At 40.3% G+C, this 144,179-nt stretch overlaps 1 protein-coding gene and 1 non-coding gene across 7 annotated transcripts; both read right to left on the bottom strand.

Annotated features, from left to right (window-relative positions):
* Nucleotides 1-14,586: 14,586 nt before the first annotated feature.
* Nucleotides 14,587-121,447, bottom strand: Arhgap12 (Rho GTPase activating protein 12). Of its 6 annotated transcripts, XM_041641571.1 has the most exons (19): nucleotides 121,320-121,447; nucleotides 102,150-102,186; nucleotides 99,842-100,596; nucleotides 64,472-64,732; nucleotides 61,083-61,223; nucleotides 59,646-59,726; nucleotides 50,086-50,211; nucleotides 45,500-45,574; nucleotides 40,979-41,040; nucleotides 36,343-36,424; nucleotides 29,386-29,487; nucleotides 26,784-26,882; nucleotides 24,404-24,506; nucleotides 23,010-23,126; nucleotides 21,437-21,535; nucleotides 19,890-19,967; nucleotides 19,652-19,786; nucleotides 19,309-19,411; nucleotides 14,587-16,701 (listed from the first exon to the last, which is right to left on the bottom strand). In XM_041641571.1, exons 3-19 carry the CDS (start codon nucleotides 100,517-100,519, stop codon nucleotides 16,527-16,529), a joined length of 2,517 nt encoding a protein of 838 aa, XP_041497505.1. In that variant the 5' UTR covers nucleotides 100,520-100,596; nucleotides 102,150-102,186; nucleotides 121,320-121,447; the 3' UTR covers nucleotides 14,587-16,526. The 6 variants fall into 6 exon arrangements, with proteins under 6 accessions (XP_041497505.1, XP_041497509.1, XP_041497508.1 ...); XM_041641575.1 differs by lacking the exon at nucleotides 61,083-61,223; XM_041641574.1 differs by lacking the exon at nucleotides 45,500-45,574.
* On the bottom strand, nucleotides 76,280-76,362 carry LOC121440768. Its single transcript, XR_005973383.1, has one exon. It is a non-coding gene; the product is annotated as a small nucleolar RNA SNORA5 (small nucleolar RNA).
* Nucleotides 121,448-144,179: the final 22,732 nt, after the last annotated feature.

Here is a 144,179-nt window from a genome sequence, read left to right on the forward strand (position 1 = left end):
GAAGCAAGGTGTCTTGACCCTCTGCAAAGTGCTGGTGAATAAGGGACCAAAGAGAACGAGAGAGAAGTGTGAGTCTGTTAGGGGATGTATTGTGGATGCCAACCTGAGTGCTCTCAATTTGGTTATTGTGGGAAAAACAAAAGGAGAGAAAGAAAGTCCTGGACTGGCAGGTGCCACTGTGCCTCAGCAGTTGGGGCCCACAAGAGCGAGCAGAATTGGAAAGTTCTCCACTCTCTCTAAAGATGATGTCCACCAATATGTGGTCAGAAAACCCTTAAACAAAGAGGGTAAGAAGCCCAGGACCAAAGCAGCTAACATTCAGCATCTTGTTACAACACACAAAGAAAAACAAGGAGGAAGCAGCAGAACATGCTAAACTTTTGGCCAAGTGAATGCAGGAAGCCAAAGAAAATACCTGAGTTGGAGGTTGTCCTCCCTGGGAGCTTCTCCTTCTGAATCCAGTTAAAAAAACAACCACTAGTACTTACACCATGAAGTTCACACCTATGATTCCAGCTCTTGGGAGGCAAAGGCAGTGATGTTGCAAGCTCAAAGTCACCTGGGTTACAATGAGACTGCTCAGAATGAAAATTGCTTATTTAGATTTTTTATCAATTGCTGTTGATCATATTAAAAACAAAGACACAGAGTATTAAATCAATTTCATGTCAACTCTTATGAAAATAAGCATGTTTTCAAAACAACAAAGCTATTATTTTATACATGTATAAATTTACTTTCATAAATTTTACTAATACTTGGACCAACAGGAACTAAGGGTTGTCGTGTCTATTTCAGTATTTCATGTGTTGCTCTGATTGTGGGGGACACTTTAACCTCCCATAGCTAGAGAGAGTGTGTTGCTCTGATTGTGGGGGGGGGCACTTTAACCTCCCATAGCTAGAGAGAGAGTGTTTAAACCACTTTTCCCAATAATTGTAGGCAGCATTCTTTATATCAAACCAGAACATGGCAAGTAGAAGTTGAATTTTCCATACTTTACTTACAAATTAAAATCTACCTTGCAACTTAAACAGATCTTAAAGCTATCTTCAGTTCCTTTATCGTCATACAGTGGTCTCCACTTGATGGTGTTGACCGAGTGTTCGTCCTTTCAGTATTGGCACATCCTGTGTGTAATGCAGCAAAACAGTCAGCTTCATTAATATCAGCACAGCTCCCATGAGGGCATATTTGTGGCATTCATATTTGTGGCAGCTATTACACCAAGAAGTACCAAAGGCTAAGACATTGGGTACAATTTCATGGTGTGAGACAATGGTCTGCATTCTGTCAATTTTATTTTAAATAAACGCTGATTGGCCAGTAGCCAGGCAAGAAGTATAGGTGGGAAAACCAGACAGGAAGTAGAGGCAGGTCAATGAGAACAGGAGAATTCTGGGAAGAGGACCCAGTCCTGTCCCAACCACAAAAGAAGATGTGATTACCCCGCTGAAAAAGGTTCTGAGCCATGTGGCTAACACAGATAAGAATAATGGGTTAATATAAGTTATAAGCATTAATAAGAAGCCTGAGCTAATGGACCAATCAGTTTATCATTAATATAGACCTCTGTGTGATTTCTTTGGGGCTAAATGGCTGTGGGACCTGGTGGAAAGACAGAAACCAGGCAGGACAGAAACCCAGACAAAATTTCATATAAGGCCTGTTGATTACAATATTTTTCAAACCCTTTGTTTTCCTTCAGAGTCCCACTCTGCGGCCCGCCTAGCCTCAAATTCACAATCATCCTGCCTCAGTTTCCCTAGCCCTGGAATTCATGTGCCCAACCCCATGCTCAAGTGTTTTTCTTCCTGAACTGACGCTTGTGAATGCTCTCTCCACTCTTACACAGCAACACAGACATATTTGGGGTGTTTGTCAGCAGGTTCTTCAAAAGGCAGAAGAGCACCAGCATCAGTCTGATTCTGGAGATGAGCCCATCTGAGCTGCTGCCTTCTCTCCATGGCTTTCCTTGACTCTGGCATCCATCCATCTCTGCCTTGTTTTATCCAGCACTGCTTGCTGGGGTTCTGCAGCTCTTTCTTCATGACAAATTTCCTCATACAGCCACACCGTTGCATGGACATTTTGGTGACGCGCTCTATCTGGGCAACTTGAGCTGTTTGTCACCTGTATTTGTCAGAGAGCTTCACAGACAGGCACCTCTTTATTTAGTCACTCTTCTCCCACTCTGCTCACTAAAAGTGTATTTGTAATCTCACCTCCTAAACGCGTTCCCATGGGATGATTTTTGGAACTCTCAGGCCTCTGAGTTTGCTGAAATCAGGCTCTGCATAGCTGGCTAACCTAGCACCATAGTCTGTTTCCTATGAACTTTAGAAGAAAGGGACCCTGACTCCCGAGTTTACTCTCATTTCCACACCTAAACTCACATTGCTAAAAGTAACCACACATCTGCTCCCTTCTGAAGGTCAGCAGCAGGATGGGACTTGATTTCAAGCTGCTACTTTTTGTCAGGATGAATGAAAGCCCTTGACTCTGTGAATCACAGCTACTGAACATGTTCTATAGTCCGTACTAAGTAAACAGACCCCAGCAGTCCCCTTTGTGACATGCTTCACTGTAGCAAAACTCCATGTTCTGTGCTAATTTGCTACTCTGTAGCTGAAATAATTCTGTTACCTTGCTAACAGCAAAGCAAGTAACATTTATTACTAATGTTTACATTTCCAGAAATGTGCTGCTTAATAGCTAGCACAAAACACACACACATAAGATAAAAGAATTTAGTGATGCATATTTGATTTATAACCTCTTTATGGCAAATTCCACATGAACAATTTATTATCGGTGTTTTTATTGACTTTTCCCCAAAATTCTTGTACCTGCAGCCATGCCAAGGTTACAACTGATTAATGAGTGTAATCTGGCATGCATGTTTGCAGATATTTCATTTGCATCAACTAGAAAACAAAAGAGGACAATTAAGGCATGTGTCAGCACTTCAGTTGTGGGTAATCTGTCTTTCTCCACTGAATGAAGCCATCGTTGTTTTGGAGTACTGGGAGAATATTTTGTCAGTGTTTGTGCTCCTCACAGTGTGAATCAGACGGCATCTTTTCAATCCTCATCAGCATCAACACTCCTTCCATCTGCTGCTTTGACAAATCAACGAAACAATACATGACTCCAAGTTGGTCTAAGTGCTACCATGATGTCATTACACACTGATCAGAGGAACTATGTGTACACATCATAGAGGAGTTCCATTCCACCACAAAGTGCCCTCAAAGTGCAGAAAAGCTGGACAAGGTGCCAAATGTCTTTGAGCCCAGCACTAGAGAGGCAAAGGCAAGTGAATCACTGTGGGTTTAAGTTTATCCTGGTCTACATAGAGTGTTCCAGGTCAGCCAAAACTACTTCTGTCTCAAAAAACAAACAAACAAACAAAAACCAAAGAACAATAGAATAGTGCAGACAATAAGAGAACTGACAAAAATGTCAAATACCTAGATTTTGGCCATTGACTTTGTTTCTAACTCATGCCTAATTTTCAACTGAGGGAAAAAAAAGATACACAAACAAATTTATCATGTTCTTCTCCACATGTTCTTTTCCTACAGTTTCTACAGTCTGGGTATTCCTCGCATGGGCTCATGATTTAGTTTTTCAGGAGTTTACCAAGGTCAGGGAATGTGAAGTCAAAGCACGGAGTTGGGTTTTGTTTGTTTCTGGTTTGTTTCATTTCTATTTTCAACTGGGGGGTGTAATAGAGAAAATAACTTTGAAAAGAAAAGCATAAGAAAAGTAGAAAAAGAAGTGCAGGTGAAAAAAAAAGAGAGAGAAAGAGAGAGAGAGAGAGAGAGAGAATATGAAAGCTGTCAGTCCCCAGTAATAGAAAGGTTTAGGACAGGGGCAGGGAGCCGCTAGCTGAACCTCGCGCTCTGAGTTTTCTGGGAGCTGAATTCAGACCCTGGCCCAGACTCAAAGTCTACTTCCTGTGTGATAAAATCAAACAGTGCAATAGTTATCTCCGAATGATGACAGTAGCAATTCCTTGCACCGAATCAACTCAGTTTATAACTGAATACCTGGTATTTTCTCACTTCCTTGTCCATCATTAGTTGGTGCTTCCCCTCATCTACCATTGGTCTCTCGTCCACCATGGATAGGACAAACTGGATTTTCCTCCATTACTTACAAGATGACAAGATTCGCTCTCACCACCCCAATGTGACCAATCTAGTTTTAAATGGAGTTGTGCATTTGAGCATAAAAAGAGCTTTCCGTTCATCACAGTTATTACTGAAGCTGAAACTGTCCTGCCTCTGCTCAGTGGTGTTCCTTGCGCTGTCACAACGCTCTCGACAAAAACCTTGTGGCACTCATCAGGTTCTCTGCGGTGATACGACCTTGCAGGATCATCTGTATTCTTCTTGCTTCAGACCTGGAACCAGCTTTATATCCATAATCTGTGCTAGCATTGAATGAGAGTGGACTTCAGAGTGCAGGTGCTGGGTCTCCTCCTTAGCTGATCATGTTCTGTAGGTCTCTTTGGTAGGCATAGTTAATAAATTACTGCGTCTTCTTTTCCACACATAAGATGGCTTATGAATCCTACTGTGACTGCCAATTGAAATTCAAGAGCCTAGACTTTTGTTTTAACCAGACTGTTGTAACTCCTTTATTCCATTCTGAGAATCTGGGTAAAACCCAAATATCTCACATGAACACACTTGCTCAATTTCATACCAGAAAAAATACACCAATATGATGCTGAAAAAAATTTTAAAAATTGTGTATTCATTGTAAAAAAAAAGTATAAAATTTTCATTTCTGTGACAGCATATAGCACAGTTTCTCCCTCATCAAGTTCTTATTTCTATGAGCAATTAAATATCTCATGTTCAAGGGCTACAACCTGGATGAGTGCCCTCCATAGACAGTGTATAAAGGCTGGTCCCCAGGGTATGAATTGGGGTAGGCGGGACCTAGCAGAGATTTTTGCATGACTAGGGGAAGCCCTGATGAGGATTGTGGAGTCTTATCTCTACTGCTTGGCTTTGGGGGTGAAGTTTGCTCTCTTATGTGCTCTGTGCTCCTGGCAAGAAGTGCAGCCCTTGTCAAAGTCCCAAAGGTAATTCCAGGTGGTAGGCTAGAACTCCAAGAATGCTGAGCCCAAATAAACTTCTCATAAGCTTGTTGCCTCCGTATTTCATTGTAGTGATGGCAAGTTTATACATCAGAGATAAGAAAGAAAGAAAATGGGAAAATGTTATATTTTCTTTTACTCTAGCCCCATGTTGACACACCAGAATGAAGGGGAGGGGATTTTTTTTCTTATTCTCTTTGGCTCTTTGAGGGACCCGCCACCCAGCTCCCAAATAAATCACACATGGAGTTTTATTCTTTCTTATAAACACCTGGCCTTCACTTGGCTTATTTCTAGCCAGCTTTTCTTAACTTAAATGATCCCATCTACCTTTTGTCTCTGGGCTTTTACCTTTCTCTATTTCTATATAGCTTACTTTCCCTCTTACTTCATGGCTGGCTGTGTGGCTGTTAAACCTGAGGTTAACAAAACATTTTAAATACCATATTCTGTAGGTCTTTGAAGCAGATGAAAACCATTTATCTATCTAAAATATATCTCTATATAATCTTGAAAACATACCTATCAATTTTGATTGTTATACATGACTACAAATTTGATTGTTATAGGTGACTATTGACCTGTGTTTCTTGATTATCCTAATTAGTTCACAATAGCTTTCAAAAACTAGAATTTTACCTTACATTTCAAAAAAATTACATAGGTACAATACCTTAAACAAGAATAGAAATATATGTACAATATGATATAACAAAAATAACCTTAAATTTATAATACACAAAATTCTTTAAACAAGAGTAGAAACATATATACAGTGTGTTGTAACAAAAATTACCTTAAATTTGTATCAGTACACAAAAGTCTATACCAATACAAAATATTTGATATTAATAGTTGTTTTTTAAAGTAGATTCAATAATCTTTTATCTTGTCATTCCTAGGTCAGTAACTGTGTATCAGGGATGTTCCTTTAGATCTGGTTCTTCAGCCAAGGGCAAGATCCATAGAACACGTAGAACTATTACCCAAGAATGTTAGGACTCTTGATCATCGGAAATGATCTAGTTTCCCTGTCAGCATGGTGGCTTTATAGACACCCTCCCCCATGCCTTTGTCACTTGAGTTCATCATGTCCAGGAAAAACTGGACACTCTGAACAGTCCTCAAGAAGTCCTACCACAGGCTCCAGGGGAGCAACACAACTGTCAAAAACAAACAACAGAACAGGGTAGGAAGGGAAAAGGTGACAAGAAGCTTCCCATACCTGTGCTCTCAATGAGAAGCAGGGGTAAAGCCACATTCCTGAGATCTCAGTCTGACCTGAAACACAGTAAGATGGATTGAAGGGAACCTTACTCCCTTCCCAGAACTTAAAGAATCTTATTCATAGAAAGCCTTTAGAACAGGGTTAAAAATACATCCATAGCAGCTTCTTCAACTAGAACATTGTATGTTAACTATACATGAGTGTTACCACTGGTGGTGGTGGTGGTGGGGACATGGCCTACATTCTTAAAATAAACCAAATAGTAATTTGATGAAAAACAAAAACACTGTCAGGAAGTGGTGGCACACGCCTTTAATCCCAGCACTCAGGAGTCTGAGGCAGGTGGATCTCTGTGAGTTCAAGGCCCAACTGGTCTACAGAGCAAGTTCCAGAACAGGCTCCAAAGCTACATAGAAAAAAAAAACTGCTTCAAAATAAAAAAAAAAAAAAACAAACAAACAAAAAACAAAAATCGAGAGAGAGAAAGAGAGAGAGAGAGAGAGAGAGAGAGAGAGGAAAAAAAAACCAACAGGCTCTTCCTGTGAGGTTGTAATCCACATTTCAGCAAGCAGCAATCATGTGCAGATCCAGTGACTTAAGAATACTGACAATGTTCTCTTATTCATGCCTGAATGTCAGGCACCCAGAGACCTCCTTGCTATCTCCAGTCCACCACTGCGGTCTGCAGAGGGCAGAGTGAAGCAGCTGGTAGCCCACGGTTTTCACTGCTTCTTCGGAGTTCCTAAAATAGAATTTAGAAAATCTTTCCCACCAAAGTTGAAATTCCTATAGATGCAAGTTTCTGTCTTTTCCAGTCCCACGGCCATTCAGTCCCAAAGAAATATACAGAGGCTTATCTTAAGTATAAACTGGTTGGCCTATTGCTCACGTTTATTACTAACTAGCTCTTACCATTTAAATTAACCCATAATTTTTACTTATGTTTAGCCATGTTGCTTGGTACCTTTTCTCAGAGGCATTCTCATCTTGCTTCCTCTCTGTCTTGCAGATGACTGATTTTTTGCCTTTCCTCTTCCCAGAATTCTCCTAGTCTGGTTACCCCACTTATACTTCCTGCCTGGCTACTGACCAATCAGCACTTTATCAAATCAATACGAGTGAGAAATCTCTACCATGTACGAGAGCATTACCCCACAGCAAATTCCTAAGGTTTGGATGTAAAGTTTGTGACACGGTTCTGAGAAGATTCTCATAGTGCAGGCCACCCCCCACCCACCCAAAGAGAATGAGGTTCCTTTTAAGACAATTTCAAAGTGTCTTTTTAAAACCCAATTTTGATGAAGTTGTAACTGGAGATCACACCACATTCTGCCCACTCTGATCCACAGGCCCATGCTGTGACAGGTTTCTAGGCTGGGAAGCCCTCTATTTAAGCTTTATTCCCTCCCTAATGTTAAAGTCTGGTGTCTTAGGCAACAACCAAACAATCTGTCCCTTAGCTCTTGTATCCAAGAAGTTGGCAAAATTTTTGTTTTATAAATACTTATTCTTCACAATCAATCTTCTGGAATGTTCTCTTGTTAGGATGAGATAATGCTGGCCACAGGATGTTACTGCTGGGCATCTGAAATGTGGTCACCATGACTAAGGAGTTGTTGAGAAGAACAGGTCTTCTTAAATAACAGTGGTTTTACATCCTCAACAAGGGACCGCTAATCACTGCAAGCATTCAATTCTCTCCACACCCTTAACCTGTCTTTCCTGTGGGCAGTCATCCTGTGTGTGAAGCTGAAATCTCTTTCCAAACTGATTTCTTTGACCAGACACTGGGGCTTCTTTTCACAGGCCCAACAGCTATCCATGTATTTCACAGGCCAACAGCTATCCATGTATTTCACAGGCCAACAGCTATCCATGTATTTCACAGGCCAACAGCTATCCATGTATTTTCACAGGCCAACGGCTATGGCCAACAGCTATCCATGTATTTCACAGGCCAACAGCTATCCATGTATTTTCACAGGCCAACAGCTATCCATGTATTTTCACAGGCCAACGGCTATCCATGTATTTCACAGGCCAACAGCTATCCATGTATTTCCACAGGCCAACAGCTATCCATGTATTTCACAGGCCAACAGCTATCCATGTATTTCACAGGCCAACAGCTATCCATGTATTTCACAGGCCAACAGCTATCCATGTGTTTTCACAGGCCCAATAGCTATCCATGTATTTCACAGGCCAACAGCTATCCATGTATTTCACAGGCCAACAGCTATCCATGTATTTCACAGGCCAACAGCTATCCATGTATTTTCACAGGCCAACGGCTATGGCCAACAGCTATCCATGTATTTCACAGGCCAACAGCTATCCATGTATTTTCACAGGCCAACAGCTATCCATGTATTTTCACAGGCCAACGGCTATCCATGTATTTCACAGGCCAACAGCTATCCATGTATTTTCACAGGCCAACAGCTATCCATGTATTTTCACAGGCCAACAGGTATCCATGTATTTTCACAGGCCAACGGCTATCCATGTATTTTCACAGGCCTACGGCTATCCATGTATTTCCACAGGCCAACAGCTATCCATGTATTTTCACAGGCCAACGGCTATCCATGTATTTTCACAGGCCTACGGCTATCCATGTATTTCCACAGGCCAACAGCTATCCATGTATTTTCACAGGCCAACGGCTATCCATGTGTTTTCACAGGCCCAATAGCTATCCATGTATTTTCACAGGCCAATGGCTATCCATGTATTTCACAGGCCCATTGGCTATCCATGTATTTTGGAGCAAACAGTCAAGTCCTTTGCTTATTTTGAATTGTTGAGTTTTAGTTTTGTATCTTTGCACTTGTGTTTGTATTTTTCTTTTAAATACAAGATACCATGAAGCTCAATTTTCTTGTCATCTTTGGTGTCAAATTCAATACCACTGCCAAGAGTCCTTTTTGCTGTTGTCGGCCAGGACCTCACAAGGCTGGTTCTTATTCTGTAGAAAAGTCCTGGCCACTAACTCACAGGGCTCCTCCTGCTTCTGCTTCCCCCAAGTGCTGGGATAAGTCTTATAGAGCTAGTTATCCATCCTGTCTTCTAAGAGCATTAGCCACAGTGACCAAGATATGGAGGCCACTTTCCCTATTAATAGGCAATGGGTAAAAAAAAAAAAAAAAAGTTATTCAGCCTGTAAAGGATGGTAACCCCATAATATGCTAAAAATGAAAGCATCTTAAAGACATGAGGAAATAAAAAAGCAAATACCGTTTGATTGCATTTAGATGAATTAGTTATAACTATAGAGACAGAAAACAGAAATGTATGGGCCACCAGCTTCAGGGGGAACAAGGCAAAGCTGTGAAGATGCAGAGGCTCTGGCTTCACACTATGAATGTTCAGCCATGCAGAGTTACCTGCTTAAAAGAGCAAATCTTAACTGCGTTTTACCACGAAGAACTTTCACGTTGGCTGGCACCTACAATCTTCGGACAACTCTGTTATATGGAACTAACTGAAACACACTAAAGAGATAAATACACACAATGGTCTGTTCATGACCAATGGATACAAATACTTCAGGCTTCATTTTTTGCTAGGGAAGAGAGAGAGGGGGAAGGAAGGGAGGGAGAAGAGGGGATGACGGAGTGAGGAGGAAGATAGATTCTGGTTCATTTTCTATGCAGCCAGAATGAAGAGATAGCAGAAACCAGGCCCTAGCCCATGCCACATACACAATGAGCATAATGTGTAAAAGAATAGAATTTCAATGTCACATAAAATTTTCTTAGCCTGACAATAAGACCACAAAATAAAACGAGTTATGCTCTCCCCCGAAATATACGTATTGATCTAGAATGTGCCTTACAATAATTCCTCCTTTCTTGCAGTTTTTTTTCCCGAGGCTACAGTCGCTGCATAGTTGCTGTATAGTGGTAGTTCTAAACTATTAAATGGGAAATCCAAAACCTAGTTTGTTCACTGTTCTGAGTAGAAAGATGAAATCTCTATCCCGCATGAGACACAAGCCATCTTTTTGTCTGGTGGAGCCACACTGTGTACACTACTTGTATCACCTGGTAATTATCTGGGGCTATCAGGTGAACGGCAGTATACCAGTGTTTGCTTTCAAGTTAACTTCAAATTTCAAAATCAGGTTTACTACACGATGGGCCCAGAGTGCAAGTGCAGTGATGCAAAGCAAACATGAGACAAATGCTGAGTCATAAAAACAAAACATGAAGGAATAGATTGGTGCTGGGTGTGTGTGGCAGTGTTGCAGGCTATTCTGGAAAAACCAATGCCTCCATCTCTCAGATCTAAGACTCTTCCCTAGCAGATACTAAAAATCCATAGAAACCCAAGTCCCTTAATGTTGTAATATTTACTGTATTACAGTACTGAGCTATGCAAGTTCCCACATAATTTAAGTCATATTGATCACTTACAACACATAAATATTTGTTATGGTGAATATTTTTGGTTAATGGTTGACTGAACCCACAAATACAGAACCCACACACAAGAAGAAACAAATGCACGTAAATGGACGGATGAATAAATATAGATAGGGATAATAGTTTGGTACTGACCAAGCCTTCAGGCATCCTCCAAGGTGAATCGTTTATGAATAAGGCACAACTTAACTCAACTGATCATGTTACACTAACAGTTAATCAAAGTAGTTCCTCATGACAGTAAGATGTCTCCTAATGACTTGCTGCTACATCCACAGCTCAGTACATTGCTTGACCCTCATCAGAGAAGCTGCTTCTTCCAATAGAAGGGAATCAAGAGATCCACAACTGGACAAGGGAAGCAGTGAGAAACCTGGGAGCACTCAGTCCTAAAGGAGATCTCTTCCCAACCCCCTCCCCACAGGGCTCAGAGTCTAGGCAGAAGAGTAGGAAAAGATTTTAAGAGCCAGCGGTGGTAGATGACTTCAAGTCACAACAGGGCTGATACACATTTTAACTCAGAGACTGTAGCAGCCTAAATAAGACCTACACATGCTCAAGTCAGGGGTCCCAGCACTGAGATGGGGCAGGGCGAGTAGAACAGGCTCCCACCCCTTACTGAGAAGCTACTGATACTGGTAAAGGGAGAATCAATTTTCTCCAATGGTGTTTCATTTCAAGGCTCGTTCCATATATAGAAGTAGTTGGCCACACAAAATGAACTCCATGTGGTGTTTTTGCCTATTTGTTTTGTGGCTTTATTTATTTTGGCTTTGTCATTTTTTTTTTTGTCTTATTGGTTGTTTTTCAGTTTTTGTTTTGTTCTTTTATGAGAGATAATGAAGTTTGGTGTTTAAGGAAGCAGGGAGAATCTGGGAGGAACAGAAAAACATGATCAAAATATACCATATAAAATGTTAATAGAAAAAACTTTGATCAAACAGCCCAGAATTATGAATACATTTAATAGACGTTTATCAAGGGGGGAACTAGCTCCTTTTAGCCTCAGGCTTTAGTTGGTAAGTATGCTTATAACCTGGGGCATTTGTAGCAATCCAGGCCTGTAATTCATCTGGTAAAACAAGCAGACAAATGCCCCTAACTATAAAGACTCCTCCTCGTCTTTCATTTATCAGTTAAAAAGACTGAGTTTCAGCGAGTCCGGTTTTATCCCATGCTTTTTCAGACCCAGGCCAGCTGGCCTTGGTGGATTCCCGATAGAACATCCCCATTGTCTCGGTGTGTGGGTGCACCCCTCGCGGTCCTGAGTTCCTTGCTCGTGTTCTCTCTCCTTCTGCTCCTGATTTGGACCTTGAGATTTCAGTCCGGTGCTCCAATGTGGGTCTCTGTCTCTGTCTCCTTTCATAAAGCTGGACTCGCTGAACATAGCGGACAATGAGGACTACTGAGAACTCAAGAACAATGGCAATGGGTTTTTGATGCTACTGCACGTACTGGCTTTGTGGGAGCCTAGGCAGTTTGGATGCTCACCTTACTAGACTTGGATGGAGGTGGGGGTTCCTTGGACTTCCCACAGGGCAGGGAACCCTGATTGCTCTTTGGGCTGATGAGGGATGGGGACTTGATTGGGGGAGGGAGAGGGAAATGGGAGGCGGTGGCGGGGAAGAGACAGAAATCTTTAATAAAAAAAAAAAAAAAAAGACTGAGTTTCCCATTGCTTTTGCCTGAATGTGAACTTTCAAAATGTGCCAAAGGGAGGAAAGGCCTTGAAGGTTATGAAGACCTCCAGGTCACTGGGTCATGACTTCACCTGGAGTCATTGTAGCCCTGTTGATACAGCTGCTCGACAGCACGAGTCCTGCTGATGTCTATGACATTCATCAACAGTGTCCCAGCATTAGCAATTAAACATCTTTACCAAAGCATGCTTATCTGCGGGCACTGGCAGAAGTGCAATAAAGGGAGAAGAAATCACACTTTGCTAAGTGTGCACTGCAGTACTTTGTCCAGTTGTCACCTTGTTCTGCAAGTGCTGTGTGTGAATACTATCAAAGCGCTCTGCTCACATGGTGCCACGGGCAAAGGGCAGTCAAGAAGGAAATCAAGTGTTCATTCAAGTGCCAGACATAAGACTAATGTGTGAAAAGGACAATCAGGCTGGATATACTTACCACCACCACTGGTCTACAGAACTGCATGAAGGAGACTCACCCTGGCATCCTGTTCCTCCCTCCTCCAACAAGCAGTCTGGTTTGGCTCGGCCGGACTTTACAGGATTTCCAGGAGACTTCATCACACCATTGTTATGAGCCTGCTGGTTTTCTGTACCCATCTCTTTACTTTTTTTTCCTTTTATTTCAAATTAAAAATCACATTTAAGAGGACTAGAAAATGTTAAAACAAAAACAAAACCTGCGCCCCATTTCCAACACTACTGTGACAGAAACTGAACAGTGGGCATATTAAACACCTTTTCTAGTCACACACTAGAAATGCATTTCCCAGATGAGGACCATCAGATCAGGGCTGAGGCTAGGGTTAAAACACTAAGTCAACTATACAAAATCCTATTTTCTAAGCCCTTTCAAATTTCTGTCCAAGTGCAGTATTAGAACATGTGAATTTTCCTGGACAACGGAGCAGTCCTAGTCTCTGTCTTCTGGACAGTGCAGTACACTGTACAGTCTGAGGAGCTGGTGCTGCTAGGAGACTCCATGTCTACTTTCATTAGAAGCTTCTCTCACTAGCTGGAGAGCACAGAGTAACTTTTCCTGCTCCAACACTGGAGCTGTCAAAGCTGCAAGAGCTGGCATTAGAATAGCCACAGCTTCGCAGGCGTCAGGCACGACTGTTTTTAGTGAGTCTCACGCCCATGGGCGACAGCAATGCACACACTACGTGAGGGTGTGTTTCATGAACATACCCTATTGGCCATTAAGTGTGAAGTCTGGCTGAACTCATGATTGCATTTGTGGTCTTCACAAAAGAGGAAAACTCCATTACCCCGCCCTAAAACAACACCTTGTCGGAGCTGATCATATTCTTCAGAGGAAAAGGCAGAATGCCTAACACAGCATTTAAGGAGGTATTTTTCTAACTAGATTGCAATAGTGATTTGAATAAACTTTTTCTTTCAATTGTCTCTTTTGTGATATTTTGAAAAAAGGCATGTTAGTAAATAAAATTCCACTAATAGTATTTATTTTTAGCTTTTAATATATTTTCTGCTAAAAAATCAAGTTGTCAAGACAGGAAAATATTACTGGTTTTGTTATTACAAAAACAATTGATAACTTTTAATTCACAAAGGATGAAAAAACAAGACACTGACCTCATTGTACATACACCATTACAATACAATATTAGTGGTAGAACAATACAACATCAAAGACTTTGCATACACACATGTACTTTGAAACAAGAAACACAGGACAAATTTAACCCTTTGACATGTCCGTGACCACCAAGAGAAAGAATACCACAGATCACAGACTTGAGTCTAATTGGTTTCCTGGTACACAGTCAAGACACAAGAACCCTAAAGCATACTGTATTATTAACGGCATCTGCAGGTCTACATGTGCTGATTTGGAACTTCTCCCCATCTAAAGTGATATGAGAGGAGATGTATGCTGTGAATATGTTTTATTGTCATTGGTTAATAAAGAATTTGCTTTCGGCCAATGGCTTAACAGAGTAAAGCCAGGCTAAAAGAGATACAGACAGCAGGCGGAATCAGAGAGAAGCCATGTAACCTGCCAGAGGAGAAAGACACAAGCTGCTAGCTGGAACCTTGCCACTGATAGGCCATGAGCCTCATTGTAAAATATAAAATAATAGGAATGGGTTAATTTAAGATGCAAGAGCTTGCTAGGAATATGCTAGTCATTGGCCAAACAGTGTTTAATTGATACAGTTTTGTGTAATTATTTCAAGTCTGAGAAGCCAGGAATGAATGAGCAGCCTCCCCCAACACCAAAGCAATCTGCATCCACTGGCAAGCAGCTTAGTATGTTATGTATTTAAGAAGATTACAGCACAGAGAGTATCTTAGCTACAAGATTTAGGAAAAAGGTTCTGCACAGATCATACACACACACACACACACACACACACACACACACACACACAAATTGTTACCAAGGAAGGCAATCTGGAAATTACAAATGCAATCCTAGGAAAAGAATCATGGTCACAAATCATTTCCTTTCAAACCCTGATGAAAAAAAGAAGTGTGTGGTGTTAAGGAGCTGTTGGTACAGAAAGAACAGAAAACACAGGAGTGAGAAGAGTCAATCTGCCACAGAAAATATGGATTTGATTTTCTAAAATGAGGTATAAAAGTATGTCAGTAAATAAAAACAAACAAAACAAAACATCAACAACAAATTAAGAACCAAAATGCTTATCTCCAATGGAAAAAAAACCCTCTAAACTTATTATAGTTCCTTTATTAGATTAGACATTTCATATACAGCAGTTAATCTAGAAAAATACATTTAGAAATCTTCAACAGACCATGCCTCCCTGTAACAAAACCTTCCAAACCCTGTTTTATTATATAAATCAATCTACATTAGTAATGTAAAAAGGAAACACTCAATTTTGCAGTGTCATCTTCTATCCAACATCCATCTGATTTACACAGGTTTCCACTACTCAGGTGGAGGTTAGAATTCTACTGTGACTCTCCTAATGACTCCTGCTCCTGTACATATTAAATAGTCTAAAAAGCTCCTCTTGTAGTGTGTTCACTCAGTATTTCCCAGTACCATTCTCACTGAAGTAATCTGCCAGTAAATGTAATTAAAATCTAAAAGTGCATGGTTTAATTTACCCAAATAATGGCTTATTTCTGGAGGAAGCCATGGAAACGGTTACCAATGCCATGATTAGAAACACCGGGTGAGATGTGCTCTAAGCCTATACAACACAGGTATATATATATATGTAACCTAAATTATATTAAGTCCTCAGCTCATATTTACATCACACAATGTCTACTTCCAGAGGGGCATACCAAGAACTCAATATGGCACTGAACATAATCAGGACTGTTAGCTATAATTCAGTACAGCACGTACCAAATACCCTGATTTGACTTAGACTAATAGAACTCCAGTATATCACAGTGTTTTAAGTACTGTCAGTGTGCTGTCCTAACCAACAACCAAGGCATCCAGCAAGGATGCTGTGAGACAGTAAAATTAGACAGCAACCTTCACCAGGGATCCTATCTGGGTCATGAGCTTCAGCACTAAAGACTGCCACTCATGCAGATTCCCTGAAAAAAGTAGTACACAGGTCTCAAATGGATCAACTTCATTTGTTTTAAACGCCCAAGAACGTTTTTTAAAATAACTGGCAATGACTATCGTTGTACCAAGTAAAGAGCTCACAGAGCATGAGAAGAAATCTCCATTATCCAGTTTGGTGACAGCAAGGGCAATGACACACGGGACCCACACAGTTCTCCTTGCCAAGTTATCCAGTGTAGATGACTGGTTAGAATTCTGAGTTTTGATCTTTTACTGATATTCAAACATGAAATGCAAGCATCTAGGATAAAATGAATCCAAAATTACACACAGTCATAGTTTGCTGTCTGCTTGCAACAAAGCAGCAAATAAGGGCCCCACTAGTATCTTCACTTTCTTCTTCCTCTCTGACCCTCAAAAAAGTGCAAAATTAGAGTCACTGTCACTGCTTGGTCCAAAAATTAAACACACCATTTTTAAGATTTGAAATTTCTGAATCCAGCTTCTTTTCCACAGGCTATTTTTCATGGGAGTCAGCGTCCAAAGACAGTGCTTAATTCCAGAAGAATCAATTCTACAATCTGGTTTTGGTACACAGTATGAACCGCTATATTACCAGTCTCTCTTTCTGGCTTCAGCAGAGTGGGACCAAAAACGATTGCTATACTCTGATAGGTCATTCGGTTTTTTTCTCCATTTTCTATAACCCTAGAGAGAGAAAACAAAGGTTTAAGAGACAGAGGAAAACGTCAAATTGTATTACAAACCTAACAGTTTGCATCTAGAAAGAGATCGCTGACTTTGCTGGGGTGATACAGGCAGGATTTAAGCACGTCACTTCAGTCTGGCTGCTATGTGGAGCCGGTTTCTTAATTAACAGCTGAAAGATCAGCACTATATATACTGTGGCAAACTTTCAATATGTGGTATTTTGGCTTCGCTTTCAGACTAGAATACAGAATTAAATAAGCTACCACACAGGTAACAGTGATCCGTCGTCTACACGGGGAGAATATTTCATCAGGGAATAAAGTTACAACTTTCAATTTAATATTATTTTAAAAGATCGTCTAATAGGTACTTTAAGTGTGAGTGTGCACCACAGTGCACATCTAGAAGTTAAAAGGACAACTTGTGTTGCCCCAAGTTCTCCCCATCCTACCCTTCTCACTTTTCTCTCCCCATCTCCCCTTACCCCCCTCCCACCCCACCCTTAAGATCCCAATTTTTTGCCTGGCAATCTTGTCTACTTCCCCTTCCCAGGAGGATAGCTATATGTTTTTCTTTGGGTTCACCTTCTTATTTAGCTTTTTTAGGATATCAAATTATAGACTCACTGACCTTTATTTATGGCTAGAAACCAATTATGAGTGAGTTCATCCCATATTCATCTTTTTGGGTCTGGGTTACCTCACTCAAGATAGTATTTTCTATTTCCATCCATTTGCATGCAAAATTTGAGAAGTCATTGTTTTTTACCGCTGAGTAGTACTCTAATGTGTATATATTCCACACTTTCTTCATCCATTCTTCCATTGAAGGACATTTAGGTTGTTTCTAGGTTCTGGCTATTACAAATAATGCTGCTATGAACATAGTTGAACAAATGCCCTTGTCATATGATCGGGCATCTCTTGGGTATATTCCCAAGAGTGGTATTGCTGGGTCCAGCGGTAGGTTGATCCCGAATTTCCTGAGAAACCGAAACACTGCTTTCCAAAGTGGTTGCACAAGTTTGCATTCCCACCAGCAATGGATGAGGGAACCCCTTCCTCCACAACCTCTCCAGCAGAGGCTATCATTGGAGTTTTTTATTTTAGCCATTCTGACAAGTGTAAGATGATATCTCAAAGTTGTTTTGATTTGCATTTCCCTGATCGCTAAGGAGGTTGAACATGATCTTAAGTGTCTTTTGGCCATTTGAACTTCTTCTGTTGAGAATTCTCTGTTCAGATCAGTGCCCCATTTTTTAATTGGGTTAATTAGCCTTTTACGGTCTAGTTTCTTGAGTACTTTATATATTTTGGAGATCAGACCTTTGTCTGTTGGGGCAACAGGATGATTGGGATAAAGGAAGGTTGGATAGGGGAGCAGGGAAGCACATATCTTAATTAAGGGAGCCATCTTAGGGTTGGCAAGAGACTTGGACCTAGAGGGGCTTCCAGGTGCCCAAGGCGAGGTCCCCAGTTAGTTCCTGGGGCAGTTGAAGATAGGGAACCTGAAATTATCCTATCCTATAGCCATACTGATGAATATCTTGCATATCACCATAGAACCTTCATCTGGCGATGGATGGAGATAGAGACAGAGACCCACACTGGAGCACTGGACTGAGCTCCCAAAGTCTCAATGAGGAACAGAAGGAGGGAGAAGATGAGCAAGGAAGTCAGGACCAAGAGGGGTGTACCCACCCACGGAGACAGTGGGGCTGATCTCTTGGGAGCTCACCAAGGCCAGCTGGACTGTGACTGAAAAAGCAGGGGATAAAACTGGACTCTCTGAATATGGCGGACAATGAGGGCTGCTGAGAAGCCAAGGACAATGGCACTGGGTTTTGATCCTACTACATGTTCTGGCTTTGTGGGAGCCTAGCCAGTTTGGATGTTCACCTTCCTAGACCAGGATGGAGGGGGGAGGACTTTGGACTTTCCACAGGGCAGGGAACCCTGACTGCTCTTCAGACTTGAGAGGGAGGGGGAGAGAAGTGGGGGGAGGGGGAGAGGAGTGGGGGGGCGGGGAGAGGAGTGGGGGGAGGGGGGAGGAGTGGGAGGCTGGGAGGAGGCGGAAATTTTTTTTTCTCAATAAAAAAAATGGACAACTTGTGATAATCAGTTATCTCTTTCAGGTGGGTCCTGGGGACTGAACACAGGTCCTCGTAGTCATTGGCGCATGCCTTTATATGCTGAGCCATCTTGCCAGCCCTACTTTACTACTTCCATGTTTCAAAGATGTAACAAATTCATTTAGTAAAGTAGCTATGTAGTAGTAATCGAGAGCCATGAGAGTTATGTTTTAAAGTAATGTAACATGTCTCACTTAAGCCAGCAATCTCATCTTCCTGCTAAGTTCAGTCTTGTCAGAACACCTACTGTGTGGTGAGTATTAAACAAACACTTTGCATAAAATACAAACTTTAACAAAGACTTCACACTGAAGCATTCTACTAAAAGAAATAAATGCTACAAGTTGAGCTACTTTTAAAAACTTACAAAGACAGCAAGTGACACATCTATGGACAAACTGGGGCCTGGATGACCCTGTCCCGTGTGCTTTCCATGGTCCTAAAGCACACTTCCTACCCAAAGAGCTTCTTACCTTTTGAGGTGTCTGAACAGAAGCTGCATTGTATCTTGATTTGGCTTTGGCAACTGTCTGATTAGGTCCTTAACGGCAGTGACACGCTGCCTCGGATCTTGTTCTAAAAAAGTAATAAGCAGACACTTTGCAGCAAATTCTTATGGAAGGAAAGGCAATGGAGTTTGGAAGCTGGTGTTTGGTAACACACAGTGACATCTGGTGGTCACACCTAAAATCTCTGGAGTTTTTTCAACCCATTGAAAAAACTTGTTTAAAAAAGACCATCCAATAGCTTAATTTGTAAAAATGATTTTCAGTATCGGGGGTGGGGAGGAACTGAGTAGAACAACAACATACTTACTAATTGCGTTAACAAAATCATTAAAATGGCTAAATGTAAAAAGAGGTTCTGGTAATTCTCGAAAAAACATTTTGAGTGCTCCAGTGACTACATGAATGTCTTCCCATTTACTGTCATTCAAATCCAATTTCTCATCTGAAAAACAGTAGGAATAAGACATTTTTAAGATTGCTTTGAACCAGTTCTTCAAGCTATGGGCAGTGCTGCTGGAAATAAATAGGAGGGCGTGCCCTCTTACCATGATTGACAGCAAATCTCAGCTTCTGAATCACTGCAAGGTTGCCACTTACTCTGTAGATACCATCAACGTCTAAACCTACAAGGAAATAATACTTTATGTTTGGAAGAAACTCATTGTTGCTTCTAAAGACGCATAAGCGTCTCCATTTGGGGATTTTACCATGCTGACCAGACTGCCTCAAAATCTTGGGCTGCAGTGATCCTTTGCTTTATCTACCCAAGCAGCTGCAGGTACAGACACATTGTACCCAGCTTCAGAATTCTTATTCTTAGCATTAGCTGAAAATCAACTGGACATATACTCTCTTTTTCTACATGGTTATTTTGATTCTTGGCATGGGAACGAGGCGGCAATTTTATTCTGAATATTGTTTAATAAACAAAAGAAACTCTACTGTTTATCAGGTACACTGTAGCTTTGCTCATAAAAAAACTCACAAAACTCAAAATATGAACAACTGATATTTAATGTTAATGTTATTATTAACATTATTATTTAATATTAATAATTAATATTTAGTATTAAGATATTAATGGATAGTTTTTAAAGCAAAGATAAAATCGACGCATTCATTTTTTTCACACAACTTTAAAATGTAAATGCATATACTGAAGAAACTGGCACTCTCTTAACAGTGTCTGACACATCAATTGCTTATGGTGAGCTTATCAAAAGCTAGTAACTAGTGGTTCTATAGAGAACATACCACGTGATAATATTTTTTCTGGTATGGTCAGAATCATTTGAAATTCACATAATTAAACCTAAAAATATTAAATATCCATTAAATAACAAAGCTGTACACACCAAACAAAGCACATTTCTAATGTTCTATTAATTATGTAGCCTCAAATAAAGCAAATAAACAGTGTCAAGTCTTGACTGTCATGCTGACAGAGTCAATGGGCAAAAGATCCGAAACTGGCAGATGTTACAAATGAAGTAACACAGTTGCTACCTGTGTTGGATGCTGGGACGAGAGTCGATGCACGGTCAGTCATAAGACCTCAGGAAATGAACTTTCTATGGTACCACAAGCACTCTCTTGACCACCTTAGAGCACTCCCACCCGCACACCAGTCCCCGCCAGCTTCAGTCACCCGTTTTCATATAAGCACTGGCAACTCCAGATGACTTGGACTGCTACCATAGTGACATATCAAACACTGAATGAAGCCTGAAGGCCTTAAGTTGAAACAGGTAAAACTAGGTAATATTTTAGCACACAAAACGCTTCATTTTTTTTATATACATTTCAGGACCATAAGGAACTTCTGGTTGCCTCACTCAGAAATCATACAATCTTCTACGAGTTTTATTACACTTATTTACTTGGAGGGTGTGAGATGGGCACTGCAGTGCTTGTGTGAAGGTCAAAGGACACTGTAGAAAATGGTTCTTTTTCTCTCTCCCGGGTCCTCAGGCCTGGTGGCTAGCACTTGACCAGCTGAGCCATTTTACTGGTCCAGCCCTAGGGATTTTGGTCTGAAACAAGGAGCTGTTTTGCTTAATGTGAAAAACAAAACTTGGCAGCATTCTCTTACCATGTTCCTCCACATGCTCAATGCATAGCTTCACAAATTTTGGCACCGTCCCATTCTCTCTCTGACACAGACTAGCAAGATTAGATCCAAAAACCTGATCTGAAAGAGATTTATTTTTTAAATGAATCCCTTTGCTAAACATCAGTTCAGAAAACAGCTAAGTACTTCAGTGTGCACACACGTGCCTCCTCCAACCTCACATTAATCTTCCCAAATAAACTCAAAGACTACACAACTCACTCCTGTCAAAAAGGCTTTGTATTTTATTCCTACTGCAGAGACCACTGTCCCTAAATATGGTTCCCTTTCTTCACCCCTGGCCTCAGGCAAAAATCACCTCCTTACAGAAACTGACTATCCTTTCCTAAGATAACCAATCCCAATCATTTTCTACTGGATTTCTGGGAAAGGCTCACAGTATTCATCAGGTTTGCCTGCCACCCAGTACATCCCGAGGGCTGGAACCTTGTTCTCAACAGCAACAGGTGCTCACGGCTCCTACCTCATGCACAGCACTTAGAAAATACCCAAATAATTTAAAAACTATCAAAACAAGCTATGTACTCTTCTTCTGCTGACACGGGATTCCACAAAATGTTTTAAAAGCTGTTCCATTAATCTTTTAAACAAACAGTTTAGACACTGCATGTATGTGCTAAGTATTCAGGATAATAAAATGTCTAAAGTAATATAACCCCACAAGGCAACAACTCAATATTTCTCAGTGAAAAAGTTAATTTAATGAACAAATTAACAGTTGCTTCTGAGACCTCCTCTGACATTTTTTTTTTTGAAGGCTCTAAACAAACCAACCTGCATGTTTTATCCATTAGTACTTATCTCTAACTCCTAAGATTGCATGGTGGTGTGACTAGGCATGGTCCCCATAGACTCATGTGTTTAAATGCTCGTCCCATAAAGAACAGCTCTATTAGGAGGTGTGGCCTTGTTGGAGGAAGTGTGTCACTGTCAAGGCAGGCTTTAAGGTCTCATATACTCAAGTCACATCCAGTGTAGCAGTCTCTCCTTCTGCTGCCTATAGATCAAGATGTAGAACTCTCAGCTCCTTCCCTAGCACCATGTCTACCTGTGTGCCGCCATGTCCCACCATGTGCTTAATGGTGCATTATGGTGATCATAAATGAATTAAGAAACATACAATCGGGGGAAATATAAATATCTTTTGTTAACTTTAAAATTACCTTAAATTAGAGCCAAAAGCAAACAATCAGGAATGGAACTATTAGCTGTTGTTTGTTCTCATACTGTTAGTGGTTGTCTGTCACATTGCTAACTTGATCTTTACAGCGCAGAACCAAAGTTTGTTGTGATATCTAAGAACACCAATGACCGACATCCATCTCATCTGTCCTTCTCTGATATGGGCTTCATGTTTCAGCTACACTTTACACATGCATTTTTAAAAGATCAGTGTTAATTATCAAATGCCTTTCATCTGCATAGTTGGAGATGAATAACAATGAAAATGCTGGAAGTGCTCAGTCTTGGCTTCACACACCACACTTGATTCAGCTAACATTCATTATGTAAATACCACTTCTTGTACACACACCTTTGATATAACCTTTCTCACGAACAGCTTGCAATGTGGGGCGTCGGGTAAGAAACTTCTTTAAGTTTTTCTTAGTTTTCTTCTGCTCTGAAGAATCCATGCTGGATCCTTTCATGGCTTTAGGCAAACAGATATTAGGTACTTCAGGAAACTTTTCTAGTAAAAGTTTTTTCACAGATGACCCAAAACATACCACCCCATGGTTAAATAAATAAGTAATAAATAAAATAAATATCACAGCAGAAATAGTTATTCTAACTTTAAGCAAAATTATTATTTTTAATCACTAGAAGTGGACTACATCTCTACTTTCTTTGGGATAAGTCAATTCTTAAGAAATGATTTTACTTTTCCATCAGTGTCAGAAGGTAAATACCATTTCCTGTACCACACACACAAAATTCACAACATAACCCAAAATTCCTACCCTAGTGAACTGCTATGAGTCTGAAAAGTCCACATATTTGTATCTGATGCTTTTATAATCTGTACTGACATAAAAACAGAGCACATAGAGCTTGTTTTATATTACCTTCAATCCTGATTTATGAGATACAGTAACATGAAATTCTAAATAACATGTTAAAATATAATTATGTTTGGAGAACATTAAGAGCAAAGAATACACCAATCGAGAATAGAAACTTTAAGGATGGCTGGGTGACATATGCCTGTACTCCCATTATGGAGACTCAGAGGCAGGAGGATTAAGAGCTCAAGGTCAGTCTTGGTTTAACAGGGAGCTTAAGGACAGCCTGAACCACAAAGAACCCCTTAAAAACTGTAAAACTGTGTTAACATTGCTGAGTGATGGTGTTGGTGTGTGTTTGTGTAAAATCTTCATTATATTGTTGGAAAACAAAAGTACAATTAACTTTCTAATCGTTTAATTAGAAGGCCAGAAAATCCTTATCCTGTGGATTTAGATAAACTGGAAAAGGTGTGGAGTCACAGTTAATGGCCAACATCAATAATATACTTCTGCGTTCAAAACTATCCGTCCTTAAATTGCTGGCTTAGCTCTGCTCCTGTGTGTCTGTGTGCTCTGGAGATCTGAGCACATGATAGTGGGCTCCTGGTGCCTCTGAGGTAGTGGTGGAACAATTATTCCTTGACTTTGGACCTCCAAATGCCTAAGATTCTATGCAAACAAATATATTTTCAACTTAACAAAGCCCAGCTTCCTAAGACCTCAGAGAAGGGTACTGTATTTTCTCTTGAAATATCCCACCTTACTATTACAGTTTCATATGGATATGCACTGTAGTTAAAATAATGAGCTGACAAGATAGTACTTAGCCCTGTCACTCTTCTAGTCTCTGGAGAGACTGCATATTTATGGGCATGTATTCAAAACCTGGGAGAGACCACTACCAAATAAGAGAACAGCTTACAGCGAAGTTTTTTAAGCTCCTTTTGGTCCTTTTCTTTATCCTGCTTTTCTACCCCCGGTGAATCTGGTGCCTCCTCTTCAGCTGTTTCATCAGCCTCTGCTACCTGTTGGTGAGTTTCCAAACATGTTACTTCTAATATTGCTGCAGCTGAAAAGAACAATCTTCAGAATGAGCCATAATGAACTTTATCAATGATTTTAGGAAATAGTATATAGTACACATGGTTTAGGTATTTGATCAGTCTTTAAAGGTATGTTTCCTTTAATGACATTAACGTTCACTTCTAAAGGAGAACTACACATGTTAACTCTCAGAACGCTAGGAATAACTGCTTCATTTGACATGACAGCAGTTAAGAAGTCAGCCGATAAAAGACAAAGCAGCTACTTTCTGTACTAAAGGGTCAGACTTAACACTCCTGGACATGACATCCATGTTGCTGTAGCAACAGTTTAAGAGAACGTTACTACATTATGGACACAACACTTAATGTTTACAGATGTTAGTTGCTCAAAAGTACCCAAGTACTCTTCTGCAGCCTCACCAAGGTAACTTGGACAGCATGACAAAGTGGACTCAATTCCCAAAGAAGGACTTTGCTTGGTCCTTCTCGCTGAGGTCTACTCCACTGGATGTGGTTCTTTATGACATAAGGAAGGGCTCTCTTTTCTTCTTGAATACTGCCTGCTAAAAAGTATACTCTTCCTGACTGTCCCACAATGCTATATCTGGCACTTTACTCTGTTCCACCGATCTGTATGTCTACCCCCACTTAAATATGAAGCTTCATAGGTTTGAAGTTCTAATATGCAATACAGCAGGTCATTACTTCCTTCTTCAAGAAAATTTTATGATTTTTAGCCCTTTTTGTCTCTAAAGGAATTTTAGAATAAAGTTCTCAAATACAACAAGAAAAACTACTTGGAATTTTAATGAGAATCGAAATTCTCCAATCTAGAAATTATGTAGTCTTTTAGACTTGGTGTCTCTTCTCAAGATCAGTGACTCCAAAGCTGGGCGTGCACTCTCCGCAGTCTCCCTGCCTTACTCCAAGTGCTGGGATTACAGGAACAAGCTGCATTTGGCTCTTCTCTATTTTCTGGTACTGTGAAACAGTAGGTACTTAGACGTTTCACATTAAATAATATGCTCTTCCTTCTTCCCTTGCCTCATTCCCTGCTTCTGGAGACCTCAACTACAAAACAAATATGCACCCAGCACAGCCCTGCAGCCCTGCAGCGCCTTCCCTAGACTAGCCCTTCTTACTGTTTTTGTAGTGTGTTACATATTACTACATGTACAGCAGAGAAAGGTGTGTAATAGTACTGCTTGCTGCCTAGTACACAAGCACACATGTACTTAATAATACAAGAATACAGGTACTGTGATTACAGCTGAAAATCTACGTGTCCACCCAAATAGATGGGAGACAGGACTCAAGTTGCTGGATTTTAATTTTAATAGGAGATTTCTAAGAATGAACCACTGGCTACCAAAAACAATTAGACTGTAGGAGTGAGCTCAGAGGAAGATGCTTGCCCAGCATACACAAGGCCTTACGCTAATCCACACTACCAAAAATAAGTACAGCAAACCCAGAAACAGACAAAAAAAAGATCAATATGTTAAATTAGGAAAATTATTTAGAAGGTTATTCTTATTTAAGTATTAAAATAAAAGTCAGTCATGGTATCAGAGATAAACAGAAAGGGATACAAGTAAAAATATTATACATTATACAATATTACATTATATATAATTCATAATTATTTGCTAGAAAAGCTCACATCTCCCTTAGTAAGTGTTATTTTTCATTCTTCGAAGCTAGATGACCCTCAATGTCAAGTAAGAGGTTCAGAATGCAGGGAACACACAGTTCTTGGCAGCCCAAGTGGTGTACTTCAGAAGAGAAGGAGCAGAAATGTAAACAAGGTGTCACTAGAAACACACTGAGACTACTGCATCATACACTTCAAAACTTGACCTCTGGCCTCCTTCCATCAAACAGTATCCCTTCCAGCACATTCTGACGCTGAGTAAGGACTATACACTAAGCTTCCACTGGCCACTAGACATGGACTGCTAAAGTGACCTTTGCCTTTCCCACCTGGGTCAGCACATGCATACACACATGCAGTCTTTACATCTGTAAACTAAAATTTGCATGATTAGAAAACTAGAAAAATAGCCTTGCAATTAAAGGAAATTGAGAAAGAGTCTCACAATGTAGCTCTGGCTATCCTGGAACTCTCTATATATAGATCAGACTAGCCTTAAATTCAGAGATCCATTTGCCTTTGTCTCCCAAATGCTAGGATTAAAAGCACATGCTACTATACCTGACTTTGCAATAAAAATTTTACTTAAATCAAATACATACCTGGTTACTGATAGTACTACTAAGAACTTTAAACCAATCATTTATAACGGCATCATTATCAGACTGAATTAGCAGCTCTGTTCCTTGGCGAGTTCTCAGCTTTATAGAAAAAATGTGAGGAAAGAACATGTCAGTGCTTTCAACACAATAAATGAAAAAAACATGTACTTCAAAGCCTGCACACTCTCCAGTGCACTGGGTTCACACGGATAGCAATAGAGGTACCAAGGCAGCTGGGAATGCCAGGCTAATTATTTTATAGAGGATAAGTTTGATTTTTGCAATAAACTCTGAATAAAACTCTAGTAATTCAGAATCCCAAAGTAGTAAAGTCATTTAAAAATAAATACAAGTACCAAAGCAATACATTTACAATTAAAACTGAAACATTTGTAAAGAAATAAAAGTCTGTGGTATTTCATATAGCTTAAGTAGTTTTTCATAGCCTGAGAATTTTCATGGTCTGGTTATGAATATAAATATAGATAAAAGACTTAACTGCTAGGTTTTCAGTATTTCCTACTTAACGGATGATGATGACTGAGTATGAGGGCAAAAGTGACAATATGAGGTCCCTTTAAAACTTTCTATACATCTATCTATTGATTTAATTCATTTACTTATTGTGTGTATATGCTCCCATGTGTACCATGGCCTGAATTTGGAGGTGAGAGAACACTAGTCAGTCTGTTCCCCCACCACACCAGACCCAGGGACTGAACTCAAGTTATCAGGCTTGGCAGCAAGTGCCCTTACCTGATGAGCTAGCTCATCAACCTCACATTCCTTCTGAGCAGAAATATTACTAATTGTTCAATCGTGAACTGAAGCATGGATCTCCATTATTTTATATGAAACCCAAACCAACTTAAATCTCTCTGGCCTAAGTTTTTTACACTTTAAAGAAAGAGTTGTAAACTGTGAAAGCTCCCTTACATTCCCTAGCTAGTAATGAGTTTGTTTTCCTAGAGAAACATTTGGCAAGCTTCCCAAAACAATTCCCAAACAATGTTCTGAGGATAATTTCCCCCATAATTTCTCAAGTAATATTTAATAAAGCTATTTCTCAAAAATTAAATTTAAAATATGATGAAATAGTAAGTTGGGAAGCGCTGGATTTAAGAAGACTAACAAGATGCTCTCCCTCAAGCGTCCCCAGGAGCATGGCAATTTAGAGAACACTGAAACTGTCTAAAATAGGGAAAAATACACTCTATTTCCAAAATGAATTTGACCATGGATCCTTTTCTCATTCAGAAACCAGCTACTGGAACTGCAAACCGATTCAGAAGTAATGATATCCTTTCATGCATCTCTCCCACCCCTCCACCTCCGTGCACTGAATGTATGCTGCTACAGATAGGGGAGGGGGTTCCTAAATCAAAGTTAAAACAGTTTTTAAAAGCAAAAAAAAAGAGCTAATTTAATAATATACAGATTAATCTAATCTAGAAAAATTATAAGTGATATTAAAGGCAAAGCACAACAAATTAAAAATTCAAGGTTTTATTTTTTTAAAAGTAGCATCACTGTTGTAGCATTTGTCTTGAGTCTTGGAGATAAACAGCATTTGAGAAGCAGAGATAGGTGTGGGTTGGTACCCGTGACTTAACGCATGACAAAATATCATGTAGGTTCTCCTTGGAAGACACTGCTGAAGCCAAAGTGCCTAGTCTACAATGAAAGGCCTCAGATACGAGGCTATAAGGGACAGGGAATTACAAGATAGCTTACAGGCACATCTCACAAATTCCTCCAGCTTTCTACAGTGGAACTCCACTGCTCCCTGTCCCACGCAAACTCTTACTACCCAGGGCCCTGAATACTAGATAGACTTCTGAGTCGTGTTATAACAGTACACTGTAGCTAGGCCAACTTCCAAGTCTAGGCCTCGAGAAGCCTTGTCATCTCACCCTGCTGGAATCCTGATTGCATGTGGAGGAGTCTGTGTTAGCCTTCTTGAGAAAGAGAGGCCTTAGGGAGGAGAAGGAAGCCCCTCCATTAGCTACAGCCAATACAAGTCATGTGGAGAAATGAGATCAGCTCAAACTACCCACTACATCTGAGCCTCATGAGTGCTCCCAGGTGAGAGAACAGCCCAGACTCATGCCGGACTAACTGCAGCAAGCATGAGGGGTTCTTTTGCAAAGCTGCTGAGCTTTACAGTTGTCTGCTACATGGTGACAAACAACTGTTCAAGACCATGAAGTGCAGTGGGTTAGAGCAACAGGGAAGAGACTTCATTTCTGTAGAATAGTTCTAGGGCCACAGCAATACTAAGACATGAGATCACACACACATACATACACACACACACACACACACACACACAGCCTCTCCAAGAAATATCTCCCTAAAATTATTTTCTAATATTAAAAATCACATCCTTTTGTTACTGCTAGTAAAGACAAAATTTGGGAAAACAAGGTCTGTAACCCTTACTTTCTATAACATGCAAATGAAGCTGATCCCCCCTCAGCCCTTAAAATATTACAGTACAGATGATTCAGTCACAAACTTTGCCCCAATTTGTCACAACGAAAGACTAAAACAAAATATATACATACTAAAGCCAAGAATGAGTTAGTAAACAATGTATTACCTCAAATACATTCTTCTTGCTGGACTTGTCCTTCGATGCCATCTCTATCATTGCCCCCTTGAGATCCACTGTGAATTCTGGTTTGGACTGATTACTCCCAAACTTTATTTTAGAAAAAAAGAAAAATGACTATGAGTAATACATGTATATTCAAAAAGACTAATGTATATAATCCAGATTATCTTTTTTTTTTTTACGTCTTATTGAGTTATATTTTTCTCCACTTCCCTCCCTCCTCTCTCCCCTTTTACCCTCTCCCATGATCCCATGCTCCCAAATTACTCAGGAGATCTTGTCTTTTCTACTTCCCATGTAGATTAGATCCACGTATGTCTTAGAGTCCTCTTTGCTGTCTAGGTTCTCTGGGACTATAGGCTGGGTTTTCTTTATGTCTAAACCACTTATGAGTGAATACATATATTTGTCTTTCTGGGTCTGGGTTACCCCACTCAATATGATTTTTTCTAGATTTACCCACAAATTTTAAGATGTCATTATTTTTTCTGCTGTGCAGTAGTACTCCATTGTGTAAATATGCAACATTTTTCTTATTCATTCTTTGGTTGAGGGGCATTTAGGTTGTTTCTAGGCTCTGGTTATGACAAACAACGCTGCTATGAACATAGCTGAACACATGTCCTGGTGGTATGATTGAGCATCCTTTGGGTATATACCCAAAAGTGGTATTGCTGGGTCTTGAGGTAGGTTGTTTCCTAATTTTCTGAGAAATCACCATAATGATATCCAAAGTGGCTGTACCAGTTTGCACTCCCACCAGCAATGGAGGAGTGTTTCTTTTACCCTACAACCTCTCCAGCATAAGCTGTCATCAGTGTTTTTGATCTTGGCCATTCTTACAGGTATAAGTTGGAATCTCAGAGTTGTTTTGATTTGCATTTCTCTGATGGCTAAGGATGTTGAGCATTTCCTTAAGTGTCTTTCAGTCACTTTAGGTTCATCTGTTGTTGAGTGTTCTCTGTTTAGGTCTGTACCCCAGTTTTTTATTAGATTATTTGTTCTTTTGAAGACCAACTTCTTGAATTCTTTGTATATTTTGCAGATCAGCCCTCTGTCCAGTGTGGGGTTGGTGAAGATCTTTTCCCATTCCATAGCTTGCCATTTTGTCTTGTTGACTATGTCCTCTGCTTTACAGAAGTTTCTCAGTTTCGGGAGGTCTCATTTATTAACTATTGCTCTCAGTGTCTGTGCTACTGGGGTTATATTTAGGAAGTGGTCTCCTGTGCCAATGCCTTCAAATGTACTTCCCACTTCAAGTGTATTTCCCACTTTCTCTTCTATGAGGTTCAGTGTGGCTGGCTTTATGTTGGGGTCTTTGATCCATGTGGACTTGAGTTTTGTGCATGGGGACATATATGGATTTATTTTCATTCTTCTACATGTTGATATCAAGTTATGTCAGCACCATTTGTTAAATATGCTTTCTTTTTTCTATTTTATATTTTTTGTTTCTTTGTCAAAAATCAGGGGTTTGTAAGTATGTGGATTGATGTCTGGGTCTTCGATTAGATTCTACTGGTCCTCCTGTCTGTTTTCAGCACTGTAGCTCTCTCTGTAGTAGAGTTTGAAGTCAGGGATTGTGATGCCTCCTGAAGTTCCTTTATTGTACAGGATTGTTTTGGCTATCCTGGGTTCTTGCTTTTCCATATAAAGTTGAGTATTACTCTTTGGAGGTCTGTGAAGAATTTTGCTAGGATTTTTATGAGCACTGCATTGAATCTGTAGATTGCTTTAGGTAAGATTGCCATTTTCACTATGTTAATTCTACCTACCCAGGAGCATGGGAAACCTCATTTTCTAGTGTCTTGTTCAATTTCTTTCTTCAAAGACTTTAAGTACTTGTCATACAGGTCTTCCAGTTGTTTGGTTAGAGTTACCTGAGATATTTTATGTTATTTGTTGCTATTGTGAAATGTGATGTTTCTCTGATTTCTTTCTGAGCCCATCTGTGTAAAAGAGGGCTACTGTTTTTTTCAAGTTAATCTTGTATCCTGCTACATTACTGAAGGTTAAACTGATTATCTTAAATCCTTCTCTTTTCAGATTTTAAAAATGTAAGTATATCTAAATCTGGTGAGCCTTCAAACTAATAGGCACTCAGCTCCAATCTATGATCATGGTAACCCATAGAGAAGGAAATTGGGTAAAGCTATTATTTGCAAACAGGCAGACAGGTATACTGCAGCTTCACAGTTCTATTTCTTGAAATTTATGCTAGACCATAGGTAGCCATATAAAAGATTATGTTCTAAAGGCAATGCCAGACTCTCAAACATGTAACTCATAAGCAGATGCCAACTACATTTCTAAGAAACAGCCTCAGATCCTGCTCTGTGCTTTCACGACTCACTTCTTTATCCTCTGATCCTGTTCTGTGCTTTCACGACTCACTTCTTTATCAACTACTTACATTGCCAATAACTAATGACCTTCAAAAACACAAAAGCATAAGCCAAGCCATTTATTCAGTCTTTGCTAGAAATTGTAAAAATCAGATGCTAAAAAGCCTCTAGCAACATGGTGAGAGCTGTGAAATGAACAGGAAAATAGGTAGCATGGGTAGTTAAGGGAAAAACTTAGCTACTAATTATGTTTTGTTAACTACACAAGAAAGGGATTAATAAAAAAAAGATTAACAAAAAGAAAACCGCATTAAGTACATACTTATTCTTTTGGCATGGCTCTGATAACTTAAAATTCCTACTCAGTCTACTATGTAAGAATAGAAAAGGAGTATTCCTATGGTACCACAACGGTTTAGTATGCTAAACCTTTAAGAACTATCACCTAACAAGTAATAAAGCTTACAGATATATCCTGAATATAAGAAGCTTCAATTGTTAAAATGTTGCCATGTCAGTTTATACTGGCTTTTGGAGTCACACCCACACCACTGTGGCAGATAACCTACTGCTGTCACAGCAGTACTTCACTTAGCAGTTTGCCACTTAAGAAATGACCAGACTTCAACTATTACATTTTTCTTCTGCCTTTCAGTAAGTAATATGGACTTACAAAATGTACTTGTTATAACAAGAAATAGGGGTTAAATGGAATCTATTACTGAGATTATGAAAACAAAAATAAGGCTAACTTTTATTTTTAACATTTCTACTTTTGTGGTGACCAGCCATAAAACTACAACAGACACAGCAACATTCTACACAGAACTGAGCAACCCCAAATGCTGTAGAGCTTGAATATAGTTAGTAAAACAAAATCAGTTATTAATTAGTTGCTAGTATGCTTTATAGATTTAGGATGATCTAAGATCACATATAAACAACTAGTTAAACATAAAGAGTGATGTGAAAATGATAGAAAAATGGAATCTATATGTTTGGCAACCAATTTTTCCTCATTATTTTTCAAAACAAATTACCACTTTACTGAAATCACCTCCCTGTCAATGTATTTAGGGCACCAAAAACAAAATAAACAACAAAACCCCAACATGTATAAGGCGTGCAACTAGAACAGAGTGATACATGAAACAAGATCAGAATATATACACTGATGATGGACAGGTCTTTTCCAAGAAGAAAGCAAGAACTTATAGACTGAACCCTGTGATAGGGCAGGGAAAGAAAATTATTTCATAACAACACACAACAGTGTAATGGCACACACAAGAAAGAGCACAATGGAACCAGGAAGAATCAAGAATATAATTCTTACAAGCAAATGCCATACTAGCATAGCAAACTCCCAAATATGTTTGCAAAAGACCTAGAACTCCTGGAGTATTTTGTAATTACAGAAATATTTATTTTTAAGAAGAATGGTTTACATATCTTATGATAAGTAGGTATGTCTGAGGGCTAACAGAAAGTACTCACAGCTGGCTCTTGGCCACCTTGCCCAGCCTCTCTGCTCAGAAACTCCTGGCCTTCCTCCTGAGGATTACTTGCTCAAGTCCTGTGGCCCCTGCCAAGTCAGCTCCTACATGTGGTCTTACATAGTGTACCTTCCCCTTTCTCTAGAATACCAGGACAAAAGTGACCTTCGTCCAACGCGTGACATCTGACAATGTCAAGTCCTAAATAGCGAAAGGTGGAGGTGCCAGTCATCTGCTAAACACCTTAGTTCACAGGACAGTCACTCACGACAGAAATGCATGTCCTAAAACGGATCTATTTTGGGGAATTTCAAAAGTACAAAAGAATGGTTCATGGACTAGTGATTTGGCTCAGTGAATAAAGGTGCTTGTTGTGTAGGCCTGACAACCAGAACTGACAGGGCTGAAGGAGAACTTCTGAAAGTCCTCTGCCCTCCATGTGCACCCACACTGACAGTCAGCCTCCCTCCCTCCCCTCTACTCCCCACCCCACACAAAGATAAAACATAATTTTTAAAATAATGCTTCAGTAACTACAGATATCTGTGGGGTTCTATTATTTGTGGGTATGTGTGCAGATTTCTCAATTGCAGGTGAAATGCATGTATTTCATTTACTCAACTAACTATTCTTTGAAAAAAATGTAAGAGAATGATGATTTAAAAGGAAGAAATGTAAAGCATGTGGGTGAGCATGGGTCTGGATGCGTGTAGGGCTTGAGAGCCTGCTGTTTCTTCCAGTGACCTCTGGGGACTCTAGAGTGTTTCCAACCTTTAAAGACCTATACTTCTCTCACAATGTAACTCCTTTACATACTCCTGAAACCCACTGCAAACAGCCCAGGGAAACGAGGATGGCTGTGACAGAGCTCAGCTCCAGCACCGGCTCAGAGACACAGAGACGCTCTTTTTAGCACATCTCTCTCTGTCTCTCTGGCCCTAGTCTCAGAATCTCATCTCAGGTAGAAGGGACTCCTCTGCAGATAGCGACACATTTTACCCATGCTTGTTCTACTTGCTGATTGAGTGGAGGAAACAAAACTAGAATTCTTTCAAATCATGTCCAGTAACCCTAAGAGGTGTCTTCCATATCCTGCCAAACCTTGCTATTTATGAAGTTTCTGCAAAATACATTATACAGACTCATATACTTCTTATTTAAATATGATTATTTGTATTGACTGAACCACTTAACTCTGTTTTTATTCTCTTAGTATGTGAATTGTACTATCTGACCATACATTAGTAAAACTTCATTTAAGATAAATAAATCACTCCAATGAAAATCTCATTAATTACCCTACAATTTCAAGCCTGGCTAGCCCAGTGAATTCTGAGCTGTATCACAACTGCAGCACAGTAGTCAGTCAGGTGACAAAAAGGCTTCCCACACCTGCATTTGTCAGTATCAACACATTAATAACAAATTCTGAATTGTGCAAGTGTTATGCGGCAAAAACTTCAAACAAAATACAAGTATCTCATGAATGATTTGTGTGCTGTTGTGCTCACCTGACATCTGCCAATTTCCAAAGCTGTTTACATTTTTAAAAAAATCACATACAGGGCTAACAACATGGCTCAGTAGGATTGCAGCACAAGCCTGGTAACCACATGCGCACGCTCTCTCTCTCTCAAATTAAAAAAGATTTTAATCTTAATACAATCACACCTACCTAGATGACCTCCATCACCACACTGGTCTACTTGTATCATATCTACCGCAGCCTTCAATAGGTAAGCCTCATTAGCTATCAAATCAATGAATGCTGGGCAGCTTGTTTCAGGTACTGGGTTTTTAGTTGTTAATTTTAACTGCTTCTCCATTTTTGTTCATTCATTTTCTTCAGTCAGTTTCTAATAAGAGTTGAACCCCAAGTACAAACAAAAAGTAATTACACAGTTCTTCAGAAATGCCTCAACACAAAGACCACATACTTTAATTCAGTGGGAAAAGGAGGAAGACATAATTCCCAATCTACTTCAGGAAAGGCAGGTCAAACCAACATTTCCATCTTTGGATATGAATGTGTTTTCTAAGTCATTTCCCACTATACCCACTGAACAGAGAACAAATTCAAGGATTAGTGAGGCACAAAAAGAAGAAATATTCTAGAATGCTCACATTCATGCAAAGCTGATTTGGATTTTTAGAGCACATTATCAGAGAGCTCAGGCACCTGTAGCTTAGCAGGTTCAGCAGTCTAAATGGCTGCATCACAAAGGCAGAAAACAAAAAGCTGACCCTCTACTAATTTGAAAAAAGAATCAGTATTTGTAAGAAAATGCTGGTTAGTGTCAGATAAAAACAGACCAGATACATTTAGGGTAATTTTATTTTAAAATTTTATTTGAATACTGATACTTTAATTGCAATTACTGAGAGTTCTAGAAATACCCAGAGTATAGCAATACTGAGAGTTCTAGAAATACCCATAGTATGAACACTGAAGCCAATTTCAATGTTCTAAAACCCAGATTTGTCACTTAGTATTTGTAAAGTCTTAAAGTTACTTGAATGGGGAAAAGAGCACAAGAGAAGTGGCTGTTATGGAATAGTGGGATAAGATGCACATAAGCCTTTGCATTTAGAACAGCTGACACATGCCAGCATTCAACACCAGCAATTTATGCCTTGTATGTAACTTAGTAACAATAGCAATAAAACTCCAAAATAAAGAAAAAAAAACCATTTCTTTGTCTCCTAAAAGCTGCCTGACATTACACAGACATGGACATCTGAGTCGACCCTAGTTAGAAAGGGTCAGACAAGCAAAGCTGGGCCCAGCATATGACTACCCATTTTCTAAATAAATACCTGAAATAATAATTTTAAACACATCCTAAAAATGAGTCAATATTTTGCAATGCTGAAGTTGAGAGCTGGTGGTTCAAAGAATAAAGCCAACTGCTGATTTTAATACAGCCAGCTAGACTTTTCTGTTTCCTGTGAGTCAGAAGGCATCTTCAGGAAAATGTTTTTTATTTTTATATGCACATGTGATTTACTTCAAGGACTTTGGAAATTTAGAGCCTTGACATTCAGCCTAAACACTCACATAATTTAAGTGTTTAACATGTCCACAGAGGAGAAATACTTACCCAGCTTGTACTACTTCCTTGAGTTTTGGTAAAAAGTAAAGATGAACCCTGCAACACTGCCCAAGAAGACAACCAGTTCTTTCTGCAATGATACAGATGAAAAGCAACACTGTCAACTAAACATTAGAAACTAAGGCCACAATTTAGTGATCAGCACTTACACTATTTATACTAGATATATGATTCTAATGGCATCCACAGTCATTTTAGTGCCTCAGTCTGACATACAGTCCCCCAAAACAAATGAGGTTAGTCAGAAATGTAAATAATCAAAATAACTATAGCCAGAATACCCAACTGTTTTCACAGAGAACTAATCTAGCACAATGTGGTTAAGAACATTATTTTAAAGTCATATGGATAAAACATACTCAAAACAACAGGCAGTATACTAAATATGTTAAAAGTATATAATTACTGACTGATTCCTCACTAATATGAAATTTTTAAAAATTATTAAATTACAAAGTCAACACATATATGTAAAAACTCTGAGTATAAAAGTATATAAAGGACAGCCTAGTGAGAAGGCTCATCAGGTAAATACACCTGCTAAGCTTGAAGACCTGAGTTCAATCCCCTGGACTCACACATATATTTTCTCTATAAAGAGAAAATCCCCACAATTCTCCAGCCTCCATGTGCAGTCAAATGTATAAAGCAGTGGTTCTCAACCTATGGGTCACAACCCTCTGGTGTTTCAACCCTCTCACAAAGGTTGCCTATGACCACAGGAAAACACAGATATTTCTATTACAATAATTAACAGTAGCAAAATTTCTGTTAATTAAGTGGCAACAAAAATAATTTTATGGCTTGGGGGGGGCGGTCACCATAACATAAGGACTTGTATTAAGGGGTTGCAGCATTAGGAAAGTTGAGAAACACTGGTGTAAAGGAAAAAGCTCCCATTTCTCTTCCAATCCACATTCCAAAGGCAACCAGTATTGGGTGCATTGTGTATACAGGTCTTCTTTTTTAAGTGTTATGTATGATATTGTGTGTGCTTATGCATGTGGAGGTTAGAGGGTATCTCTGGAATTGGTTCTCTGCTTCCATCTTCATGCAGGTCCTAGGAGTCCAACTGAAGTTGACAAGCTTGGTTGGGAAGCAAGCACCTTCACCTGCTGAGTCATCTAGCTAGCCCTGTATATGGGTCTTTTAAACACACTGCCCACTGGAAGCTGAAGAGATGGCTCTATGGTTAAAAGCATTTTTTTGCTCTTGCAGAGGACCTAGGTTCAATTTGCAGCAACAACATGGTGGTTCATGACCATCTGTAAAACCAGTTTCAGAGGACGCAGAATTGTCTTCTGACATCCCTGAAACCAGCATGCACACAGTGCACAAATATACATGCAGACAAAATGCTCCTACATATAAAATAAAAAATTTAAAAGAAACTAACCACTGATTCATGATCCTATCTCCAGATACACATGTTAAGTTCACAATAAACATGAGTAATACTATCAAGGTTCCTAATAACCTTTTTTTTTTGTTTTGTTTTGTTTTTCTAGACAGGGTTTCTCTGTGGCTTTGGAGCCTGTCCTGAAACTAGCTCTTGTAGACCAGGCTGGTCTCGAACTCACAAAGATCCGCCTGCCTCTGCCTCCCAAGTGCTGGGATTAAAGGCGTGCGCCACCATTGCCCGGCCCTAATAACCTTAAAGGTGACTGGTGTTATACTCTGATCAGAATTAAGTCAACTTCCCTGCTTTGTTATCTTAAATTTTCCATTAAAGAGTTTTTGCTTTCATGTTTTTCCCCATTGGAGTGAGCCTTGCATTATTTGAGATTTTTTTCTATCTATTTCAAGCCTAGAAAATTTCTTTTTAGCAAACAGATTAGTATTTGCAAATAAAAGATATAAGAAAATTCAGCTCCTGGGGGGTAAAAAGAATGTTGACGCCACGTGCTATAAAGAAGTATGACTTTCCTCTCAGTTACACAGTCAGTTCTATGGGAACTCTGGGAGAATTCATGTTTGATTACTTTTTCAGAATGTAGAATTCACTACCTATTAATGACATAGATGTATTTTATTACTTTTTATACATACTTGAACTTCATGATGAAGGAAAGTGAAGTAAAATCACTACTGAGTTTTTACTTTTTCATTTATTTCCTGTAGCTTATGCACAACTTTCCCCCCCAATAAAGTGTAATTTTTTTTTTTTTTTTGGTTTTTCGAGACAGGGTTTCTCTGTGGTTTTGGAGCCTGTCCTGGAACTAGCTCTTGTAGACCAGGCTGGTCTCGAACTCACAGAGATCCGCCTGCCTCTGCCTCCCGAGTGCTGGGATTAAAGGTGTGCGCCACCATCGCCCGGCCCAATAAAGTGTAATTATGTCCAGGTCAAGTGTGTCCCAGGGCTGAACAAACCCTACGCATAGTCAAGGATGACCTTGAACTTCTTTCTGATCCCACTCCCACCTGCATGCTGGGAATCCAACCCAGGTCTCTGTGTGTGTCCAATAAGCACTATAGCAACTAAGCTACACCCCTAGCCCACCAATGGCTATGACTAAGCTACACCCCTAGCCCACCAATGGCTATCACTCATGGAGCTGTTATTTTATGCACACAGGTATGCATGTGCATATGTAGGTACAGCACATATGCATGTGTGTAAGTGCATGCAGCTGCGCACACACGTGGACTAGAAGAGAGCATCGTCACTCTATCATATCATCCATCACACTCAGCTCTATTTCTCTGGGGCAAGGTCTCTTCCTAAACCTGGAGCTCTTGTTTGGAGTTAGGCTGGCAGCCAGCAAATCCTAGTGATCCTCCTTTCTCTGCCCCATCGCATGGAGGTTACAGGTACGATGAGACTATACTTGACTTGTTACAGGGGTGCTAGGATTCAAACTCAGGTCCTCATGGTTGTACAAGAAGCACTCTGGCCCGCTGGGCCATCTTTCTATCTCCTTGCTTTGCCATTTTATAGTACCTATATTTGTAATACATCAAATGCTTTTCCCCTTTTACTAGGTTCCTATTCCTACTTTAAAAAAAAAAAAAAAACACTTTAACATCCCTGATCATAGTTCTAATTCACTTTAGGCTGTTTTTAAACACAGTCCTCTGTTTCAATCTCAGCACCCACTGTTTCAGCAAATCTAAACAGTCTATGTGTATGTTAGACATAATGCAGATTCTAACACTGTCTATTAAAATTTACTTCTGATTTCATTTTGTGTGGAACCCTTTTTAGTGTGACTTTCATTGATTTGCGAGCCTGTTTCATATTGGGGCTTCTTCTTCTTTGCAGGTCATCTACAAACCTCCCTCTCTACTATGAAAAATGCTTTTCTGCCTTCCCAGCTTTAGCTGTAAAAGGGAGAATTGTTTTCCTTTCTTTAAAAAAATGGTGATGGCACACACCTTTAATCCCAGCACTCAGGAGGCAGAGGCAGGTGGATCTCTGAGTTCAAGGCAGCCTGATCTATAGAGCAAGTTGTAGGACCGGAAAGAAAGAGGGAAGGAGGGAGGAAAAGAAAGAGACAGAGACAGAGGGAGAGAAAGAGAGAGAACATGCTGTGTGTATGTGTGTGTATGGTATTGTATGCAAGTGTACAAGTGCACAGGCAGAAGCCAGAGCATGATATCAAGTGACTTCTTCCTACTCTCTGCCGTACTGTCCTGAGACAGGCAAACAGGAACACATGATGGCCATGCTGGTTGGCTGAGCAGCGAGACCTTAGACTCTGCCTATTTCCTCCCCCAGTAATGCTGGAGGTGCTAGGCACATATAGCCCCACCTGGGTTTTTTGTTTTCCTTTTTTAAAGACAGGGTTTCTTTGTATTAGTCCCGGCTATACTGAAACTCACTCTGTAGACAAGGCTGGCCTCACACTCACAGATATCCGCCAGCCTCTGTCTCCTGAGTGCTGGGATTAAAGGCATGTGCCACCACCGTCACCACCACCCAATCCCACCTAGCCTTTTTATATGGTTGGTGGGTATTTGAACTTGGGCCTCCAGATTTGCAAAGCAAGCACTATTGCCCACAGAACCATTTATATACTTTCAAAATTATCCATAAAAAACACTAAATGTGATATTGTGTGCAGCAGCAAAAATTGTAAGCACCCTAAATACCTGCCAACAGCAGGCCTGGTTACATTCTTGAAAACAAACACTGATTAACTTGCTAGTGATTAAATACGCTGTAGCAGCACATGCTGTGCCAGCTCTGATGCAATGAAGTAGAACAATCTCCAAGATAAGTATAAAACGGAGCATGTTTAATAAAGTCATCTATGTGCACACAAACATCCACATGTACATCCTCTCGGAGGAAAGCTCTACTGCTCAGGAGACCTGAGAGGGAACACAGCTGGTGAAGGTTTTGCCTACAGTAGTCAGCGTATCTTCGTGTTTTATTATGTACCACCACTAATGGCTTGCTGAAAGAAAAATATCTGAAAAGAAAGCCAATGTTTCTTCAGGACATTCTTGTTTCTAAATATTATTTTTTAAAGATGTTAACAAAGAAAATATTTTATGGAAAACAAAGCAGAAAATACATGATTGAAAATTGTTCTAAATCGTTTTATCAGTTCTAATGGAATAAGTTTTCATTTACTTCAATCAGATAAACATGTAAGAATATTAAAGATTTCATACTTACCGAACCTTTTTCCCATTTTCAGTAATTTTTGTCACATTTAACAATCCATATTTCTCCTGACCCTATGAACAAAATGATACTTTTAATGTAGCATTCATATAGACAATAATGTTCAAATTGTAATAATCAATGGAATCCAAATGGTCTTGCAGTTCCAACCCTAAAAAAAGCATCATTTTATAACACACCTTTTATTAGTGCTTTAATCATCTTCACATTTTTCTCATATTATTTTCAGTAATTTATAATTAAGGACTATTTATTTATTTACTTTGACAAAGGGCTCCTGCGGCCCATGCTGGCCTGGAACTTGCTATAAACTCAAGCCTAGCCTTGAATACCTGCCCTCTTTCCTCTACCATTCATAGACATGCCCAACCATATCTGGCAAAACACATTTTTCTCCTAAGTCACAGCAGCCATCAGATACTTCGTTAGCAATTAAGAGTTTCACAAATAACCAAAAGAAAAAAAGCTTACATCTTCCTGTTCAAAGAATGTGATGTGATGATGATAAATAGTACAAAATTAACATATTAAAAATAACGTACTAATCTTGTTAGAACATAATAGTGACTAGGCAGAACAAATGAAGTGACTGGCAAATTACTCAAAAGAACCTAGTTTGCCACACAGAGTTAATGTGATACAAAGAAATGACAATATGAGCTTCATTAACCATATTACCATGTGGTCTGGACACTGAAAACACTCATGTTTAAAAAGAAGGAGTGACACAAAGTTTATCACTAACCATCGCTAGTCGATGTTACCTTAAAAGTCTTGCAGATAAAAATGGAAGTAATACTTTCTTACCATATTAGTTTCCTACATGAATGGGATTAATCTAAAGGAGTTGGTGGCTGTTATAATTATCAATATTCCAAATAATATGCACATGAGACGATAAGCAATTATAACTCAACTGAAACACATATACAAAGAAATTATAATTTTTTAAAAAAAAATAGTTGTTTTATTTCTAATTCTGCATATGCATGTGTATCTGTTTGTGGGTATGTACACACACAAGTGCAGGTGTCAGATCCCTTGGTGCTGGAATCACAGGCACTGTGAGCTGCCTGGTATGAGTGCTGGGAACCAAACTCAGATCCTCTGCAAGAGCAGCAAGCAATCCTAACAACTGAACCATCTCTCCAGACCCAAAATTTATTTCTATTCAACTGATTCCTCGGAAAATTCTCTCTAGGTACTTGAATAAAAAAATAAATAAATAAAACTTTTTTGTATGGTAAATAAACATAATATTGAGTATCTTCTAATGTTTACAAGATAATGTTTGAAAATTTGCTTGCATCTCTAGCTGAAAATTTGTTAACTCCTATTTTTGGTATATTGCAAACTTGGAAATGATGTATTCATAATTTTACCGCAATCATTTTAAAAAGAATATTTCTGTTTGATCTCAGATATGCAAATTTGATAAGAATCCTCTTGCCTTTCAACAAAAAATGTCAAAGGCACAATTTTAAGTATGTACAAGATAAATTGCATAAATGCAATTTTAAACATGTGTAAGATATTACATAAGAGCCTTCTGCGTTTACTGTCCTTTCATCAGATACAGAAAGAAATTTTCCAAAGAAAGAGAGTGACATTAATCCCTCTGAAAGGGCCACTTTAATGTAGACCGACAGGAGTGAGACGCTGCGGTACTTTTTTTAAAGCCACAGCTGGAATAGCTCAAAAGCAGCGGCAACAGCAGGACAGGGGCAAAGGTATCAAAACAAAGAGGAAAAGTAGATCAACAGCAGGAGAGACAGGCAGTGTCGTGCAGGAATGATAAAAAACAAAACTCAGGGATTCTTACCAGAGTCAACGGGTGGATGAACCTGACTAGAAACAAACAAACCAACAAAAAGCTGCATTTATTCAGGCTCTGTTCAAAAGGAGTGAGAGCTTTCACCCAATTTCCACAGGGAGCAAGAAAAAGTCCTGATGCTCTAAGTAGTAAGCCCTCTCATTTGAATATAAAAGAACAAAACTGGCTACATCCAAATGTTTAGAAAGTACCCCAAACCAATGGCTTCCTAAAGGAGCTGACTCTTGAACTAGATGGAAACAGAAGGTTTAAAAAAAAAAAAAAAAGAGCCCATCCCAGAATCCTCTAATTACATAGCAAGGTAGACAAATGGCAAGAAGAGAGGCACTAAGAGTTGATGGTAGGCTGGGAATCAGCTGCACCCACCTACTGATACTCTAAGAAAAGCCAAAGGTCTGAGCTTGACCTAGACAGTGAGAGAGAGGCTAAACTCGAGAAGACACACACAGGACAATGAGGGGACAGGATGACACACAGGGGAAATGGAGGATACTAGGGAAAGTACCAAGTTTAAACAGCTAGGTAGGCACCAGAATCAGTTTCAATGATAGAAAACATTCTAAATCTGTACCTTCATTTCCACTAAACTTCTACAACAAGATTTTAACTCACATAGAGGGAGGGGGAAACAGCATTGTAGTTCCTAGATATGAATGGTGGGGCAGGCAGAGGCCTTGAAAGTAGACACCGGGTAGAGAGGTCAAAGGGATAACGGTCTTAGTGGGAGGCAAAAAAGCAGAAAAGGCACACGGGGAAGGAGCACACCCGCAACACCGTGTTTGTGTGGAAACAGTGGTCCTAGCAGAATCAACACAGCTGTTCTGCCTTAACAGAAAGCATTGAAACAGAAGACACACTGGTGAGACAGTTCCTATGGAAGCCATCAGAGGGCACCCTGCACCCAGGACAGTTTAATGGGTGTCAAATAGACAGGGAAAAAATTGGTAAACCAGTGCTTTGAAACTGTATGCAGATTTACAAGCTCATGTTTCCACAATTACTAAGAAATTCCTTTTTATTAAAGTATCGTCTATGAGGCGGTTTCTGTGAACTGCCTACTGCCTATATGTAAAAACGGGTTTAAAGAGAATGCTGCTTTCCCAGCTCATCATTCTCTTAGCTTACTTAGTACTAATTTTTTTTAAAAGATTTATTTATTATGTATACAACATTCTGCCTCCATGTATACCCGCACGCCAGAAGAGGGCGCCAAATCTCATTACAGATGGTTGTGAGCCACCATATGGTTGCTGGGAATTGAACTCTGGACCTTTGGAAGAGCAGCCAGTGCTCTTAACCGCTGAGCCATCTCTCCAGCCCCCCTTAGTACTAATTTTTAAAAGAGAAAGTATATACAACATAATGGGAACCACAAAGATAAGAAAACAACAATTAAAAAAACATGCATGTATTTCCACAACATATATATGAGGAAAAGGGAAAACAAAGGTCAGGAAGGACTAGGAAGAAGTGAGGCACATGTGGAAACCCAGGCCTGCACAGAATCTGAACTCTGTAAATATAAGTCTGACAAAATTTCATCAAATAAAAGTTTGTCGTTTTAAAATGTCAAACTTGCATTTATTAATTCATCAAGTATTTGCTGAGCAGTAACTGTGTGACTGTGCAGTAAGAATGAGTACCCCTGGCTCTGCCAATAGCGCTCCTAGGTGGGGAAGACAGCCAGTGACAGCCAACCACAGAGGCTGTGGCTTTATGAAATCAGTAAACAGAACTCATGCTATGAAGAGTATCACAGGGAAACCTCACCTAGCTTCGGGGTTTGGCCTACATTCTCTGAGGAAGTCAAGTTTGAACTTCATCCCAGTGGATACGCACAGGCTATGAGGCAGAGTGCAGGGCAGTCTCAGTGAGGGAGGAAGGGTTGAGAGAGTAACCAAAGTGTTATGCAGTGTGGGAGGAGGACACAAGAAGCATGAGCTAGGGATACAGCAGAAGCCCAAGAGTGTAGTCTTGCTATCCTGCCCTTAAAAGTGTCAAATGTCCCCAATAAGGGACAGCAGTGCAGGCCAAGAGCAGATGAGTGCGACAGGGAAGCAGGAGAGTGTGAAGACTTAGCATCTCCAGTGTTCCCTGGCCACATCAACAAGGCCTTCCATATTACAGACCAGCAGGGGCAGTCAAGCTGCTGGGAAGGAAGAGCGTACGTCTTACCTTTAGACTCCTGGCCTGGGAAAGAAAGAAGGGTAATTGTAATATTCTCTGGAAAATTTCTGTTGTTGCTGTTTGTTTTTTGAGACAGAATTTCTCTGTATAGCCCTGGCTCTCCTGGAATTCACTCTGTAGACCAGGCTGGCCTTGAACTCACAGAGATCCACCTGCCTCTGCCTTCGAAGCACCAGGATTAAATGCATGTGCCACCATTGGCAGGCTTGGAAATTTTTATTTTTAAAAACCAAGTATAAATTTGTCACTTAGAATATAAATTTGTCACTTAGAATATAACATATAAACTAATACCATATTTTGCTTAAAGGGGACTTTAAAACAACTTAAAATTTGACTCTTAAAACTATTTTAATTGTATTTTTTCTAAAAGGCCAATAAATTTTAATAAAGGCACAAAATGACTTCAACATTATATTTTTAAAAAGTTAATTTACTGAAGTGATTGAAAAGACTAGGCTATTTATTTTATATTTTTCTAATATACTAACTGGATCTTGATGCTTTGATGAGGTAGGAGAAGACTCATTTTCAGGGAAGCAGAGTTTTGTGGTAGTTGGAGACTCCTATAAGAAATAAGTAATGAAAAACGTTACTCTATTGTAAACATATCTGTTTCTCCCCGTGTTCACAGTGGGAGAGCTTAGCAAGGCAAACAAAGGAAACCGTTTGCTTGTTACTCTATTTCAGCTCTAAAAGTAGGATGGCATGTTTTTATAGCAACTATGTTGACTAAAATAGTCCATCACTGTTAATTAATCCTATTTAAAATTATACACTAGTCACCATATAACATGTTATTAGTATGACAGACATGATTATTGAGGGCTATGCTAGAAACACTCACAAGAATTACATGTAATTGACAAAATAGAATTTTTAGTCTAAAGTAATGAGAAAATAAATTTAATTGTTAACCATATTTCAAGGAATTTATAGTTACTATTCAATAATTATATATAAAGATAAAAATAGAAATCTAACATTTAAAGGTAAGTGATGCCCTGGGGGATGCTTTCATGTTTAAGCTTACAAGAATATCCTAAGAGCAAATAAGCAAGGGGTCCTATAAACAGCCTGTCTGGTCAAGACTAAAAGATAGTATTTCTTATGAAGGATTAAAACTAAAAAGGTTTTTTTTGGGGGGGGGGGCAACACTCACTTCTATTTAAAATTTCTCCATTCTCCTAGATGCTTTGAATAATTTGAATAAGTGAGTACCAGGACCTTTTACTAATTTCCAACCCAACTACACAATGCCTTTAAATATTCATCTCCACATCTGTTCATCCTGATGTCTACACTCAGGAAACTAGAAGACTCTGCCAAGAAGCCTAGGAATGCAAGTAACAATGCAAACCTGATCTCAACACTAATTCACTTGAAAACATCTTCAGTTTATATTTACAGGAACATAGAAAGGACAATCTTACAACCAAACAATCAAAGCTAATACCACTGATACCACTGATAGATGAAACATTAAAATCCTATTCACAAACTCCAGAAAAGCAAACTAGACCATCCAAATTTCAGTTCAACCTCATTTGAGTAATTTTTCTGACTTCAGTAATATGACTTCTTTGTGTATTATAAACAACAGCCTGAAAAAGTAAGAATTTAATGATCTTCAAACTATAAAGCAATTAAACAAAAACAATATAGGTTCACCAGACATAAAATCCCAAATAAGAGTAGTAATGACCATGTAATTCTAACTATAGTAAAGAAGCAAGTGCACGTTTCTGTACCTCTGTAAGTACATGTGTATGCACACATCTTCCACATTTATGAACAGTTTTAGTAAGAACCATACACAATCAGAAACAAGGAAATCCACTCGGATGTAATACCCACATCCCACAACAACTTTCTTCAAGGTTATCTGGCTTCTGAACTAGAATCCATGTTGACACACAACACTGGTTTTATTCAGTGTGTTATATATACCAATTATGTATAAGCTTGTTCCAGTGCAGTCACTTTTTCATAACCTCAAAGACTGCCCTATTTTAAGAAGGCATATTTAGGTGATAAAAAGAAATGGAAATATTTACTTGATGAAGCAATTAGCTGTGAATCTATTTCAAAGGGCAAACTGAAAGAGAGAGATTTCTACTAAAAATAAGTAAACGTCTGTTCTCAGGACAGTCACATTGCTGCTGCCTGAGGGCAATTAGATGAAAAAAGGACGTGAAGTAATACTTGGTGAAGGTGACTGCAGGGATCAGATTAAAACTGAATCTCACAGAAATGGGTGTGCATGTGTGTACACTCACTCTTGAATATAACGGGCTATTTGAAAAAAGAGATTCGAAGTATACCTCACCAAAATAGTTTTATTTTCACTTGAAGAGGTAGTGGAGGTAGTCCAACAATGGCTTTTGCCAAAGAGTTTTCTATACCTAAAAATATAATTCAATTTCTGGAGTTGATTGTATTTACCATTAAACACCTCTAAGAAATATGACTTGCCTAGGCTAATCTCAATACTAATAGATTTTCAAATGTATCTTTAATAACATGATTCTAAAACGTCATTCATTCAGTGTGTCTTCTAGACTTCTAAATTTAGTTATAAAATATTCTTGAAAACAAAACCCAGAATTTGGTCTAATTTCATTATTGTTCTGTAAGTCAATATCATAAACATAGAAATAGAAAGTGTGTACACCACTTTAAAAATCTACCTTGTTTTATATACAAAAACTAATTTATACTCAATTATACTAACAAAACATCTTATTTTGAACTGAATAAAATCAATTGTTTATAAAAGTATTTAAGACTAAAAGTAGCCAAACATGAGGGAACATACAAACGAAGTTCATTTTAACCAGACACAGCGGTGTGCACGCTGGAGACGAAGACAGAAGGGTCGCTATGGTGCCTTGAATGAGAACGGCCCTCGTGTGCTGTGTGCTCGTATATTTGAATGCTTGGTCCCCAGTAGGTGGAAGTGTTTGGGAAAGATTAGGAGGTGTGGCCTCACTGGAGGAAGTATGTTATTACCTGTAGGTCCCTCCTCGCTCCCTCTCCCCAATCCCCACCTTGTGCTTGTGGATCAGTTATGATTCTCAGCTACTGTTCCAGCAACATGCCTGCCTGCTTATTGTCATGTTCCCCAGCATGATGATCATGAAATATAGCTCTCTTAATTGTGAGTCCTTAAATTAAATACTTTCTTTTATAAGATTACCTCCATCATGGTGTCTCTTTACAGCAATACAGAAGTTACTAAAATAAGTTCCAAGTTACTAAAGTAAGTTTCTCTACAGAGAAAGATCCTATCTCACAAGAAACAAAAGGAGCAAAAGCGGGAAAAACCTGTTAATTATGATACAAGAGAAAAGTGATGATGGCTTTAAAGAAAAGGAATGACAATGTTCTTTTAAAGGCAATGTCGTTATCACCGCATCATCTTCAAAGAGGGTATGACTAATGTTCTGCAAAGGCACAGTAAATGTCCACCATGCCCTGAAAGGAAACCATACTATTTAGAATGTAACTCAAGAAGTTTAAGAACCACCATTTCTGAAATCTGAATCAAAATTCATCCCCTATGCACCCACACACTGAGACAATGGGGATGTTCTATCAGGAACTTACCAAGGCCAGCTGGCCTGGGTCTGAAAAAGCCTGGAATAAAACCGGACTCGCTGAACATAGCGGACAATGAGGACTACTGAGAACTCAAGAACAATGGCAATGGGTTTTTGATCCTACTGCACGTACTGGCTTTGGGGGAGCCTAGGCAGTTTGGATGCTCACCTTACTAGACCTGGATGGAGGTGGGTGGTCCTTGGACTTCCCACAGGTCAGGGAACCCTGATTGCTCTTTGGGCTGACGAGGGAGGGGGACTTTATAGGGGAGGGAGAGGGAAATGGGAGGCGGTGGTGGGGAAGAGACAGAAGTCTTAAATAAATGAATAAATAAATAAATTAATTAATTAAAAAGAAAATTCATCCCCTATTAGAAACAAAGAACATCACTCCTCAGCTTGATAAAAGCAATTCTGTGTGAGAAAATAAAGTAACAAGGCTGGAATTCCAGCCTTTCCTGGGACAGGGAAAATGAAATCTTTACTATAGAACCTTCTTGGAGATCAAAGACAGCAAAAGTGACTTTAAAATCGAGTAAGAGTGTATGTGTACGTATAGTGCAATGAATGATTATGTATATACTATAGTATGAGTATATATACTCATATACACATACATATATATATACTAGCTCAAACATGTCAAGTTAGACACCAGTAAGTCCCAAACAAAATCTGAGAAAAGTATAAGATCCAAACAAGTACATAATAAACTGATGCTAAATACAAACGCATGTCATTTAGTTAAGAAGAAAGTATTTTCACAGTGCATGAAGACAAAAACAAGAACTTGCATGCAGGAATTAAATGACTATTGAGTGCTCTTCCCTGAACAGGATATGTATACTACCCCCCAAGTCTCAGGGAACGTCAGGGAGAGAGGACAGAAAGACAGAAGACAGAGAATGGGGAGAAGTGCTATGAAACTTCTGGATATGAAGTGGTTGTTGCAACCATCAACTCAAAGCAACAGCGAGTGCCTTCATAAGGCCTTACTTGACAAGACTAGGCTTCTCACCATTCCAACATACATAGTGAGGAACTCATGAGGTTTCACCCCTCACTGAGACGATGGGAAGTTAATGGCTGGAGATAGGGAGGTATTATTGTCCTAAGACAGCCACTTATAAGTAAGTTGCCCTTGCCCAAGAAAGTATCACCCAAGCCATTTTGAAAGCAGGCTATAAAAGCAAAGAAATGAAAATAGGGAGATTTTTTTGAGAAGAGGTTCAGCGGGAACAGTACAAGAAAGGCTAGTGGGAGGGTAATATAGACAAAGTGCGTTATATATATGTATGTATAAAATAGTGGAAAAATAAAACATTAACTTATACTCAAAGGAAGTCAATATTTTAGCGAAGAATTGTATTTAACAACAGCAAAATATTGCATACATAGTGGGACAAATTGCTAAAAAATAAACTATTAACAATATAATTCTCCAAACACTTGCCAAATTTTTTCTAATCGCTTACCTTGTCATTGGTGTCCAACACTATGGTGCTATGTCTCCACTTTGTTAACACTATTGGTTCTTGCAGCCTTCTGTCCAAGCTCCTACTTTTAATTATTTCTCTTTGCTGCTGGGATGAAGCATTATACTAAAGAAAACAAAATACACGTCATAAGTTTACAATACAAACATGAACCTACAGTGGCTCCTAATGACACATGATTGATCACTAGGCAACGTTCAACAGAACAACCTAAGAACTGTCTGCTTTTCTTACTGAGCAACCTTGTGACTGAATCCTAAATTTTACAGTTGGATATATCCAGTTATTACTCCCCATAAACTGCTGCAGACCTGTCACCTCACAGAGTTGCTTTAAGAGTAAATGAACTCTTTCTTCCTAGCCCACCCAGCTCCCATCCAGAACCCTCCCCACTTCGGCCCCACTGTCCTTTTTCGGCACATAACATCACCCAGCCCAGCCTGTCTGGGCACTGGGTCCGAATCCTCGGGGCACCCAAGCGGGCGGGAGTCCCTTTGTTTCTATCGCCTGCCTGCACCAAGCAGGGTAGGCGCTTTGTTTGCGACCTGCCCACCAGCACGGAGGCCTGATCTCTCGGCGCCAGGAGAGACAGCGTTGGGGTGAGTTTCTGGCCCCGTGGCGCCAGCCTGGGAAGGGGAGCTCAGAGGTTCCTTGGCCCACGATCCTTCTTGGGCTCTCTGCAGGGCCTCCACTCCCTGCATACCGCCTCTTTCTTCCAAGCCCACCCAGCTCCCATCCAGAACCCTCCCCACTTCGGCCCCACCGCCCACTTTCAGCACATAACATCACCCAGCCCAGTATGTCTGGGCACTGGGTCCGAATCCTCGGGGCACCCAAGCGGGCGGGAGTCCCTTTGATTCTACTGCCTGCCTGCACCAAGCAGGGTAGGCGCTTTCTTTGAGACCTGCCCAACCAGCACGGAGACCTGATCTCTCGGCGCCAGGAGAGCCAAGGTTGGGGAGAGCCAGCGTTGGGTAGTCAAGGAGACCTGATCCGGTAAAAGAAGATCCATAAGGGAGCATTTGGAAGAAGAGATGGGCAGACGCCAAGGCAAGAATTCGCCCAACAAGCTGAAAAGCAACATGAAGCCACCAGAAACCAGCGACCTCACAATGGGAGGACATGAACACCTTAATCAAGAAGAAGCAGAAAAGATTGACTTCATGAAAGTGATTAATGCCCTTAAACAGCATGTAAAAAACGCCCTTATAGAAATGGATGAGAAATATAACAGAAAGTATGAAGAATTGAAAAAATCAGTGAATGATACCCTAGAAAACCAAGGAAAAACAATCAAACAGATAATGGAAACAGATCAAGACTTGAAAACTGAAATGGAGGCAAAGAAGAAAACACAAATAGAGGGCCGGCTGGACATGGAAAATTTAAGTAAACAAACAGAGTCTACATAACCAACAGAATACAAGAATTAGAAGAAAGAATCTCAGATTCTGAAGATACCATAGAGAAAATAAACACACTGATCAAAGAAAACAGCAAGTCCAACAAACTCTCATCACAAAATATTCAGGAAATATGGGACACAATAAAAAGACCAAACCTAAGAATAATAGGAGTAGAAGAAGGAGAAGAAATGCAGCTCAATGGTCCAGAAAATATATTTAATAAAATTATAGAAGAAAACTTTCCCAACCTAAAGAAAGATATACCTATGAAGGTTCAAGAAGCATACAGAACATCGAATAGGCTGGATCAAAAAAAAACATCCCCTCGCCATATAATTATCAAAACACAAAGCATACAGAATAAGGAAAGAATATTAAGAGCTGCAAAAGAAAAAGGCCAAATTACTTATAAAGGTAAACCTATCAGACTTATACCTGACTTCTCCATGGAAACCATGAAAGCCAGAAGGTCCTGGATAGATGTACTGCAGAAACTGAGAGACCATGGATGCAAGCCCAGATTACTATACCCAGCCAAGCTTTCATTCACTATAAATGGAGAAAATAAAATTTTCCAGGATAAAAACAAATTTAAACAATACGCAGCCACAAATCCAGCCTTACAGAAAGTAATAGAAGGAAAATTACTAACCAAGGAGTCCAACAATGACCACAATAACTCAAACATCTAGAGACCCTTCACCAACACAAATCAAAGAAGGGAAACACACAAACTCTACGACTAAAAAAATGACCGGAGTTAACGAACACTGGTCATTAATATCACTTAATGTCAATGGACTCAACTCACCTATTAAAAGGCACAGGCTAAGAGATTGGATATGAAAACAGGATCCAACATTCTGCTGTTTACAAGAAACACACCTCAACCACAAAGACAGGCACCTACTCAGAGTAAAGGGCTGGGAAAAGGCTTATCAAGCAAATGGACCTATGAAACAAGCAGGTGTGGCCATACTAATCTCTAACAAAGTAGACTTCAAACTAAAATCAATCAGAAGAGATGGAGACGGGCATTTTATACTCATAACAGGAACAGTTCATCAGGATGAAGTCTCAATCCTGAGTATCTATGCCCCTAATATAAAAGCACCCACGTTCATAAAAGAAACATTGCTAAAACTCAAGGCAGCCATCAAACCGCACACACTAATAGTAGGAGACTTCAACACTCCTCTCTCACCAATGGACAGGTCAATCAGACAGAAACCTAACAGAGAAATAAGAGAATTAATGGAGGTAATGAATCAAATGGACTTAACAGACATCGATAGAACATTCCACCAAAATAGGAAAGAATATACCTTCTTCTCTGCAGCTCATGGAACCTTCTCAAAACTCGACCACATAGTCGGTAACAAAGCAAACATCCACATTTACAAAAAAATATTAGTAACCACCTGTGTCTTATCAGATCACCATGGATTAAAGTTAGAATTCAACAACAATCCTACCCCCAGAAAGCCTACAAATTCATGGAAACTGAACAGTTAACTACTGAACCATACCTGGATTAAGGAAGAAATTAAGAAAGAAATTAAAGTCTTCCTGGAATTCAATGAAAATAAAGAAACAACAAACTTAAACTTATGGGACACTATGAAAGCAGTCCTAAGAGGAAAGTTCATAGCACTAAGTGCCCACTTAAAGAAAACAGAGAAAGCTCACATTGGAGACTTAACAGCCCACCTGAAAGCTCTAGAAAAAAAAAGAAGCAGACTCACCTAGGAGGAGTAGAAGACTGGAAATAATCAAACTGAGGGCTGAAATCAACAAAATAGAAACACAGAAAACAATACAAAGAATCAATGAAACAAAAAGCTGGTTCCTGGAGAAAATCAACAAGATTGATAGTCTACAAGAGCTAGTTCCAGGACAGGAACCAAAAGCTACGGAGAAACCCTGTCTTGAAAAATCAAAAAAAAAAAAAAAATAAGATTGATAAACCCCTATCCAAATTAATCAAACGGCAGAGAGAGAATTTGCAAATTAATAAGATCAGAAATGAAAAGGGGGACATAACCACAGACACAGAGGAAATTCAGAGAATCATTAGATCTTACTACAAAAGCCTATATGCCACAAAACTGGAAAATGTAAAGGAAATGGACACTTTTTTAGATAAATACCATATACCAAAGTTAAACCAGGACCAGGTGAACAACCTAAATAGACCTGTTAGTCACGAAGAATTAGAAGAGGATATCAAAAACCTCCCTACCAAAAAAAGCCCAGGACCAGATGGCTTCAATGCGGAATTCTTGCAGAACTTCCAAGAAGAACTAATACCTATACTCCTTAATGTATTTCACAATATAGAAACAGAAGAGGCATTGCCAAATTCCTTTTATGAAGCTACAGTTACCCTGATACCAAAACCGCACAAAGACTCAACCAAGAAAGAAAATTATAGACCAATCTCACTCATGAACATCGATGCAAAAATCCTCAACAAAATACTGGCAAACCGTATCCAAGAACACATTAGAAAATTTATCCATTATGATCAAGCAGGCTTCATCCCAGGGATGCAGGGCTGGTTCAACATACGAAAATCTATCAATGTAATCCATCATATAAATAAACTGAAAGAAAAAAACCATACGATCATTTCATTAGATGCTGAAAAAGCATTTGACAAAATTCAACATCCCTTTATGATAAAAGTCTTGGAGAGATTAGGGATACAAGGGTCATACCTAAATATAATAAAAGCTATATACAGCAAACCGACAGCTAACATCAAACTAAACAGAGAGAAACTTAAAGCCATCCCACTAAACTCAGGAACACAACAAGGCTGTCCACTCTCGCCATACCTCTTCAATATAGTGCTTGAAGTTATAGCAATAGCAATAAGACAACATAAGGGGATCAAGGGGATTCGAATTGGATAGGAAGAAGTGAAACTTTTGTTATTTGCAGATGATATGATAGTATACATAAGCGACCCCCAAAACTCCACCAAAGAACTTTTACAGCTGATAAACACCTTTAGTAATGTGGCAGGATACAAGATCAATTCCAAAAAAATCAGTCGCCCTCTTATACACAAAGGATATGGAAGCAGAGAGGGAAATCAGAGAAGCTTCACCTTTCACGATAGCCACAAACAGCATAAAATATCTTGGGGTAACTCTAACCAAGGATGTGAAAGATCTATTTGACAAGAACTTTAAGGCATTGAATAAAGAAACTGAGGAGTATACCAGAAAATGGAAGGACCTCCCTTGCTCTTGGATTGGGAGGATCAACATAGTAAAAATGGCAATTCTACCAAAGGCAATTTATAGATTCAATGCAATCCCCATCAAGGTCCCTTCAAAATTCTTCACAGATCTTGAGAGGACAATAATCAACTTTATATGGAAAAACAAAAAACCCAGGATAGCCAAAACAATCCTATACAATAAAGGATTGTCTGGAGGCATTACCATCCCTGACTTCAAACTCTATTACAGAGCTACAGTGATGAAAACAGTGTGGTACTGACATAAAAACAGAGAAGTCGACCAATGGAATCATATAAAAGACCCGAATTTTGACCCTATGAACACCTCATTTTTGATAAAGGAGCCAAAAGTATACAATGGAAGAAAGAAAGCATCTTCAACAAATGGTGCTGGCACAACTGGATGTCAACCTGTAGAAGAATGAAAATAGACCCATATCTATCACCATGCACAAAACTCAAGTCCAAATGGATTAAAGACCTCACTATCAGTCACATCACATTGAACCTGATAGAAGAGAAAGTGGGAAGTACCCTACAGGAGATGGGCACAGGAGATCGCTTCCTATGTGTAACCCCAACAGCACAGACATTAAGGGCAACATTGAATAAATGGGACCTACTAAAACTGAGAAGCTTCTGTAAAGCAAAGGACACTGTCACCAAGACAAAAAGGCAACCTACTGACTGGGAGAAGATCTTCACCAACCCTGCAACAGACAAAGGTCTGATCTCCAAAATATATAGAGAACTCAGGAAACTAGACTTTAAAATGCTAATTAACCCAATTAAAAAATGGGGCACTGAACTGAATAGAGAATTCTCAGCAGAGGAAGTTCAAATGGCCAAAAGACACTTAAGGTCATGCTCAACCTCCTTAGCGATCAGGGAAATGCAAATCAAAACAACTTTGAGATATCATCTTACACCTGTCAGAATGACTAAAATAAAAAACTCCAATGATAGCCTTTGCTGGAGAGGCTGTGGAGGAAGGGGTACTCTCATCCATTGCTGGTGGGAAAGCAATCTTGTGCAACCACTTTGGAAATCGGTGTTTCGGTTTCTCAGGAAATTCGGGATCAACCTACCCCTGGACCCAGCAATACCACTCCTGGGAATATACCCAAGAGATGCCCTATCATATGACAAGAGCATTTGTTCAACTATGTTCATAGCAGTATTATTTGTAATAGCCAGAACCTGGAAACAACCTAGATGCCCTTCAATGGAAGAATGGATGAAGAAAGTGTGGAATATCTACACATTAGAGTACTACGCTGCGGTAAAAAACAATGACTTCTCAAATTTTGCATGTAAGTGGATGGAAATAGAAAACACTATCCTGAGTGAGGTAACCCAGACCCAAAAAGATGAATATGGGATGTACTCACTCATAATTGGTTTCTAGCTATAAACAAGGGTCACGGAGTCTACATTTGGTGATCCCAAAGAAGGTGAACCAAAGGAAAAACATATAGTTGTCCTCTTGGCTATGGGAAGTAGACAAAATTGCCGGGGAGAAAATTGAGATCTTGGGGGTGGGGTGGGATGGGGGTAAGGGGAGATGGGGAGAGAAAAGGGAGAAGGGGAGAATGGGGGAAACTTGGGGAAAAAGGAGGATTGGGATAAAGGAAGGTTAGATAGGGGAGCACGGAAGCACAATTCTTAGTTAAGGGAGCCACCTTAGAGTTGGCAAGAGACTTGAACCTAGAGTGGCTCCCAGATGCCCAAGCCGAGGTCCTCAGTTAGTTCCTTGGGCAGCTGAGGATAGGGAACCTGAGATGACCCTATTCTATAGCAATACTGACGAATATCTTGCATATCATCATAGAACCTTCATCTGGTGATGGATGGAGATAGAGACAGAGACCCACACTGGAGCACTGGACTGAGCTCCCAAGGTCCCAATGAGGAGCAGAAGGAGGGAGAACATGAGCAGAGAAGTCGGGACCACGAGGGGTGCACCCACCCACTGAGACAGTGGAGCTGATCTATTGGGAGCTCACCAAGGCCAGCTGGACTGTGACTGAAAAAGCATGGGATAAAACTGGACTCTCTGAGCATGGCGAACAATGAGGGCTGATGAGAAGCCAAGGACAATGGCACGGGGTTTTGAACCTACGTAATGTGCTGGCTTTGTGGGAGCCTAGCCAGTTTGGATGTTCACCTTCCTAGGAATGGACTGAGGGGAGGACCTAGGACTTACCACAGGGCAGGGAACCCAGACTGCTCTTTGGACTGGAGAGGGAGGGGGAGAGAAGTGGGGGGAGGGGGAGGGAAATGGGAGGCTGGGAGGAGGTGGAAACTTGGTTTTTTTTCTCCTTTTCTCAATTAAAAAAAAAAAACCCAAAAAAAGAGTAAATGAAGTAAAAACATGAGGTTCTTCCTAGACACTACCATAATTATTATAAGGCTTAAGTCAGTTTTGTCTTTGCTTCACTTAGAGTTAGACATACTACTCTTTTTCTCAAGTAATAAGAGTTGTGAACACTACTTCTGAACATACTAATTGTGTAGAAAGAAAAAGACATGCAATCGCTGCCAAAAGAAAACTTCATGTGAAATTTATGTGGTATTATTGCAGTATATACCATGGAGGAATCTGAAATGTAAAGTAGATCATACAGAAAGATGGAAAACTATAAAGCTTTGAGAGTTGTGCTACCTTATGTAGGCAACTTAAATGATCTAAGTTGTAATAAAATAACAATAGCAATCAATGTCTAAACAGGTGCATTCTTTTCCTGAAGCGGAAGGAAACATTGCATCATTCCCAGCAATCCTTGGCCTTTAATGACTTTTGATTATAATTTCAACAATTATACTTGGACTATGTTTTCTGTGTACAATATGTTATTTTTTTAACTCTTCAAAGTGAATGCAAACAAACCATCTAACAAAGCTGTTACTCTTTCTTCACACTGAAATGGGCAAAGTAGTCAACACATATGGGTGCTTGTTTTCAATTCAGCATTTTCTGACAAACAGCAACCTTCTGATTATCATTTCTAGACTAAACAATGATGATGCTGAAAGACCACCAAAATCCTGTGCCAGATATTTCAAATGTCTGTAAAGAGACCCAACTGTTACATGGGGCTTCTCTGAAATGCAATCATCACTAACAATCACTGTGTAGTTGTGTGTAAGCTTGTATATAAAGTTTCATGGGACTTTGCCTAGCTTCGGAGCTTGTAATTACTACAATTTAGAAAAGCTTTTCTATGTAGCAACAAAAAATAATGTAAAATTAATATGGGTAATAATCATAATTTTAAATATGCTTACATTTTACTAGGCGCAGGATAGTCACAGATGCAAACAAAGCACAACAAAATGTTAGACGATGATAAGGAACACATAATCAAAGAAAAACACAACAGAAGCCCCACAACTTAAACATCCTTCGTTTAAAAAGATGGCCAAACTTTAATGTTTTTAATTCCTATAAAAATTTTTAAAAATCTAAACTAAAATCTTATTGTGCTTTATTTAAACAGACTATACTAAGAACCCAATGGGCTGGAGAGATGGCTCAGCAGTTAAGAGAACTGGATACTCTTCCAGAGGATCCAGGTTCAATTTCCAGCGCCCACATGGCTGCTCACAACTGTCTGTAACTATACTTTCTGGGGATCTGATTCCCTCACAAAAACATACATGTAAACAACAACGCATATACATAAAAACACAGCACTGAGTTTACATACATGTAAACAACAATGCATATATATATAAAAACACAGCACTGAGTTTTACCACTTTAATATATTTGTTTCTAGTGATTTTTGTAAGGAAACATAGTAAGAGGAACAAATATTTGATGCCTTCTGATTACAACTTCCAGACACCATGTCTTTCCTTCTCGCCTTAGCTATACTCTATGATGAACTCAGTGTTCATCATCCACATGCATATCATATTTTGATAAAATCTTAGTATCAATATATTTAAGTTTTAATATTTTATATAATGTAATTATTTGCTTTTTTAAGTTTATATGTTCCTATTTTAAAACTCTATCTCAAAGTGCTAGAGAGATGGCTCAGAGATTAAGGGTGCTTGTAGAGGGCCCAGGTTCAGTTCTCAGTACACATATGGAGGAGCCTGCCATGGCCTGTAATTTCAGGGATCCAGCACCCTCTTCTGGCCTCCACAGGCTATGCTCACTCATACTGTGATGCCCATGCAGATAAGCAGGCATAAACATACTTAAACCTTTTTTGAAAAATTCATCTTAAATGTTTTTACCTATGTTATACTGTATTACACACATGATAATACTGCATACTCTTGCCCTTTGTGCTACCAAAGACATGTCTGACAATATTAATAATAATTTACAATACTGCAGTGAACTTGTGTGTTCATCAACACCTGTGGCAAGGTCAAACGTGTGGGGGGGAAGGTCAGTTACTGATTTACTATATACACCTTGACTAATGATGATCTTGAATAACATTACTATCCTCTTTCCTAAAAAAATAAATACAAGGCCAATTCCACGTAAGAACCTCAGCTAACTAAAGAAAGTTTAAAGCTACCCTAGTCTACATAGGGAGCTTCAGACAAGCCGGCCCTACTGCGTAAGACTCTGTCTCTAGGGCTGGAGAGATGGCTCAGAGGTTAAGAGCATTGCCTGCTCTTCCAAAGGTCCTGAGTTCAATTTCCAGCAACCACATGGTGGCTCACAACCATCTGTAATGGGGTCTGGTGCCCTCTTCTGGCCTGCAGGCATACACACAGACAGAATGTTGTATACATAATAAATAAATATTTTTTAAAAAAGACTCTGTCTCTAAATAAATAAATGAAACAAGTCTAGTGCAACTGTCTTTAGACATTCACTATGAACATAAGGTCAACATTAAGTGTCTTACCTTTGGCAATTCCCACTCTGACCGAGATCCATCTGCACTGTAGTAATACTGCCTACCTTGATCATCAACATGCTTGAGCCACTATAAAAACACAACAGATTTTTATTTAATTTAAATAAAGACTACTTTAACTGGCTACTCTAAGAGTTATTAGATGTTATTTTTAGAAATTTCGTCCTACTTGCAATGAACTACCAAGTAAACAAATGAACTCAAAAAGCTCATCACATCAACTAACTGCACCTAAGTTCAGTGAGTATAATACTCACTATCAATATCGATTTCTCTTTCCTCAAAGGTCAGGTGGTAATTCAAGTATCACTTAACATTATAATAAGAAACATGACATGAAGATACATAGAGGCACACATCTGCTAGTACAGGGTACAACCCATCCTGAAAAGAAGTTTGAAACATTAAAAAAACTATTTTCAACATAAAATTTCACAACTTAAAGACTTATTTTACACAAATTCTTATTATTTCCTTCAGCCAATGCATTATATTCAATGCATTTTAAGTAAAACAAGAAGAGAACTGCACACAAAATAATATAGGACAGGAAGGGAAAAAGACTACTGCTGACATGAATATATAATCTTTATTTCTACAGAAGAAAAAAAACCCACTCCTCCTATGCATTCTGGAGCTAAATAACTGAAGTAAGGAAGAGGGCTATTTGCCCACCCCTACCCTTTATAGCAAACCAGTTAGCTACCATTTAAAATGACTTCACAGGTAATGAATAAAAATTTGATATATTCATAAACTAATTAATCACAAAATACTAGATTCATGGTTTTTGTTTACACAAATTTTGTCCTAGTGGAAAAAGGAATATAAGCAATGTGAGAGTGTGCAGTAACAGCAGGTTGAGAAAAATCATTGGAAAAACAAAGCAAAACAAAACACCCTCAATCTCCCCAAAGAAAAATACAAGGAAATATTTTTATTGAAGAAGCCCAAGTAAATGACAGCAGGCCTACCCACAAAGATCCATCTGAATGGGTTATCAGTACCACAAAAATCACCATCACCGAAGCCCATTTAAACTGGGAAGCAGGGATCACAGTGAAATTTTGTGGTAGACTGTTTGCACAACATGTGTGAAGTCCTATTTCCATCCCCAGCCACAACAAACAAACAAACAAAACCATGAATCAGTAGTATTACTAAGTACTCCATTGTCAAACTACCATGAGGAATACTTCCCACAAGATTTTTTTTTGGAGAAAGAGCCTTGTCAATCAATCCAGTCTAACATCAAACTCAACCCCCACCCTGCCTCTGCCTCCCAAGTGCTAGATTATAAACATGTACCTCCATACCAGCTAAAGAGTTTATTTTATTGCTATTGAAAAGCTCAGTACACAATTATCTCATGAGAGGATTATGCCCAGGTATACTAGATAAGAAAAAGAAGAAAAAGAAAAGTACCTTTTCCTTAGTATAGTCACTGGTATATAAGGTATGCCCACGTTCATCCAACTCTTCTGACCAACCCCTTGGAGGAGAACCACACTGACTATCTGACTGGTGGTAACAACTGCTGTGGTAGTTTTCTTCTGATGAAAAGGGCTACAAACAGTCAGAAACACAAGGGTTTTTCTTCTTTCAATACAAATATGCAGTGCAGTGAGAATCTAAAAAGAATGAATTTACTGACTAAAAATACTAGTATATCTTGAATATATATACTAATATTAAAATATCTAATTTTCAAAATAAATTGTCTTTAGTACATTGTAAGTAGGGAGGTAAAATTAATAATGTTTAATTATTTGCTCATATTAATGCAATCCTGAAAAAAGCCTTGACAGGAAAGAAATAGTTACAAGTTAGACACAGAACAGCCTGAAAGGCTTTTGCGTGTGACAGGCTTGGTTCTCAGCTCTTGGTGCCACTGAAAGGATGATAGTCATGCAAATTAGATACAGCCATTCTAGAGCCAAGGCTGAATGAGCTACTAAAGGGCAGGACTGGCGTGAGCAAACAGGGAACAAGCAGTAAGTATTTAAAGGGTGTAGCTTATCCCTGGCTCCTTGCTCTCTCTGTCTCCCGTCCCTCGCCTCTCTCTTCCCTAGCAGCAGTCTTGCCTGTCTTCCTACTATGATATTCTCCCCAACAAACAGCCAGAAACAATGAACCCAACCAACCAGACTGAAACTATGAACCTAAGAAAACCCTCTCTTCTTTGATTTGGTTTTCTGCAGTGTGATATCAACAACAGAAAAGTGATTAACAAAGACATCTTCACCACTCACAGCCTAGTGAGGTTATAGAAAAGTAAATCAGATTACAGAAAACTAAATCTTCTGAGAAATTAGCAAGAGAAGACAGATTCCTCTTCCTAGGATAAATTGACAGCTGAGTTTTCAGCATCGACAATGGAAGCCAGAAAACATAATAATGAAATAGCAAACAAAACCAAACAAAAAGAACCAATTTGAAACTATAGAAGTCCTTTAAAATAAAAATACCTCAATAATGTGTCAGTTAAATATATGCCAATAAAAAGTTACAAACACACACTTCCAGACTGCCAAAGTCCTGGAAAGCACATTTGTTCTGCAAAGCACTGTCACCAGGTAAGAACCACACTATTCTAAGAAAACCACTAAATAAGCTTCTAAGATAGCGGTTCTCAACCTATGGGTTGTGACCCCTTTGGGAGTCACATATCAGATATCCTGCATATCGTATACTTACATTATGATTCATAACCGTAGCAAATTACAGCAACGAAAATAATCTTACAGTTGGGGGTCACCACAACATGAAGAACTGCATTAAAGGGCCAGCATTTGGAAGGTTGAGAGCCACTGCTCTGAGGTAAAACAGAGGCATGATCACTTACTTCCTTTCAAATTCTACACAAATAACTGTAGTAAATTATATCTACAAAGATACAAACCCCTAAGATCAAACACCTCAACTAGCCGTGCAGAAGACAGAGGAGCCTAAACTGGAAGGCAGGCCGTGGGAGCAGAGAACAATAAATTGACTCAGAAACCAACAGGGGAAGGTGTGTTAAAGGTCAAGGTACTAAAGGTGCCAGAATCCCTTTCTTCACACCTGTCCTCTAGGCATGCTCCCCAGCACACCTATGGGAGTTAATCCCCTCAAGAGGGCAATCAATAAGACCTTCAGCTACAAAGCAAAACATAGTCAAGACATGGATATAGAGACTAAGGAAGCATCTGAGGACTGAATGCTGGCACCGACACCCTGAAAGCCCCCAGGATGTAGGCAGAATAGCTGACCGCTTCTGTGGAGACCAGTCAGTCCACATGGAAAGACCCAACAGAGTAGACAAGCACCTGACCCAGATATCTGATTCAAGTGAAGTTCAAAACACCTTGTAATTGTGAGAAAAAAATCACTTCCAACCTATAATTCTATACTCGAGCCTTTGACTAACTAAATACAGAACCAGGACAAGACATTTTCAGACACACACAGTCTCGTTTTTACCTCCATGTGTACCCTTTCTAGGGAAGTGATAAAAGGTGTGCTCTGGGAACTCTGAAAATACCTACTGTCATACTACTGTGCTGAGAGTGTAAGTTGAAACCCTAGTAGACAAATCACTTTCATTTACATAATTAGAAGGCTAAGAAACTCATAGAAGTTTCCTGTGTATATCTAAATTTTTCCAATTATTAGCTAATTTAACCTTTCTTTAATAATTATAAAAATTTCATTATTAATATACAAAATGGCTTATTTTCAAATCTTTCTAGAGATGTAATCCACACACGTTTCCTAGCTTTCTCAAGTAGATGAACAATTTTGCTATGGTTTTTCTATTTTTATTCTCATTTGTGAACATTATAAGTGCAAGTCACCATCAACGAGAACTATGAATAGACAAGTGAAAAGTAGGACAAGAAAGGGAAGACTAGCTACAAAGCTATCAGAGTCTGCTAAATGCAGGACAGGTGACCCAGCTCCTTCCCTGAGCCGTTAGCTTCTTCCTGTGAGACTTGGTCCCTGAGGGTAGCCCAGGGCAAAATGGCAGGACTTTACTTCATCCCACCAACTCCACCTACCTTTTACCTACACATCTAACCTACAAAAAAACCAAGCACTTTGCTACAATGTAGCTAGTCAAGTCTCTCTAAGAGCCTGCAACCAGGGGAGAGGAAAGCAGGAGAAAAGTCAGCTACCCCTAGGAAAAGAGTTGTGAGGGAATTATCCTTACACTTGACTAACTCCACCACAGCAAGGGCACTATCATCACTTCCCTTAAGGGGAATTAAAAGGTCACTTTGTATCCCTCTGACAGAAAAATAAACAGGAGTTTGATGGCCACAGAAGACTAACCAAAAAAAAAAAAAAAAAAAAAAAAAAGTAACTGTTCTGATAAGTAACTTGGTTTTTACTTCTCTAGTCATGTACATTCCTTCTTTTCTTATTGATTTATGCTGTAAGCATCCTTTTGGGAATGAGGGTGCTATTGAGAAGGGCTAGTCTCAAAACTGCTATGCAGTCAGGGCAGCTGCGACACTGTGATTTTTAGGCTTCATCCCCCAAGTGTTAGGAGCCCCAGTGCCCACATCTGCATGCTGCCTCCTAATGCAGTAAAGAGAAGATGGAGACCCGACAGAAGATGGCTCTAATCCAGCCCAGGAGCCAGTGGGCGTGCTCTTTAAATCCAGCATCTGCACAATAGTTAGAGGTTAGAAAGAAGCTTGGGGAAACATTTGATATCTAGAGATAAAAATGCTCCACCATACTGACACCAAGAAACCAAGCCCTTTCTTTCATCTCTGAATAATGAAAGAAAAACTGGGAGCCTTTGGTTGGCTCTGATTTACTCATACCTCTTGTTCCCCTGGGCTCTGGAAATCTCGGCTTGTGCCAGCATCCCGAGCCCATCGGGGTGGTTTCCAGGTTCGCTCCTGGGTTGCACGGTTATAGTAGTAGCAACGGCCTGAACTGTCTTTGTGAGTTTCCCACTCTCCACTAACTTGAATTGCTGGACTCCCAGGAAGTGGAGGTAAAGCAGACTGTGATATTTTCAGCTCTTGCAGGTTAGCATAAACTGGAGAATCTGGCCTTCCTTGATTAGGGGGTGTGGTTGCCTGTAAAATAAAATTTAAATTTCATTTTTAAAACAGCATAACATTTACAAATTGAAATTGTTAAGTTGGGAGCATAGGTCCCAGTCCCTTGCATCTATCCCAGCCCCCAGGCCTGGTCTGAACTTCAAATCCCAGCAGGCCAGGTCCGGAGGGGTCAGGTCAGGACCACTCCTCAGGGTACTTAAGTGATCCCCCAAAAGAAGAACATGTGGTCTCCCTTTCTTCCTCCCCGGGGGTTGCATTCCTGCCGGCTTCCCGGTTCCCCCTCGGGGCCACCCGAGAGTGCAGATCTCCCATTAAACCTGGATATTTCTTAATTTGGCTTGTTTTGATTTGGCTTGATGGGGAATTTTTGCATCAGCGGGGAGCTATTATTAAGAAATATTCCTAACAGAAATGACATTTAAAAAGAATTATAAATAATTAAATTGTACTAATGTATCTCAAAATTTGGGTAAAATATCTGAGATACACCCTTCGCCCAGAATGCTCACAATATAATTGTCAGTACTACAAAGTAAATGAGCAAGTAAGTATTTCAAAACAACCAAGAAATTTTAAAGGAAAAAAATGAAAACAGATAAAAGCAGGGGCATAAATGCTATAATTTAATAGTCACAACCAGATTGAAAATGTAAGTACCTTCAAACAGAATCCAAAGAGTGTTTGACAGATTCCCTTCCTTTGAAAGCAACAGTCAGTTAACTGGCAGCTGTAGGTTCTATTCAAGATCTGCTGAATAGAAGTGGGTAAGACCACTTCACCTATCCAAAAGTAAAATATTTAACCCATATATAAAAAGATGGGCACAAGTCACTAAGGTTTCCTTTGGCTCTAAAATTCTAAGGTTTTAGGCAATTAAAAAAACCAATCTCTGTTTGTGTACATGTCTACGTGAATGCACGCCAGGTGCTGTTGGACTCCTGAAGCCAGTTGTGGTGTTGTGTGCTGCTCAGTGTAGGTGGTAGGGAACAAATGAGTCCTCTGGAAGACCAGCAAATGTTTCAACCTCCCAGCCACCTCTCCAGCTCCAAGACAATTTTTAAATTATATTTTTATAGTCTTAGTCAGATATGTGATAATCAGAAAATGTAACTGGAAAAAGAAATGCCCATTCACAGTAGGAAAACAAAGAGTTAACTACTTAGAAATAAATCTTAAAGCCAAATGAGAATACTTAGAAAATGCTCCTCCAAGGGCAGAGTCAGTGGTATACAGAGTATGCTTAGAATCACAAAACCACAAACTTATTCCTCAGTACCACAGAAACATAAATAGACACAAACTCAGTTCCTAATTTCACAGCTCAATTACATATAATTCTCTACAAATTAATACACAATCTCAGGGTTTAGTATGGTTAGTACATTAGTAGTCAGCAGATAACAAAATTTACTGAATGAACAATGTCCAAATAAACACAAAACTACGGAACTGGAACTGGTTAGGAGTGACAGAGCGACCATTACTAATTTGAGGAAAAGGATGGTTAGTTGTGCCCCTATTTGAGAATGAACATTTCCAAATGAATTGAGCATCATGTGCAACACAAATAAAAATTCTGTCATTTGGGATCTCAGAATATAGTAAAGAACAGTGAAATTAACTAATCATTTTAATGAATAATAGACAATGCTGAGACTACACGGGGGTGAGATACTTATGGAACCAAAAAGAAGCATTCTAATCATGGGTGAGTAGTCCTTTAGGATGCAAAACCAAAAGGGAGCTAGCTGGGAGGCAGCAGAAACACATGTAAAGAAAACAGTATGGCAGGAAGTTGGGCAGTGGTGGCACTTACGTTAATCCCAGCACTAAGGAGGAGGAGGCAGGGGGATCTCTGTGAGTTTGAGGGCAGCCTGGGCTACACAGTAAGTTCCAGGACAGCCAAGGGTGCAGAGTGAGACTCTGTCTCAGAAAAGGGGTGAAGGCACCTGTCACAGACTCATACTAACCCACAAAGTGTGTAACAGAAGTGGCAAGGAGAATAAGAACATGTGCCATGTTTAAAAGCACTGATGTTGTTAATGGTGTAACTCAAAAGCACTTTGTTTAGCATGCACAAATCTGTGAGTTTAACTCTCAGCATAGTACCCTTGAGAGAAAGAACTACCATAGATGCCATCCAATATGGCATTGGTTACTAAGGCTTTAAGCCAGAAAGAACATTCCAAACTATTGTAATGTTAAAAGTGACAACTATCAGATGGATCTCAATGGTAGAATGCTTGCCTAGCATACACAAAGCCCTGGATTTGAGTCCCAGCACAGCACAAAATCAAGAGCAGTGGTGTATGCCTGTAATCCCAGCAGTTCAGGTCCAGTCCCCATCTCTGTGTGACAGGTGGCATACATATGTAACCTCATTGTTGGGGATCAGAGACAGGTGGATCTGGGGTTCACTAGCAGTAAGCCTAACCTAAGCATTGAGCTTCCAGGTTCACTGCGAACCTGTCTCTAAATAAGGTGGAGAGATAATTCAGCGATATTCCAGTTCCATCCTCTGGTCTTCACATGGACCTACATAGGCAAGTGCACATGCATATAACACATATGCACACCCCTCACACCGAGTTTCTAGGAGAAGAATTTGCCCTGTTTAATCAGTTTACTCAATATTCATAATCTACTTAAATCTTCAATGTTTTGCTCTTTTTTAAAGAAAGATTATTTATTCATTTATTGTGGAGGTGAGCCTATATGCACATCATGGGTAAAGGAAGTACATCATGGGTACATACATCTGTACTTAGGTGTAAAGGATAAATGAGAGTATTGAGTGTACTCCACGATTCACTTGTCTTGTCCTTTGAGACAGTCTCTTCCCGAATCAGGCAATCTCTTCCTGAGCCTGGAGTTCACAGAACCGGGGTTACAGATGCACAGAACCGGGGTTACGGATGCACAGTACCAGGGTTACGGATGCACAGAACCGGGGTTAAGGATGCACAGAACCGGGGTTACGGATGCACAGAACCGGGGTTACGGATGCACAGAACCGGGGTTACGGATGCACAGAACCGGGGTTACAGATGCGGGTTACGGATGCACAGAACTGGGTTTACGGAGGAGTTTCGAATGCACAGAACCGGGGTTATGGATGCACAGAACCGGGGTTACGGATGCACAGAACTGGGATTACGGATGCACAGAACTGGGATTTCGGATGCACAGAACCGGGGTTACGAATGCACAGAACCGGGGTTACGGATGCACAGAACTGGGGTTACGGATGCACAGAACTGGGGTTATGGATGCACAGAACTGGGGTTTCAGATGCATATTCAGCTTGTGTAGATGTTAAGATCAGAACTTGTGTGCTTGTGATTCCACAGCAAGCACTTTAACTGCTGAGCCTCTTTCCAATCCCCAGTTGGACTATCCACAATAGTCTTGAACTGAACTATGTAGCCCAGGACAGTCTTGAACTCCCAGCAATCCTCCTGTCTCAGTCTCCCAGAGTACTGAGATTAGAGGCATTGCCACCACAATAGGTTTAAGTCTTCAGAGTGTAGGGGAAAAGAACAGAACTCAGAATTTGTGCAATTCTGAGCTTAAACATAAAAGATATATAGATATATAAAATATATATACACTTCCTAAATCAATGGGAAAATTTAAAGGTATTGTCATCCTTTAAACCATCCAAACCTTTTTGTAAACTCCTAAAGAAATAAATTCTTGGTATACTCACTATAAAATATCAAATTAATTCTTGTATGAATACAAAACAAGTACTAGTTACAACAATGATTAATAACATACTGTTTTGTCTAGAGAACATACTATTTATTTGTGGGTTTAGGTGTGCTTGTGCTGTGGAGGTGGACTGTGGAGGTCAGAGGACAACTTGCAGGGATTGGTTCTCGTCTATTACCATATGGGTATAGAAACACTTTGGAAGCAGTTGGGCAGCAGGCTTCAAGAACTTCCAGAGAGCTGGTGAGATGGCTCAGAGGGTAGAAGTACTTTCTTGTAAACCAATAAACCTAGGGTTAACTCTTGGAATGCACGTAAAGGTAGAAGGAAAGAACTGATTCCACAAAATTGTGCTCTGTCCTCCATGTGTGCACAGTGGCTCAGGTGCCCACCCAGCATGTGAATGATGACACATACAAAATAATAATGGGGGTGGTGGTTAATTCAAAACAGGTTTCTCTACGTGGTACTGGTTGTCCTGAAACTTGCTCTGTAGACCAGGCTGGCCTTGAACTCAGAGATCCATCTGCTTCTGCCTCCCAAATGCTGGGATTAAAGTTGTGTGCCACCACAGCCAGCTAAAATATTATTTATTTTATATGTATGAGTGATTTGCATGTTTGTATGTCACATGTGTGCAGTGCCCACGAAGGCCAGAAGAGGGCATCAGATTCTCCAGAACTGGAGCTGCCATGTAAGCTCAGGAATCGAACCTGGGTCCTCTAGAAAAGCAGTCAGTGCTCTAAACCACTGGGTTAGTACTCAGTTAGTACTCTAGTACTTGATTTTTTTTTAATTTTTAAAAAATTCCTTTAAGAAGACTTCTAGAAATATTTTTAGAATCATTTACAAAAATAAAAATAAGAATTCTACTTACAGAAAAATCCTTTCCTAACAAAGATGTTGACTGTAGTGTTACTTAACAGAATCAAACTGAATGTGTATGAACAAATGCAGGGTTAGTACTGTCTAGTAATATTATATAAGCTTTGAAAAGGCCATGTGTAATCGATTTAAAGCAGCAAAAACAATTATGAGGATAAGAAAAACAGAATACAAAACTAAATAGTAAGTCCCATCTAAAAGTTGGAAAGCATGAAGAAAAACAAAAACATCAGTTTTCTCAGGGTGAGAACAGGCAGACCTTCTCTATATTTCATCTAACTTTATCAGCATGAGGATGGTTACCCCTAGAGCTTGCTTAGGAACCAGAGTCTGGAAACACAAACACCTGCATGTTCAGGATTAACCCGGTAACAACTAGAGTTTCAATGCAGTATCTGTATCAGTCACTTATGTTAAAATTCTTGGGCAGGATCACAGAATTAATTATAAATGGCGGGAGGATCAAGAGCCTACATGTATAAATTATCATACATGATGCTGTACAGAAGACTGATAAAATTTGATCAGGACTTAGTCCACTTGATTAAGCACAAATCTTCAGTTTATACTCCGGCTGCCTTTTCCTACACAAGAATCAAAGCAAGAATCAACAGACACTTAGAATATATGATCAAAGTAAGATTAGTTTTCTAATATAAAAAACCTTGTTTGTATATTGCCATCAACAAAGGTGAATTTTTCATGCAATGAAAAAAAAATCAACCTTTAAAAGGAGAACAACAAAAAAAGGTTAAAAAATAATAATAAAATAAATAAAATAAAACCCCAAAGTTAATTGTACATGCTATATCTGTCATTAATTAACAACCAAATTGGGACTAGTACCTCTGCTCATGACCCAATTTTATACTTTAAAAAAGACTTGGCCTATTCCACTTTATCCTCAAAGGATCTCCAGGAAGAAACTTTGGAAAGTAACATCTAAGGGTAGCTAAACTTAAACCACATCTGAAGTTTTATCTCAATGCAGGAAATACTACTTGTCTTTTACCTTTGACGTCAACTTAAGAACTTAAGAACAATAAACTTCAAAGAATGGCAAAATCCAAGTCGGCTAAGAAGAAACACCTCATTTATTAAACACTGTATGGTACTCAGCATAATCCTTAAATCTTTACCTTAGAAATGTAGAAGTATACCACTGAGTAGAATAAATTCCTCTAGCCAATCATCATACTGATTTAGGATGGAGGAAGACTAGGACTAGGTTCCAAAACTGAATTTACATTATTTTTAACTCTTAATGCAACAGGAACGTGTCTGTGTGTTGTGTGTGCACGTGCATCCAAGCAAGGTAGCACAGACCTATAATCCCAGCACAAGGGCAAGAGAAACACCCCAAACTCAAGGCCAGCATAACCCTCATAGCAAGCTTCAGAATTAGCCAGGGTTATATAGTGAGACCCATCGAAACAAAGGAAACAAACAAAAGTGTGTATGTATGCTTTTATAATTTATTTACTAAACAAGTTTTATATTTTGTCTTTGTTTTTGTTTGTTTGTTTTGTTTTTTGTTTTGCTATAACACCTACTGTGATACCTGGCCAGTTAGCAGGACACTAGGGAACAAAACAAGCAAACGTACTAAGCAGTCAACAGTAAAAACACAGCTAAATCTGTTTTAATATTAAAACTAAAAATCACCAATCAACTTTAACTCCTAAGCAAAGTTTTTCACCTCAGGCAACTATTAGAAAAAAACAGCATGGTACCCACTTAACAATTCTGAAATATAAACAAAAATCCAAACACTACCTTAAAGTACAGCCTCTCTGAGGCTCCAGCTCTGCACAGCACACTGCTGTTTTTGATGGTCTACTTATTTAACACTTACACACCACTAACAGGTCTCAAGGAGACATTCTGAAGCCCAACAAATGCTCATTTCTAGAAATCCTACAACACACTAATTCATGTGTTATTAACCATCAGCAACAGGTGCAAGTTAGTAACACTATCAACATGTCAACAACAGAAACTAAAATCACCGGAGGCTGCTGTGCAAGTCCTAGATGTTAGGGACCAACACATCACTGTCATGTTAGCTTCCAGTTGGGAAGCTCATCCAGTCAGATTAACTGAACTGAAAGGAATGATAGAAAGTTCTCCTTCGGGTCAAGAACTCCTACTTACGCTCGCACAAGCACCCTTTCCTGTGGCTTCACTGCTCTGTAGTTAAGTGTACTTTTCCTTCCAGAACTCAATTACCTCTGGGGCAGAAGCATTTGCCTGGCTTATCCCCTCATCTTCAAAGCCTAGCATCTGTGCAGAGAAGCACTCAGCAAGTTCCTAGGTAAAAGCTACTTTTACACAATTAAGGGCCTGTAAACCAGGAAGCCTCAGTAGAAATCAGAGTTTAAAATCAATTCCATCTTCTCATCTTTACAGTCTTCATGGGAAATCTTCTTACCTATTGTCATTTCTTCAGCAAGACTATCTTTCCCTCCAACACATCTCTCTTCCTGAGCCACAGGTAAGTAACCTGAAGACATACTGATACTCTACATATACTACAAACACACTGTTTCTCACAAATACTAGCTTCCTGCACTTACCAATTCACCTAACAGTATCCTCTTCTATCTGAAGTTTTACTGTTTTCCCACTGTAACACTACTTCAATTCTTTCCACCCCTACCCAAAGTAACTACCTAATCTAGGCCTCTTCCTTTTGCTGGAATGACTACCACTGTGTGCAACGAGATATCTACTGACCCCATTTCTTTGTCTTGTCCAATCTCCTTAGTAGTACTAGCTAATCTCTAGAAACACACTCATTACTCACGCGCTTAACTCTAAGTCCGAATCCCACAACAGAAGTTAAAGCTCTGAAGTGCTCCCTTGCTGCCTCCGCTCACTGTTGTGCTCTGTGTTCTTCGCTCTCTGCCCCTTGCTACCCGATCCTACTAGCAAGCCCAAGCTACTTTTCTCCTAGATCTTGAAATCTTGACCTCTGAGGTCTCATTCCTAACAAAACTAGGGATGTGACCGATGTACAGTGTTTCTCCCATTCCTCTGTTCACCTAACTGGATACAGCTGCAGTATGTCCTGTCACCTGGGGCTTTTCATATTAACTGTCAGGTGCTTTGGTTTCTATAGCAGTGTAAAAATCCCTGGGGTTGGATACGATCATGTAAAAAGATGATGGCTCCAACTCTCGGAGCCACTCTCTGTTTCCAGAAGCAGAATTCACACAGGTTTCTTGTGCATCTGAAACAGCACAAATAGAAATATACCAAGAGCCAGGTGGTGCAGGAAAATTATCTGTATTCTGTCCATCATGTATTTTAATAAAACGCTGATTAGCCAGGCAGGAAGTATAGGTGGGAAAACCAGACAGGAAGTAGAGGTGGAAAAAAAGAGAACAGGAGTATTCTGGGAAGCAGGAAGCTCCTGTTCCCATTCCAGACCACCAAGAAGCAAAATGTAACCTGCCCGGCTGAAAGGTACCAAGCCATGTGGCTAACATAGATAAGAGTAATGGGTTAATATAAGCTACAAGAGCTAATAAGAAGACGGAGCTAATGGGCCAATCAGTTTTATAACCTATGGAGATCTCTGTGTGGTTTTCTTTGGGGCTTACTGGCTGTGGGATATTGGGCGGGACAGAAACCACAACAAGCAGGCCCTAATGTTACAGCCAGGTATGAAATTTTTAATTTTTCAGTAGCCATATTTAAAAGGTAAAATGAAATAGATATTAATAATATACTTTATCTAGTATATCCAAAATATTATCATTTCCTTATATATTTAACACAAAATATAACCAGTTTGTTTTAAACTTATGTTTTTAAAACTTAGTGTACATCTTATACCATATTTCAATTAGTTCTTAAAAATTCATTATGACATATTTATGCTTCATAAACTTACAGGTGAAAATACAACATACTCGACTTAATCATAATTCTTAACTTTCCAACAAATAAACTTAAGTAAAATTTAAAATTTAAGTTGGGGGCCAAAAGATAGCTCAGTGGGTAAAAGCGCCCACTGAGAGAGCCTGATCACTTGAGTTCAGATCCATGCTGAATGAGATTATCCTCTGACCTCCACATGTGTGCTGTGATGTGCACACCCCCACACAATCATCTGGACATATACAGAAAATAAGTAACAGACTTCAGTGAATCTTATTTTCTCCTTTACTGTTTTCCAAATCCATGAAGTATTTAAAAACAAAGGAGATGACTATAAGAAGCAAATATACACTGATGACATTTCTTACTGATATGCTGCTAAGAAAAAAAAAAAAAAAAAAAAAAAACAGCCATCCAAACAAGTTTGTCTTTGTTGGCAGCAAAGCACACACAATTCTCCAACAGGATGTTGTGCTGAGGTAGCAGACTTAGCTGCTATTTAATGTTGATGAAGCAGTAGACAATGACCTGGTCCCCTGCCATTCACAATTACAAATCTCCTTTCCAAGGGACTTGAATGTTAACTCTATCATCAGCATTCAGAGAATAACCAAAGACACTTTGTTCTAACATTTCTAGAGATTACAAGCTAATAGTGGGGCTGAGGATGGTCAGTGGTTAGATACTTACTGCTCCTTCTAGAGCACCTAGAGCCTGCTTCCCAGAACCATTTCAGGTGACTCACAACAATCTGTGAACTCTTGCTCCAGGAGATCCAACACCCTCTCTGCCCTCCCTGCCATAATTTGTTTTCTTTTCTGTCCACAGAGTATCTCTTTTGTTTTACGAGACTATTTTGAAACAACAACAACAACAAAATGTTCATACTACTTAAGGAAAAGATTTATAAACGGTCACTTCAAGCTTTCTAGAATACCACATGTAACAATTCATTAGCAAGTTTGCTTGAGAACTCTAGACCACAGCTGCTTAGATAATCTATTAATTCTACACTGAATATGTAGTTATTAGTCTTAAAATGAGATTTCCTAGAGCTGTCTTAAAAACCTTCACAAAAAAAAAAAAACCCATAGGACAGTAATAGAGGCAAAAACCTGGTGTGTTAACTTCTGGTTAACACATATGGATGAGCATACCTCCACATACACATCACCCGCTCCAACACACACATAGCAACTTGTTTCTCTCTACTTCTTCACATACCATACTCTAATCAAATTAAAAAGTGTAAGAAACACAGGCACACTTGAAAAATATGCTCTAGTCTATAAGAAGTCATGTCTGGTCAAAACTGCAACTTGTTTTCCAAAGCCTTTAGTAACTTTTTAAGGCGATTGCAAGATTCCAATCAAAAATTGGCTCTCAACTCAGGTTTGTTTTTGTTTTGTTTTGTGGTTTTTCTAGACAGAGTTTCTCTGTATAACAGTCCTAGCTGTCCTGGAATCTGCTTTGTAGCCCAGGCTGACCTTGAACTCACAGAGATCAGCCAGTCTCTGCCTTCCATAAGTCAAATTAAAGATTATCCTTTTCCAAGGCCCCCCGAGGTACATGTCCATATGCACACATGGTACTTGAACACACAGACACCATGAATGGCCTGCACAGAGATTTAAATTCAGCTAAGATGTACTTCTTGCCCAGCATTTCCTTTTAGTCTGCCATTGCCCTTTGGAATGAAAAATAATGTAAGGCATAAAAACACCCGGTTCCTTTTCAAGATAAAGTGCCACCCCCAGGAAAGCACAAGTCTGCGTCTCCATTTGCGGTGATGGCACTAACATGAAAATGATGTGTACAGCAGAATACTGCAGGCACTAGGCTCATGTGACTGCCAGTCACTAGGTTGACAACAACATCTACCAATTTCCTTTTGTCTTTAAACTTACAGCAACAGAAAATTCTAACAAGATCACATTCCTTCCTGTTTGATTTTATTCTTAAAATTGCTAGCAAGTCAACACATCTTACTTAAATGATTTTTCATTAAAAATATATTAACAAAGCTTTACAAAAGAAAAGTTTGCTGACAAGCGAAGCAACAGTTTTCCTTCCCCAACACTCTATGTGTATATATTCTGAGTATATACTCATCAATACTAGCCATGACACTGGCATCTAACAAGGTCTCTGAAAACAAACGTACAAAATAAATTACTTTGTTTTTTAAAACAGGGTTTCTCTGTGTAACAGCCCTAGCTGTCCTGGAACTAGCTCTTGTAGGCCAAGCTGGCCTCGAACTCACAGAAAATCTGCTACCTCTGCCTCTGAGTGCTGGGATTAAAGGCATGAGCCACCACCGCCCGGTTCAAACTAAATTATTTTATCTGTGTGTCTGTGTGTGTGCTCATGTGCATGCAAGTGCCTGCAGAGGACAAAAGAGGGCACAGCATCCTCTCGAGCTGAAGTTACAAATGGTTGAGAGCTGTCCCATGTGGGTGCTGGGAATCAAAGTCCAGTCTTCTGGAAAAAAAAAAACAGTCATTCTTAACCACTGAGCTGTTTCCACGGCCCCATTTGCATTAAAAATAAATGAAAGAAAATCTGGGGCTGGAGAGATGGCTCAGTGGTTAAGAGCATTGCCTGCTCTTCCAAAGGTCCTGAATTCAATTCCTGGCAACCACATGGTGGCTCACAACCATCTGTAATGAGGTCTGGTGCCCTCTTCTGGCCTGCAGACATACAGACAGAATATTGTATACATAATAAATAAATATTAAAAAAAAAAACAGAAAATCTGGAATACTTAAAGATATCTAAATAAATATAATTAACAAAACTTAAAATCACAATTGCATGACTAGAAAAATGATACATTAGCTACCTAGAACATTCCCCTTTTTAAATATGAAATACAAATACAATGGGCAAAAATAAATTCAAGACAATATAAAAGATTAAAGGCAAAAAAACGCAGAAATCCATCACTCAAGTGTAACTTCTGCTGATATCTTAAATGACAAAATAATCACAGTTGATTCAGGTGACCTTTTACACAGAACAGATGGCTTTCAGTTTGCCTTTTAGAATTTCATAGCAAAACTCCTAAAGTTCCTTCCATAACATCGGCAACAGCAGCAGGACTTCTAGGGCAGACATCAAGGTGCTATCTATCTGTGAGACAGCAATTTGACAGGTCTGCTCTTGGGGTATTTTATTTTGTTTTACACTTTCTAAGATACAAAAATTAGGGCACCCTAACCAAAAAAAAATCATTACAACACTTGCCTCTGTGGGACTTCCTAACAGCTGACTATGCACCAGTGAGCCACCCGCTGTCTGCTTTACTAAGAACACCATTTACTCACAACATGGTGTCTCTTAAAAAAAAAGCTAGTCTCGGATCTAGAGATATAGCTCAGTGGTTAGAGTACTTACTAACCTTGAAGAGGACCTGGGTTGGTTTCCTGGCACCCATACAGATCTGTAGGCAGGCATGTGTCATACACACATGCAGGTAAAACACTCATACACATAAAATAAAATATATCTAAACAAAACATAATACTATTCCTAAGCTTGATGGTCCACAACTAAGCCCAGCAGTAGGAAGTAGGGATAGGAAGATCACAATTAGGAGGAGACCATCTGTAGCTATACAGTGAAAACCTGGTCTCACAAAAGATAAAAATAAAACAAAAACCCACAAAATACACAGCTGGTGTTCAACAAATATTTATGTAATTAATTTATGAATGAATTATTAAATAAATCTGAAACCAGCTTATGCTGATTATTTTCCTCTTCCTTTCCAAATATAAAAATCATTAAAATATGTAACAAATGTATGAAAAAAAAACCTAGCAGTTCTTTTAAAGCCTTTGGTTCAGGTAATGTGTTTAAACTTTTGCTTCCTGGTAGGCATGGTGGAGCATACTGATAATCCCAGAACTCAACAGATTGTAAATTCCAAAAACAAACAAAAAAACTGTTTCTATGATAGACTCAAACTTTTCTGAAATACTAGGAAGAGAGTTCAGATTCTATTTCAACACTGTCTCATTATATACATCACCAGAAAGCTCCTTAAGACAATCTCACAGTTCTTAATGTAAAACCACCAAATCCTCAATGTACAGGCTAGCACCATCAATCAGATACAAACCACAATCCTATAGCTTTTACATTCATATGCTCACTTTGAAAGAAAGAGGGGGGAGAGGAGGGGAGGGGGGGAGGGGAGGGGAGGGGAGGGAAGGGGAGGAGAGGAAGCAGGAGAAAGTTTACAGGAGAAAGTTTACTGTAGATAAAAGGGAGCGCTTAGCCAGAGGCAGGGACATCTGGAAGAATCCCAGAGTGAACATTACCTTGAGGCAGGCCATTTGAGGAAAGGTGGTAAGGTAAAGGAGAGAGAAGAGGGACAGCCTGGGCCAAGAGACTGGTCAAGCGCCAGGTAACCAAAAGAGCTGGATGATATAGGGAAGGACAGTTGGGGTGAGGGTGGCCCAGCCTCTGAGCTGGAGAAGTTTAGGGTAGGGCAGGTGTGCCAGCTATACTCTGTAGTAGGTAAGGACTAAGGGGTGCAGGGAAAATCTGAGGGCCAGCATGTGTGCTGAGAGGTCAATGGCACCTCAGTTAGTCTTTTGACCTGGGTTTGAAGCCTAACATGCTTAAGTTTTACTTTCTCAGTAAATACTAAAACACAGTTTAGCTATTTTTTTTAATAAAAAAAAGTCAAAAATAAAACAAAAAATATCACAAAAATATCTTAGTGCTGTCTGCATGACTTGAATTCCATTACAAAAAGTATATATATATATATATATATATATATATATATATATATAAAACAAGAATACAGAAAGCCTTTACATAGTATATTTTGTCAATTGCCCATTATTTTAAAAGTTGATATTACTTAGTGTTCATCAAAACTGTATGTGCTAGTTAGTTTTTGTCAACTGAATACAAACTAAAGTCATCAGGGAAGAAGAACCTCAACTGAGAACAGCCCTCTATTAGATTGGCCTGTAAGCAAGTCTATAGGGCATTTTCTGAATTAATAATTGATGTGGGTGGGCCCAGCTCAGTGTGTGTGGTGCCACCCCAGGGCATGAGGTTCTGGGGTGTATAAGAAAGCAGGATGAACCAGATGTGATGGCTTTAGTCCTAGCACTCAGGCAGCTGGCAAGTCACCTCTGTGATTTCAAGGCCAGCCTGGTCTACAAAGTGAATTCCAGGAAATCCTGTCCAGAAACAAACAAACAACAAAACAAACAAATGGGGAAAAAAAAACATAAAGGAAAAGAAAAGAAGGAAGGGAGAGAGAGAGAGAGAGAGAGAGAGAGAGAGAGAGCCCGCCAGCGTGCTGTGCCATAGGGAGCAAGAAAAGCCAGTAAGCAGTATTCCTTCATGGCCTTTGTTTAAATTCTCTGCCTCAAGCTCCTGCCCTGACTCCCTCGGTGATGGACTGTTACCTGGAACTGTAAGATGAAATAACCCTTCGCTCCACACATTCCTTTTGGTCACAGTGTTTATCACAGGAAAGTGTCTAGGACACTGTATGGATATCACTATTTAACCCCATTATACAGATTGGAAAATGTGGCTGAGAAAAGTTCAGCTACTTGCCCAAGGACAGAAAACTGGAAAATGACCCATCCAGACTTGGAACTTGGGCCACATGACTTCAGATTCTGTATCTTCCATCTTCCACACTCTATACTACCTGCAACACCTTACTGAAGGATGAACAGTTTATAAAGCTATGAATTTAATATAAAAATTAACAACCAGTGATTAGAAAAGTTAAGTGTCATAAGTTATAAGAAGTAAACAATATCACATTAAAAATTCTTCAGAAAATCATATAGACCATAAAAAGCAGAAATATTTCAGCTAAGAAATAAAACAACCATCCTGCTAGAGTATGCCTTATTGACAGAAGAAAAACAAGCAGCTTTAGTTATTTTATTTACTAGGTTTTTTTAAATGTTCGTTCATTCATTCACTCTCTCATTTGAAAAATGTCCACTACCTCATTGCTTGAATTTAAGAATGAAGTAACAGACCCAAGGTCTACCCTTGAGAAAACTTGCAAACAGAGATCTTCCCATACTTCACATAGTAAGTTTCCAAGTGTGTTCACCATTCTTATAAAATATAAAACCTGACAAACACAATGTGACAATAATATGTTAGAAAATAACAAGCAGAGCCTGGCATAGAGGCACATGCCTGTAATCTAAGCTACTCAAAAAGCTGAGGCAGGAGGATTATCACAAGTTCTAGGCCAGCCTGGGCAACTTAGCAAAATAAAAAGGAGAGCAAGTGGCGTAGCTTCTGGGAACTACACTTGTCTGACATGTTCTTGGAACTATAAAAATGAATTAATTCTAACTTAGAAACTACACATTTAAAAAAGTTTTTGCTTAATAGTCTCTTTTGAAGATCTCAAAGAGAAATGTATAAAGTCTTAAATTTTTCCTTTCAATAAATCAAAACCAATAAATAACAATTAATGTTACCAAACATTTACTCTGAGGCTAATCTGACTTACTTTACTTGTCAACTGGCTCAAAACTCCAGGCATGTATTCCTCTTTATGAGGAAGTTACAGAAGCATTCCAAAGTCCAGCTGTTAGTCACAACCTGCACTGCCCCACCAAACAGAACTATCACAAGTCACTCCTAACACCGTGCTAAGAATATGTTGTCACCACAGTGCTTTTCTCTCCCTGTGGGCACAGAGAGATACTCCAGAGACCTTAGCACCATATCGTTTCACATTAGCTACGTCTGTCTTTAGTAAAGACTTGAGAAGATTTTAATTTTTCTGTTAAACATGTCTGACACAGTATAGGTGATAATACATTAAGTAATTAACCAACGATCTCTCCCTAAGCATGGCAATGAAACAGGCCAGTTCATATCTCAAATATTTTCTCCTGTGCCCAGAAGCACATTCTCACTTCCCATATTCATCAAAATACACTTTTATTTTAGTCTGGAAAATATGACTGATATGCCTGTGTCAGTGCCATGACTTCCCCATTCAACTTGTTTCTAGTCTCTAGCTAGCTTTGGTAAGCAAAACTAAAAGATTATCACTACACAAGTGTGTTCTGCTGGCACCTTTTTTTTTTTCAGTTTGATGTATTTCTCTTTTTTTATTGTTTTTATTGAGCTATATATTTTTCACTGCTCCCCTCCCCTTCTACACTTTTCTATGGTCCCCATGCTCCCAATTTACTCAAGAGATCTTGTCCTTTCCCACTTTCCATGTAGCTTAGATCCATGTATATTTTTCTTAAGGTCCTCTTTGACTGCTGGCACCTTAACATGGAGTCATCCAACAAAGTTGAGGCACTAGTTAGTTCTTAGTAAAAGGACAGAAATAATCCTCAAGATTAATTCTCATGGTTCCTCAGTATCACAAAGAACACTTGAAAGAATCACTGAGAAATTATAAAATTAACTACCAAGACAGACTCACCAATTTCTTTTTAAAATGAGCTTCAAACACATTTCTGACAACATGCAATCTGACCCTCTCTCGCACAGATGGACACAGGAACCCCTCCCAGCACCAGCAGCTCAATCAGTCTGCCAGATGGGGAGGTACCTTGCAGCATGTCTGGCGATTAAGAGTTTCTAAAATGTGCAAAGACTGCAGCCTGGAAATAAGACCAGACTAAGCTAATGTCAGGCAGAGCCCACCTAACCAAAAGCCAGGACTCCATCAGGCAAGTGTTAATCCTTATAGTGTATTGTTTTTCTCCAAAGTAACATTAAATATGTGGTGAACATATTACAAACTAACTAAATATACTAATATATAAGTGTGTGTGTGTGTGTGTGTGTGTGTGTGTGTGTGTGTGTGTATCTCTGTGTGGGAGAGGGAGAGAGAGAGATGCTTCAGGTTAAGAGCACTGGCAATTCCCAGCGCCCACATAGCAGTTCACAACTGTTAACTCCAGTCAGGGGATGTAATGTCCCCTATGGACTTCAAGGGCACTCTGTACATACAGGACACAGACATTAATGCAGGCAGACAAAAAAATAACATAAATAATTCTTAAAAATAAGTTTCTATGCACATTATTTTTGCTACTGTTGGAAAGAATGGACTAAAACTCATGAAACTCTGAGTTCTTTGGGGCAGAAACTCTAGACAAGACAGAATTTTATCTACCACGTTTAACTCTCCAGATGACTTTGCTATGGAAAGTAACGGCAGGATGATTAGCACTACAGGAGTGTGTTCTGCTAGGAAACAGCCTAACATGCTGTCATTGAGAGCTGAGGAAAGCGGACACACAGCCAAGTCTGATGGAGCACACCTGCAATCCTGGCACTGGAGAGCTGGAAGAGGATCAGAAGACCACAGCTAGCCTGGGCTAGATGAGACTCTGTCTCAAAAAACAAAAAACTTAAAAATAAATCAGATATTGAATATCCCTGTTTAATTAAAAGGAAATTCAATTACACAAAAAGCTCTGTCCCTCCCCCCAAACTGACAGACCTGTTATGTTGCCCCTTCTAAAGCAAGAACTGCCCAGTACTTGAGAACACAGAAAACAGAAAAAGACTCCAATGTGCAGAGGCTGGCAGACTAAATCAGTACGTTAGAAAGTCCAAACTATCAAAGTGACCAGATTCTCTTGCAAAATAGTAACATTTTTTTCTCAATACCAAGAGAAAAAAAATTCTTAAAATCTATAAAGAATCATATAACAGACCCCAATAACCAAAGGAATTTGGGGAGAGGTGGGCAGGAAGCTTTACACTAAAGGACTCTACAATGTGTCTCAAAGCAGAAGTCAAACAGCATAGCATTAGCCTGAAACAGGACAAGAGAGGACCTGGAAGTAAACTAGCCATCACAGCAAACAGGTCTTTGTCAGAAGTAGTAAGAACACAGAATGAAAAAAAAAGGCCTGGCGATGGTGGCACACGCCTTTAATCCCAGCACTCGGGAGGCAGAGGCAGGCGGATCTCTGTGAGTTTGAGACCAGCCTGATCTACAGAGCTAGTTCCCGGACAGGCTCCAAAGCCACAGAGAAACCCTGTCTCGAAAAAACAAAAACAAACAAAACAAAAAACATGAATGAAAAGGATATCTGGAAGTTGGAGATAAATATGTTCAAGATACATTACATGAAATTCTCAAAGGATAAAAATTAAATTTTTTTAAAAATGGATAGGTTTACCAAAGAATGCTGAATGACACTAATTACAAGACAAATACAAATTAAAGTTACAGTGAGACACATCAAACAGGAATGAACTGCTGTGAGAGGACAGGGAAAAAACAATGCTCACACACTGTCAGGAGGAATGCTGCAGCAATCCTGCATGGAAACTCCTTAATCATATGATTCAGCCATCACACCTCAGTACTTATTAAAAATGAGAAAGTAGAAGAAACATCTTCACTCTCATGTTTAATATCAGTCACAATAATCAATATAATTAGCCAGTGTCCAGTAACAGATAAAATGGATAAAGAAAATAAGATAAATATGTGTGATGAAATACAATTCATTCATGAAAAATGTGAATATGCATTAATTTTATTCAGTCATAAAAAGGAAATCCCATCATCTGTATAGCAACATGCATGAGACTGGAAGACATTATATTCAGTGAAATAAGTTATCCAGAAGAATAAACACTACTTGATCTCACTCATATCTAGGTTTTTTGAAGTTTTCTTCAGGCCAGTAAGATGGATCAACATGTAAACAGACATGGTGTTAAGCCTGACAACCCAACATCAATCCCTGGAACCCCATACATACTGGAAGGAGAAAACTGACACTTTCCTGCAAGTTGTCCTTTAGCCTCTACACACAAGCTATGTCGCTGCACACACAATACACATACATATGTGCTAAGTTCTGGCATGTAAAAGAGTAATAAATAATGCAATACAAAATTTACTTGATAAAAGCTGAGAATGGAATAGTGTTTACCAAAGGCCGGGGCCAGCAGAAATAAGAAGGAAAGTTTACACTGAGTATTAAATCAGAAAGAGAATTTGTGTCCCACTGTGGAGGAACTGTACATAACAACATTGTATACTTCAAACAAGGAAGGCGGAAGGAAGATGTGGGTGCAGTAACCTAGCAGGTAAAAGCACTTGTTGCCAAGCCTGACAACCTGAGTTCAATCTCTGGATCACATGGTGCAAGGAGAGAAATGACTGACTTCCTACTGTTATCCTCTGACCTCCACACAAATGCCACTCATGCATACAAAACTAAATTGGGGAAACGGTGCCAGAGCAAAGGACTGATGATGCTTTCATCACAAAAAAAAATGATAGATATTTTAGTAGGTGTACCTAATTCAAACATCATAAAATTAACACATGTATCAAACAAAACATCATAGTATATACCCCACAGACATATAAGTTCTATATGTGTAAGGGTTTGCTCTGTCCCTTTAAGAGACAAGCCATGCCTACTCCCTCCCCCATCCGCTGAGGCAAGTTGATCTTCAGCTTCCAACCTGAGTCTCTTCCCTTTTCCATCTCCCTCTTGAAGAGGCAGCTTCTGTCTCTCCCCCCTTCTCTCTCTCTGCTTTTTTCCTCTTCTCTCCTTTCCCCTCCATAACCCACTAAATAAATATCCAACCTTACTCTGCATGGCGTGCCTATCCATGTCTCTGTTTCTTGCCCACCTGCCCAGGACCAGCCACCTTAGGGGACCTGCAGCATGGTCCCGTGGTGTGCCCATCTGTCTGTTTCCCCTCATGGGACTGGCTGTCCCATAAGGTCTCTCACCTACACATGGCTTCCTGCCTGGAACTCATGGCCCGCTGAAGCCACTGGAGGAACTGCACCATCCCTGCCTAGGACTGGCTGCTCAGAACCTGATGCCTGCCTCCACTTTAGAAACCTGCAACACGGTCTCATGGCCCACTGCTGTGCTATTATGAACATAGCTTTTTTGCACAGGTACCATTCCCATACTCGTTCCTCTGGTTATCTGTTCTCTCCCCAAACAGATACAGTTCTGATGGCACTGCTAATGAACTGCCCTGCATACCTCACACTCTCCCAAGTATGCATCTAGTCTACCAGAGTAACAAAACACATAATCAACCAGGATAGGAAGTCTCTGCAAGAGTCTTCATGTGAACTTCAGTCCTTTCTTGAGCACCTAACTGTGGTGGTAAAAAACTTAAGGGCGTGGAGCAGCTATACTGTTTATTAGGTTGAGTTTCCAGAGAAACATACCAAACAGGGAGCGTGTATGTGTATAAATGTTATTCGGGAAGGGAATTTCTTTTAAAGATTTGACTTACATGACCAAAAGCTTAGCAGATCCAAAATCTGCAGGATTGATAGCAGGATGAGATCCAGAAAGTTTAAGAGCAGTCACAGTTCAGAGAATTCTTTCTTGCTCAGATCAGTCTTTGTTTTATCCAACCATTCCACAAGCTGGATGGTGCCCAAACATTATGGAAGTTAATGTGCTTTGCTCAAAATCTAAACTTACAGGTTACTCTCATACAAGAGACATCTTCACAGAAACACCTAGAATAATAATGAATCAAAATATCTGGGCAGCGTAGACAAGCTGAGTTAGCACATAAAACTATCACAACTTTATTTGTTGTCAACTGTACACAAACCATACCAAGGAGTTTTGTATTTGTTAGGTACATATGTGTACACAGGGAACAATTCAGGTGTCACTATTCAGGCACCATTCACCTCTTATTTTTTATTTTGTTTTCTTGGAAACAGTCTTTCATTAGCCCAGTGCTGGCCAACTGGCCCCGGCAATCTACCTCTCTTCAGTTCCCCAAATAGAAGATTACAAACATAGTACCATACTTGGCTCTCTTTCATGTGTTCTGGGGATCACACTCAAGTGCTTCTGCTTACAACACAAGTTTTCACAACTGGGCCCCTTCCTCAGCCCAGGGTTGTTTGTTGTTGCTGTTATTTTTAATTGAGTATTGTTTTCACTGTATAATAGATATATTCCGTAATAGTGATTATCAAAAGGACAAAATCTTTGGCATCAAGAAATTTATAACATGGAGAGTCAGACATGAACATATTCATTCAAAGATATTTTATTCTTCTTTCTTTATATCACTTAGAACTCTTTTATCATCAAAATTTTCTATGTGACCCAGAACTTTACTTTCTGCATACACTTCCCTGCCTTTATAGTAGCTGGTGTCAATTGCCATTCTGGCACAAAGTATAATGTGGAAAGACCTAGGATATGTAGGCAGTATACTTTGTCTGCCTGGCAACTCTCCCGTATTCTGCAAACTGCCTGTCTACAGCTTCTTTGGGGGAACTCTTTTTCAAATTCTAGCTATACATTTTAGATCAGCTTCAATCATGTCCCTGGACGTAAGTCCAACCCTTGGCCACTAAAAACAGTACAAGCACTGCCTCAAGTCAAGTCAAGTCAAGCTAGACTCCTCCAAGGTTTGCTCCATTAGAACTAAGGGGGGAAAAAGACAGACTGTTGAACAGAAAAATTAAGAGTAGGCCGGGTGGTGGTGGCGCACGCCTTTAATCCCAGCACTCAGGAGGCAGAGGCAGGCAGATCTCTGTGAGCTCAAGGCCAGCCTGGTCTACAGAGTGAGTTCCAGGAAAGCCAACAAGGCTACACTTTAAAAAAAAGAAAGGAAGAAAGGAAAGGAAGGAAGGATGGAAAAAAAAAGGAGTATATCTGGCAGAAGCTGGTACTTGCCTCTAGTTATGAAGATGAAACAACATCATGGACAGACAACCACGGCTAAGAGAATCCTCACAGAGTCCCTCTTCCAAACCTAATGCAGGGTGAAAACACCATTCTGTAGTTCACTTTCAGAAACCAGGAAGCTCTTTTAACTAAACTACTCATGACCAAGTTTCTAGTACTTAGTAAGCATTCTGACTAACACACAAATATGAATGTAGGGTGTGGGGATACAAACAAATATAAAAATAAAACTAAGAAGAAAAAAGGGCAAGTACAATTTAGAAGAAAGATAAAACAGACCAGTTTGTCTCAGCAAAGAGATAATGAACTAGGCATGGTGCAAGCCTGTAATCCCAGCATTTGGGAGATGAAGTCAGAAGGATCACAGGTTCAGGGCCAAGCAATACTATTCTGTGAAATCCTGTCTCCAAAAAAGGTAAAGAAGGAACGGAAGGGAAATGTTGAGGAAAAATACAAGCAGGGACCACTGACACGATGTGAGGAGAACACAAAGGGCTTTCATGTGGCCTGTGAGCTAATAAAACCGTATGTATGAACACACATACAAGCACTCTCTTAGAAGACAATCCACAGCTTTGTGCTAGACCCTAAAAAAGGTCTCTATCAAGTGAGGAAGGAGCCTTAGGAACAGAGCTATCTCCAAATAAAGGAAGTTTTTTGCTCCAGGGGAGCTGGCTAAAGTATTTGTGTTCTAGTATCAACAGGTTCTTAGAGAAAGACCCCAGTTGTTATCTCCTGTGGGGTGGGGGTTGCCAAAGTAACAAGATCAGTCCTCCCAACTGAGTCAGTTTCTTCTTCCAGGTTGATACAAATGTAATTTAAAGCCTGTCTTGCTCCACTCCCAAACTTTCTTCAACCTATTCATCTTCGGTTCAAATTTCTTGAAGTTTTGCTGTTTTTTTACTCTGTAACTACTTGGTCCAGATCACGCTAATTTGGGTCTTTGGACATTATGAAACTACAGTAAAATGTGATATAAATATGGATTTCCTAAAAGGGGGTCACAGTTTCCATGAAGTTTCAAGTCTTCTGGTTTTCTGAGTACACAACCAAATAAAAATCTAAGAATTATTATTCTTTCCTGCTTTTTAAAATAAAAAATTAAGTAACAAGATTTGACAAGCAGATGAACGACTACAGTAGGAAGCCAAAATAGAAAACAGCACCTCCAGGATGTTATTTAGAAAGGAAGGCACAGTTTTGTCACATTTAGTGGTTTGCTTAATCTCACTTAGGTTGGTTTATAAACCAAAATTGATCAAACTAATAACAACTTTTCCCACATCACTGTTTAGTTTGTCTTCTTCCTATCACAGAATTTGTGTGTTTGTATCATCTGTTAATCTCAGAATTTATAGATGTGTTAATGGGAAATAGGAAAAAGTACATTTATTCTTCCTGAAATTGAAAATGATTGGTCTATTTAAAATATAAATTTATTTTTGTTTTTTTTAAGACAGGGTTTCTCTATGTAAATGCCCTGGCTGTCCTGGAAATCAGTCTGGCCTTGAATTCACAGAGATCGGCCTGCCTCTGTCTCCTGACCTCTGGAATTAAAGGCATGTGCCACCACTGTCCAGTCATCAATTCAGAGATTGAGTTAAGAGACATAGATGAATGTTGCTTGCTTCTGCTTGGAAAACAGTACTACCTGTAAGAACACTGTTATTTCCTTTTGTTACTTATTGTATGTATGTGCCACAGTACAGATTGTGGAGATCACAGGACAACTTGTAGAAATTGGTTTTTTACTCCTACAGTGTGGATCCTGAGAATGGAACCCCAGTTGTTTGGTCTGGTCCAAGTGCCTTTAGTCACTAAGCCATCTTGTCTACCCGACAGAACACACCCTTTAAAGAAGAAGGTAATTTATCCTTGAAGAAGTTGTAATTGAATATAGAGACTCCACAATTTGAACATGATAGGGAGCATGGTCACATGCAGGCAGATGCTGGATAAATAGCTGAGAGTCCCTGCAGGCAACAGGAAATCGACTGAACAGTCCCACTGAGGGAAGCTTGAGCAAGAGAGACCTCAAAGCCCATCCCCACAGTGACACATTTCCTCCAGCAAGGCCACACCTCCTTATAGAGTCACTCCTTTTGGAGGCCATTTTCTTCCAAACCACCACACATCCCAATCCCCATTCTCTGCTGACTTTGTTCTTAGACCTTCCCCACCAGGCGAGTGGGGTCAGTGGAGGCTCTCAGCTTCCCAAAGCTTAGAGAGATGTGCCTTGACACCTGCCTGGTCTTCTACTTAATGAAGCTTTATTGCTTGGAATGGGTTCAAAGTCAAGAGTCTTCATTTGGGGAGAGGGCTACTACAGTACTACTCTCTAGCACTCCTGGAGCAGATCTCTGCCTCTCTGATGAGTTTCTTAAGACCCAAACCTGGCATAGATAAAGTGATTTTCTGTAGTTCTTGTTGTAATCTTATGGAGTTTAAGTTCTAATTGTCATACTTAGGAAGAAACCTGTTTGTAAACTGCAACTGTCTCTTGAGCACAAGTGTAAATGCTGTTTAATTTTCTTTCTTTTAAATTTAAGACAGAATGATGTTTGAATTTGAGTTCAGATAAACGTAGGTTTTGACTATCATACTGCTTTGATATATGACCTCAGACAAGCCATTTAATCTCAGAGCCTCAAGTTTTTCATTTGTTGCTAGGTTTAAATGGGATCTGGTGTGTGTACAAAATTACTTTTGAGTCTGGTACAGGAGGAGCAAAAGTGGCATAATGTTAGTTGTATTTACTACTTATCAACGTACATACATTGTGGTGTCAGAAATCACAATGACCAAGCACAGATGAGTGTAAAGTTCCCACTGTAGTGCAGGAGAATTATCTGTATTCTGTCAATCATGTATTTTAATAAAATGCTGATTGGCCAGGCAGGAAGTATAGGCAGGTCAACCAGACAGGAAGTAGAGGCAGGGCAATGAGAACAGAAGAATGCTAGAAAGGAGGAAGCCCATTCCTCTCACTACTGCACAGACCACCAAAGAAGCAGGATGTAATCTACCCAGCTGAGAAAGGTACCAAGCCATGTGGCTAACATAGATAAGAACAATGGGTTAATATAAGCTACAAGAGCTAATAAGTAGCCTGAGCTAATGGGCCAATCAGTTTTATAACAACTTATGGAGATCTCTGTGTGATTTTCTTTGAGACTTGCCGGCTGTGGGGTACCAGGCAGGACAGAAACCCCAACAAGCCAGCCTTCATGTTACACCACTGCACTGTTTTTCTATCATTTTAAGGGACTGCGGGGGGGGGGGGGGGGAGTAAAACACTACCGAATTACTCAGAATGTTTTAGGAAGTAGGAGGTAAAACCTGAGTGTCAGAGTGAGCTTCACATTACACCCCTAATTATGATTGATAGATTCGGTTGTATGATGTGCTTTTTGTAGAGACTGAGGTAAAATCACTCAAAAAAGGAGATGTTTGGCTGGCAGAATCCAAGTTAGCTGATGCTGCACATAATCTTCTGTGGCTTGCTGGGGAGCTATACTGTTGTCCCCTTGCTTAGAATGTATTAAATTATAACTGTACTTAGCTCTTTAAAAGGTAGAAATAATTAATTGGAGACAGTCATGAATGGTTTAGCTTGTCACTTGTATCTTTAGAAAGCAAAACTAGAAAAGCTGGAAACTAAAACTGGCATTAAATTTATTTTGGGGCTTTATTTTGTTCTGTTTTTCGAGACAGGGTTTCTCTGTATAACAGCCCTAGCTGTCCTAGAACTAGCTCTATAGACCAGGCTGGCCTCAAACTCTCAGAGATCCGCCTGCTTCTGCCTCCCGAGTGCTGGGATTAAAGACTTGTGCCAACACTGTCCAGTTACTTTTATTTATTAAAAAAATAACATATATTTGTTTGTATATGAGTCTGGGGAGCATACCCATGTGCCATGGCACATACTGAGGGCAGAAGACAACTTGCAGGAATTAGTTCTCTCCTTCTGTTAATGCTGAAATTTGCCAGAAAAAAAAAAAAAAAAAAAAAAGCTCCACCATTTTGGCCAAATTAAAGCAAGCATTAAAGTGTTGAATACTGACCAAGATGTAATTTGGTCATGATCCTCACCTGGAAACTTGCCTGGTAAGTGGCCTCCAAACATAGGTTGGTGGGGCTTATATGGACAAAACTCATAGGTCACTGTACTTTCCCATGAGACTTTGTTGCTATTTTCCAAGAGCTACCAACTCCCAGCAACCCAAGAAGTTACCTGGTCCTTGAGCAGATGGGGCTTAGAGGTTAACTTAGGGTCTGAAACTTCAACCATGTGGGTCCTGGGAAGCAAACTCAGGTCATGAGATTTGGTGGAAATGCCCTTACCATCTCCCCAATCATAGTATTAACTTTAAATAACTAAAAAGATAAAACACTGAGAATAAGAATCAAAGTATATGAAACTGAAGATATGTGTAGTAGTCCTTTAATCATGCCTGCCTATATGAAAGTGAAAGTATTGCCAGGCAGTGATGGAGCGCGCCTTTAATACCAGTGATCCCAGCACTCTGGAGGCAGAGGCTGAGGCAGGCAGATATCTGTGAGTTTGAAGCCAACCTGGTCTACAAAGTGAAATCCAGAACAGTCAGGACTGTTTGAGAGAAACCTTGTCTCAAAAAACAAAACAAGGAAGAGCAGTGCCATCTCTAGGCAGACACAAGCCAGGAAACAAGCGAGCAAACCTCACTATTCCATGGTTTCTGCCGTAAGCACCTGCCTTGGCTTCCTCTGGTGATGGGCTGTAACTTATAGGCCAAATAAATCCTTTCCCTCCCAAGTTACTTTTGATCATGGTGTTTTATCATAGAGTAAAAAGCTAACTAGAGCAATATGTGTATGGAGAGAAACAGAAACACACACTTTAGAACTTTAATCATGGGGCAATTAAGAAGATACTATACAGTATGCTTAGCATCAGAATGGAGCAATGAAAAGATGAAGACTCTACTTGAAGTACTTGATCTTTGACAGAACCTGGCTATGCAGCCCAGGCCAACCTCAAATTCCAGATCATCCTATTAATAGTTAGCAAATCCCATCAACAAAAAGAAAGCAGAAGATAAAAATAAACAGAGCCTTAGGTACCCATGAAACCATAATAAATGATCTAGCATTCATTCAATTGTCAAAGTCCCAAAAAGAGAGAGGGGAGTAGAGAGAAAAAGTGAAGAGAGCACAGGACTGAAAAAGAAAAAAATTGTAGAATGTCAGAAACTTATCAAACTTGCAGTGGGGAAGAGTATAGAGCAAACTACAAAGAGGATAAATGCACAAAGATCCACTCTAAAAATCATCACAGCCAAATTAAAAAAAACAAGAAAAATATGAAAGCAGTTACAAGAGAAACAGGGCTCACTTGAAAAAGAAAGTTTTTAAAAAAAAAAAAAAAAAAAAGGCTTCTCATCAAAAACCATAGAAGCCAGAAGGTATGAGTGCTTTTGAAGAGTTGGCAAAAAAGAAGAACTGCCCAGAATTGTGTGGTTATCAAAACCTTCAAGAATAACGAGAAACCAAAATATCCTCAGATGACAGAAAACTAAGAACTTGCCTTAAATGAGTAATTAAGGCTACTGGTTCTCTAGGCAAAGCAGAAATGATGAAAAGAAACCTGGACTGTAAAGGGAGAAGAGAGGATTCTGAATTCACCTCTCCATTCTAGACTGCATTTGGCAGCTGCAATGAAAACAACAGTGTGAGGGCGTCTCTTGTGCTTGGGACAGGTCAGTTAGAAATGGTAGGATGGAGGAGTCCAGGCAGGATGAACTCATGGTTTACTCAAACTGGCACTATGACACTAGCGGAACAACAAGCCTGCCAGTACACACAACGCTTGGAGCAAGCACTAAAAACTACACAAAGGATTCCAGTACTCAGGAGACAGAGACAGGTGGATCTCTGTGAGTTCGAGGCCAGCCTAATCTACAAGAACTAGTTCCAGGACAGCCAGGGCTGTTACACAGGAAACCCTGTCTCAAAGACAACAACAACAACAAAAACAAAACAAACAAACAAACAAACAAAAAAAAACACCTACACAAATGTCAAGAACTCTAAAAATTGCCACAAGAAAGCTAGTGTCTTCTTACACTAGTCTGTTTCTTCTTAAACAGAAAACAAAATGTAAAATGGAAGACTTAAGGTTTAGCAATCAATAATTACTTAAATTCAACATTCTGTGGCCCCTAAAAGACAAAGATTGGCAGAACAGACTGAAGAGGAAGAATTTAAAAGGCCTCCCTATATGTTTCTATAAGAGCAGATTAAGTAGATCGCAAAGAAAGCTGCCAGAAACTGATTATGAATATTTATAAAGGCATCAAATGTACAGGAAAGCATAACAATCTGGAAAAGTGTATGTGCCAAAGTTGCCACAGGAAATGATGCTGAAAATATATGGACCCAAGTAGAAAGACTTGAGAAGACAGACCCACTTACCAACCTTTAGCAAGCAGGTATAAAATCAGCAAGACTACAAAAGGCTCAACACCATCAAACTAAAGGGTCTCATCAAAATTATAGACTAACAACATAATACACTATTTCAGTATCTATAGAATATATTCCAAGATCCTATCCTGGACACTTAACAACTCTAAATACCTTTTTTTAAAAAAATTATATCACAGATTGTTACTCAAGTACTAAGGAACCAAACCAGTAATAATACAAAAGTGAAAAAAAAATCCAAATCTCTAAACAAGATACTTCCCCAAGCATCCCAAGAACATAAAAGCACATCTTGGGAATTTTTAAATGCACTGAATTCAACAGTATGAAGACAAAATACAGCACATTTACTGGAGAAAGTTAAAGCAGTGCTGGACTTACAGCAACAAATGCTCATATTAGGAAACGGGGAAGTTTCAAACCAGTTAGCTAAGCTTCCACTTCAAAAAGCTGGGGTGGAATAGGAATATACCAATGAAAAAGAATCAGAGCTAGTGCTTGGGCATGGTGGCGCACACCTTTAACTGGATTTCTGTCAATTCGAGGCCAGTCTGCTGATCTATAAAGCGAGTTCAAGCTGTTAAACAGAGAAATCCTGTCTCAAAAAGTAAAAAATAAAAAATAAAGGGGAAGAACAACAACAACCATAGCTAGCTAGGCATGGTGAGAAATATCTTAATTTTCCTAGAAAGACTGGGAGTTCAGGGTCATCTTACTGCACAATTCAAAGCTAAGTTGGGCCTCAAGAAACCCTGCCTCAAAAATAAAACAAAACAATGAAGAGAAATCATTAGATTTATCACAGGAAAACAAAGAAAATCAATGAAACAAGTACTGTGCTACTTGAAAAGATGGATAAAACTGACAAACCCTTGCAACACTAACAAAGAAAACTGAGGGGAAAGAAATACAACATGGCGAATGAAATACAAAGTATCAGTGAAGGCACTGTACATAGGGAAATGGCAATAACACTGCCAGGACTAACTTCAATGAAACCAACCAATTCCTTAAAGGGAAGACCCCCAAAATGAAACTGATAATTTTTAATATCCCAATAACTATTATAAGAAACCTTTTTTTTAACTATGAAAAGAAAAGTAACTAATCCAACAAGGGCTCACATTTCTTGAACTTCCCCTACACACTGATTGAATCAGGTTGTGAAGTCAAGCTCCACCAATGGGGTGAGTTGCAGTCACCACTTAAAATCAGGATAAAAAGATAGAAATTATCTTTGCAAGTGCACTTGCTAGCTCTAATGGGTTCTGGTGCATTCTTTTTACAAAGACTTGTAAATGTAGCCTTGTCAAGCTACATTTACTTTTTCCTGTGTTCTTTGTTTCTAACATTATTAAAGAAAGCAAATGAGATGATAACCAAGAGGATTTGTAGAAAAACACTATCAAAACTATGCATCCTCTCACTAAACACAAAAGAGGAATACTTCCCCACTCATTCATTGATATCCTGACTAATGAGCAACAGGTCAAGCACAAAAAAAAGCAAGCCAACATCTTCTAAATACAAATATAAAAGAAAATTTAATAGATTTCAGCAATACATAGGATCATTGACCAATAAGACCATTCATGTGACCATAACCAAAAATAATATCAGCTATGAAGGATGTTGAGTGTTCAAAAAGTAATCAATATATTATATATTAATAAGCTAAACAGCAGATAAATGCAAGATGGCTCAGTGGATAAGTTTTTGTCACAAGAGACTACCTGAATTTGATCCCTAGAACAATGGTAGGAGAAATCCAGTTGACTTCCATATGCACAGTTCACGCTCAACAAACATTAATTTTAATTTATTTTACTCACAATCTTATCGACTTCCAATTTTAGTTCTAACTTGCAGAAAATGTCAAAATCATCACTCTCTTAACATCAAGACAAAACCAAAAATCAAACAATTCATGATTTCTAACACCCATTAGACAACCAAGGTTTCATGTCAAACTACTGCCCCAACATTTGGAAGGGTAAATCCAGAGTTGCAGAAGACTAAACAGAAACTACTAGAGTTACAAACTGGTTGGAACACCTAATAGAATCATGATGAATTAATGGACACACTACAGGGACTACTGTCTGTGAGAGACCTGGGCTTTGGTAGGGATTATTTCCAAGTCCACCACCAGGTTCCTTCAGTAAAGGTTCAACAAAAACATGTCTATGGCTGCTAAGAGGAAAAAAGGTAACCCAGTGCTCTAAGTCCAGCCAGTCCTGCTAATAATGACCAACTGTCTAAGGAAAAAAAAAAAACCTTCAGCAGAGTTTATCCAGCCTGGAGAAACTGATCACTACACTCCAAAGCCCTCAGAAGAGGCTCTGGTCTTCCCTGAGGGAAAGGGCAAAACTGAGAGACATGGGAAAGACACAGCCCAATAGCACACAGTGTAAAACTGAGACTCAATCACAGGATTACAGAATACTAGGACACCTTCCCCACTGTGGGCTTCCTTCAGTGGACCACAGAGGAAGAACTTCAAGAAGCAAGTACCTAAGGAGGGGAGCTGTCAGAAGAGGCTTGGCACAGTGCACACACTTGTGACCCTAGCACTTGGAAGAGGGAAGTAGGAGGAAGTTAAATGTCAGTCTTGTAAGTCTCAGGCCAGTGTAGGCTACACTGGGGGGGTGGGGGGGGGTGGCGGAATACCCTGCCCCCCAAAAACAAAGAAACTGAGCCAAACCCACAGATACTTGAATTTCAAGTGTCTAGTATGTACAACCAGAACAAACATTAAACACAGACCAATTTCTGGCCAAACACTCACACTATAGGCCTATTTAATTCAGTTACTATTACTTGATACATATCTGATACATCTCAACCAAAAATTGCAAGGCATGCTGAAAAGTAACAAAACACAGTAACAAAATCAAGTAACACAATCAAACTTGGATACAGTACAGATGCTAGATTTACCAGACAGGGAACTTAAGATATTATTATTATGGAAAAATGGAAAATACACAAAGACAAATGAGTAATATAAACAAATTTTTAAAAATCTTACCAAAGAATCAAAATGCAAACAAGAAGTTAAAAAAAACTTTAACATAAATAGAAGATGACTGATGGTAAGAACAGCAGACTGAACACGGCTGAGTAGAAGCTGCTTGAAGATATGCCAATACAAGTTTTCCAAACTGAAAACAGGATAAGAACCAAAACATCTACGCATATGTGTATCATATTCAAGCTACAAAAACCAAAAATGAAAGGAAATCTTGAAAGACAACAGAAAAAAAAAATTTATAGAGGAACAAAGACAAGAATCACACTTCTCTCCCAGAAACCATGCTTTAAAAAAGAGAGAAAAATTTGAAAGAAAAACAATAACAAAACAAAAATCCAGATTTCTGTACGTAGAGCAATTATATGTCAATATGAAGCATACTTTAAATTTCACCCTAATTATGTATATATATACCCATGTGAAGGTGTGTGTGTGTGTGTGTGTGTGTGTGTGTACAGGTACCCATGGAGGCCAGAGTTGCCATATCGCCTGGAACTGGAGTTACAAATGATAGTGAGCCACCTAATATCCTGGGAACTGAACTCAGACCCTCTGCAAGAACAATATGCATTTTTACCTATTCAACCATCCTCCAGCTATAACCTTTCCTTGAGCCAATAAATTTGGCATTTTCAGCCTGAGGGGAGTAAGAGGAGCATAAATGGATACTACCACTCAAATTGTTGCACAGCCTCACAGACATTACCTACCAGGATCCCAGCCAGTTTATTTGTAGGAATTGGCAAGTTAATTCTAATACTGACACAGAAGTTAAAGGAACCAGAAAATATGCAACTCTCAGAAAAAACACAAAGGAAGAAGGCTAACACTTCACAATTTAAAATGCTATAAAACAAGAGCACTCAAGATTATCCCTACTGGTGTAAGGGAGTGTATAAATTACCAGGCAGGTACTAAATGTCCTGAAACAAGGCATTGTGTCTATGGTCAACTGATCTTTCTAGAAGGAGTGCTAAGCCACCTAATGAAGCAAATGTCTTTAAACATACTGCACTGCAAGGACTAGACAGTCACTTTTAAAAGAAAACTGAAGGCCAAACATGGTGGTGCACACCTTTAACCCCAGTTCTCAGGAGGCAGAGGCAGGCAGATTTCTTAGCATGGTCTAAAAAATGAGTTCCAGGACAGCCAGAGGGCTACACAGAGAAACCCTGTTGGGGGCGGAGGTGAGGGGGTGCTTATTTCACACTTTTCTTAAAAAGTAACTGAAAACAATTAAAAATCTAAACTATAAAACTGTCAGGAGAAGGCACACAGTAAATCTTCATGACCTCAGACTTGGCGATGGATTCTTGGATACAACAAAAGCACCAGCAATAACAGTTTTCCTGGAGTGCCAGCCTGCCAGGAAATCCAGATTCTGAACATGCAAGCCTGTATGCTTGTGCAACCAAGTACTTAAAATACACCTCTACCTTGTGTATGTGTGTACTTACGAAGACACACACGCACCACACATGGACCATAGTGATTCTGTTTCTTCAAGTATACCTAAAATTGTTCTGCCAAAGCTCCTAGGCTTGGAACAAAGCATGATTCGCATAAAGAACTGATAAACTGGAGTTCATCAAAATGAAACACTGGCTCTGGGGAAGACCCAACCAAAAGGATAAAAAGAAAGCTACACAATGGAATAAAATATTTGCAAGTCATCTATTATTGACAGATGACTAATATTCCAGATTATTAAGAACTCTCAAATTCCCATTTAAATGGGAGGTGGTGAGGGGGCTGGGGCAATAGCTCAGTCAGTAAAGGAAGGAGAAATGATGCAACACAGGAAAAGCAGAGTTACAGACCTTCACTAAACGGGAAATACAAGCAAATCTAAATTCTACGGAAGATGGCTCAGCAGGTAAAAATGCTGACTATCAGAGTACCTAATGACAGAAGTTGGACTCCTCTGAACACATGTAAAAAGCTGGATGCAACCGCAGTGTTACTCATACTCCTGTTCATTCTCCAACAGAAAAGAGGAATGAGCTACATCATCAACAGGATACAACAGTGGGATTTCCAAGATCAGGAACTGGAGACAGCACAACTTCTACCATGCTCTCACTCCTTGACTACTCATTTTGGGAAAGTCTACTTGCTATATTCAAACAGCTGTGAGGAGGCTTAACTAGCAAAATTGTGATGAAGATACCATCTCAGCTTGGCTTGTCAAGAAGATCACAGCCTCAAGAGACCTGAAGCTTCCACTGATGTACTGACCCACAAAAATAGAGAAAGGATGTGTTCTCTATTTTAAGCTGATAAATTCGGTAGTTAATTAAGCAGTAACAGACCCCCTTACTATGTGCCTCAACATCCCTGTAACTATTCCTTAACACATTACTATTAACTATTTCCCCTCAGGGTTGAAGAGGTGACTGAATTATGAGCTCTTGCAGAGGACCCAAGGTTTGGTTCCCAGTCCACACATATGACTCACAATCATTCCTTTCCAGTTCCAGGAATCTGCCACCTTTTCTTCTGACTCTGCAGGCATCGGGCATGCACACGGTGCAGATCCATGCAGGGAAAACGCTCACACATAAAATAAATGAAATTTCCTTAGATTTGGGGTGTAGCTCAGTGGTAGTGTTTGCATAGCATGCACAAAGGCTCACCAAGAGCATTACAAAATGAGTAAATTTCCCCCAATTATCACACAGCTGGCAAATGCTAAAATCATATGAAAATGAAAGCCAGCATTACTGACTACTGTGCAATATGCTCCCTATTTCTATACCATGGCTTTTTTGTGCGGTGTTTGGGGATTTTTTTTTTTTTGCTGTGAAATATACGGCAAAGTGATCTAATAAGAGCAGAGTAAAGTATAAGTGATTCAGCGAAAAAAAAGGAAATGCAAAAGATTTGAGACCATTGCCATGGAGAGTTAAGAGCCTGCCAAAGAAATCTTCTTAAGACTTTCAAACAGTGCTAAAGCACAGAAGAGATCAGGAGCCATCAACTTCCAGTGCAGGAACTTAAGACTATCATAACCAAAAGAACATAGGATTGTTTGTGAGCATAAATATAAAACACAGTCTTCGCTGTGAAACAGTGATTATGACTGGATTGAATAGAAAATATCTTTCCAAAGGCCTCCAGGTTCTATAAAGAACTACACATACAAAAATTTCAGAAATCTCTCTCTGTATATATGTTAATATATACACATAGTCTAAAGACAGGATCTCACTATGTAGCTCTGGCTGGTATGGAGCTTGCTGTATAGACCATCAACTCAGAGATCCGCATACCTCTGCCTGACGAATTAAAGGTGTGTGCCTTCACATTCAGCCTCAGCAAACACACATATTCTATATCAGAGTATCACACTAAAACTCAAGAGTCCATAGAAGACAATGATAGTGCTACTTCCTGCCTTGACCTCAAACACTGGAAGTTTCTCCATAGAATCTTCCCATTTCTTTTATTCAATCAAAAATGCTATAAACAGTTATAACTTACAGAACTAGACCATACCTAAGAGCAACCTAACTATAACCAACTTGAACCTGAGTGATATTATTACAAGGGCTAGGAGAGTAGTCCAACAGCAGAGTACTGACCTATTAAGCCCAAGACCTAGAGTAAAGTTCCCAGCACCAAAAAAAAAAAAAAAAAAAAAAAAAAAAAGGAAGGAAAGAGAGAGACGTTCAAACCAAAATATTATATTTAAATTTATTTTAAACTGGAAATTTTTAAAAAATGTACTTAAAAATCAGAATTTTCCAAATGCGTGAGATTTCAATTTCATACATGAACTTTTAAAATGACTTCATTTGAATAATAAACCAGCATGCACAGTATGAAAAGTAAACCAGGTAGGGGAAAAAATAAAAATCAAACCAGGAACACATTTTTTTTTCCTTTTGGTTTTTCGAGACAGGGTTTCACGGTAGTTTTAGAGCCTGGTCTGGAACTAGCTCTTGTAGACCAGGCTGGCCTTGAACTCACAGAGATCCTCTGCCTCTGCTGTAATCAAGGAGGGGAAACACTTAAGGCACAAGCATGACTGGAAGTAGGGTTATTCATGAAATAATGCTTGGTGTTCCAGGGTATCAAATTTCAGTAAGCAGGTTAGTCACAAATATGCCAGTGACATCTTTCCTCACACGTGTAGCCATGTATTACACCTGAGCACCTGCTAGGAACAAGTCAAAGTGAATACCACCAGAAAGCAGAACACAAGACACCACTAAAGGAAAGTTTTCTGCCTAGTGCACACTGGCAGGGAGAAAAACAGCCCCCAAAGACAGAAGAACTAAGAACACCACAGAGGATCCTCTGAAGGTCATAAGCCATTTCACATTTTTTTCTCTACTTAAATCAGGACAGAATCCATGTTTTCTGAACATATAAAACAGAACAGCCAATTCATAACACTATGGCTTTAATTAAAACGCCACTTTTATTCTCTCTTACCCTCATCTGTTCAGTGGAGCTGCTGCTAAGCTCATCCCCAGACTCGGAATCCTGATGTGTTCTTTCGGAGCCTTCTCCAGCTGAGTCACAAGACTGCTCCTGAGAGAAGTTAGTCTTCTCAACGTCCAAGAACTCTGGCCCGGGAAAGTGACCAAATAAGCGTGTCCTATTCTGGGTGGGAACTTTGGGAGAATGTGAGTCACTGTTAAATTTTCCATTATTATGGGTCAGGTCCAGGCTTAGGTTCAGAGTTTGGCCTGAATTATAATTGGATCCAAAATTCTGATTGGCATCCCGAAGAAGACCTGTTCCTTGAACAGATGATGATGGCTTTCCAAAACTTGAGAGCTCGGGCATTTTGTTCACATTCTCTGTCGATCTCTGGAGATGCATACTCTGTATCGTCTTCACAGAATTATTGGGCAGTCCAGCTGCCTGCTTCACAGGTGGCATCAGGGCTTTGCGGGTGACCTCCTTGACATACTGCGCGGGCACATAGAAAGCTTTGGAATTCTCATCTGGTCTGACCTGCCACCAGTCATCATTGGTCTTCTTCACTAAGATGTATCGCTCCCCTTGCCGAATGACAATCTTCCTGTCCTTTGCTTCATACTCATAATCATATTCCACTTCAATATACACTTGTCCTGCAGCAATCTTCCCACTTCTTTCAGCCATTTTTACTCAGTAAAACTCACTCTCAAAACAGACGGTATGCCACATTATGCCTTGTGCTTTGCTGTGTTAATATAACACTTTAAATGGAGAAAGAGAAGAAAAAAAAATCAACGTAATCTAGATTTGATATTCACAAACATACAAACCATTTAAACTTCAAGTCCTATAAAGCAAACATGTCTAATAACACATGTATCACCTACATCTAAGATATTTTCATTCTAACTCTTCACGTTATTTATGATCAAGAGGGAACAGTAAACACTGCTATACTGGTATACATTGTGCCCCACAGATGGTACAGTCAAGTCCTCACCTCAAGACTTAAAAAGCTGATCTTATCTGGAAATAAAGGTCTTTGCAGGTGTAAAGTTAAGACAAGTCATCGTGGTGGTTTGAATGAAAACGGTCCCCTCTATAGGCAACAGGGAGTGGCATCCTCAGGTTGTATAGCAAGCACTTTACCAGATAAGCCCAATCCTCTAGCTGTGCCCCACCCATGTCTTTAAATAGGAAGAAGACATCCAGAAACAGAGAAGGGAGGGTAGGGAAGAGGTAAGTCAGTTGGTAGTGTGATTGAAGAACATGCATGAAGGCCTGGATTCCACCCAGTACTTGCAGCTCTTCTCAGCACTTCTCATCCTGCCCCTAATCCTAAACCTTTCCAGTCCAGGGACTAGGCTTCATTTTCTTTCCTCCAGCCTCTCACTCCTATATAAATCTGCCATTTTGGCCACTGGATCTCTTGGTTCTTTTCTCTTGGTCTGCTTGTCTTCTCTACTCTTCCTCTCTCACTCTCTTGCCCCTCTCTCTCCTCTCATGGCCCAGTTCAGTTTGGACCCTTCCAGATGTCTCTAGCTGAACTCTCTCCCTCATATCTACAATAAAATCCTTCTCCTCAAAAATACCTAGTAGTCATGTCCTCATTTTCATTCACATCCTAGGCTACTAGCAACTTAATGGTTAGCCAGAATTTATGAAAGACCTGTCTCAAAGAGAAAAGAAAAGGAGGAAAAAAGGAAGGAAGAAAGGAGAGAGAGAGAGAGAGAGAGAGAGAGAGAGAAGCAAAGAAAGGCAAGAGGGAAACAAAAACAGAAGCGTCAAACAGAAGACAAAAGCAGAAACGGGCAGAACATCAAGGATTCCCAGCAACAAGAAGCGATGATGAAGTAAGGAAGGATCTTCTCTAAAGCCCACAGAGGACAAACACACTGCCAACACTAACACTTGATACTTTTGGATAAAGGTTCTCATCGTGTAGCCCAGGTTGGCCTCATCAAGATCTACCTGTCTCAGTCTCCCCACTGCAGAGATTAGCATCACTGTTAAAAACCACCCGTTTACAGTATCATTGACCCAAAATTGAAAATGTGTGAAACTTTTTGCACACTAACATGGCACAGGTGGGAAATTTCATGCTTGTTCCCAAGTGATGGGTCACAGTTTTAACACAGATGCAGGTGTTACTGTACACTGTGTGTGGAAACAATCATTCTCCTAAGGACTATCATCTCTAAGATAAAGCCAGTAAGCTGAGGTGGTAAGTAAATTAATTATCAACAAAATTTCAGCAACTGCAATTATTGAGTTAGTAAATACAGTAACACTGTTTCAAAAAGATTAAACTTACCTTAGAAGGCTGTAAACATCTGGTGTTTCATTTAAACCTATAAAATTAAATAAAAAATTTTATTATCTCTAACCAAGATTCCTTAAAGGAGGCTAAAAGCACGTAATGTTGTGTACAATTCTGAAGCTAATTTTCACGATAGCAATAAGGAATACAAGGGGCTCTATGACTTCTCAGCATCCACTCCAACAAAGCCACAAAGGACACTGAAGTCACTGTGGCCACAGCCTTTGCTTGCTGCCATCACTGCCTCAACATCCCTTGCCTTTATTCTGACAAACAGCAAATTTTAAATTTTTTATTTATGATAAGCAAATTTGGTAAAACTGCTAAGCTAATTGTTTCTCCAAGTTCATGGTATTCAGTGGGCATGGAGAATAAATGTATTTAAAGATAACACTTTTTTTCGCCATAGATTACTTAGCTCTTTACAAAAATGGAAACAGACATCATAATGCTTCTTTTCTACCAAGCGTTCTAAACCAAATGATCAAACCTACCAATCAACAGTGGATACCTAAACAAGACACACTAAAGTGCAGACTGTCACCTGTACTGTGTTCTTATCAAAAGTACTTTTCACCTCATGAAATTGTTACACACAAATCCAGAAGGCAAGACATTACACAACAGAACTAAACTCATCAAAGAGTCAATGGCATGAAAACTACAAAAGGGGGAAATATTCCTCAATATTAGACATTTTTATAAGCAAAACTGGTTAGAAGTCCTGAAATTTACCACATTCAAAACCTACTTCCTGTCTCTCCACACCCCTCTCCTGTCACATCTGCACATAACAGGAAAGAGAACTTCCAACCTTTGAACTGTTCGTCTCTGATTTCATGCAGAAGTCACTCTATGCTTCCACAGTTTTTCACAACTTTGCAGAAGTGCATCATGAGGGCAGCAGAGATGACTCAGTAATTAGGAACACCTGCTGCTCTTCCTGAGTTCAGATCCTAGCACCCATACTGGTGGTCACAGATAGATGGTACTCCAACTCCAAGGGTTCCAATGACCTCTTCTGGCTTCTTCCATGGCCACACACACAGATTTTAACACACACTGACACAGATACTGATAAAGATACAGACACACACACATACACACACAATAATCATTTAAAAAAAAAAACAGCTGAGCAATGGTAGCACACACCTTTAACACCAATACCTGGGAGGCAGACACAGGCAGATCTCTATGAGCATGGTCTACAGAGTGAGTTCCAGGACAGCCAGAGAAACTCTGTCTGGAAAAAAAACTAAATAAAAAGCCCAGAAAGCTCATACTGAATCATAGTCATGTGTAATACAAAAACTGGAGGCAGACAATAATTACAACGGTGGTCCCTAAGATGTCAATAAAACTGAAAATTGCTATAATGGCGTCCTAACATCTTAATGTAACACATTAGTCATGTTTTTGGTAATAATGACATACACACACCTACCATGTTGCAACAGTATAAAAGGTATAATATAAACAATTATATGCAGAGCATAGTACTTGATGATAATAAATGACTGTGTAGTTGTTTTTATACTGAATTTCATTGATATTTTAGAAACTATCACCTAAGACATAAATTTATGTTTTTTAAGAAGTTCCTGGCCAGGCAGTGGTGGTGCACACCTTAAATCCCAGCACTTGGGAGGCAGAGGCAGGTAGATCTCTGTGAGTTCAAGGTCAGCCTCGAACTACTAGAGCTAGTTTCAGGATAGGCTCCAAAGCTACAGAGTAACCCTGTCTTGAAAAACCAAAACAATAAAAAAATTTTTAAAAAAAGGGAGAAGTTCCTGTAACAATATGACCTGTAATGCTGGCAGAACATTAAACATCACGTGCTGACATCATCCACTGCATGCAGAAAGCAGTAACAGTCCAGATCTGGTAAACACACTGATGGTTCAACAATGAGGCAATCAGCCAATGCAGATTCTCACAATTCTACTGTTAAATGGAAACATACTGTACTTTATCCTGGGGTGACTTGGGTTTTCTTTTTTTCCAGGGAAATAGGAAATAAAAAGTACCTTTGAAGACACAGATATGAATAAGGAAACATGCAGCTACTTTTCACAAGGTTACTGCAGCTTAGAAACATCAAGACTGGTCAGAAGGTATTTGACTTCATAATAGTAAGAGGTTGTGGCTCTGGAGAACAGCAATCCATGTTCTCTCTTTACTGTCAGGCCTTATGATAGATTGCACCCACCCTGGTGACTATAAAGACAAGTATGCACGAACAATGAGAAAGAGAAGGATTATACAAGGAGTCAACTTCACTAATTCAACATCAGACATCCAATCTATAGCTTTAGATAAAGGCACTGAGATGTGAAAAGAAAAGGCAAATTATAATCTATGTAGAAAGGTAGTCTCACGAGGGAGGTAAGAGGTAGAGAATAAAACTGGAAAGTCCTAATTGTTAACATCATAAACATCTAAAAAGCTAGATAGCAGATTGTGCACTACACACAACCCTAGGGGAAAAAAAATCAAATAAAATGAAAAAAGTCTTATTATAAACAATTGAAAGATTAAGATATTCATGGGGTAGCTACAAAAACAGGCTCATGTGAAAGTCACATACGATTATGTGAATCATTTATCCATTTTGTTTAAGAAGAAGCTGTATTAAAATAAAAGCTTACTTCTGATTTGGATTTATTTCTTCCTCTTCTACTTAGATTAAGGCAAAAGCTGTTCACTCTGATAACTTTAGATGGGATTTTGCTTTTTAACTAGAGAACTCTCTCAGCAGAACTCTCCTAAAATGAAATCTATTCTGTACTTATCACCACATGCCTCTATCCGTGTTCATCCCAAACACAAATTGCTAAGCACCCAACCACCAGAACATTCAGTTTTTGCATATCTACGGCTTTGAACATCACCCTTGCTTTTCTCAGCAATTTTTCAAACGTCCACGAGACTTTCAGGCCACTTGCCAGTCTTCTTCCTTCCTTGCTGCAATTATGACTTCCCTTTTGTCTCAGCTAACACACACACACAGGTACCTACTTACATCTTTTGTATGTGTGACAGGAACGGGGAACTGCGAAGGGGCGTGTGCCACGCACCTTGCTACTTTTTATTTTTATTTTTTGTTGAGTTTTGCTCTGACTGTCTTGAAACTCACTATGTAGACCAGGTTGGCCTCGAACTCATGGAGATCTTCCTTCCTCTGTGTAGGATTAAATATGTGAGCCACCACAGCAGGCTTTGTTTTGCTCTATTTTCTTGGGGTTCTTTTCTTTTTTGAGACAGGGTCTCTTACTGGTCTGGAACGCACCACTTAGCCCAGGCTGGCTGATCAGCAAGCCCAAAGATACACCCCAAGGATACACCGGGTTTCCATCTCCCAAAGGGTGGGATTACAATCACATGCCACTATGCCTGGCTTTCTATGGACCAAACTCAGGTTTTCCCAACCGAGCCATCTGAGGAGCACTGTCACATCTACTACTGCTCAGTTCTCAACTCAGACTCAGAATTTTCTATCATGGTACTTTATCATTTGATCATCTTTTTCCCATCTGTTATTTTTTAAACTGTCTTTCTCATGTAAATTACCAAGAAGCCTACCACAAATTATACAGCTCAGCAAATGTTATCTTCCTCCCCCAGGACATCTGTTCTAACCAACCACATCTTACCAGATACATACAAAATAAAATAAACAAAAAAATAACATATTAAAGAAAAACAAAAACTTAAGTAAATACATCCAAATACATATCTGAAGACTAATTCAGATATGCACATCACATGCAGCAATTCTAATACTCTAGTACTTAGAACAATAAAATGAAAATATGACTCAAATTTGTAAATATCAAGCAATCTAAAATATTACAGCTAAACCAGTAATTCTTGGCACTATGTTCTCCACATAGTTTTTAAAAAATATTGCTTAAAATTAGTAATCAAAAACATGCGTGAGGCCTGAAAACAAAAAAAGAGTAAAGTAACGAGATGGAGAGTTAGCCGAGGAGGGGTAGGGATGAGAAATGGAGGATACGTGTGGTAGAATATATATACACGTATAAAGCTGTCAGAGTAAATCAAATTTTCTTTTAAAAAGCAAAAAACTGAAGATACAGCTTAATTCGTAGCATGCTTGCTCGCCTAGTATGTACCCCAGGACCACAAAAGGAAAAACATAAGAACAACAGTTCCTGAACAGGCAGCTAATAAATAAAATTTAATGAGTAAAACAAAAATCTACAGAGGTACCAACAGAAGTGACCAACTAGTTTTCTAAGTTGTACATTTATAATCATTAGCCAGCAGTAAGTACTTCAAGTTTTTCTTAATGAATAATCTCTGCTTTCTAAGAATGGACAGATACACAAAATTAAACACTTCTCTGAACTAAAACAGGTAATGTAAAGAAGGAAAGGAAAATATCATCAATCAGTTTGGCTGTAAAGAAACAGCAAAACTAGAGCACAGGAAAGAAGCTGATGCTGTGAAGCAGTGAAGGAGGCGACGGAAGACCAGCGAAGGGAGGCAAAGCAAGGCTCAAGTCTGAAACAGAAATGAGGAGACAACAACAGCAGCACGTGGAGAAGCAAGCATAGTTTAATAAGAGGGAAATCTGTACCCAAGCTTTTAATCCCAGCACTCAAAAGGCAGAGGCAGGAGTATCTCTGAGTTTGAAGGACAACTACACAGTAAATTTCCAGGTCAGCCAGGGTATAGTAAGACTCTGTCTCAGAAAAAGAAAAAAAAAATGTAATTAAAATTTTTAAAGAGAAAATTTGCACAGGGTATCTGCAGACCCACATGCCACAAATGACAGAAATGGGCATCTCAACGAATTTTTCTGGGAATGGCTACTAGAATGTAGGAAATATTGTAGCTCACAGGCTGGAGTTAAAATCAGTGGTGACCAGGATGTGCAAGGTTTAGTGTACACATGGGGGTGCAGGGTGCACACATGGGGGTGCAGGGTGCACACATGGGGTGCAGGGTGTACACATGGAGGTGTAGGGTGTACACATGGGGGTGCAGGGTGTACACATGGGGGTGTAGGGTGCGTCAATACAAAACAGAAATCAGAAATACAAGTTTGGATTTGGCAATGAATTTTAATATAACAAATTCGTAATCCATGTATAAGAAAAAACTGGACTTTACTAAATTAAAAACTTCAAATCAGCATGCTGAAGAAGCAGCTGCAATTCCACTTTTATCACAGCTCTATTTACAACAGTCAAGAAATGGAATCAACCATTTCCACCAACGAATGACAAAAATGTTGTGTAGACACAATAAAGTAGCTGGCCATAAAAAAGAATGGAACCCTTTCATTTGTGACACATGAAAAGAACCCACAGGACATACGTTAAATTAAATAAGTCAGAAATTGAATCCAGTGTGATCTCACAAACAGATGAGAGCTACCAGAGCTTAGGAAAGCCAGGAGAGAGCAGGAGAGGGAAAACTTCTAGACCAGAGGTTCCTAATGCTATGACCCCTTTAATACAGTTCTTCATGTTGTGATTACCCCCAACCATAAAATTTTGTTGCTACTTCATAATTTTTCTATTGTTATGAATCATAATGTAAATATCTGATATGCAGGATTATAAGCAACCCTCAAAGGAGTTGAGTACTGCTGTTCTAGAATGCACATGGTGAAAGAAAACCCCACCTCTGATTTCGACATGTACTCCATGCACATGCCCCCACACCTCCACCACACACACGAGACAGACAGACAGACAGACAGAGACAGAGAGAGCAATAAATGTTTTTAATATATAAACAGAGACAGAGAGAGCAATAAATGTTTTTAATATATAAACAGTTGGGTAGTGAAGCGGTATGATAAGTAGTGCTGTACACTGTTGGGCAAAATGTGAACTGAACAGTGAGGCATACGGTGTCACTACTCCTCCAAAAATCCCACTCTGGAAATATGTCCAAAAGAACTGAAAGTAGTGACTCAGGGTATCTGCATGCACATGTTCACAGCAGCATGACTGACAGTAGCCAGAGTGCACATAAACCAAATGCCCACAACCACTGGAGAAAATAAGATGTAGTCAACACTCACAATGAATTCTCACTCTTTTTTTTTTAACAATTATTTCTTTATTATGTTCTGCCTGCATGTATGCCTGCACATCAAAAGATGGCACCAGATCTCATTATAGATGGTTGTGAGCCACCATGTGGTTGCTGGGAATTGAACTCAGGACCTCTGGAGAAGCAGCCAGTCCCCCTAACAGCGGAGTCACCTCTCCAGGCCCAAGTACTCAGTCTTATTTAAAAAAAAAAAAAAAAAGGAGTTTGACAAAATACAATGAGAATGCACTTTGAAAATGCCATTTCTAGTGAAGAGCCAATCTCAAAAGGTGGCATTATTCCACTGACATGAGGTACCTCAATAGTCAAATGTATAGAAACAGAAAAGAGAATGGCAGTCATCAAGAGACAGAAAGACCATAAAGAATTACTTTGAATAGGTATGGAATTTTGATTTGGGATGAGGAACACATTTGGAAATAGATAATAGTAATGAATGCACAGTAATGCAAATTTACTCAATGCCACAGACTGGTATGCTTAAAAATGGTTAAAATGGGTTGGAGGTGTAGTTCAGCAATATAGTGCCTGCCTAGCATGCATGAGGCCCACAGTTCAATTCCCAGGAACACATACACGCACACACACATACATTGAAATGGGAAATTTTAAGCAATATTTTAACTTAAGAAAGGTGATTATAAAGTTAAGATATAGCTTGGTGATTGAAAATAAGGGTGGTTAGAGAATACAATTTAAATCACCCACCTACTCAAACAGCATATAAGTACTAATCACATAGTTATTTTCAAAGTAAAATATTTATTTACTTATTTATTTATTTGAGACAGGGTTTCTCTGTGGTTTTGGAGCCTGTCCTGGAACTAGCTCTTGTAGACCAGGCTGGTCTCGAACTCACAGAGATCATGTTACAATCACCTTTTGGATCAAAAACCCACTGCGATTGTTCTTGAGTTCTCAATATTCCTCATTGTCCGCTATGTTCAGCTAGTCCGGATTTATCCCATGATTGCTCTTCGAGCAGATGAGGGAGGGGGACTTGATCGGGGGAGGGGGAGGGAAATGGGAAGCGGTTGCGGGGAGGAGGCAGAAATCCTAAATAAATAAATAAATAAATAAATAAATAAATAAATAAACAATCACCTTTTGGCTTCTACAGACACATAAACACAGGCAAGCACAACACACATGCAAATAAAATTTTAATTAAAAAAAAATTTTTTTAAGAAAATCCTGGACTGGAGAGATAGCTCAGCTGGTGTTCCATGCTAGCATGTGAACCTGAGTTGGTCCCACAGAAACCATATAAAAAAAAACCACACACAATGGCACAAACCTGTAGCACTGAGGAAGTAGATGCAGAAGGATCCCTGGGAGTCACAGACAGACTCTTTGTCACAAAAGTAAGGTAAAGAACTATGAAGACATTTGAGTCAACCTCTTGCCTCCACATGTATGGGCAACATACATGTTCACAAAAAAAAAAAAAAAAAGAATTACCCCAAAGATCTTAATTTTTACTCAAACTTAATTTTTAAAAAAGTAAATTAAAACTTAAACAAGATACCACCATTCAGCTAGCCCTGGAGGTGTAGAGACAGGAGAGATGGCCCCACTCTTTGCTGGTGGTGCAAGAGAACAGGCCCCATGTACTGATATTTTGCTTCAAACACCTTTAATTCCAGCATTAGGGAGACAGAGGCAATGGAACTCTGAGTTCAAGGCCACCCAGGGCTACATAAGATTGAATCATCTAAAAGAGAAACAGCCGTGTAGCAGTACAAAGTACATAGAAATGGGTCAATTTAAGATGTAAGAGCTAGCTAGAAATACACCTGATCCATCATCCAAACAATGTTGTTATTAATATATATTCTGTGTAATTATTTGGGTCTGGGAAGCCAGGAAAGGAAAGCACAGTCTCTGTCCACAGCATTCACTCTGAGGATTCTTAGAGACAGGATTGCCCCTTCAGTCTGAGCACTGTTGGAGGTAAGAACTCTCTAGTGGCTAGCTGCTCTGCTTCTCTGATCTTTTATATCGGACTTCAGGTTTTATTATTAAGACCAATTAGAATTTGTGTTACAGCTCCACTCCTCACCAGCTGCAGCACTCAGGACAGGGGGCTCTGGCAGAATGAGCATGGGAGAGCTGGCCCTGCCCCTCTCCATAGCAGTGATGAGATAGCTGGCCCTGACAACATGAGCTCAGGTGAGCCGGTGCTGCCCCCTGACAGCAATCACAGACCAGAGATGGCCCCGCCCTTCACCTGAGCAAAGTGGGAGAGTAAGCCCTGTCTCAGGAGCACAGGCAGGCTGACCAATTTAGTTACCACCCAATCCCAGATCCAGGGCTTTGAGTTGGCCCACCCCAACATCTACCTCATTTAAGAACTGCTGGAGCAAGTGAAACCAAAGCTGCAGGATCTCCATGACAGAGGGCAACAGCAGGATATCTGAGAGGAGTCCCCCTGAGTTATTGATGGTGTAGAAGCCTGAGGCCTCAAACCAGACCAATAATTCACTGCAAGGAACACCTGCAAGTAAAACTGGGCAAAAGTTTAGCAGACAGGGTGACACATCACAACTTCCATGGCAAGATACTCTTTTTGGTTTTTTTTTTATTATTTTCATTTTTAGTGTTTATTTTTTGTTTTCTTTTCAGGGGAGACTGCAAGAGCAGAGGCTGAATACAGAGGGACAGTGAGATGAGAGGCATTGGGGATGCATTATATAAAATTCACAAAGAATCAATAAAAAGTTAAAAGAAAAGTATCACCATTCACCAACTATCATAGATCAAGCTATCAAAACAAAACTAAGCACAGGGGTGGCCAGCAAAGTGCTTGTACACACTGGAACCAGGTCAATACCAACCAGCCAGGGTAACATTCGTGAAGCATTCCATACTTCTTAAAGAGATTATTTTTAGTGTTTTTTCTTTTCTTTTCTTTCTTTTGAGACAGGGTTTCTCTGTAGCTTTGGAGGCTGTCCTGGAACTCACTCTGTAGAGCAGGCTGGCCTCCAATTCACAGATATCTAACATTGGAACCAGGTCAATACCAACCAGCCAGGGTAACATTCGTAAAGCATTCCACACTTTTTAAAGAGATTATTTTTAGTTTTTTTTTCTTTTCTTTTCTTTCTTTTGAGTCAGGGTTTCTCTGTAGCTTTGAATCCTGTCCTGGAACTCACTCTGTAGAGCAGGCTTCCAAGTGCTGGGATTAAAGGCCAGTGCCACCACTGTCCAAAATATTATTTTTTAAAAGGAAACAAAAGAAAAACAAACAGCAACAACCAAAACCAAGCACCACATGTTCACAACAAAACACTCTGGCAAAGGAAGAGCAGTAAACACAACTGAAGAGCAGCTTCTGGGAAGGCATGCTTCCTAGAGCCCACACTCTGGGTCATCAGGCAAGTCCCAAATATGAAGGACAGAATCATGCTCAGAATAAAGTTATAAAGTTACAAAACCAAAGAACCCTAAATGAGGGCTGGAATGTAATTTGGAGGCAGAGTACATGAGTAAGAGACTCTTGGTTAGATCCTCAACACCACTGAAAAAGTAAAATTGTTGCTATTTAGATAATACACTTTGAAGTAACTCAGATAGGGAAGAAATCAGACAGAAACCTGAACTGAACTCAAGGATGCACAAAGGGAAATAGTACCAACATTTGCACTATTTACTATTATTTCAAAGAAAACAATTTTTAAATCTCTACTAAATGGCACTCTGAGAAACTAACAAAAATCTAATAAAATACAAAATTAACAGAGGTATATGATAAAAAGCAGAGCAAAAGTCAGTTAATAGGAAACAGAAAAATGTTAGAAGAAATCAGTAGAACCAGATCTGGTTCTTCTAGACCAATAAACTAGTATCTTGTGATCACACTGTTCAAGAGCAGAAGACACAGTGTCAAAAAAAATCTTTTAGGAATATTTATAGGTCCTAAGACAGAGAGGAAAATTTACCAATTTGATAAATGAATAAAATAAAAATTTTAAAAGACAAAAATTATCAGAATTTGCTCAAAAAGAGATACTTAAATAGTTTATGCAACAAATTGAGTAATTATTTAAAAACTAGCCATAGGCTGTCAAGATTCAGTTGGTAAAGTGCTTGCCCCACAAGCATACAATGTGACCTGAGTTAAATTCCCAGAACCCATGTAGAAACCGAGATAGCAGACCAGTCAGCCTGTTGATCTATGAGCTCCAGTCCAGAGAATTCAGCCTCAAAACAAACAAAAAAGTGGGATCTCTGGCCTCCACACACATACATACACATGCACACACACAACATATACAAAGTAAATACTAAAAATTATTCACAAAAACTCCTGGCTGGGCCGGGCAGTAGTGGTGCACGCCTTTAATCCCAGCACTAGGGTGGCAAAGGTAAGCGGATCTTTGTGAATTTGAGGCCAGCCTGGTCTACAAGAGCTAGTTCCAGGACAGGCTCCAAAAGCAGAGAAACCCTGCCTCAAAAAAAAAACACAAAAAACCAAAACTCCTGGCTGAAATGGTTCTGCTAGTCAATTTTACTCAAAATTAAGGGAAAACTCACATTTCTACAAAAACCTCCATAAAAGATCAATGTGAAAAGAATCCAACTCATTCTATAAAGTTGGCATTATAGTTATAGCAACATAAACAAAATGCTGACAGAGGAAAAAATGCTACTGACCAGTATCATTCAATAATATAGATACAAAAAATTGCTAATCCAATTGTAACAAAATGGATCCCTCTCACCCTCCACCATCTCATGTAGCCCAAACTAGCTGTGAACTGCCTATGCCTATTGACCCCAAACTCTTAATCTTCCTGACTCCCACCTCCCAAGTTCTGGGATTCAGGCATGCACCATCATGCTTACCTTCCAACAATATTTTTAAATTATAATGTATCAAGTCCAAAGTTAATCATTTAAAAACCAATCAATTTGGGCTGGAGAAAGAAGTTAACAGCTCTGCACAGCTGTTCTTTCAGAGACCCAGGTTTGGCTAACTCCCGGCACTTAATTGGCGGCTAACAATTTAACTCCATTTTTAGGGGATCCCAAAGCCTTCTCCTGGCCTCCTCACTTGGCACACAAATGTATCCAACAAGCAAACACCCATACACATTTAATAAAATAATTTAAAAATTTAAAATCCATTTATTTAATTAAAAATTCAACTAAAAAATAGGCCAGGACTGGAGATAGTTCAGCAGTTAAGAGTACTTACTGCTCTGAAAGAGGTCACAAGTTCAGTACCCACCACCCATGCCAGACAGCTCACAACACTTCAGTTCCTCGAAATCCAATGCACAGGCCTTCACAAGTGCCTCCACTCAGCGTCACAAAATTAAACACAACGCACAGGCCTCCACAGGTGCCTACACTCAGTGTGCACATACAGAGACAGAAAATTAAAAATTAATCTTTAAAAAAAAGAGACAAAGACCTTAACAGGTACTTCACCAAAGATGATATAAAAATACCATAAAAACATAAGAAAAGAGATTGGTGGTTGAGACCTGGTGACACATTTTATCCCAGCACTTGAGAGGCAAAAGCAGACAATCTCTGAGTTCAAGGCCACCCTGGTCTACAGAGCGGGTTCCAGGACAGCAAGCACTACAGAAAGAAACCTTGGGGGGGTGGTCATCAAAATATCCATACCATATGCCATCAAGAAAATGCAAGTTAAAATAATAATGAGATGTTACTGCATACTTATTAGAAGAGCAATGTCCAGAATATTGACAACTCCAAGTACCAGCCAGAATGGAGTTCCAAGTATTCCTTCATTGTTCGTGGGAATGTGAAATGGTACAGCTACTATTGAAAACACACTGAAAGTTTCTTTCAAAACTAAACATATATACTTTTAGCACATGTTGTAGCAATTGTGCCCCTAGGTTTCTGTTTTGTTGATTATTTTGTTGGTGTTTTCATTTTCAGAGACAGGGTTTCTCTGTGTAGCCTTGGCTGTCCTAGAACTTACTTTGTAGACCAGGATGGCCTCAAATTTGGAGATCCACCTGCCTCTGCCTCCCAGAGTGCTGGGATTAAAGGAGTGAGTCACCACTGCCCTGCTAACTCCTAGATTTTTACCTATATATCCATAGTTTGGCATTTTCAACAAACAATAAATTTCAACATTCATATAGCTCTCATATACCATATACTTCATGGAAAACATAATGGATCACAGACTTTTAAAAGCTTATAACTAGGAAGATATAAGTAAATATTGGTTTGGCAAATGTTTAATTTTTTTCACACTGGTTCTCACCACGTAGCCCAGCTGGCCTCAAACTCAACATCCTTGACCTCTTAATTACTGAATTATAGTCATGCACAATCACAGTCAGCTTGACACCAAAAAAAAAAAAAAGCAAAAATTCAAACTGGATTTCATCAAAATTAAAAATCTTTTTCTAGAGCTCCTCTAAAGTTTTCTCAGCATGTGGCACCAAAGGCAGGCGTTGGAGGGATGCTAACTCCCCTCAAAACTAGCCATGTCCATTGTCTCATATGAAGTACTAGGCTTACCGCAACCCTTTACTTCTTGTAAAGTAAAGCATCAGGCTGTTAACCTACAGGATGCTCCACGGACTGAATATTGCTCCTATAGCCAGACTTCACAAAAACAGAAATAAAGACTCCCCTCTCCTTATTTTACCTTAAAACTCACCTGTGTTTGGCTTCTATTCTACCAATTTAAGAAGTCAGAATTCCTAATGGCAAAATGCCTCCACCAAGAAACAGCTGGTTTCACTATAGTGGCTGGAGAGATTTCCAACTGGACATTAAAAAAAAAAAAAAAAAAAAAAACCACTGAAAAATTGAATAGGCAAACTAGAGATGTCTGAAAACATACTTCAACAAAGAACTCTTCTTGTAGAAAATACAGTTTACTAACTTGTAAAAAATGAGAAAACAATTCAACATAATCCCAGCACTCAGGAGGCAGAGGCAGACAGATCTCTGTACATTCAGAGCCAGAATACAACGCCCACATTCCCAAAAAGTGGGGTGGGTAGCTTTTGATCATTCAATGGATTACAGGTATTTGTCATTGTTTGGGGACTGTTTACAAGCTGTTATTGGTAATGGTCAGGAAAAAAGCTAAAAAAGGAGATTATATTCAGGGTTCTTGTTTTGAACAGAAAAAGGGGAGATATAGATATAAGATAAAAAGGTATACCACTGATTCTACTTTTATAAAGCAACTACTAGTCTTAAATATTTTATATTGGATTGCACTTTTGTATATTGTATACAAATTTTGTAAATTAATACAAGTTTGAGATTTTGTTAAAACATACTGTACATATGTTTCAAATCTTGTTTAATATACAGTTCATATAACAGTGTAATGCAAGTTTCTAGTTCTTGAAAGTTATTATCAATTGCTTAGGATAATTAAGAAATGCAGGTTAGTAATTAGTCATCTATTACAATTAAACTTACAGTCATATTAGGTATGTTTTCAAAATCAAACAGATATACTTTAGATAGACAGGTCAACGTCAAACACTTCAGAGATTGGAAGAATATGGCATTTGAGATGTTTTTGTAACATACGTTCTTTTATTTATTTATTTATTTTGGATTTTCGAGACACAGTTTCTCTGTAGCTTTGGAGCCTGTCATGGAACTAGCTCTTGTAGACAGGCTGGCCTCAAACTCACAGAGATCCGCCTGCCTCTGCCTCCCGAGTGCTGGGATTAAAGGCGAATGCCACCACCACCCAGCCACAGGTTCTTTTTTTTTTTTATGACACTGAGACATATTTGCTCTTGGCAGCACAAATCTACATTGGAGATGATGATGGGCATTGAAGAAACTCCACATGGAGTTATTTTCTTTGTGGCAAAAGTAAGCCACTGAGCAAGGAAGTGCTCTTGCCTCGACTGCTGATGGTATGCTGTCCAAAATAGACAAGTAGGACACAAAAGAAAGTGACTAACAAACATTGCCAAGACAAGGCGGGCCTGTCCTTCAAAAATCCTGCTTCATAGAAGTCTGTCCAATATTCTAGGCCTGTAAGCCAAAGACAGATGCCCCAACGTTGCAAAGGAACCTTGGGCGACTGCCGAGGCAGCCAGCTGTTGGTCATTTCTCACATTTTTTTGGAAGTTGCTTGTTTGCACTTCCTGATTACTCAGTTAATATTTCCTTCTCAGGTCTCTGAGAAAGTTGAAGACTAGATAGTTAATAGCGTCCCTTGTTTACTAGACTCAGAAAAGAAACTCACTAAAGAAGTGTAAAGTGTATAAGGTTGAGAGACATCAGGAGATAGTTTTGGATAGTAATGCAAGTTATGATAGAAAGTAAATTAGGTACAAGACTTTGGACTCACCAAGATAGAATAATGGAGTATTTTCTCTGAATTTGTCAAATGCAAATAAACGAGGCCTTGTTGATGCATTTATTGCCTATATATAGCTATTGTACTTATTGTATATTTTTCTTATATTTGTTATAGCCTTTTTAATTTTAGATTTAAAAAAAGGGAAATGTAATGACATTTTGTTTGTAATCTAACAAAGCTTGCCTGAAGATCAGAGTTCAGAGCTAAGCCACTAGTAAACCCAGGACAGGCAATGGTGGCACACACCTTTAATTCAGGCACTTGAGAGACAAGAGGCACACGGATCTCTGTGAGTTCAAGGCCACCCTGAGCTACACAAGATTGAATCTACCTAAAAGAGAAACAGAGCTTACACAAAGGTGATCCTAATCACTCGCCTTTAATCCCAGCACTAAAGAGGGAAACTAAAGAGGTGGAGACAGGAGTGACATGCCTAAGCAGAGAGAGGAGGAATAGAAGGTGGGGGGAGACAGGAGCTCAGATGCAGTCTGAAGATTCAGTATGAGCATGCAGGCTGAGGATTTGTAGACAAGATTGTGCCTTCAGTATGAGTACTGGTGGAGGTAAGAACTCTCCAGTGGTTGGCTGCTATGCTTGCTTCTCTGATCTTTCAGCTTTGGTCCCTGATAGCTGATTCTAGGTGTTATCAAACCAATCTGAATGTGTGCTACAATTCAGGAACTGGGGAAGGGGGGCAGAGGGGGTGGTAATCTCCAGTTACAAAATGTATTTCTTATTTTAGAAGATTTTAAGATTTATAGAACTCAGTCAGGTGATGGTGGTGTACGCCTTTAATTCCAGCACTCAAGAGGTAGTGGCAAGCAAATCTCCGTGAGTTCAAGGCCAGCCTGGAGCTAGTTCCAGGACAGGCTCCAAAGCTACAGAGAAACCCTGTCTAGAAAGAGGGGGAAAAAAGCCCACCAACAACAACAACAAATTTATAGTAGCAGCAGCAGGGTAATGGTGGCTGCCGTGACACAAGCCTTTAACCCCAACATTTAGGAAGCAGAAGCAGGCAGATCTCTGAGTTTGAGACAAGCTTGGTCTAAATTGAGTTCCAGGACAGCTAGGGTTACATAGAGAAACTCTGTCTCAAAAAAAAACAAAAAAACAAAAAAAAAAAAACGAAGATTTATAATATTTAGGGCTAGTATACAGCTTAGGTAGAGTAGCTGCACAGCATACAAGAGACCCTGAGTTCCACTCCCAGCACAGCATTAAACTGTATGTGGTGGCAAATACCTATAAACCCAGCAATTGGGAGGTGAGGCAAGAGTATTTTAAATTCAAGGTCACCTTCAATTACATATTAAATTCAAGGTAAGTCTGGGCTACATAAGACCTTATTTCAACAAAAAGAAAAAAAGAATTCTACAAAAATAGTTCAGAAAGGTTCCCATGTGCCTGAGATCCAATTTGTCTCATTAAATGTTACACCTGGCACACTTTTCTTAGTCTATAAATCAAAATCACCTTATGCATAACAATGTCCATACTTCATTCAAATTTTCTCGTCTAGAATCCCATCTAAACAGACATTCCATAATCAGATCCTGGAGTTATAAACCAAGGGTTACCAAGTCCCGGTTCTAGAAATCTCAATGATAGAATGAAACTAAGGCCCCAAAATCTACACTTCAAAATCAACACGTTGCCAAGGGCTGCTGTTACAATAATCTGCAAACATACTTAGAACAGCATATCAAGGATTCAGACTAGGGACTGGAAAGATGGCTCTGAGCACTGGCTGCTCCTCCAGAGGACCTAGGTTCAATTCCCGGCACCCACATGGTGTTCACATCCAGTTCCAGTGGATCCAACAGCTTTGCACAGACATACATGCAGGCAAAACACCAATGTGCGTAAAATAAAAATAAATAAAATTTAAAATAAAAAGAAAAGATTTCAGACTAACAATATATAGGATAACACGATAGCCACTATTAATATGTGACTACTGAAAATTTGAAACAGGCAGGAAAAACTCTGTGCTCTAAGTATAAGCTACACAATCTATCAAAATCTTAATCAAAAAATGAGAATAATTTTCAAATTAATTATATATTTTAATATACTAGGTTAAATAGATTTATGCTATGTAGTTTGCTCACTTAGTTTTTTTGTAACATGAGCACTAGAAGTTAAAATCACAGGGTAGCTGGCAGTGCATGTCTATCTACACACAACAGTACACATATGACCTGGGACTTATTAGAAGAATGATTCCCCTGTGCTTTAGGGTACAAGAGGGCCTAGGTTGTCAACAGAGGTGAGGAGCTCTAAGATGAAGCATCAGCATTTTGGGGCGCAGGTCAAATCACCTACAAACTGGAACCACAGGACTTTCACTGGGTCTGTGAAAGCAACAAGGCAATGGCTCAATCACATGGTTCTGGCACAAGTAGACCAGCTAACAAAAAAGAAGTAAAATTACAAAGATGGTAGCCAGTATTTGGGTCTTCAACTGAAGGTGACTTGAAGTACAATGAATTCCTGTGTTACAAAGATTCATTTCCACATCTGACTTCTTCTACAGAATAGAACATATTTATAACATATTTATTAGGCTATTGGTTTTATAAGAAAACGCTCACCTAACATGCCAAAGCCCTGGGTTTGATTTCCAGCAGCACATACCTCTAAGTAAAATTACAACTGTTAAATTCAAAGTGTGTTGAAAGCTTATTTTCACTTTTCTCTCTCATTGTTTATTAAAAACTGCAATGTCCATGTTCTCAAATAATATCTAGTGACTTTCTAGATCACTATCTCACTTTAGCCAATTTAAAATTATTATTCTTAGATGGGCATGATGGGGGCACACCTTTAGTCCCAGTTCTTGGGGAAGGGAGATCCCTGTCAATTCAAGGCCAGCCTCATCTACAAAATGAGTTTCAAGCCAGCCAGGGCTACAAAGTGAGGCCCTATCTCAAAACAAAACAAATAATAAAATTACTGCCCTTAATCCCAATAATGTCATTTGCACTTTTAGGACTAAATTAGCAAAGCTTATGTTTCATATCAGTCCATTTTTTAAAAGCACTGAATATTTTCTTTTTTTTTTTTTTCCTTGGTTTTTCGAGACAGGGTTTCTCTGTGGTTTTAGAGCCTGTCCTGGAACTAGCTCTTGTAGACCAGGCTGGTCTCGAACTCACAAAGATCCGCCTGCCTCTGCCTCCCAAGTGCTGGGATTAAAGGCGTGCGCCACCACCGCCCGGCTTGAAACAAAACAAAAAAACAAAAAAACAAAAAAAAATAAAAAAGTCAAATGATACAATGAATAAGCTGTTCTGTGATATTTACATATTTCATTTGTGTCTCAAAACTAGAGTAGTATATTCAAAAACTAAAAGACTGATAATTATATAAGCACAACTAATATACACAACTGGCGTCATATCATGACTCAATGCAATCTCCAACCCCAGGGTTGATAAAGAACAGGAGATTGTCAATAAATACTAAGAACTATACACACACACACACACACACACACATTTTGTTTCCTGGACAAAAATCACCTCAGAAAGGTGGAAAGTTATATGCACCCCATTGGCCTAACTCTTCGATGGCATGGCTAAATCATACCTTCACGAACTAGTCTGGTTTTGGGTTCCAAAAACTGTTCTGACAGGCTTACAACGCAATTTTCAAATAGAAAACAGTGCACCTGCAGCCAGACTCAGAGCATTGGAGAAACGGAAAGATGATCCATTCCACCTTACACCCTCATAGAGATCAGGTAGGCACAACCGGACGTGAGCAAATAAACACCTCCAGGCCACCATTTCTCAGCTTTAAGTACAAAAGAAGCAGGCTACAGGCTAGGCACTCTGAACGATTTCTCACTGCTACATTCGGAGTCTTCCAAGGTCTCACCTCTTTAAAGTCGGACAGCAGAATCTGAACCAGAAGCCGGGTGACTCCTTCCTCCAATGTACCTCCCTTTAGGAATGTGTGCCTAAATGGTCAATAAAATCTACTTCCGCGTGTCAACATGAACCATACACGGCCAACCTTGTAACCAGTGTTAAAAGCCCTTACCCGTGGCTCTATACTTGGAATGGCATTCCAACTTTTAAAAAATGGTATACTAGAAACATTTAGCTTTTGCCTTTGCAAGGCATTTTAAATTGCTGCTCCAGGCAAAAAGATTTAAAAAAAAGAAAGAAAGAAAGAAAGAAAGAAAACATCACCCGCCTCTGAAACTGAAGGGCGTGCCTTTCTCCCTAATGACCACCTTGTGGCCATTCTGTCTGCGAGGGTCTGCAGTAACTTAAGACACAACGTGTCAAGGGCAGCCTTTCCAGAAAGACAAAACAAGCGCCCGGGACGGGAGGCAGGCAGCTCGCTGGCAGCGGAGTCTGTTGTTTCTCTCTGAATCGAGGGCTCGGGAGAGATTTCTCGGAGCAGAGCCGGGGGCAGCAGACGCGCTCCTCCGGGCCGGGGAGAGCGCGCCGTTCGCGTCCACGGTCCCCGCCGCGGCCCAGGTGGCAGGTGTGTCCGCGGGCAGCAGCCGCGGGGGGCGGGCCGGCTCTCCCGCCCTCCCGAGGGTCCGCTGCCCGCAGGCAGGAAGCCCGGGAGCCCAGGCTGAGACCCGGGTCGTGTAAACCTGCTCGCCCCGTGGGCCAGGCGGCCGCCGCCCTCCCCGGCGCAGCCCTCAGCAGGCATAGCCCGCGCCCCCGAGCGCCTTTGTGCGTTCCGCGGGAACCCGCGCCCGGCCTTCTTACCAAGGGTCGGAGACCTAGAGACGGGCAGCTCCCTCCTCCGCCGGCGCTGTGGCCGAGCGACGGAGAGCCCGCCTGAAGCGCTCACTCGGCGGCCGCCACCGCCTGGCGTCCCCGCAGGCTGGTCTCCGAGGGAGGGTAAGTTCCAGGGCACGTCGGAGCGCGCCGGCGCGGGGGCGGAGCGGGGCGGTGCTAAGGGGCGGGCGGGGCGGCGTGCCACGTGATGAAAGAGGTGGGGGCGGTCTCTGGTGTGGGCGGGGAAAGTGGATCACGTGGTGATAGAGGGCGTGGCGAGTCCCCTGAGGGGCGGGGCGGAGGCTTCACGTGATAGGAGGGGGCGTGGTGGCTGTTGTCGATGGGCGTGGTGGCGCTGGTCACGTGGCATGGGGGCGGAGCATTGGCGCTGTGAGGCACGGGCGACTCACGTGAGGTCTGAGTTGGCGGGTCGCCAGGCTCGGGGCAGCAAAGGGCGCGCGGGGAGAGGTGGCCGCGGAGTTCCAGATGGGCGGGGTGCCCAGATGTTGGTTCCGCAGCCTCCGGGGTGCGGAGGAATTAGGGAGGGCGCGACAGCCGGCGACCGAGTAGGTGTCAACACTTTGTAAATATCTAGTGGGAAGTGTTGGGAAAACGCTAGTGGGAATACGGGGGAATGCAGAACGGAAAGTGCTGCGGCGGCAGGGAGTCTGCCGTCTGGGGCTTAATGGCGCGCTAGGTCGCGGGTCCACAGGCTGGCAACCCCAGGGAATCAGGGAATGCGCAGCACTTATATTGGCACGAAATGAAACTCTGGTGATCCTGAGCTACTGGATCTAGGCGGAGCTAGCGGTGGCCTGAGCTATCTCAGAGTGCTGGTGAGCAGTACTCAGGTGACTGCTCTTTGAGTCCGTGGGGTCTGCTGGGTGCAATCATTGTGGGCCAGGATGTCATTGTCCAAAGTTTGCAGAGTGGCAGCGTGGACCCGGAAGTGGCCCACAGTGAAGGGTTTGGGTGAAGGATCGGGTAGTGAGAGTTGCTAGAATTCAAATCGTCCGAGGCCTGCATCTCCACTATCCCACGTGAAGACCGTTGACTTAAAACCTTCCGGCTCTGAAAACGAAAGACATTGGAAAGAAAATCAAGTATTGGGAATTCAGAAATGATCCATTAACCACTTGTTGGTTGTGCCTCTTACGATGCCCAGATCAGATTTCAGTAACATCAGAAAAGAGGGGCAAGTTGGCATAGGGTTCAAGAGCCAGGTTCTGGAAATAGCTCTCTTTTGGCTTCATCCATAAAGATGCAGCAGCGTCAGCTTAGCACAAGCTGAACTCTCCAGTTTGTTAAGTGATAATAAATAAATCCAGCTGGGATGTTGGCAAGGTTTCTAACAGTTGTCTCTTATAGTCCTTATTAAATCAAACTGGGCTAATGTTCTAAGATGTTCTCCTAGATGCTCAGGATGAGAATTTAAAAATAAGAGACTGTACTATCTTTGCACTTGCTCTTTATTCCCTTTCATTGTCTTTCACCATGTTTCCAGTCTCCTCCAGTCTAACATGTTGCCTGTCCCATGCCCTCGCTCAGCATATACAGAATAATGCCATTGTTCAGCATACATAGAAGCTGTGTGCTTCTGAAACTACTTTCCGCAGAATCCCCTTTTGATCTCTTTCCAAAACCAAAACAAGGACTGTGCAAAAAAGGAAACTGTGCCTTGATAAGAATGTGCTGATAGCCCTGTCTGCCTCCTCCCAAACCTGAATTATGCACCCTTAGTTTCAGCAAGAGATAGAAGGGAACAGTTTGCATACACTTGCAAATCTGCTTGTAACTCCACTTCCTATTTCACAACCTAATCTCAGATGATACCACAGTGCCCACAGTATGCTGATCACTACCAACAGCAGATGGAGTCGGTTAAAAAGAGCTCTCTGGTTGGTATGTTGTTGGAAGAGGACCTGATGGACTGATGAAATCATGGGCAACATTGCCCCTAGCTGGTTTTTAAATAACATTTTGTAGCATATGTCTGGCTCCCATGTGGAGAATCTCAGCAGATCCTTTTCAGGATTTTGACATTTAGCTGGCTTCTTAAGAAGGAGTAAAGAATCTCAAAATGTAGAACTCAAATGTAAGTTCCCTACACAAGCAGAGATATGACTTTGAATTGTTGGGCTGTCTCAAGTGCCTAAAAGCTCTTGTCCTGGGATAGATTCAAAAGAAACTCCTGTTGAAAGTATTTTTGAGTGAAATCTAACGCTGCATTGCTGAATGTTCTTGTCCTACTTTCTGGTTCTTTAATGGGAAGCTACTTACTTGGTGTATTTCTAGCATTAATGTCTATCTGTGTAGCACCACCTCTTTCACGAGGCTAGAGTGAAACAGGAACTGGCAGAATCAAAATTATAAATGCATATTAGTTTGGAAAGACATATTTCTATACATAAGAACGAACAGCTTTTTGCATCAACACACATTCCAACTAGGATGTGTTGCCTAATCACAAGTTCAAAGTACCAGCACCAACCAATCATGGATTCAAATCTCCAACACTGGCAACAAAAACCTTTTCTCTTCATAAGTTAATTGTCTCTTGTATTTTGTTATAGCAATGAAAAACTAACATGTACTGTTGTAGGGAATAGAAAAAGATTAGCTGCAACATAAATGTACATCGATACTAAAGTATGATATTGCTTCATATTGTGTAACTAGTAACTGAAAAAGTTCTTTCTGGTTCAATATTAAGAGTGTAAGCTTTTAAGTGAAAATACAGAAATAGTCTAGTCTATGAATTATGTTATTTGGGGTATTCTAACTCAGTAAACAGAAAACAAACTACAATTAGTTTTGAGACTAGGTATGTTCTTTAACAAATAGATGTAAATTTATCTTCCTTCTGATATGGTCTAGAAATTATACAGCCTAGGGGTCTTGATCAGGTCCATTTTCTCTGCTAGTTAAAGAATTAAAAGGCAGAAAAAAATCTGAAGCTTTAACAGATAGCTGCAGAGAAATCTCAAGCACAGCACAGAATCAGCAGTTGAAGGAAGTCATTTATTGGGGTGAGGAAACACGTATACAAGAGACACACAGAAAAGACCCTTGGCAAGCCAGAGAGAGGGGACTCAGGAAACTGAAACTCTAGTCTCTTCTTGAGGCCTGGGTTTTTACAGTTTCTCCTCCTCCTCCCCTAATTTAGGGTTGGTCAGCCTGAAGACAGGTATCCTACTCTGTGTGATCTGTCCTGATCTTGTTGAGTGAGTCCATCAGCAGGGAGCTGAGAGGAGGTTGTATAGGCTGGTTTCATGTCAACTTAACAAAAGTAGAGTCATCAGAGAGGAGGCGGCCTCAATTGAGAAAATGCCTCCATGAGATCCAGCTGTAGGGCATTTTCTTAATTAGTGATCCATTGGGGAGGGCCCAGCGCATTGCCAGTGGTGCCATTCCTGGGCTGCTGGTCCTGGTTCTATAAGAAAGCAGGCTGAGCAAGCCATAAGGAACAAGCCAGTAGGCAGTACTCTTCCATGACCTCCGCATCAGCTTCTGCCTCCAGGTTCCAGCCCTGTCTGAGTTTCTGTCCTGTCTTCCTTCAATAATGGACTAAGGTGTGGAAGTATAAGCCAAATAAACCTTTTCCTCCCCAGCTTGCTTTTGGTCTTTTAATGGTCTTTTTATTCTGACTATTAATAGTGATTAATAACCACAGCAATAGAAACCCTAACTAAGACAGAGGTTGAGAAGAAGTGGTCTGTCTTGGGAATTCACCCCCTTTCTTACCTATCCATGGTCCCTCTCCCTAAGTGTCTGCCTGCCAGGGAGATGGTCTAACCCCTGGGCTCTCACTCCCTTGGTTTCTTTCCCACTACTGGAGATCGAGCACAAGACCCCATGCAAGGAAGGGAGTACTCTGCCATTGTACTACCATCCTAGCCCCTGCAAATTTTCAGAAGTATTTTAAGTAAAACCATGTTTAAACAAGTTTTAATTGCTTGGCTCCTCTAGTGTAAACCTTAAAATTAAAATTTCACAGACCATTTTTTGGTCTGCTAATTAAGGTCAAGAAAAAAATACTTTGGGAAAAACTCCAACGCCATGTGTTTCTTTGTGTGTCTGTTCTCTCTCCCACTTTGTAACTTTGTCAACTGCCTTTTGTTTCCATGGGTTACCACAGATGCCCTGTAAGTTGTGTTAGCTGAGATGTTTCACATTTGATTGTGCTTATTTCTAAAAACCTCAGAGATAATTATGGGTACAATAGTAATTAAATTAACAAAACCATTTCTTTAAATATTAATATTTTCTTATGAAATATCATTGTTCTTATTCACATGATTAGCTTTGTAAATTGTTATATGGAGCTTTGTTTCCAAAATTACATAGCCTGGGCTGCTTAATAAGAGAAAATCAATGTAGAAGAATGTAACCTTTAATCTGGCATTTGGAGGTTGAAGCAGGAGGACCACAGGTTAGCCTTTCTCAAAACAAAAAAAAAAACAAAACGAAAATTAGTATTTGGCTTTCAACTTTAAACAATGCTTAGCTAGTCAATAATTTTGAGATATATTCATTGGTAAATTGTCCTGCTGTGCTCTTTAAAGTAAAAGTGAACTCATTTTAGTTTTGCATATAACTCAGATAAAGACACTAACGAGTCATTGAAATTTTGCTTTGTTAAAGCCAGGCTTAATGGAGCACAACTTTAATCCCAGCACTGGGGATACAGAAGCAGGTGGATCTCTGTGAGAAAACAGCCTGGTGTACATAGTGAGTTCCAGGACAGTCAAACTGACAGTGAGAGCCTGTCTCCAAACAAAAGTTGTTTAAGCCTATTCACCTGGAGGTAAAACTGTTACTGTTTTTCACAGTTGGGTCACAGCTCAAAGAGAGATAGCATGGTTTGTTTCCTTGCTACAGGAACAAAGCAAGGACGTGTGCTTTTGCGGATTCCAGTCAGAGAGCTCTGGGAGGACTAAACACCAGCGATATGTCAGTTTGAAGAGAAAACTTTAGGAAAGTTTTGTCGTTTGGTCCAATAGATGGAACATCCAAACAGCACATTGTTAAATGTCTAATCAGTGTGTCAGGATGTGTGGAGGACCAAACAAAATAACAGATCAGCACATTCTTATCTGGACACAGTTTCCTTTTTCTTGGCTGTCCTTGGTTTGGTTTGAGAAAGAGATAAGAGGAATATAGGGCAAGAATCTCAGAAGCAGAGACGGAAAATAGTTTCAGAAACAAACATGGGTAAATGGTTGAGGACAGGAAATGTGAAAGAAACTTTTTTTCAATTCTTTTCTTGGTGAAAGGAAAGGGTTCCATGAATCAAATCTAGAGCTTCCTGTTCAGTTCAAATATGAACTTGACTTTGTGGGGGTTTCAACACATAGGGTAGGATACAGCCAGCTATCCTAGTGCAGGGTACAGCTATCTTAGCTGGAATCTGGGCTACTTTGGGTTGATGAGATTTCCATTGTGTGAGTTTGTACTGCCAATTCACCCCTACCATTATGCCCAAGATTGGGTTGAGAAATCAATCTCGGGCAATTTTCTTTTTTACAGACTTAGAAAAACTGTTTTTGAGTTGCTAAAAATATTAGAATAGTAAAATGTGTGCTGTCACCTTCGTTGCTACAGAAAGCATAGCCTTGTCATTTCCCCGGTTCAGGGATGATCTGGTCTGGGAGTGTTGGCTCTGATGGAGGCCTGTCCTAGGTGCACATGGCCCTGGGTACAACACACAAAAAAAAATTGGATAAAAAAGGTGTAATAGTCGGGTGTGGTGGAGAATGCTTTTGGTCCCAGCACTCCAGAGGCAGAAGCAGGAGGATCTCTGAGTTCAAGACCAGCCTGGTCTACAAAATGACTTCTAAGACAACCAGGGCTACCCAGAGCAACCCTGACAAACAAACAAACAAGCAAACAGAGTAATATGGTTACAAAACTGTAAGTCAGATACATGACAATATCAACTGTCCAAATAGCTGAACAGCAAAATTTAAGGGAAAAGGTGGGTTGTTATGGTGTATACAATTTAAATTCTAATGTGTTCCATAGTCTGGTTATTCTCTGTTTGCTCCACCAATTTTCAGATTCTTTCTCTAACCCCATGTGTCCTGGAGGCTCATTCCTAGGAACTATCAATAAATAAGGCTTCCTTGCTCCGCCATTCCTGGGAAGTCACAGTTAACAGCAGTGGGAAGACAGAAAAGTCAGACTTGTTTTGTTTTGTTTTTCTTGACAAGATTTCTCTGTGTAACAGCCCTAGCTGTCCTGGAACTAGCTCTTGTAGATCAGGCTGGCCTCGAACTCACAGAGATCCGCCTGCCTCAGCCTCCTGAGTGCTGGGATTAAAGGCGTGCGCCACCACTGCCAGTTTTTTCTACTGTTAGAAAATATTTTGTATTATAGTGTGTGTATGTGAACTCCATGTGTGCAGGGTGCCTGCAGATGTCAAAAGAATATATCTGATCCCTTGAAATTGGGAGTTACAGGCCTGATGTGGGTGCTGGGACTGATTTTGGATCCTCTGGAAGAGCAAGTGCTCTTAACCACTGAGCCCCCACAAGTACCCCTTTTGATGGAAGCCTTTTGGCAGATAGCATTGATGATCAAAGCAGTTATGTGCCAGTAATGACAGCATTAGAATGACTCAGCTAGTGCTGTATCAGGACCTTGGAAGCCAAGGGCCAGCAGATAAAGGCACTTGTCACCAAGCTTGAGTTCAGTCCTCAAGATCAACATGATAAAAAGAGAAAGCCAGCTCCTCTCAAGAGCTACACAATATGTGGGGCCCCTCGCCCCACAAAATGAATAAACAAATGTAACAATGTTTTTTAAGTCCAAAGTACTGGAGAGATGGCTCAGTGATTAAAACACTGGCTGCTCTTCCAGAGGACTCAGGTTCAATTCCACAAGGCAACTAATTTGTCTGTAATTCCAGTTCCGGGGAATTTGACACCCTCTTCTGGCCTCCTGAAGCACTGGACTTGCAAGTGGTACACAGACTTACATGCAGACAAAACACACATACAAATAAAGTTTAAAAATAAAATTTGAAGAAAGAAATGCCCCTTGAGGATGCTACCATTTGAGAGACTAAAGCCACTTGCCAATCAGGAGCACCATGTACCTGTTCGGTCTGAATCAAAGTCTTGGGTTAAGTTGGTTCTGAGTCCTGGTGAGCTGAGCCCAAACTCTTGAGGCTCAGCTAGTATTAAATTTTGGAGGATGTCTTATATAAACAAATGTTGAAATAGCATAGAATAGTTTTAAAGAGAAGCCAAATGCTTAGCCCCCGGAAGAGAAGGAAACAGCAGGGAAAAGTAATGAGGGAAGGGTGCAGCCTGATGAAAACGGCTAAGAAATTGGGGTTACTCAGCTGAAAAAACCACTCAAAGTTACCCCCTTTATGGAAATTAGCCAGTTTCAAAGTTTGAAAGCTGGAAATATTTATCCAAGCACACCGTGTGGGACTTTACAACACAGACCCTGCATGGCAGAGGTAAGCTAATGCAGTGAGGTTCCACTGGGCCTTGTGAGCAAGGGACTCTTTCCAGCAACCTGAGCATGGGAAGGTTAATGATGGATGCATTACAGGCTATGCCAGTCTCCTAGCTGGGACCCATCGTTCTTTTAAATATCCAACCACCAGAATTCCTTAATAAGGGAAGGAAGGAAGGAAGGAAGGAAGGAAAGAAGGTAAATTTAACGCCAGGGGTGACGCAAGTAGAAGAATTCGGTTGTAGGTAAAGGTTGTGGCTAATAGGCATCTCCTGTCCTAGCAAGTCTTTTCTAGGCATTTAAGGGAACAAGGAGCCATAGCCACATATAGTCAAGAAAATAAATGCTAGTGCTCTGTTTACTAATTTTGTAACCCCAGTTAGGTTACAAAGGGGGGGGGTATAACATTCTGTAAGTCAATGTTTAGTTATTTATCGAAGAAATACCATTATTAAAGTAATGTTTCAGAATTCAACTTCCAGGGAAGATTTACAAAATCTGTGGATATTATCACAACAGCATTTACATAGCTGTCATGGCAACCTTAATTTAATCCTCTATTAGTGTCTTGGAACACCCAGGCATCCCAGGAAATGAGGAGGGTGACTCAGCGGGTCACACACTCCTGCCTCTGAGTCAGGATGGCACCAACGTCCTCCCTCAGGATTGCCAGAGGCACCGGTCGGGGGGGGGGGGGTGATCCATGACACTTTGCCCAAGAGCCAAGTGCTGGCCTGGGTCATCCCCTGTGCTAACACAGGGCCTTTCTGTGCGGTCTCAGGTCTCAGATCACAGCTCGCCACTTCCCTCTTCCGGCAAGGTTGGTGGGGATGCAGAGCAGCTCTCTTACTGCCTTTCTTCTTTCACTTGAAAGCAAGTGAGAAAAGAGATCGAAATTAATGGCTAAAGTGAGATATTGTTAGTGTCCATTTCCTGGCACTACACCCTAGACCAGAATTCCAGGACCAGATTCACATTGGGAGCTGTGGAAGCTCCTGTGGTTTGTGTGCTCCACACGAAGCAATACATCAGCTTGACTGTGAAACCATTATTATCTGCAGTATGCTGAATTCAAGAGCAGCACATACTCTGGTCCGTGAGCCATCTCTCCAGCCTGCTTTGTATTTGTTCACTCTTACTTGTTGATTTTGTTTGGGCTTTTGAGACAGGGTCATGCTGTGTTGCCTTTGCTGCCACTGGCCTGGTCCTCACTGTAGTCCGGGCTGCCCTTGAGCTCACAGCAATGGTTCTGCATTAGTAAACCTCCTAAGCACTGGAATTACAGGTGAGCTCTCCCACACCATACTGAAACAAAAAAATAAAATATGCAAATCATTTGGCCATGTTGAAAAAGCGCCAGCAAGGTTACTGAAGTATAGATGTTGCTCACTGACCTTCTCTGTCGACTCTTTGACAGGGTGTCACAGTGGAGGCCACCTTCCTACCTCCACCTCCAGGTTCTCAGATTCCAGGCCTGTAGCCCCACACTGAGCTCTATTTTTCCTGTCCAATACATTTTCACATTTCTTGAATGTGTGTTTGCAATGAAAGAATTTTGTACAGTTGGATATTTCTTAGATATTATTTAGACTGGGTGAACTATATGAAGAAACTCAGAAGTTTGGAACTAAGGGAAGAAGAAACCCTTCACCCTTGGTTTTGCTAAGGTCTCTGTCAGCGCTCCATCTGCCTACAAGTCCCATACAGATGCTTGTATCTGCTAGTGTTCAATTTCCCAGAACTCCAAGCAAATAAAGCATGTTGTTCCCCTGACCATCTTTTGTCAATAATGCCTCCCTCCACTGACTGTGACACTCCTTCCCAACCCCGTATCTCCGGAGTGTCGTACAGGTTCACTGAAATGGCTGGGGAGAAGACTGTGTCCCCACCCGTGGAAGTCTCTGAAGTCACTCCAGAGCCTGCCTTCTTGGTGGTAACCATTTTATTTTTCTCATATTAATCAATCTGTTGAAACAGGATTGCACACTCTCTGTCAAACTGGTTCCGCCTCATTTCAGTGACCTTCGTTCTGTGTGTTTGCCGTGTACGCAGGCTGCAAGAGAATGAGGCTAGCCTGAAACAGGACTCTAGCAAGCTTTGGTTTGATTAACATCTGCTCTTTGATACTTATTTCTCAAAGTTTTAGACACACAACATTTTGTTCACAGAAATTCACATATTATTGTCAAAAAATCTTCTATCTATATTTTTTAGCCTATTTGAAGTAGATTTTTTTCTTTTGAAACAAGTTCTTACCCAGACTGTTCTGGAATTCCTTGTGTAGCCAAGGCTGGTCCTGAGCTCACAATTCTTCAGCTTCAGCCTCCCAAATGCCACCATGCACACAACTCTTTATCATCTTTAGTAGAGATTGCTTTTATTAGTTCCCTAGCCTTCCTTACATGTTTCATAGGAGAAAGAGAGGAAGAAAACATGGTTCTGCATGCCTATAATCCCAGACTCAAGGAAGCTGAGGCAGAAGTTTCAGGCTAGTCAGAGCTGTACAGAGAGGAGGGGATGGGAGAGGAGGGAAAATATAGAATCCTGTACCTACTGGTGCTTCAGTTTCATGAGTGTTTGCTGAACCACTTGATATAACCGTTTGGGCTGGAGATGTGGCTCAGTAATAAAGCCCTTGGCCCAGCATGCTCAGCACTGTGTGATGGTTTATATCAACTGTCAACTTTATAGGATCTAAATTCACTTTGGAAATGATCTTCAGGGCATGTCTTTGAGGGTTTCTAGATTACGTTTATTGAAGTAGATAGATCCATCGTGAATGTGGGTGGCACCATTACACAGGCTGGAACTCCAGATTCATCAATCAGCAAAGCTAGCTGAGCACCCACAATTGTGACACACATACAATGTGAGCAGTGCCCTCTGCTCCTGCTGCCACGCCTCCACCATCTGATTAGGACTCTCCTTCAAGTGAAAACAGAGATAAACCCTTTCTTCCTTAAATTGCTTTGGTCAGGTAACTTTCATAGCAGTGAGGAAATTAAAACACTGCCAAACAATCAACGGGTGAGAAGAACAATTATTATCATTATTTTTTTCCCTTTAGAAACTAAGGAAAGTTACTTGAGAAGTAGAGTGATGGCTGTTATAGAGTCCTGGTTAGCATGTGAGGCCTACTTCCTGCTCTCAAACTGCCAAGCCCACACGCCTAGGTCAGGGCATTCCCCAACACACAGCGGGAAGCTCAGCTGACTCACAGTCGCTTCCAGCCAGGCAGTCTCTATATCTCTTTTTATACTTATTCCACTGGCTCTATAGCCCAGGCTAGCCTGGAGCTTGAAGTGCTGCCTTCCCATGTGCTGATATTTCAGGCCCATGTCACTGTGCTAGACCACTTCAAACACCTGCTGGAAGAGAAGTACCAGGTGTCTGCGCAGGCAGAGAGCCCACGCTTCCCTCCACAGCACCCCAGCTTTGCACCCCTCTTTTGTCCCCGAGGACTTCTCTTGGAATTCGCTGCTTTTGTTAGGAACATACAATATCTTTTGGGTACTGAATGTAATTAGTTCAATTTGAATATCAACCACTCCTCCACTCTTTCACAGCTGTTCTGTAATATGTGCTTCTGGAAACAAAAGTTTAAAAGAGACAAAATGGTACAACACATTTTGCTCTCAACTTATAGATCAAAAATGCAAGGCATGGGGCGGAGAGGTGGCTCAGAGGTTAAGAGCACTGCCTGCTCTTCCAAAGGTCTTGAGTTCAATTCCCAGCAACCACATGGTGGCTCACAGCCATCTGTAATGGGGTCTGGTGCCCTCTTCTGGCCTGCAGGCATACACACAAACAGAATATTGTATACATAATAAATAAATATTAAAAAAATGCAAGGCATGTTCCCCTTTTGTGAGACATGTTGCTAGCCCCAAACATGCTGGGTGGTGCTCGGCATTCCGATAGGACCACCCATGAGCTCACGCCCTTGCGATGCTCAAAGCCTGAACCGTCATATCCGTTCATTCACCCTGCTCACCTTTATGGATTATTGCCATCTGCTGGAAAAACAAGCTTGGCTACCAGATGGTGGTTCTGAAATTTGTGTAGTGAATTAGTCCTCTTTGAGGGAAAACTGTGTTTATTTCTCCCATGGATGTCCTGGGGTTCTAAAGTGAGGGGTTTTCTGCTGTCTCACTTAGGAAGTATTTCTCGGGTTCAGGAGCTGAGTAGATGACTGATGTATTTTCTTTAAAAACCACAAGAAAGTAATACTTAAGAAAAAGTCGGACCATGTGTTTATGTAACTGTGATCCTAAAATGAAAATGACAGAATAAAGCAGAGCTGAAAACCTTCTGCTACCTTGCCTTTTGCTGAGAAAAAAAAAATCCTGCTGCTAAATTCACTAATAGCACGCTTCGGTCCTTGAGCACTCTTCGGGAATATTGGTTTGTAAACTCGTGTTTATTTGTGTTCAACATTTAACATTCTTCAAAGTGACAAGATAAGCATACGTCTAATGCAAGGAGGAATGTCTCTTTCGTAAGCTGTCACAAAATTTGCTAGCACTGTCACCTTTCTTCACAGTCAGTAAAAAGGGAGCAGGTGCGAGTTGCTCGACTGTCGCCATTCGCCTGGAAACAGAAGACGGAAGAGACGGCAGAATGAGCATGGCATAGTGCACCTGCCTGTCATCCTAGCACTGGGAGCCTACGGTTGGAGGATCGGAAGCTGGAAACCAGTCTAGACTAAATATCCAGATGCTATTTCAAAGGATAATAAAATTGGTAGTTACTAAATGCAGTGAATGATTCTCGGTTGGACCATTATCTATCAAAAAAGCAAAACAACAAAAGACACCTGGAAAAAATTGACTAAGAACTACGTAGTAGCTACTATTTATGTGTATGTGTGTGCCTGGAGGTAGGGTATGTACGGCTGTAGATGTGTGTGTGTGCCTGGAGGTAAGGTATGTACGGCTGTAGGTGTGTGCGCGCGTGCGCGTGTGTGTGTGTGTGTGTGTGTGTGTGCGCCTGGAGGTAGGGTATGTACGGCTGTAGGGGTGTGCGCGTGTGTGTGTGCCTGGAGGTGGGTTAGTACAGCTGTAGGGGTGTGTGTGTGTGTGTGTGTGTGTGTGTGTATGTGTGTGTGTGTGTGTGTGTGCCTGGAGGTGGGTTAGTATGTGCATGTGGAGACAGCGGCCTCGCCGTTGTTCTCAGCTACTATCCTGGTTTTTTGAGACAGGATCTCTCACTTGGCCTTGAACTCACCGATTAGTCTCTTCTGGCTAAAAGAAAGCCCCTGGGACTGCTTGTCTGCATCCCCAGACTGGGATCACCAGCTGTGCCATCACAACTGGCACTGTTATATAGACACAGGAATGGAACTTGGCCCCTCATGCCTGTAAGGCAAGCACTTTCTTGACTGAGCTATCACCCAGCCCTACATTAATTAGTGTTGTTGTATCTGTATTACATAATACATAATGCTTCCTAGGTAGACTGCTGATGTGGCTTTATAAGAGAATGTTGATGCGGAGTAATCTTTTTTCCAACTGATTGAAAATTTTAAAAGGAAATAAAGTATTTGTGGCAAATTATTAAAACAGTGAATCCAGACAAAGACTATATGCATAATCATTGGTCAGTATTTTAATATTTGACATAAGGCCAGGCGTGGTAGCATACACATTTAATCCCAGCACTCAAGAATTTTGAGGCCAACCTAGACTACATAGTCAGTCTCAGGCTAGCCAGAGTTTATATTGTGAGGCCCTGTCTCACACAAACAAAAATAAATAAAATACAATTCCATATAATCTTCACATTTTTGTTCTAAATAAAAGGTTGTGATGACTTAGAAGCACAGGCCTATAATCCCAATGTGTAGGAACTGAGTTGATGCTGGCCTAGACTGCTTAGGAAGACCCTGCCTCAGAAAGAAGAGAAAGGGGCAAAAAAGTTTCAGGAAAGGAAAATCTATGTGAACTTAGTGGTCTTTGGAAAGTTCTCAAGAATGGTGCGCACATATTGCGGTTACCGCCAGGCTGGTGGTGCAGTTCAGTGCTAGAGTACATAGCAAAAATGAGGTCTATTTTCAGTCCTTAGAATCCCAAAAAGTATGACTAATGTGGATGACAAATGGACCCAATCATGCTCTAACTGTGGACCCATTACTGTATTGCCAGTTGGCAGATTATGAGGGAGGTCATTTAGCCAGATCAAAGAGCATCAAGTAGTTTCTGATTCCAGCCATGATGAGACAAGACTTGAGTTTACAGTCGGACCTTAACTAAGAAATTGAACATGTATGAATACACAGTGAGTATTTACTCATGGCAGTGTTCCCCGGAAGAAAAGCAAATGAGATGAGACCTACCCTCATCCCAGCATACTCTCTAAAAAGGAGAATTGGCTCACGGTGAGGAAATCGCAAATGGGATCTCCTGGATTCCCCGTGTTGAGAAAGTGGAGTTGAAAATGACCGAGTTGGAGTGAATACAATTAGAATCTGTAGCACACAGCCAGGAACATCCCTGTAATCCCAACACCAAGGAAGCAGAGGCAGATGGATTTCTACAAATTCAAGGCTAATTGGGTCTACATTGTGGGTTCCAGGCCAGCCAGTGAAAGGCTTCTCTCTGTATCTCTTTTTCTGTCTGTCTCTTTGTGTGTGTGTATAATATATGTATAATATATATTATATTTTGACTGACACACACACACACACACACACACACATATGTCAAAGTCTCACTGTGTAGCTCTGGCTGTCCCAGAACCCACTGTATAGATCAGGCTGGCCTCAAAAGAGATCCTCTGGCTTCTGCCTCCTGAGTGCTAGGATTAAAGGCATGCACCACCACACCTGACTATATTCTTTTATTTTAAAAACTCATTTTTGTAAAGATCTATTTATTTTACTTACGTTTATGAGAATTTTGCCAACATGTATGTGTCTGTGCATGCACTGCCCACAACAATTACTTGTGATCATTGTGTAGTTTTTCAAGGCATCTATAGCATGTTCAGAGTGACTGTTATTGGTCCAAGGGTAGTCTAACTGGATGTTCATCTAAGGTGCCTTTTACTTAAAGCAGTCCAGACAGCAAAGGAGAGTTTGGCAGTTGCCAATTAGGGAGCTAAATTGCTCTCCCAACATCATTTTTAATTTACAGAACATTAGGAGTGCAGAAATCCTTTGTAAGAACACAGTGTTAGGATCCAGCCATGCAGGTCATGGAAGCTGCGTCCTATTACCACAGATACCTGACAGGAACTGGACTGAGACACTGAGTCCCTGGTGATCCGGCTGCTCAGTGCCAGGATCTCTCATCTGGATGATGAGTTTACACCAAAGCCACACTTCCAGTTCCCAACCCCTTTCCCTGCCGCCAGACTGGGAACCGGGGATCCTGGCTACAGGCTGCCACCGTGAAGCCTGCCAGGGCTGCCACCGTGAAGCCTGCCAGGGCTGCCACCGTGAACACTGGTTTCTCTCTTCAGAGATGCAGCACACTGTTGCCTGTCTGTCTGTCCATGGCATTTTAAACCTTTTTGTGGGATGTGTGTATTCTCCAGTGTTCTGTTTGCTTGTTTGTATTTTGAGACAGGCTCTTATGCAGCCCAGGCTGGCCCTGAACTCACTATATAGCTGAGGGTGGACTTGAACTCTTGATGCTCCGGCTTCCACCTCTTGAGCACAAGCTTTACAAGTACGTACCACCAACCCAGCTGTTTTCTGGGTCTGTGTGTTCAACTTTCAAGTTAAAGACGTTGGCCCCTCTTTATTGTCCTTCCTTCCCCTGATGTCTCTCCCAGGTGTCTCGTGCAGTAGTACTCACCTTTGTTTTCCTGTGACCCTCAGTGAGCAACCAAACCATGCTGCTGTCCCCATTAACACCTGAGTTGGATGGGCCATGCCATTTGGGCACCAGAACATTGCACGCACATTTTCTGCTCTCTTCTCTGGTCTTCCCTCTGAGGAAGAAGCCAGAAGTTAGGATTTTCTCGGGATCATTATAGAAGTTAGTGGGGACAAAATTCCACATGCTTTCCTGCCTGCTTTTGTCATTTTGTTTGTATTGTTTGAATAAGGTCTGAAATGGCCTAGACTGACCTCAAACTTCCCGTGCTGACAAGAATGGCTGGGCTCTGGTCCTTGTGCCCTCCTCCTGGATTCTGCTATATAAGCATCTAACAACACACCTGGGCTTCTCCCTTCTTTGATGGAGTTACTTGTGACTTTGTACTCTTATCCGGATGCTCTTGCCTCTTTCTGCAAAGACAGTTGGATCTGACTGCCTGTCTGTCTGAAGACTGTCTCCTTGGGGGAGCAGTATTCAGGCCTCCCATCCCATTCTTTCACTCAAATCCCACTCGACATTATTTTAAAATTTGGTACAACATGTTCTTTTAGAAAGACAATATACTGCTAACTTGAATGTAGCTGGGAATTTAACTACTTCAGTTACCAATAAATCACCGAGTCAGGATATTATATCAAGTTCACAATTATAATGTGAATGGTGGCTTCAGTGTTAAGTAAATGTGAAGGAAGCCCAAGGGAGCAGACCATTAAGTTCCATGCCCACGTCTTTGTCTAGGCTGCTGTCTGTGCTCACAGAGCCTCCGGAGGGCAGATGCTGGGCAGACAAGAGCTCTTATTTCATCTCGTCTATTGTTTAGCCAATCGAGGTCTGATGGTTAAGGTGTGGATAGCACAACTCTGACCTCATGGGTTATCTGAGGATTTACTAACTTCCTTAAGCTAGTCTCTGGCAGAGTCCATGCTATCAATGTACAGGTTGTTGTTAAAATTCACAGAGGAGAAAATACTTATCACTCCGATCATCAATTGTTTTGGTTTTTTTTTTTTGTTTTGTTTTTTGTTTTTTTTTTCTGATCATCAATTGTAAAGAGAACTTATTTTCTTTTGTTATCTGAAACAGAGTCTACTGTAATCCAAGCTGACTTCAGACTTGTTGGGTAGCCCAATATGGCCTCAACTCCTGATCCCCCAGCCTCCGTTTCCCAAAGGCATGCACCACCACATTTAGCCTAAAAAATTATTTATGTCTGGGGAAGAAATTTTGAAAATGTATTTTGAGCTCAGCACTCAGGAGGCAGAGGCAGGCAGATGTTTAATGTTGTGGCCAATCTGATGGATACAGTGAGTTCCAGGCTAGCCAGAGCTACACAGGGAGGTCCTGCCTCCAAAGAAATAATGGAGTTTGAGAAATTATTCTTGCCCATTTTTTAAAAATCCTTGACTTTCCGTTTGTATTAGCAGAGAATATTAATGGTTTAATAGGATATCAGGGGAAATATGTGCAACTGATTATGTACTTAGAAGATAATTCTAACTTACCTTACCTTGCTTAGTATCATTTAACAGAGTGGATTATCCACAAACTGTGTGGGAGGAAAGCATAAGAATGGGTCATTTGGTGTTGAAAATGAACTGCACTCTGGCAAGTGTTAATAATAAGTGTTGGCATGCATGGGGCATTCCCTGAGTGACAGACACTGCTCTGAGCACTCACAAATCCCTTTGAACTCTGACAGCACAGCAGAAGCAGGTGCTATAACCTTTTCCCTCTGGCAGATGAAGAAACTGAGGCCTTGGGTGGATAAACAGCTTGCCCAAAATTGTGTAACTCATCACTTGCAGAGTCAGAGTAATTATTTGTAGCTCAGTGAGCAGGAATTCCACATGATTAGGAAGACAAGAATGTCATTTATTTCAAAGAAGCTCACTTTGAAGGAATTTAGATATGATGTATTTTAGTGGCAGAATATTGGTACCAATCTAATTTCAAGTGGCAGTTTTCTTTTTCTTCTTCTACTTCTTTCTTCCCCTCCTTTCTTTTGAAGACAGGGCCTCACTACACAGACATATAACTTACAGAGATCCATGTGCCTCTGCCTCCCAAGTGCTGGAATTAAAGGCATGTGTCATCACGCCAACTAGATGCTACTTGGTGCAGGAGAATTGTCTGTATTCTGTCAATCATGTTATAAATAAACGCTGATTAGCCAGGCAGGAAATATAGGTGGGAAAACCAGACAGGAAATAGAAATGATGTAATGAGAACAGGAGAATTCTGGGAAGGACGAAGTTGATTTCTCCCACTCCTGCCCAGATCACCAAAGCAGCAGGATGTGATCTGCCCCACTGAAAAAAGGTACTGAGCCACGTGGCTAATGTTGTTCTTTTTTAAAAAATGCTCCAAGATCCCCGGTGGCAGTAGGCAGAAGAAATGCTGTAGGTCCCAAATGGTGGTGGCGGGCCATGTGGTGGCAGGCAGCGGGCCCTGGGAGCAGCCAGTCCCAGGCAGAAATGGCTGCTGGTCTCAGAGCAGTGGTGGCGGGCCATGTGGCAGCAGGCAGTGGGCCCCAGGCAGAGACGGCTGCTGGTCCCCGAGCAATGGCTGGTTCCAGGCAGGGAGACACATGGTGGGCGGGCAGAAGACAGAAACATGGATAGACACGACATGCAGGGTGAGGTTGAATGTTAATTCAGGGGGTTATGGAGGAGGAAGGGTGAAGGGGGGGACAGAGAGAGGGGGGGGGAGAGAGAGAGAGAGAGAGAAGAGAAGAGAAGAGAAGAGAAGAGAGAGAGAGAGAGAGAAGAGGAGAAAGAGACAGAGAAGGGGGGAAGCAGAGAAGTGGGGAGAGAGGCAGAAGCGAAGCTGCCTCTCCGAGAGGAAGATGGAAAAAAGAGAGCGAGCTCAGGCTGGAAGCTGAAGATCAGTCTGCCTCAGCGGATGGGGAGGGGAATGGGTGTGGTTTGTCTCTTAAAGGGACCAAAACCATAACAGCTAACATAGATCAGAAAAATGGGTTAATCAAGATGTGAGAGTTAGCCAGTGAGAGGCTAGAGCTAATGGGCCAATCAGCTTTATAACTTATAGAAATCTATGTGTGATCTTCTCTGGGACTAAACAGCTGGGGTACAGGGCGGGACAGAAACCCCAACAACAAACAAGCCAGGCGCGTCCATTTTACAGCTACTTTTCTATTTGTTTATTTTATTTACATTTTATGTATGTGAGTATTCACCTGTGTGTGCATGGTGCCTTCAGAGACTCAAAAGGGCATCAGATTCCCTGGAACTGGAATTATGGGCAGTTGTGAGCCACCGTGTTGGTGCTGGGAATCAAACCGAAAGTGTTCTTAACCTGCGAGCCACCTCTCTAGCCCCATAGATGGTATTTTCCTTACAGCTTAAACTGCATGAGGAAAATGAGTGTGGAATTATTTTAAAACATGTGTTTTTATATTACACAATCACCTCCACTATAGTTAATAGCATCAAGATAACAAGACATTTCTCTTCCATCTCCTTTGAGTCTTGGTTTAGTACAAAAATTGATTGAGCTGTCTTTAAAAAAATTCTTTGCCTGTAGTTGCTTGTTATGAATTTTGACTTTCTGTCTATCTGGCTATGTGAGAGGAGTTTCCAGCTAGCATGTTATCCTCCCCTACCTTCTGCCCAGGGTATTGGGCCATGTCTGAAGATGTTTCTTACACACACAATGTGGAGAAGCAAGGTGGCACTCACATTTAACAGACGGAAGCCAGCAATTCCTCTAAACACAGGGCAGTTCACAAAACAGAGAATATCAGTAGCACCAAGTCTGAGAAGCACTGGGGTATGTGGCATTTCCACAACGTAGTGGCAGAAAGGAAATCTTACATGATACCTTGTTTTCAAATACACATACTGATTTTTAAAATATTTATTTTTAGTTTATGTATATAAGTGTTTATGTAGCTGCACGTGTATATGGGCACCAAATGTATACCTGGAACCCATGGAGGTCAGAAGAGGACATTGGATCCCCTGCAACTGGAGATATAGGTGTTTGTGAGCTGTCGTGTGGGTGCTGGGAACTGAACCCAGATCCTCTGAAAGAGCAGCAAGTGCTCTTAATTATTGATTAAGTCTCTCTCCAGCCTCTGATTGTTCGTTGTTGTTTTGTTTTTTGAGACAGCTGTCCTGGAACTCAGTCTGAGGACCAGGCTGACCTCAGATTCAGAGATCTGCCTGCCTCTGCCTCCTGAATGCTGGAAATAAAGGTGTGTGCTACCACCACCCAGATGTCTGATTATTATTTCTTTAAGAATAGGACTTCATGTATCTCAGACTGGCCTCAAACTAGTTAGCTATGTAGCTAAAGGTGACCTTTAACTTCTGATCCTCCTGCCTCTACCTCCCAAGTTCTAGGATTACAGGCTTGTGCCCCCATGCCAGGTATGTGGCATTGGGCATGGAGCCCAGGGCTTTGCATATGCTAGACAAGCACTCTACCAATTGAGCGGCATCCCTGGCATCAGATACTGTCTGTTGTTTATGGTGATTGATTACAGACATTATCACTAATAAGTTCCTACTGTGTACTCAGAAGCTCTCTGCCAGATGCCAGCATGGAACTTACTGTAGCTCTCCAAAAAGACCAGGACAGCAGTTTCTAATTACATGTTTGTGTGTGTATGTGTGTACGTGTATCCGTGTGTGTCAGTGTGTGTGTGTGCGAGAGAGAGAGACAGAGAGAGATAGAGAGACAGACAGAGAGACAGACAGAGAGAAAGTCTGTGGGAGCCACGGTGCACAGGTGGAGGTCAGAGCCCAGCTTTCAGGAACCGAATCTCTCCACACCGCCTGGATCTTGGGGATCCGTCTCAGGTCATCGTAAGTGGTGGGACTGTGCCTTTGTCTGCTGAGTTACCTCACTGGCCCTCGTTAATATTTTATTAGCCTAAGCTAGGCTGCTTCAAAGCATATTTTCATTTAAAAAGGAGGGCAAGAAGTCAGCTGCCAACTGGCTTATGATACAAGTATAAAATCAAAGGAAAATAAATTAGATAAAATAGGAAAACAGTTGTTGTAGGAGCCCACTTGTTCATTCCCGGCTGCCCAGACTTAAAACTGTATTAATTAAATCACTGCTTAGCCTATTAGCTCTAGCTTCTTAAAGGCTAGCTCTTACATCTTAATTTAACCCATTTCTATTAATCTGTGTATCGTGGCTGTGGCTTACCAGCAAGATTCCATCCTACATCTGACTCTGGTGGAGCTTCATGGCTTCTCCTGATTCTGCCTTCTTTCTCCCAGCATTCAGTTTAGTTTTCTCCACCTAGCTCACAAGTCAAGCCACCTTCTTTATTCGTTAACCAAAAAAAGCAACACATATACAGAAGGACTTCCCACAGCAAGCAGTCATCCACCTAAGGTTGTTGGAAATGTTCAAGAGAGCAAACCACTGAGGTGTTTTGCTGTGTTCCTTAATGGGTAAAGTTCCCAGGAGTTATTGCTCTTCCTTAAAGTATGTGTCTTTAGAATGAGATGGAACATTGCACCTGAAGCTCTTGCCAATCTTACTTGTCCTGTTCAGAGACAGTCCAATTGTCATTCATAGCATGGCAGAGTTTACCTTACACAACAGACAGGTATAGGGCTGAGGAGAGATTCAGTGCTATTCTTCTGACAAACTGAGTTCTGTTCCCAGCACCCAGCTCAGGTGACTCACAGCCACCAATAAGTTCAGCTCCAACGCCCTCTTCTGACCTCTATAGGCACCTGCGCGCGCACGCACACACACACACACACACACACACACACACACACACGGGGGGGGGGGGGAGAGAGAGAGAGAGAGAGAGAGAGAGAGAGACACTTTTGTTCTTTTTAAGACAGGATCTCTCTATGTAGTCCTGGGTGACCTGGAACTTTCTATGTATACTAGGCTGGCTTCAAACTGATAGAGATCAGCCCAACTCCACCTCCTGAGTGTTGATATTAAAAGTGTGTACCACCCTACCTTAAATCTTTTTTAAAAATTAAGAGAAATTCAGTCAGCACCCCAGAAACATTCCAGACTGGGCAGGGCTTCCTTTGGATTAGGAAGTATGTTCAGAAGTTCCTTATTAAAGTTCAAAAGGGCAGGAGCGAGGGAGAGGAAAGAGTTGTGTCACGCTTGCTTCCCTTCGGAATTACAGTATTGAGGTGGAGAGATAGAAGGAAGGGCCCACAGCTCACACTATATACAACCAGGCCAGGTAGAAGGAAGGGCCCACAGCTCACACTATATACAACCAGGCCAGGTGACAACAGCTCACACTATATACAACCGGGCCAGGTAGAAGGAAGGGCCCACAGCTCACACTATATACAACCAGGCCAGGTAGAAGGAAGGGCCCACAGCTCACACTATATACAACCAGGCCAGGTAGAAGGAAGGGCCAACAGCTCACACTATATACAACTGGGCCAGGTGACAACAGCTCACACTATATACAACCGGGCCAGGTGTGGTGACTCATCCTGGAATCCCAGCACTCAAGAGACAGAGGCAGGGGGATTGCTGTAAGTTTGAGGCCAGCCTGGTCTACATTGTGAATTCTAGACAAACTAGGGCTACAGAGCAAGACCTTGTCTCAAAAAATAAACAGAACAACAGCAAAAACAGCACACACTTTAACAAACTGAAGAACAGGTTAGATATGGAAAGGTGGACAGGGAAGTCAGGGAGATTCTACCCGAGTGCTGGATTGCAGAAGATGCTCGTTACTTACTGCTAATGCACAGACATGCAAATATTTTATTTTTAGACTGTTAGCATGTCCTATTTACATGTTTACATGTTTTTAATGTGTGTGTAGGACTTGGATGAAATCTAAGATGTGTGTGGGTATAATTATTTCTTTATTTGCTTATACTTAGCATAAGCATCTTCATATATGACCCAGGGTGACCTTGATTTTTCTGGATCAAGTGATCTCTTGTCTCAGCCTTCTACGTAGCTGAGATATTTGCCCAATTTCAGTTTTCTTGCAGAGGGGAAAAGGTAACAATGATGCCCCGAGTAGATTGACATACAGGCTTCATAAACAAAGTGCTGGAGCTGGAAACGGGCAGACATTGTCCCAGAAGAAAGCTTAGGTTTTAACCATCATGGAGTCTCGGACAGCTGACTCCTTGCCCAGTTAATCTTTCTGTCTGCTTCCTTGAGTAGCTCCCCGTGGTCTAATGCACTACAGGACATTCAGTGTCACCTTACAGGACAGTGTGGCTCTGTTTTGAGTGGTAGGAAGGGTTTCTCTCCATGAACTAAATGGTGAGCTTGTTGGCTTGACAGTTTATTCCTCAGCACTGTTTCAAAAATCTGCAACAAAATCTGCTGGAAAGATTATTTTCAATATAAAGCTAAGTGCAAATGTGTCTAAACAATCTGGGACCTGGCAAAAGGAAAACTACAAACACACACACACACACGTGTGTGTGCATGCATGTGTGTGTATCAGAGAACAGTTTGCAGGATTTCTCTTCTTCCATTGTGTGAGTCCTAGGGATCAAACTCAGGTTTGGCAGTAAGTCACTGTCTCTGTGACTCCAAACATACACTTTTAACAAAACCA

Source organism: Microtus oregoni, unplaced genomic scaffold, assembly GCF_018167655.1.
Source record: "Microtus oregoni isolate MIOR12 unplaced genomic scaffold, Mior012 000070F_ref0000104, whole genome shotgun sequence".
NCBI lineage: Eukaryota > Metazoa > Chordata > Mammalia > Rodentia > Cricetidae > Microtus > Microtus oregoni.

Bases quoted from the DNA above. Each gene is read 5' to 3' on its own strand.
- Arhgap12 (XM_041641571.1), bottom strand. From the start codon at position 100,519: ATGGCTGAAAGAAGTGGGAAGATTGCTGCAGGACAAGTGTATATTGAA. The intron at 50,212-59,645 runs GTAAGACACTTA...TGTTTTCTTTAG, and splicing joins CAGAGTGGGAATTGCCAAAG to TATAATGCTTCATCCCAGCA. The intron at 36,425-40,978 runs GTAAGTATGAAA...GTATCATTGCAG, and splicing joins GAAAATGGGAAAAAGGTTCG to AAAGAACTGGTTGTCTTCTT.